Genomic DNA, 144179 nt, shown 5'->3' with positions numbered 1-144179 from the left:
CTCAGAAGATTCCAATACTGACTCAAGACCCTTTGGCGGGTGAATATGAAGAAAAAATCATATCTTCCATTAAGATGAAGTACTTATTAAATATTCCATCAAGATTGAAGACACAACAATAAGGATAACAACTTAGCATCGCCACCTCATTATGAAATCCATGACATCATTTTCCAAGTTGTGACTAGTAAAAGTGTCATAACTATATCATATGTTTCCATGTGTAGATTTCCACATCATCATGTGGAATGTAATGATGTATTTCTAAGGAAAAGGAAATAATGTAATGTGTGGAATTCCAAGAGTCATATGTGGAATATGAAAAGGAACTTAGTCATATATGGACAAAAGAGTCTTTAGGAGAAGTAAAAAGGTCATTTAGAGAATTCCAAAAGTCATTAAGAAGTTCAAGAGTTGTTTAGAATTATAAAGGACACATTAGAAGTCCAAGAGTCATGAGGGAAATTCAAGATTCAAGAGGAGATGAAAGTTCATTCCTATTGTTATAAAAGCAACATCATAACTCAAGCAAAGGGATTTTAGAGGCTTAGGATTTGGAGAGCTATTCTTTGCTTCTCTTTCTTGGCATATAAGAGAAAATATATTCTTTGGAGAAGCCAGGAGTGACTTAATGTTCCACTATTAGAACTAGTGCCTCACCACTGTAACTGTGTACTTGGATCTTTCACCTAATAATTGAAGCTTGATGAGCCAACACATTTGCATGCATGTATCATGAATATGATAAGACTATTATTTTGATGTTTTCAGTATATGTTTTGTTCATATGTACTAAGGAAATCAAACTACTTCATCGTCTTTAGTACTTATCATGTTGAATGTGTGCTTTATTTTCTTTAATGATTATTGTGTCTATGTGAACTATTTCGCTAGATAACTAATGAATATTTATTTTCTCTCATGTGTTTCTCCTAGGTTAGTACTATTACTTCCCTTTAGAGACTCACTCTTGTCTCCCTCTTATGAACAACTCCTTTTACACATTGCAATCAGTGCTACGCAAAGTCAATTTACTTTCTTGTTCAATATTTTTGTATATAATCTCTTGTGTTATTCATTGAAACCAAGGAAAACCTTTGTGTTATGGTGGTAAGGATGATACTCCAAATAGTGTGAGGTGTAGTTAGGACTTCATGTTGGGGAAACCCCTTATATATTGGTAGTATCCAACACTTTCAACATTCTGGTGCTAGAGGGAGGGCCAGATGACAAGTTTTTCCCATTGAGTTTTTTTCAATCTCTTATCTCTAATGGATTTATACCAAATCATAATCCTAGAGTGTTTTGATAACCTATCCCCTAGTAAAATTTTCATCTGCAAGGAACAAATTTATGACTTGTCTCGATTTAAGTTTGATGGTGAGGGAAGTACACTCATAGATAAACACATATACGATTTTCTTGGTTTTTGTAAATCTCATGAAATAAATGAGGAATATGGTGTATGTGTACTATTAACCCTCACCCTTGAAGGTCGTGTCAATCAATGTTTTCATAACTTACAACATGCTTCCATTCATTCATTTGATCAATTTCTTAAGGAGCTTCATCAAGCTTTTCATATGCATGACTACTGAGATGTTCTTAAAAGGATTAATCATCAAATAATGTACCCTAATGAATAAATTGATGGTTTTTATAATTGATTCATTCACTTATGTTATGATTTTCCTAGAGTGTATACCAATTGGTAATTCCTTTAGAGGAATTTTGAAATTTTGGTTCAAATATATTTACACAATGAGTTTGAACCCACTGGTGATTTTTCTCTCCTGACTTTTGTAAATCATGAGACACCTCTAATTTCAAAGGAGGAACCTATTATCCATTTTGTTCCTTTTCCTCCTCCTTTTTTGGTACCAATCAGGGTGCCTATATGTATTAATGATCGGGTAGGGAAATCTACAAATCAAATTCCTAATCCATCTTCTCAACCATCATCCACTTCCAATTATCTTCATCTAACTAAGGATAATTTGGAATGGTTCATGGAACCTAATATGAAGTCCAATCATGTGATCTTTTAAGATGATATTATCACTCATAACTCCAATCTTGAATCTGATTTGAATCCCTGTCATCTCTTTCTCATGATCTCTAGCCCCTTGATCTGCTTGATCAGCCTATTTCAAATCCAAGTAGTAATCAGATGCAAGGCAGTCACATTTCACAGGTAGAGAAGCAAAAAGGTGAATATTCTTTCAATATTTCTTCTCTTTTTTAAAGTCCTCCATGTGAAGATGATGTTTCTCCATTCTTAGCTAATATAGAATCTAGTAATCTCGATAGTCAATCAAACAAAATCAATTTTCCTAATTTATTTAAAGTCTTGGGAAACCATCATTATGTTGATGATGATTTTATTTATGTACATGGTGATGAATGCCCAAGTTAAAGAAGATGTTATTATGTAAACTTCCTCTTCATCTCACTATCTCTTTTTCCCTATTGTTTTCAATGCATTGACTTGTGAAGAACATACTCCATGCTCTTTAAGTTCATCAACTAATGAGTTGGAATTTGAATTTACACAAGGTAGTGAGGTTATCCATGATGAAGAAGAAGGTAAGGAAATCGTTGAATATCCATTCCATTCTTTATCATTTCCAATCTTATATGAAGAAAACTCTTCTATTCAAGTTACTCATGATATTTATACAATCTATCCATGCTTATATGTTCAATTAGAAGAATATTTGACTTGGCTAATCTATTTATTAAGGTTGTAAAATATGATCCAATCAGTGATGAAGATGTTTGTCATCCAAATAGTGGTCATCTTTTTCAAATTATTGATAGTAGTTGTCCACACACCATGCATGATGTTATCATTGGGCTAGAATATTTTGGTTTGTGTCAACCTTCAACCCAACATAACTATTTCAAACCACTTGGACTGGAAGTTAACCCTTCCAATCTGAGAGGGCTCTCTCAAATACTTATCAACTTCACTTGAAAAAAACTCAAACTACAGATGACTAACTATGATTCTTTTTAAGTGGTTTTATAGGTGAAGGACAATGTGATGGCTGCCACCATTGGGCATGGAGTCAATTACAAGAAACTCAATTACTTACATAACTATTTTATGAGGAAACTGAGGCATCTTTTGGCTTAGAAACGAAGTGAATAAAACCCTTTAACAACAGATAAAACATATGAAGGAAGTTGGAGCAGACCTTAATATTGAATTCCAAGTGATCATAATGCTTTAAAAACTGATATCAATGTAAAAGACAGAACAAGTAAACATATAAACCAAAATTTGTATCTCAGGTAATGAAAACAGAGTATGCCAGTAAATGTATATTAACTGAGAAAATTTACATATGGTAGCTTCTTCACATCCTCGATCAACCCCTTTTTATAAGTGAAAAGGTTCTACATATATAGAGTGAGGTTAATAATCTTCTACCTGGGCTAGAATCGATGCATAGCTAAGAGACCTAATTCTATTTGACTAACAAAACATTGAGCCTTTATAGTGATATTTCTGTTTAAAAAGAGTTTGAATACAAATAGGAGTCTCCTATCATTTATGAGTTCAACAAATTTTGTTGTTGAACCTTAGAGAATCCAATCAAATTTTGAGTGTATTGGATTGATGATGTTCCTTTGACACGTGGATGTTGACATGGTTGAATTTGCTGACCTGGACCCCACCAAGTCGAATTTCAAAATTTCTACAACAACTTTGGCTAGGAAAAATTCTGTAAAATAGGCCTCAAAGATAAGTATGTATTCTCCAAACCTTGATATTTTTGTAAAAACCCATAGAGGTTTTTGTATATGAGATCGTTTTGAACAAAAACCTCCTTCATATTTCCAAAATTCCTTACCATTTGGTCAGAAAGTGATCTTGAAGTTCACTACTAAAATAGTCATTTCAAGAAATTTCGTAGCAAAAAATTTGTAGCAAATTAAAAAAAAACCTCTCTGCGAACTCTCTGCATGTTATGAAAGTCCCGAGGTCCTCCTTGATGTTTGTAAGCTAAATACATGCCTTTAGAACCCTCTTTTCTAAGATTTAGACCAGCCTTAACCTCCATGGAAAGCAGTTTCGTAGCAAATTCTCAGCTTCATTATGGGGAGTTGCTACAAAAGTTCCAAAATTCCAAGTTTTTCTAGTTTTCATGATTCTTAATGCCTCCTTATGAATCCTAATATCATGTTGAATATATATATGACTAGGTTGATTGATTTAGGTATAGTGAAGACAAAATTGAAAACTTTACCATATCTTGGAGTAGCATCTACTTGTGATTGCAAGTCTTTGACTTGAGTTTGCAACTTCCTTCTGTCAGCTTGCAGCCACCTGTTTCTTCTATACATATGCTTTAGCATATTTTGAAGTGGTAGAATTATATTTTTCTTTTCCCAGCCTTTTCTACAATTTCCTCATTGAAATCTAGCTGCTCCAACACCTGCTTCTTCATTTCTTCAACTTCCAATTTGGCATCTACGTGCTCTTCTCATGAATTTATGTTTGTGTTATGGCTACAACACATCGGATATCCTTCTTAGTTTCTTACTCTTTACCTACAAATAAATTTGAGAACACCTATACCAAACTTAGACCATGGTTAGATTTGTTTTTGACAATGCAAAACCTTATTACAGTGATAGCACCTTTGAACTTTTGATAGCAGTAGATGGTATAAAATGGAAAAGGAGAGGTAAGGGTGAATGAAAAGAAGTGGATGGCACAAGGATAAAGGTATTTTATGACTCAGCACAACTCTAACATCATTAACACTCATTTAAAATAATATTGTTACACAAAAACCGACTTTCGTAGTGAGACAATTGTTAGGATGTACCGTTTTGCTACGGAACTATCATGGACTTTGGTAGCGAATTCTAGGTTTGCTAAACTGGAGTTGTGAAAGTTTGTAAAACTGCCAAATGACTCAATTATGAAATGATGACCTCTATACAAATGGAATTATGACCTTTACCCTTTTATGATGACCCTACCAAACACTAAATGTACCATATGACAACTTTCACATGAACCTAAACATAAAAACCCTATCTAAGATGACTAAGAAAACTAAAAGTTATTCCTAAGGGTTATCATGGATAACACATGATTTGATTCAATATTTACAATGCAATACTACAATCCTTGAATTTCTGGGACTTGTTAGGAATTCAAGGAATTTCAACTTCCGTTGATGGTTATGTTAGGTTCTCGTGACTCTGGTAAGGTCCCCAAACTAAGTCAGATCTGGATTTTTTTTCAAGATTATTTTCTTTGCATGGTGTCACTGAATGTAAATTCCTTCCTGAAAGATCTTTAGTATTTTAGATATAACTATTTTAACTTTCAATATATGGTTTATGATCGTATTTGATTCGGGTTTAGACAGGTATGCAACAAATTACAGAGATAACCATAAATACAGAGATGCATTAGAAATAATACTTCATTTCATTAATGTAAAATACTAAAATATGCTTACAAACAGAATGGAAATAAGACTAGCGCGGGCAATGGTAGCTTATCTCTGAGAAGATATGTGGTGGCTACATGCCTTTGAACTGTGTTACAATGAGGCTCAAAGGCCTATTTATTATTGAGAAACAACAAAAAACCCTAAACATCCAAAAACCTAACCATAGGAGATGAAGCATCAAACTATGGGCCCCATTTGGGTAAATTGGTACATGAACTTCCAAGGGTCGTAACTTTGGCATACGATCTTTGTTTGATGTGCACAATACCTTGTTAGAAAGGTCTATCTAAGGAATAAAACTTTTGCATGAAACCATAGGTCTACAATCCATGTTGGTCCCAATTTTCCCAAAAAAACGTCATTTAGGGCCTCAAAATGGCTCCGGAAGTTTAGGACCTGAAAAACTTCCAAAAATAGTAAATTGTGATACAAATAAGGAAACTAAAAAACTAAAAGAAACAATGGTGGGGGTCCAAGTGGAATAGGTGGGTGGCCACCAATATCCACCTGGATCATTCCTCCCCCCTTAGGAAGCAATGGTCCCCATTGTGTTGATATCCTCCATGAGATGAGGAAAGTTCTGTTGAACTTGGTCCCTAGTGAGCCACTTGCCCTAGTGAAGGATTTGGCATGCTTTGACAACTAGATATAGTTGGATCCTTTGCTTTCGGGTGTTATTGATATGCATGTCCATAATATGATTAGTTGTGGATTGCTCCATGCAATCTGGATTTAACTCTGTAGGTGTGAGATGTTCTACAATGTCTGTTGTGTCCAGCAATGGTGGGAAGTATGGTTGATGGTTGTCCACATTAAACACTAGGTGCAGGCCAAGTAAAGGGGAAATTCTGAGCTCAAATTGATTGTCTCCCATAGCCTTGGTAATGGTGTGAGGACCATATTGAAGTGGTCTGAGTTTTTGATAGGCTCCGGTAAGGCGTTCCTTCTACAAATGCAACCAAACTTTGTCTCCCACCTGAAACTTGTGTGGAACCTGATGTTGATCATGTCACTTCTTGTACTTGGCATTTGATTTATCTAAAATTTCATGGACCTACTAGCGGATGTGTTGGATGTGTTCAATGAATTTATTTTCCTTATTGGCTTTCGATTGGACATGAGTCGAATCTTCCTAAGTAGCTACAAATGGTATGGCCACATCAATGGGACATAGTGGCTAGAATCCCAAGCCCACCTGAAAAGGGTTGTGGCCAGTCGAGTTGTGGAGAGCCTGGTTATAGCTATGTTGGACATAGGGGAGGCTCTCATCCCATGTGTGTGGATGCTTTGATTTTTACATGCAAAGAATGTGTACGATCATCCTATTGACAACCTTTGTCTGGCCATCAGTTTGGGGATGGAAAGTTGTGGACTTAGTAAGCTTGGTGTCCAACATCGACCAGAGGCTAGACCAAAATGTACTGAGGAACCTGTTGTCTTAATTTGAGATGATAGATTATGGGATCCCAAAGTGTACCGACACTCATTCAAAAGCAATGTCTTCTTCTATTATATTCTTCTTGCAGGCTGCCATCATCGCCATCTTCGAGAATCTATCGACGACCACAAAAACACAGTAATTGCCATGCTTAGTAGAAGGAAGGCCCAACATGTAATCCATGGAGATGGATTCCCAAGCTCGATTAGGGGTAGGCAACGGAGTATAGAAGCCTTGCTTCTTGATGGTCGATTTGGCAATGGCGTAGGTAGTGTAGGATATGATGTACTTATGACATCATGTTCAAGATTCGGCCAATAGAAATACTTCTGCAGTACTACCACTATTTTCTTGACCCCGAAATGCCCAGCGGCCTAACTGTGGTGAGCTTCCAAAATAATCTTGGCTCGCTCACTTGAAGGAACATAAAGGTGTCCCAGGTGGCATAGCAGGGCATCCTGGAGGTGAAAATCTGGAACTTACTAACCCTCCAAGAGCGTCTAGTATGTGTGGCTAAATTCCGGGTCACTTTTGTAGAGAAGTGTCCAATCAGAAGTCTTGTTCCCACAAGAGTTGAAAATAGTAGTTAACACCATGATTGGTGGTTGGCTAATGAAGTTTGCAACATTATTGGTTCTACCCTTCTTATACTTGATATTCAAATGGAATTGTTGTAGGTATGTGGACCACTTCTGATGGCGATAATTTTGCAACTTCCCTTGCATCTTTATGAATTGCAGGGGTCAGTGGTCTGTGTGGATGACCATTTTCTTCCCCAAAATATAATGCTTCCATTTTCGGCAGGCCTCATAATGGAATACCATCTCTTTGTCATAAGTGGGATACTTATGGACTGTGTCTAAAAGTGTCTCACTGTGATATGCCACTGGATGCCCCTGTTGAGTAAGGACTGCCCCAATAGCATAGTTAGAGGCATCTGTCTCGATCTCAAATGGTTGTTGCAAGTCTGATAAAGTGAGCATTGGTGCAGAGAAGAGGTGATGTTTCAACTCTGTGAATGCCTTTTGTTGAGAGTCAGACCAAAATAATTCTTCTTTTGCTCCTCCCTTGGTGACCTAACTCAAGGGCGAAGTGATATGAGAGAATTCCAACACGAACCTGTGGTAGAAATTGGGAAGACCTAGAAAACTACGGAGATCTGTCAGAGTGGTTGGGAGTCTCCAAGTCCTATCCTTCTTCTATACCAACACGATCGGGCTCCCACAGGGTGATGAACTCGGCCCGATGTGACCTTTCTGCAATAGCTCCTGAATCTGATTCTTGATTTCATCTTTCCCCAGAATGGATCACCGATAGATTGGTCCATTGGGAAACGATGCACTTGGGGTTAGATCGATTTAGTGCTTGACCTGACAATGCAGAGGCACCCCTATGAGGGAGGTGAAGATGTCCTCGTATTCCTCCATGACCTTTTCCATATATTTTTTTCATGCGGAGGGGCCCTGTCTGGAGGTCATGGCCACTGTCTTCTTCTTTCCCTAAGGGCATATCATCAAGAAAAAAAAAATCCCGGCTTTGGAAATGAGATTACTGCATTGTTTTGTAGTAACTAAAGAGATGGCGGTAGGCGGTGCTACCTTCAGTATCCTGTATAACTTATTTCCCAAAGTAAAAATAACAGTGCGAGGCCTTGACTCATACATATCATGTCACTTCTAGAAGTATGGTTTCCCTAATAATACATCACAAACATCAAGGGGAGAAACATCACATAATACCTCATCCGTGAAGGGCTTGATGTTGTATGGAAAGAGACACTACTTGCTCACGCGAAGATCCTGTCCTTGGTGAAGCCACCCGATAGTGCACAGTTGTGGGTGCATTGTGGTCAGTAATCCCAGCCACTTCATGAACTCTGCCAAAATGAGGTTCTTTTGGCTCCCGCTATCGACAATGAACTGTAGAGGGGAACCCTTTACCCACATCTGAGAGTGGAAGATGTGCTCCTCCTCCTTTAGATTTTCAGGTTCCTCCTTTTGGATCTTTGTGGTGGCAATGGTGGTGTTCGGCTTTGCATCGATAATATGATTCCCTTTATCATTTCCCTTGTCGAGTTCTGAATCAAAGTCAAAACATGCATTTGATTCTAGAGCCTTTAGCTCGGCCACCAGTCATTACTTGGCCCGACACTCACTTGTGTTGTGAGTGGAGCTCTTATGGAACTCACACCACTTTCTCATGTCCTTCTTTAGGTTTGTGGTGTTGTTCTTTGTTTATGGCTTTGGCAGGTTGTCCTGGGCCACCCCACCTTGGCTTTTTCCTTTTTTCTGTGATTTGGGGGCACCTTTTCCTTGCTTCAGATTCGCAGATCCAAAGTGTTACACTAAAATTTGTCACCATGACTATTTGCAGTTAGTATGGCTCCATTAACTGTCATAGTATCCTCCTTGCCAAGTCTTATACCTCTGCTCCTCATGTCAAACTCCAAGAAAGAGAGAAAGTCCTTAAAAAGTCAATTAACTATGGTTACGCAATTTCTCTTAACCTTACCTGCGTGTACGCACCTCAAGTTCACAATACCTGCGTACTTGTACGCTCTGTCTGTAAAAGGGTGGGTGCGTACTCCTGTAAAGGTCAAAAGGCGCGAGTTTTACTTCAAAAAAGTTACTTGTGGTCGATTCTAGAGCATTCTAGAAGATGGTTTGATGTGTATTGAGCGCCTCCAGATGGTTCATGTATCCCTATGAAAGAGGAACTTATCCCATCAAGAGGGGAGCTATCCCATTGAAAGAGGGGCTTATCCCATTGATGGTGGACCTGATTAACTTCCTCCAAAGCATTATAAATACAGGCATTGGGCCAGAGGGAGGGGAGGTTGAAAGCTGAACATTCCTAAGGGTAGATGCTGCTGAAATTAGGAATCCCTTATAGAGCTTGAGAGGAGAGATTCCCATCCTTTCTTAGCTTCATTTGGAAGTGGGTGAACTGATCAAAGTAAAGGAGAACTCTTGCTGGACCCTGGGAGGGACCTACACAACACCAAGGCACTGTTGTAATGGTTTATTTTGTTTCCAATTAATACAATTAAGTTCATTTTTCTCAACAAGTTGTTATATATAATTTGTTTCATATACTCCTTGGTCTTTATGATGAATATGTTTTATTATATGAGTTATTCAGGTGCTATGTAATCGTTTGCTTGTTAGTGAATGCAGGTTTCAAAGAGAAGGAGGAGTTCATCTGGATCGGAGAGGCTGGACTGCTACAAACAGCGTTGGACTAAAGGTATGCTTTAAACACCTGGTTGCTTGTATTTTAAAGGCGTATTTAGGGAAAGATAGTGCTTGATTGTCTTGTTTGTCACTAGAAAGCCTTAGCTTCTAGGGAGGTCGGTTTTGTCCGCAAAATTGACTCTTTCCGCATGACAAAATGGTGACTCCACTGGGGATTCCATGGATTTGATTGATTTCTCTTTTGATTGATACTTTGATTTGAGAAAAGTCGATTTCTTTCTGATTTTTGGCTGATTGACTGTGAATTTGGGTGGAATAGCTTAGGGTTAAGTTAGATTTTATTTTTCTTGGTTTTGCTAACAGTATGCACCCTCTGCGTTAAGCAAAGTGTGTACCTGTACGCACTGCAGCTTTGTACACAGAGCGTGGCCGCACCTGTGCAAACATGCTGCCTATGTACCCTGTCAAAAGTTGAGAAAATTCCATTTTTTCCTTTTTGCCTTTTAGATTTTGTTTATAATTTTTTTTTTGCTGCCCAGATCCACTGGTTACCTATCAGAAGTCTTCATCTAAGCTTGTTTCATTAGTATCAAGGGTTTTAGTGAAATTCATAGAAGTTCTAGCCCTAGGTTTGATTTTTGTATTGGTCCTGTAGTGACTCTGGCTTTAGAAGTTGTAAAACCTTGGATATCCTTGGTCTTTTCAGTCTTCTTAGGAGTCGGACCTTTCATAAAATCCACCTTTGTGAGAAACCTACCTTTGTGTTGTCTCTTTGCGGAATTTCGAGAAAGCTTGTTGGTTAAGCTGTGAATTTTATTCTTAAGAAAAAGAACAAAAGATTTTGATTTTTGTTTTTGACTGGTTTATGATTCTGCATGAACTAGTCCTTGGTTGAATTATAACTGAGTAAAACATGCTGGAATTATACTTTGTAGGCTTTTGCCTCATTAGATTTTCTTTTAGGTGAATTTCTCTTAGATTTGCTTTTAGGTAAAATTGATTTGATTGTCATAGATTTTTTAAAATTGATTTTTGTTAAGAAGTTTTACATGCTTTGTTAATATAGGAAAAAATAAAAAAATCTCTTTTGAAGAAAATTTTGTTTTAGTAGCATTTGAAGTCTTTGAAAAGAGAAAGGAATTTTCGTGAAATAATTAGTGGTCAGTGTTGTATGCTTTGGAAAAGATAAAGAGATTGTTTCTTTGATTTTCATTGCCAAGAAAGTTGTCTTTATATCAATTTTGCATTCTCCAACTCTCTTAGCTAGGGAATTCATTGAAAAAGGAAAGATAGTATAAATCATCCTAGGTGCATATTTTTAGTGGATTTGAGTCGAGTCTACACACCATCAGTTTCATCTCCACTACCTTTTGTCCTAAAGAAAAGCCATAAAATTAACGCTTAAAGTAAAATTTACTTAGTAACTTTTTATTTACTAGGGCTCTGAAACACCAATATAGATCAGGCTAGTGTCTTGGAGTAGGAGAGTAATTAACTCTCCAAGACAACAAAACCAAACAAGTAGCTCATCTTGTGGTAGGATAAATCCAACTATTACATTTATGCTCTGGGAAAGCTCCTCTTAAAGGAGAAGCACGAGATCATGTCCAAACCAGTGAGGGGATCAATCCTCCTTCATTGGGAAGGACGCCAGATACACACGTACTACAAATGGTAAACCTCAGATTATTGTCGAGGAGCCTGGGGTCACTTGTCGGTAAACCTTGGATTATTGTCAAGGAGCCGGCAAGGGGATTGAGCTTGATACTCTGCCCTTGCGTGCTATCAGATCGTAGACTATTCCCCCAGGTATATTTGTTGCTGTTGGTGACCTTAGTGACCATTATCTTTAGGTTTCTGCCCAAGGTGACGGTGGAGGGAAGATCCCACTGTACCTGGAGCAGACGTCGGCTAGACTCACTTGGATTTTCTGGGGGCTTCACTTCACTCGAGATGGTTAAAGTGGAGGAACTTGTGCCGATCTATTCATTAAGCAGGTTGTCGGGGTAACTGTTCCACCCGCCACTTCTGTACTGAATTCAACGATGTTGGGTTTCATCACCAACTAGTGTTTTCGGTCCGAAAGGCTACTGTTTGTGTATGGTTTGACGCCCTAGATTCTTTAGGCGTGTGATTCGAATTTGTTTGGTTCTTTAGAGACTTTAGGCGGTTTTCTTTGAGATTTTACTTTGTTTGCGTGTGCAGTAGTTAAAAGTTTTTAACTGTGGCTGAATTACCGAGACAGTCCCGTAGACTTCGGGGCCAGTCTCCTGAGATTGTAACCGTGGCCGATTTGTTGAGGAAGTCCCGTAGACTTCGGGGCCAACCTCCTGAAGACGTCCCGGGTCATTACGAAGGTTTGAAAGTCCTTGTAACTCCTAGTGGCAGTAAAGTAGGTTCACCTAAAGAAGGAGAGTCTTCGTTGGTAGTCCATCCAGATTACCAAAGTCTAGAAACAGGTTATAATCCCGAAGCTATTGCAGTTTCCGAGCTTGCTGGTAGTTTTTCATCTACTAGTGATATAGGCGAAGAACCTGAGATATCTGAACCTGTTACTCCAACTTCTAGTGCTCCTGATTCACCTAGGGTAGAAAGAGTCATCACCGAAAATCTTCCTTCTGGTTTGATAGCTATTGAAGAACTTGCTCCAGAAGAAGAAATAGGCGTCCCTATCCCTGAAAATCAACCTACTATTGATCAAAGGGAGCGTGAATCCATTTTTTACAGTCCACCTAGAAGTTCTACTTGGTATCTTTCTTTAACTAATTATTTGGACAACTCAGGGTTAAGTTTTTCTCCACCTCGTGCTCCTTATCCGCCTAGAGGTATTTACACTCTTGTAAATATGTCTGGTCAGTCGTCCATGTTTACTCAATCTCCTGAATCTTTTTTGTACGGAGATCCTTCTGTTCCCTCTGGGTATCAGTCACTTTCTGGTACTTTTGCGGGAGCATCTCCTCAACCCATTGAACATGGGTTATTAACTGGAAACAATGGTAATAAACCGTTGGGCATAGGAGACATTTACATGATGTCAGGTTCAATTCCCAGTTCTCAACCTCAAGGTGGCCAGTTACCGCCTGGGGGGCAACCTCAAGGTACAAAAATTGCGTCTGGGGGGAAACCTCAAGGACAGTATGTACCCGTGGTGTAGTACATTCCTCAAGGTCAACCCCAGCCTCAATATGTACCCCAAGGTCAACCTCAGTATCAATTTATACCTCAAGGTCAACCCCAGTATCAGTACTTACCTCAAGGGTATCTACCCCAAGGTCAGTACTCGAGTCAAGGTTTCCAACCACCCCAAGGTCAATCTTATGTTCAAGGTACGGGAAATGTACCTTTCAATTATCAATCTTACCCTCAATCCGATTATGGATCTCAATATCCTCAACCTGTCATGGGTCAATACCCCGGAATGAATATAGTGTGGGATCCATCGCCAGTTCAGCAGGTATTGCAGCCAAGTGTACAGTTGTCATCTCAAACTGGACAACCTTTAGTTTCTGGTTCACCCAGCAACTAGTCCAGTCTAATGTTCAAACTTCTGTACCTTTGGTAGTTTCTCAGTCTGGGCCTATTGCACCTAGTACTCCATCTCAAACGACTGCTGCAACTACCGCAACATCTATTCAATCAACCCCACTTACTTCTGGAGTATCGACAACTCTGGTTTCTACTGTCTCTGTAACTACTCCTCAGACATCTTTACCATTGTCTGGATCCACGATTCAAACTACGGTTCAGATGCCTGTAGGACAACATGGTTTAAGTACGGTTGTCACAAGTCAACCACAATTCACTTATCAACCGTACCAGGGACAGTACCAATACGGGCCTGCTGTCCAGCATCCGGTTTACCAGTATCAACTGTATCCTGGGTACACTTATCAACAACCACAACAACCCCAGTACGGTCCGGTTAATCCTGGTTTTCCGGGAGGATACAATATCCCGAACTCGATTCCTATTCCTAGTTATCCTGGATATCCTCCTCCTAGGACTGGTCTCGTGACCCAGAGTTTTAGGGATCCTAATCGGCAATTACCATTTATCACAACTTTGGATTTACCAGACTTGTCGTGCCTAACGAACGATCCAATAAATTATCTTCCGTTTTGGCTGCCAATGCCAAATAAGTTGCCCAGTGACATACCCAAGTTCGAAGGGAAGTCTGGAGAGGACCCGTCGAATCATGTGATGACTTACCACCTCTGGTGTGCCTCTAATTCCATCTCGGATGATTCAATCCGCTTACGTCTTTTCCAGCGTACTCTCATTGGTCTTGCGGCCAAGTGGTATATTGAGTTACCACGGGCCTCTTTTTATAATTTTAGCTAGTTAGCTACCTCGTTTTTAACTCATTTTCAGTTGCCGGTCAGATATGATAATGGCACGGAGTTACTAACTTCATTAAAACAATCGACGTCCACGTATATTTCCGATCATATTCATGAATGGAGACATCGAAGGCGGTTAGTGAATTTTTTTATCCCGGACCAGATCTTAGCTGAATGGTTTGTTAAATCATTGTTACCGAAGATTACTGAAGACGTAGCTAAGGCCGGAGTAGTTACTGAGGAGCAAGTGATTGCTCAAGCGCAGTACCTTGACTTAGTTTACACTCAGTCAGGTATGTTACACGAAAAGATCCCAGATCTTCCCAAGTCAAATCAAATCGCTGCTGCTCCTTCGAGGTCTCATGCCGTTGATGGCATGATTGGTACGGTGAATACTAAAAGCAAGAAGAAATCCTCAAAGAATTCTTCTCCTATTATAACCTTACCAGACTCCCCGACAGGAGATTCTTTTGCTGAAGTTTCCGCTGATATTCACGCTGTCGAGTCATCTACGACTAAATCAAAATCCGGTGGGAAAAAGAAAGGTAAGAAGAAGAGTAAAGCAGAAAAAACTCGAAAGGAGAAAACTGAAAAGTCAGAAACCAATGACGAAAAATGCAAACCTCGATATCCTTGTCTTATTTGTGAAGAGGGTCATTTTACAAGAGATTGTCGTCATCGGGCCGAGGTTGTGAAAATCGTCAAAGGCTCTCCAACTCCTGCTGTTTTGAAAGATCCATTTCCAAAGCAGGAGAGTAAGATGATAGGTTCTTCCTCGAGTGCTAGTGAAGAACCCATATTGATGATGTCTCATGTAAGGATTGCGACTCGATCGCAAGATTATGGTAGTAAAAGTCCTGTTGATGGCAAAGAAGCAGAATCTTCTCATTCTAATCCATCAACCTCAGCTCCCGGTTCCGATCCACTACAGATCGAGAAACCTAACCCGGACTTAGTAATGAAACCGCCCGCCAAGGGTGTACTTCGAAGGTCTGCTTTCAATCCACATGCGAGAGCGGCCCAGAATTACAACATTGTTGAGGACTTAGCTATTTCACCCTCAGCAATGTCGGCTTTGGAAGTGCTGCAATCATGCCCAGCACAACGCAAATTACTTTTGTCGGCTATAGGAGCTGTTGATGTTCAGGACCCGAACCTAATAATCTTTGATCTAGAAAATAGTACACCGCGTTTACCTCATCAAATGGCTTTCTAGATCCCAATGATAGTCAAAAATAGGCCTATTCATTAGACTGTAATTGATGAGGGAGCTTCCACGTGTATTATGTCGATACGGTGCTGGAGATCGCTTGGTTCTCCTTCACTAAATCAATCCCCGACAATTCTTAAGGCCTTTGATGGCCGCGGGTTTCATCCGTTTGGCATTCTACAGGATTTGCCTATAGGAGTTGAAGGAAAAACCGTTAGTCTAGATGTGGAGGTGGTTGATGCCCCTCTAGACTACAACCTTCTCTTGGGTCGAAGTTGGTCTTACGCTATGATAGCGATCGTTTCATCGGTCTTCCGAGTAATAAAATTTCCATATAATGGCAAGATCGTAACAATAGACCAGCTGGCTTACTTTTCATCTGACCCAGCCTCTTCAGAGAGTATCCAGCATGTCGGTAAAACGACTATCCCTTATAAGGATGTTGGATTAGGATTAGTTAAAGATGTCGGTTTACTGGGAACTTTTCCTTTTCCTCCAATCAACGCCTTGTCTTCATTTGCATCCATTCATATGATTACATCAGATACCATTGTTTATGACGATCCTTGGATCGTTCCTTCTGAATTTGAGATAGACTCATTTGGTGATATTATGCCTTTGAGTCCATATGAAATTTCCTATGAAGCCGTGCAATCTTTTACCGACCCACGTTCAACCAAAATCGACCAAATGAATGTGGTCCGTGAGGAATCACTTTTCACGTCAACCTCAAAGTTAATAACGTTTCCCGAAGTTGTGTCATCTGACGAGAAACTTCGTGAAGTCCTGTGTGTAGATGATTTACCATGGGAAGATCTCCATCACAGATCTTCGTTTTTACCTGAGGATGATCGTTTTGAAAATGATTTCTCATCAATCTTTACAACTGAATATGTCAAAGAAGCTCAGAATCCAATGAAACATCCTGATTCAGAGCTGAATTTGGGAAACATTTCTCGCACTATTCCCATTGACATTTCAGTCAAGCTCGGAATTATTGAGCACATTCATATAGGTGCCTCGTGTTCAGATGACGAAATTCAGACATACAAGGCCCTATTTCAAGAATTCGGCGACGTGTTTGCCTGGTCCTATGAGGAAATGCCAGGAATTGATCCCGTGATTGTTGTCCATGAGATCAAGACTTACCCGTACGCTAAACCCGTCCGGCAACGTTTGCATCAGATTCACCCACGAAAAGTGGCTGCAATTAAAGCAGAAGCCGAGAAGCTGTTGAAAGCAGGTTTCATTTATCTGATCCCGTTAACGGATTGGGTATCGAATATTGTTCCGGTTAACAAAAAACAGGGAACAATAAGAATATGCATCGACTATAGGGACATTAATCGAGCTTGTCCAAAGGACAACTACCCAACACCCTATATCGATCAAATAATTGACGATTGTGCCGGCAGTGAAATATTTTCCTTTATGGATGGTTTTTCGGGTTACAATCAAATCAATATTCTACCTGCCGACCAACCAAAAACGGATTTCATTTGTCCATGGGGAACATTTTCTTATTGCAAATTGCCTTTTGGACTTAAGAATGCCGGAGCAACTTTTCAAAGGGCGATGTCTTATGCGTTTCATGACATCAAACACATTGTGCAACCGTATCTCGATGATTTTCCTGCTCATTCATTACATCGAGCTGATCACCTTGTCCATTTACGAGCAATCTTCATGAGGTGTAGGCATTATCGAATTCGTTTGAACCGACACAAATGTGTCTTCTGTATAGAAGTGGGTCGATTACTGGGATTTGTAGTTTCGAAAGCTGGTATTCGCGTCGATCCCTCGAAGGTAGAAGCTATCATCAAATTGCCTCCTCCTTCGAGTCTTCGCCAACTCCAAAGTTTACAGGGGAAAGCAAACTTTTTACGACGATTCATTCCTAACTACGCCAAGATTACAAAGGGTTTTACCCGGTTGTTGAAACAGAACGCTCAATTCTCTTGGGATGAGATAGCTCAAAAATCTTTTGATGCACTCAAGCACGCGTTGACCCATGCACCGTTGTTTCATCCTCCCAACTACAACCAAGATTACTTTTTGTACCTCGCCGCCGCTCATTCCACCATTGGAATGGTCTTAGTATAGGAAGATAAATTCGGAACGGAACATGTGATATATTACCTTAGTCGGACGTTAAATCCAACTGAACTCAAATATTCACATGTGGAGAAATTGGCATTGGCAGCCGTTCAAGCTGTCCAACGTTTTCGTCACTACATTTTACTCTGTAAAACTACAGTCATTTCAGATTGCAACCCTATGATCTACATTTTGACTAAACAATTGCTAGGGGGCAAGTACTACAAATGGATTGTTATCCTACAGGAGTTTGACTTGGAGTTTGAGAAATCTAAGTCTAAGAAATTTTTAGTTTTTGCAGAGTTAATGTGTGACTTCCCGCGTGCTGACACAGAAACTGTGGCAGAGGAACCCATTGCGGACGAATCTTTGTTTCTCATCGGCACTTTAGATCCGTGGAATGGGGATATCATCGTCTATCTCCAGACCCAATCCTTTCGGCCCGAAGTTTCAAAGTCGGAACGTCGGAAAATTCGATTCCAGTCCCAACAATACAAAATTATTGGAGATACTCTTTATCATCGTGGGGCGAACTTGGTTTTTTGACGTTGTTTAACTCACGAGGAAGCTGAAAGGGTTCTGAATGACTGTCACTCTGGAGCGTGTGGCGGTCATATGTCTGGGTATGCCACAGCCCAAAAGATATTACATGCTGGCTACTTCTGGCCGTCCTTGTTTAAAGATTGTATTACTACGGTCCGGAAATGCCACAACTGTCAAGTGTTTGATCGCAAGATGCGCGCTCCACCTGCTCCTCTCCACCCTATAATTTTTGTTGGTCCTTTTGCCAAATGGGGTATCGATTTTATTACATGTAACCCTCACTCGGCCAGGGGGCATGCGTATATCATCCTTGCGATAGATTATTTTACTAAGTGGGTCGAGGCGATGCCTACATTCGAGGCAGATGGCAAGACAACTGCAATTTTCGTATTCAATCGCATTATTGCTAGGTTTGGTGTCCCACAAGAGATAATCACTGACCATGGGCGCCATTTTCGAAACGTTATGATGACAGAACTTACAGGCCAGCTTGGTTTGCGTCACGATAGCTCAACTCCTTATTATCCACAAGCGAATGGTCTGGTTGAGTCCATCAACAAAGTTTTAGTTATCATGATCCGACGAATCATTGGTATTCATCGGTCGAATTGGCACAACATGTTATTTTCCGCGCTTTGGGCGTACCGAACCTCAGTGAAAACATCAACAGTGTTCACTCCTTTCCAACTAGTTTATGGTTTGGAAGCTGTGCTGCCCATTGAATGCGACATCCTGTCACTTCAAATGGCCATCGAGTTACTTCCAGCTACTTTCGAAGAGGAGAAGCGTTTATTATACTTAGCTCAATTAGATGAGACTCGACGTGATGCTGCATTGGCAATCGAGACTCACGCAAAATGTATGAAAGCTCAGTATGATCGAAATGTGACCCCTCGAAATTTTTCAGAAGGAGACCTAGTGTTGTTATATGATCAAGCTAACGATAAATTAGGTGCTGGAAAATTCGTTCCTATGTGGCATGGGCCCTATATTGTCAAGCGAAAGCTAGCAAAAGGAGCCTATGAGCTGGTAGACTTTGACGGGGACTCTTTGGGTAAACCCAGAAATGGACTTTAGCTAAAGAGGTATTATGATTAAATGATGGGTATGGAGATTTTAGTTAGGTTAGGTTTTTCTTTCTAGCTGGTGTGTTTGTTAGTTTAGACAGTGTGCTTAGCTTAGAAAGTGTGTTTTTCGTCGTTATTCTGCTTATCTTGGTTTTACCCTTGATGTTTGCAGATGTCGATGCCTCTCCAAACATACATTGGATTTGCTGATGGTGCTTATCGTAGTACACGGAATATCTCTTCCGCAGCTTGGGTTATCTATTCGCCCTCTGACGAGTTAGTTTCTATGCATGGGGTGAGCCTCGGTCAAACAACAAACAACATTGCAGAATACAGTGCAGTGATTGAGTTATTGTCTGAATCTATTTCATTTGGGATTCGGAGTTTGATAGTGAGGTTAGATTCTGAACTCGTTGTGTTATAGCTTAATAGAGTGTATGCCATTAGAAATCCAGTGTTATTAAGGTTATTTTTGAGAGTGCGTCTCTTGGAACGTGAATTTGATTACAATGAATATCAGCATATTCCAAGGTCTTTAAATACATTAGCAGATGTAATTGCTTCTCAAATGTTAAACAGACATTTGCAATAATCATACATGTAAATTTAAAAACATTTCATCACACATGTTTAACAAGATAAGCCGGTAATAATGATATATATAGATAGGAGTGTGTCAAAAAATACATCGTCTTCGATCATAGGTTGAAAAACACCTTATGATCAGCAAAAATGATAAGTACAAAAAACCAAAATGTCACATGTGTCTACAAAAACGACCATCCAATCACTGGTGATGCTCTCTATACGACACCACTGCACTAGCCACCCTACACAAGAACCTCCTAAGAGGTCCTGGGACTGCGACTACATAGCGCTGAAGCCTAATAGGAATATCATCTATAGTAGTCTCTGGTATGTCTGCTATAAGACGCTCTAGGTCTTGTTCCAACTCAGCTAGGGTCTCTGTGGCCTCGTCCCGTGGGGCCAGTGCCGCTGCAACTGGTAGTCTCCTCTCGAAAGGCCGAAGATTGGCTGGACGACGTGGGCTTACATCTGCATTTTGAAAATTATTACTGTCAGTTTTGAGACGATATAAAAAACAAAAAAAAATAGATAATTTAAAAACTTGTGAAAATGAATTACCTGTGTCATCCCATTGTTCTCCCGGTGGAAGAACCATGTCCGGATCTCCACGAAAATCAACTTCGGCATACGGAAAATCCTGTATAGAAAAGATCTGGTCCTCCAACTAGTGAAAGTACTCCGGAGTAAATCAGACAACCTCCGTGCCCTCATCAGGATGACGGGCCATAACCGCAACCCATCGCATCAATTTAGGCTCTCGGGGAGGCCCAACCTCAACAGTGAGCTGCTGTGGGATCAGCATCGGAACCCTCTCTAAGGCAAAACTCACAACTAAAGGCCCATAACCAAAAGTCTTTAGCTGTCCATTTTTGGTTCTAGTCAGTTGGCCCTTTAAATTGGCCAACACAGCATCACACCAGTTGAAAATGGTGCCTCGATAGCAATCAATCGCCATCCGCATCTGGGATCCAGTGGAAATGTGTAAAGCGGCAGCCCCGCAAAGTCTGGTAACTGTAAAAGCAATCACCATAAGTTCAGGTCGGGATATAGTTTTGATCTCTATCCCCTTCTCCTGAGACTGAGTGTTACACCACTCTTGTCGGAGACTAGCGATGGACTGGCCACCCAGCCTAGTCCCGAACAGAGTCAAGTGTTCGCCTCTCTTGGGTAAACCAGTGAGGAAATAAATATCTGAGGGCTCTATCTCGAGTTTGTGCCCTCCAATGTAAAAACACTGGTCCTGAATGTTCCATCTCTCTACCAACCACTCTAGAAAGCGCACCTGGGCCCTCATGCCAGGTATGGCCCAGTATTTGTAAAGGCCGCATGCCTTCAAAGCATCAATGGACGGTTGATGATTAATGGCGGCCAAATCAACATCTTCGTGCTCCCTCTCGCGCCAATCAAGCATGGTGGGCAATCTACACACTAGAAAACATCCATTAGAATCCATAAAATCAAAATTTATTGGTCCAATTTGGAGAATTTGGGGTTTGTAAACCCTTTGCGTGGAGTACGCACCCCGCCTTTAGGAATAGAGCGTGGGTATGCGGGTTCCTTTAAGGCAAGGTGCGTACGCCCACCATTTTCCCAACTGAGAAAATGTCGGGGTACGCGGGTCACCACTGGAGCACCTGCGTACCCCGAAAGGCGGATCTTGAAACCCCAAAGCCTCCAAAAAATGAAACTAGGGCCTAAAAACAAATTCTAAACGGATGAAAATGAAGAGGAGGATGTTGTAGAATACCTGAAAGAGACGACGTTCGATTTCGACGGTAGCATTCTCCGCAATGTCCACGGGAAGTTTCTTGCCAAAAGCCCTTTTTCTCTCCTCAACAGTAAAATGGTAAAAATGAATTGGTAAAAGCCCTTTTTATAGGTTTTTTGGGTAAATAAATGGTAAATTTGTTTATTTTTCACCATGAAAAGGTATTTTTCAAAGTATTTTTATCTATCTTTAAACAGGTATGAGTAATGTGTTGGTTTTTGTGCAGGATAAAGGATTTTCAGAGAAAATTGTCATTTTTCACAAACAAAAACATCAGAGTCATCTTTAAGCCATTTTCTGACTCCTAAAACATGAAAATATTGCCGAGCGTTTCTTTTACACTTGTTAAAACAAAATTAAAAGACGGTCCTCTTATAGCCCTTTTCTGACTGTAAAAACATGAAAAGATTGTCGGATTTTTGTCGTTTCAAATTCGATATTGGAAATAAAACGACGTGTCCTTGATCGCTTTTTACTTTTCAGGTCAAAGACACTAATTATGAAAGTACTCCTTGGTCGTAAAAGATCAAGCGGTTCTCTCAAGTATTATTTTATACTTTTTCGGGCTTGGGAGACACAAATTTACGAAAAAGGTCAACCCTGTAGTCTTCTTAAGTTTTTTCAGACTCTCTAAAATTGAAAAATTCCGAGTTTCTCCTATACAGGACTCGTTAAAATTTCACAGTAAAGGACCTGTTCGATTACAAACAGGAACGGACCACTCTTTCTTAGGGTTCGAATCTAAACTAAGTTGGACTCATCCGAAGGATGAGCTTATAATCAAGCATATGTTATCCTCCTCAAGCTTGTAAAAAATAAAGAGGTACTTGCCAGAAATGGTGGGGGAAAAGAGAGGAAAATGAGCCTATTTGTTATCGTCTCAGAAGAAACCTTATCACCACTCTTGAACATGACACTTTTCATTCACCTGGGTTGGGAAATCCTTTGCCTAACATTTGATCAAACCACATTGAAAATCTTCAGCCGGTTCCGGGTATTAACTTTGGGTCAATTGTCACCAAGCCATCTATCGTTTCGTTATGTGTTCAAGAGGTCACTGCAAATAAACCATTCATCTACAAAATACCCGTCATCCATTTTGACCATCCCTGAGTCAGTCCTTACAGCTACATTTATTCAACTTGATCTATGATTTCGTGTTGTGGGCTTGCCTGCAACGGGTTGCTTTCTATCGACATCAGCACATTATCTAGAAACATGACCTAGAAATCGTCAGTACCTTGAAATCTGCATGCATCAATGGCAGGTTTCTCGCCTTTGACGACAGTTTACATCATTGACTTTCGATCGAAGGATTCCGTGATATGTTCGACATCAACACAGTCATTCACATCTCATGGATTGTACTGGGTACTTTGAGAACCATTGACATCACTGGTGGTCTCTCTCACACTTGTTAACAGTTTACATCATCGACTGGTAGTCAAGTGGTTTCTACCATGTTCGACATCAACTCATTTATTCGCATGGATAGAATCGTACTATTTCGGGAAGTAGAAATGAAGACCCTGGATCTAGTTTCCACCATCCAGGCTGCGAGGATTTTTGTATTCATTATATAGTAGACTAATCATAAACAGATGGCTGTGTCCATACTGTGTCTACATGAGTCTATGATTATGATGTACTGCGAAATCATTCCTATATCAGAGCAGTAGTTAGTTTGTTAGTTAAAGTTTTCAATCTGAGTATGGGAATGCCTACCTCAGCGATGATATGATCTTATATATGTATTTTGTGTTGAATATTTGCAGGTTCCAACTGGGCTCTCCACAAGATAATCCTTGAAATGATAAAGTACTTCACCCTTCCTAGATGATATGAAACCCTAATCTACTACAGGCTTCGCACTTTAGGGGGCAATCTGTTACACGAAAATTTGTCACCATGACTATTTGCAGTTAGTATGGCTCCATCAACTATCATACTATCCTCCTTGGCAAGTCTTATACCTCTGCTCCTCATGTCAAACTCCAAGAAAGAGAGAAAGTCCTTAAAAAGTCAATTAACTCTAGTTACGCAGTTTCTCTTAACCTTACCTGCGTGTACGCACCTCAAGTTCACAATACCTGCGTACTTGTACGCTCTGTCTGTAAAAGGGTGGGTGCGTACTCTTGTAAAGGTCAAAAGGTGCGAGTTTTACTTCAAAAAAGTTACTTGTGGTTGATTCTAGAGCATTCTAGAAGATGGTTTGACGTGTATTGAGCGCCTCCAGATGGTTCATGTATCCCTATCAAAGAGGAACTTATCCCATCAAGAGGGGAGCTATCCCATTGAAAGAGGGGCTTATCCCATTGATGGTGGACCTGATTAACTTCCTCCAAAGCATTATAAATACAGGCATTGGGCCAGAGGGAGGGGAGGTTGAAAGCTGAACATTCCTAAGGGTAGATGCTGCTGAAATTAGGACTCCCTTATAGAGCTTGAGAGGAGAGATTCCCATCCTTTGTTAGCTTCATTTGGAAGTGGGTGAACTGATCAAAGTAAAGGAGAACTCTTGTTGGACCCTGGGAGGGACCTGCACAACACCAAGGCACTGGTTGTAACGGTTTCTTTTGTTTCCAATTAATACAATTAAGTTCATTTTTCTCAACAAGTTGTTATATATAATTTGTTTCATATACTCCTTGGTCTTTATGATGAATATGTTTTATTTATGTAATCGTTTTCTTGTTAGTGAATGCAGGTTTCAAAGAGAAGGAGGAGCTCATCTGGATCGGAGAGGCTAGACTGCTACAAACAGTGTTGGACTAAATGTATGCTTTAAACACCTGGTTGCTTGTATTTTAAAGGCGTATTTAGGGAAAGATAGTGCTTGATTGTCTTGTTTGTCACTAGAATGCCTTAGCTTCTAGGGAGGTCAGTTTTGTCCGCAAAATTGACTCTTTCCGCATGACACAAAGTCTCGCTTCTTATGTTTAAACTTCTTCACAATATTGATAGCATATCGGTACGTCGTGCTGAGAGAGGAGATATCCAGGAACTCCATCTCATCCTGGATGTATCTGTGTAGGAAACCGCATTACTTGAGTTCCAAATGCTTCTCAGAATCCTTGATACACAAATTCGTGCAAAGGGTATGAAAAACATTGGTAAACTCTGGCACATCTTGGTCCCTTCCCTGCCGCAGCGTGGTCCATTTTATGTATTTATCCTCATAGCTTCCGACAGGGTAGTACTTCTCTTTGATGGTATCCCAAAATGAATTCCAAGAGGGTGCGGCTGAAAACAGTGAGGCCATACTTTCATCCTTCCACTCACAGTAGGTTTCCCACCAGTCCTTGACGTAGAGGGTAGTTTTGAGAAGAGAAAAAGTAATCTTTTCTCGGCTGGAAAAATCATGAACAGAAAAATATCCTTCTAGCAGATTTAACCATTTATCTATGGTGTCTACATATATTTGGCCCTCAAATATGGGAATGTCAAGTTTACTTGTACCTTAAAAGGATTGGAGCCTCCAGATTGGTTGCTAGATGTGGATGCGTCGTCGGTGGGTAATCGTTGAAGGATCTAGGTGAATTTATCCATCATCACATTCCTTTGTTTCTCGAGGGCCTCCTCGAGCAGTATTTTGATAGGATCTCCTACCCCCTCATCTTTCTTTTCTTCCACCATGAGAGGCTGTCGGGATTTTCGAGGCTGATCTTGCAAAGGTTCAATCCAGATCGAGCCCTAACTCCTTGTATCCTAACCTCATTGGGGACATGCAAAGAAAAACAGAGAACGAGTAGACTGATCTGATACCACTAATTCGGATTTAGACAGGAATGCAACAAATTGCAAAGATAACCATAAATACAAAGATGAAACAAAAATAATACTTCATTTTATTAATGTAAAATACTAAAATATGCTTACAAACAGAATGGAAATAATACTAGCTCGAGCGATGGTAGGTTATCTCTGGGAAGAGATATGGCAGCTACATGCCTCTAAACTGTGTTACAATGAGGCTCAAAGGCCTATTTATTATTGAGAAACAATGGAAAGCCCTAAACATCCAAAAACCTAACCCTAGAAAATGAACAACCAAACTATGGACCCCGTTTAGGTAAATTGGTACATCAACTTCACAGGGTCGTAACTTTGGCATACGATCTTCATTTGATGCACACAATACTGCCATAGAAAGATCTATCCAAGAAATACAACTTTTGCATGACCAACATCGATCAATGACCCATGTTGGTACTAGTTTTCCCAAAAACATCATTTACGGCCTCAAAACGGCTCTGGAAGTTCAGGACCCAAAAAATTTCCAAAAATAGTAGATTGTGCTACAAATAAGGAAACTAAATAACTAAAAGAAAAAATGGTGCGGGTCCAAGTGGAATAGGTGGGTGGCCACGAATATCCACCTAGATCAGGATTGAAGATTCTATTTCAATAAGTTGATCTCCATGCTACCTCTTGTATCAAACTCAGGTTTGGAGTGTATACCTCTCATTGATGGAAAAAGCTATGAAGTTGATCATTTCAAAGATTATCATTGGTCAAAATATTAATACCTGTTAGACTCTTTTGAAAATAATAAGCTCCTAGATTTTCTTCATGAATCAGATACCCTCTTGAGTGTTAATAAATTCTTCATATATATTGATAAAAAATGTATCTAACATAGACTTCTAAGCCTATGAATTCTCCCCACAGAGGAAAAATGAAAGTCATTGGATGATTTTGAAAATAGTCTCATTTCGTAGATTGTTTCATTCTGAATCCAACGCAATTTGAATAGGCCAAAACGGACTCCGGACAAAGGAGTTATTGTAAAAAGAAGATTTGCCAAATGTCCTTAGAAAAGGAGGCATTTCTTATTAAATTTAGCGTAAGGGTTAATATTAGCCTTATGCGCTAAAAACCTTTGTTAAGCGCTAAACCTTTATAAAGCGCATTTTACATTGAAAATCACATGGGCAGTCTCAGCTAGGCAGATCTGAAGAGTTTATATAAAATGAGCTAAAAACTTTTGAGTTCCAGAAGGAAGGCGGTAATGGTATTTTGGGAAGGCTCCAGGCGGTAAATGGTATTGGAACGGTTGAACCTGACTCCATACACTAGCCAACATGTAGTAGGCCACAGGAGAGAGAAAACTGCTTTTTTGGGCGGGCAATCTCCACGCAAGCAGGGCACCAGAAAATATTGTCAACTGTTGGATTAGAGATCATGAATCAATGATGGACATTGAGTGGACTTCTTTTTATTTTGGGTTTAGTGAAAACCGTCAGATTAAATGGTAAATCCACAGACCAGATTAAGTCGCATTGAAATTAGTCAAGTTCAAAGGAATGGACCTTGGGCCATAAGTGATTGCGATGAGCACATGGAGCTGTCGGATCAGAAAAGGAATCAACGGTCAGGATCTGATCAGAGATCACTGATCAGGAAAGATTAAGGGCTATGGACCACGGAAGCATTGACCACCAATATGTTGAAACAACGATATAGCAATGGGCCGATAGCACCGATCGGAGCGATCAGAGATCGGATATCGTATCGCAATAATGCAAAGGGGAGCATTGGGTCATGCGACATGCGATTTGTGATGAAGGATCAGACCTGATAGTATTAAAGGGGCGATTGAATTCCGTTTGAAATCCAGCTTTACAGATTTCCATTGGATTTATTTGTATTTCCCGTGTATACCATTATTTGGGTTTTGTTCGGGTTTAGCCGTGGGAAATGCGAAAAGTGACTTGCAATATACGATGAAAGGATGGACCTGAGAGGATTATAGATGTGATTGAATTCTATTTGAGTTCCAGCTTAAAGGCTCATGATGTGTTTTTGTGAGTTTTTCCTATGTATTTCGTTATGTGTCTATTCCGGGATTAAGGCAGAAGGAAGGCCAAACGATCGAGTTCCCACACCTGCTGGTTCCTTTTCAATTATGAAATAGTTTCTAATTCAAACATCATTGTTCCCCACCGTAAGGAAATGATGAATAAAGCGTGTCATGAAAACACAAATTAAAATGCAGAAGGAGGCGAAGAGACAAACAGTCAGTTTCCACGCTTTAAGTGATTTTGGTAACAGAATGTGTTATAAAATGCGATGAACCCAGAGATGCTGAGGGGACAGAGGATAGCCACCAGAGCCATAAATCCAAAGTGCTTGGTAGAGGCATAGCCAGCAGAGGTTGGAGGCAGAGCCGCAGAGCCAGACAGCTCAAAGCAGACTTCTAAGAGCCATGATGCTGTAGTGAAGTTGCAAAACCAAAAAGAGATCAAATGATCAAGCTATTGCTGATGTCAAAAGTGTGTTGAACACAGAAGAAGGAGTTCTAGAGACAGTTAACAGAATTCTAAGGGAGTTGGTGCAAGCCAGAGCTCAAGATAGTTCAGAGCACTAATTGAAGGAGTCTAGTCCATAGAAGCCTAGATTTGTCAGCAGAGTAAGGACAGCCATGGGTAAGATGGTATTCTAAGCCCATAGGTACAGTTGTAAACCTATGGAGTTGAGTGTGGAACTTGTAAAAGAAGCATTACCATAATCCCAAGGAGCCTAGTTGAGTTGACTAGAGCTCACTGAGACGTAGCCCAAGAGGTTTGTGTGAACTAATTAAACTTGTTGTTTTATTGTGTTTGTTTATTGCTACATTTCATTTACTGTTATATGTTTAAATATCAATTTAAGCAAATGAACTCAAGCACTTAACAGTTAAAGGCACACACAAGCATACACCTACTTCAAGTTCTTTTAAATTCCGCAAATTATCAATCATAAGCATAAGTCTTGGAAATTGTTTAAGCTTTGGAGTGGGAGATGTTCTTGTAAGCTGACAAGAAGCCTTTAGTGCCCCATTTCAGATCAGGTGGTATCGGAGCATCAAGTTGAATAACCCCACCTTCAAAGAAGGTGGTATCACAGTTGGTTAAATTAGAGTAAGTTATACCAGATCAGGTTGTATCATGAAGCAGGTCGTATCATGATGCAAGTGGTATCAGTGTTGGCATTATGATACATATGCTGTACTTGCTAGAAACCCACTCATCTTAGATGATAAATTATAGTGCAGCAAATTTCACGCACTTTCATGAAGATAAAAGTTTCTTTCGTGTAGAGAAAAGTTCACGCACTTTCATGAAGATAAAAGGTTCTTTCATGTAAAGAAAAGTTCACGCACTTTCATGCAGAGAAAATTTTCTTTCATGTAGAGAAAAGTTCACGCACTTTCATGCAGAGAAAAGTTTCTTTCATATAGAGAAAAGTTCACACACTTTCATGCAGAGAAAAGTTCCTTTCATGAAGAGAAAAGTTCGCACACTTTCATGGTTGTCTCATGGTATTTGTATGATAGTTTTTGATCCTATGGTTTTGGTCCATGGTATTGCATCCAAAAGTGTTAACCCCAAGTATTGGGTTCATGGTATTGTGTTATTATGGTTTTGGACCGTGGTATTGTGAAAGGCCTAAGACTATAAAAGAGGAAGGAGATCATTTGGCAAGGCAATCAATCTGAATGAATTGAATATCTAATAAGTGCTAGATCTGAAATATTTGTGATTGGGGTTATGGTGCAGATCTGGATTTGAATGAAGGAGGAACCTTAGCGCATAAAGAAGGATAAGTTCTATTGATGAGTCATAATCTTTAAGCTTGAATAATAATATCTTTGTATGATTTTGATCTGTTATATGAGGCGCATGCTTGATCTATAAATCTGACAATCTGGGTTAATTAGTGTCTGAATATTTGAAAGAATGAATTATTCTTTATAGATCTGTACACAGGTTCAGTGAAGTGAAAGAGCGTATACACGTTGGTTCAGTGAATGAAAACGACGTATACATAGGTTGGTCCAAACATAGGAGCGTATGCACGCAAGTTTCAGGTTGTTGAAGTAGCGTATATATTTTAAATTATGATATATCTACCTCTGTATATTGCTGCAGTATTCTGGGTTCAGAATTTGGTGTGTGGTTACTGTTACTGTGTTCTAGGTACAACTGTCAGAGAAGTGTTTACTTGATTCAGTGCTAATTGGGGAAAAGGAGATTGTTTGATGCAGATATACTTGATGATTGATTGATGTTCATGGATCCAGTCTTAAAATTTATGAAACGTGGTCCCTGGAAGAAAGAGAAGGTTGTAGCCTTCAGTAGGCCTGCACCTACGTACTAGTATCTTGGCTAGTACAAGAGCTAAGGGGGTTGTAGCTCCCTTCCAGGAGAAGCTGGAAAACGAGAGAGGGTTGTAGCTCTCTGCAGGTTGTAGCCTGCGTACTCGTAAACAACTACACGAGTACATTGTAAAAGGAAGTTTCTAATTAAAGAAAGATAGAGACGAATTGCAGCAGGTGGTTTTCACCCACATTGGGTTTCCACCTTATATCTTGTGTCCTTGTGTGTGACTATCTTCTATTTTGTTTTACTAGTCTGGTTATTGTCTATTTCACTCAGATACACAGATTAATAATCAACATCTGAAAGATAAATTAAATCATAAGTTTTCATTGTATACACGGGTTTCCTTCTACATAGTTGCATGTATACGCGGGTTTTACTAACTGAAGTAGTGTATATCCTCTGAATTTTAAAAAGGGAATATTTGGCTTGATAATACTAATTCACCCCCCCCCTCTCAGTATTATTTCCAACAATTGGTATCAGAGCAGGTCCTTCTGAAGAAGCTTGATCGCTTGGAGGAAGATCCATCATCATGAGCAACTATGAGAGAGAAGCATCTATCAGGCCACCGATTTTTGATGGGAAAAGCTTCGTATATTGGAAGGTAAGAGTTACTGCCTATCTTCAATCTCTTGGTACAGAAGTCTGGGATATCATCGATACAGGGTACACTTTTCCATCGGCAACTCCTACAGATCCGACTGAGAAGAAGAAATATGAAACAAATGCAAAGGCAGTCAATACCCTATTAGGATGTCTATCTCAATCAGAATTCGTCAAGGTTATGCAGTATAAATCCGCAAAGGAAATATGGGACAAGATTGTTCTGAGCTATGAAGGAGATGAACAGGTAAAACGAGCAAAACTTCAAACCCTCAGAATTTAGTATGAAAATATCAAAATGCACAATGATGAAAGTGTGGCTAACTATTTCCTTCGTGTAGATGAGATTGTTAATTATATGAAAAAATTGGGTGAAGAAATAAAAGAGGTTGTTGTGGTTGAAAAAGTTCTAAGATCTTTGTCCCCTAGGTTTGAATCTAAAGTTTCTGCAATAGAAGAAAAAGAGAATCTACGAAACCTTACCATGTCACAGCTGCACGGGATTCTAACTGCTTATGAAATGAGGAAAGGAGGACCATTGGACAAGAGAGAAGCTGCTTTCAAGGCTTCAGGCAAAGGAGACTACTATGAGTTAGGACACGTGTCAGAAGAAGAAGAAGAATCAAATTTTGTCAAGAATCTTCAATGGGGTGTTGGAAGATTCCGAGGTAAGTTACCTTTCAAATGCTTTGCTTGTGGAAGAGTCGGTCATTATGTTGTCAAGTGTCCTCATAAGGATAAGATTGACAAAGGGAAGGAACCTGTTAGATGGAACAAGAAACAGAATGCAACTAAGAAAAGTTACTACACTCATGAAGATAGTGATGGCCTATCAAATAGTGACGAAGATGAACAAGGTAATGATTATAAACTTTTAGTGGCTTTTGAAGATGATGATTACATGGATGCTATAGATGTAGATGGTTTTTATGAAGAGATTTCTAGACTCAAAACATGTTTAGAAGAAAAATATATGATCATTAATACTCTGCAATTCCAACTTAATGAAAAAGAAAAATTTCTTGAGAAGTTAGAATGTGAAATTGTTGGACTTAGAAAAGAAATTGAGGAAAAAAAGGCTCTTAATCTTAAATTTGTTAAAGGATATGAAACTCTGGATGAGATTATCAATGTACAACGTTCTCCACTAATCAAGACAGGTCTGGGGTATAATGGAGAAGCATCTCAAGCATCCACCTCAAAGAGTTATCTTGATGCAGCAAGGAGGAATGAGCAAAAGCCCAATGGAGATCACCAGGTAAAATAGGGACGAATTACATCAAGAATAAACAAAGACTACTAGGTAAACCAAGGGCAATCCATCTTAAGGGTGAACAAAAGCTACAACCAGCCACAAGTAAAAACTTCTCAATTTGCTTCAAGAATGGATGACAATAGAAACTACAATCATTTGGCTGGTAGATTTGATAATCGCAGAAGTTTCTTCAATGGCCAATGTTTCTCTTGCCATAACTTTGGTCACAAAGCAGCTCAATGTGTTGCCTATAAGACAATCATGACTAGAGAAGCTCAAAAACAAAGAAGTATGACTGAGATTACAAAAAGGACCTATAACAACTTTTCGGCCCTTGAAAATGAAATTGAATGGTCTATTTGTAATAACTTCAGTCATGAAGATTCTGAATGCAGGAGCAGGTTTCGGCAGACAAAGGAACAAGCCTCAAGCACCAGAACATGGAGAATAAAGGAACCACAACCAGAAAGATGTGTGATAGCTTTTTATGCAGAAGGACAAGAAAATCTATGGTACATCGACAGTGGATGTTTGAAACATATGACAGGTGATAAAGAAAAACTTGAATCATATAGTGTTTTAGAAAAGGGAAAGAAAGTTTCTTTTGGAAATGATACCCCTGCAGTCATAAAAGGAAGAGGCATTGCTCAGTTGAAAGAAAAGGTCAAGGCTGGAAATGTTTTGTATGTTGATGGCTTGAAGCATAATCTACTGAGTGTCAGACAGATGTGCGATCAAGGAATCGAGGTAATATTTTGATCAAATGGATGTAGTGTTCGTGATCTTGATACAGGAAAAACAGTGATCAAAGGTAGAAGAACTCCAAATAATTTATACATATTTGAAGAAGGACAACAACAATACTATTTGAGAAAGGATGATGAACACTGGTTATGGCACCGGAGGTTGGGGCATCTAAGCTTTTCACAAATAAGGAAAGCATGCAAATACCAGGCAGTTCGTGGTCTTCTAGATATCAAAATTCCAGACAACACAATATGCAAATCATGTCAGTTTGGTAATAAAACTAGAACTAACTTCCCTAAGAAGGAAGGATTAGCTAGCAGGCCTCTTGAGCTAGTCCATACAGATGTATGTGGTCCATTTAGGACAAGGTCACCTCGAGGAGAAGAATAATTTATATTATTCATTGACGACTTCTCCAGGATGGTTTGGTTAGGACTTATGAAGCACAAAGACGAAGCATTCGAAAAATTCAAATCCTTCAAAGCCTTGGCTGAAAACGAATCAGATCACAAAATTAAGTGCCTTAGGTCTGACAGAGGTGGGGAGTTTACCTCAAATGAATTTTTCGATTTTTGTGAAGAACATGGAATAAGAAGGGAATTCTCTACAGCTAGGACTCCTCAGCAAAATGGAGTGGTGGAAAGGATGAACAGAACGGTCCAACAAATGGCTCGTGCTATGCTTGATGAGTTTGGAACTCCCGCAACCTTCTGGGGTGAAGCTGCATTTGCTGTGGTTGTTATTCTCAACAAAAAAAATGTCCGAGTGAATAGCACTCAAACTCCTCATGAGCTCTGGTATGGTGAGACTCCTTCAATAAAGCATTTCAAAATTTTTGGAAGCAAATGCTATATTAAGAATAATGATGAACAACTTGGCAAACTTGAACCTAGAGCAGATGAAGGCATTCTCCTTGGTTATTCTCCCCACAACAAAGCATATAAGTGTTTCAATAAAAGACTTGGAAGAATTGTTGACAGCATTGATGTAGTGGTTGATGAAAAAGGATACATTCCTAGGCAAGTAAATTATGAAAATATCAAAGAGGATGAAGACTACTCTCCAAATCAGACTGATGATGAAGAAGAACCTCAATAGGCACCAGAGGAACAGATAAGGATAGAAGAGAAGACTCCATCCAGGTACGTTCAGAAGAATCATATAGAATCTCAGATTTTGGGGTAGAAAGAGGCAGGTGTACAAACAAGAAGAACAATTGTAGAAGCCTCAAGCTATTTGGCATTGCTCTCCTCCACTAAACCTCAAAATGTAAAAGAGGCATGCGAAGATGAATGCTGGATCAAGGCAATGGATGAAGAACTTGAGTAGATCGAAAAGAATAACACTTGGGAGTTGGTTCCTAGACCAAAAGATACGAATGTCATAGGGACAAAATGGATATTTAAAAACAAGTTGAATGAAAATGGGGAAGTGATTAGAAACAAGGCCAGACTTGCTTGTAAAGGGTATGCTCAACAAGAAGGTATAGACTTTGAAGAAATTTTTTCTCCCGTTGCTAGACTTGAGGCCATCCGAATGTTCCTTGCTCTCTCAAGCTTTCAGAAGTTCAAAGTATTTCAAATGGACGTGAAATCAACCTTTTTGAATGGAGACTTAGAAGAAGAAATGTACATTGAGCAACCAGATGGCTTCATCCTTGGGAATGATCCAAATCTTGTATGCAGACTAAAAAAGGCTCTCTATGGTCTTAAACAGGCTCCAAGGGCTTGGTACTACCGTTTGGAAAAATATCTTCATCAACAGGGTTTTTCAAAAGGATCAGCAGATAGCAATCTTTATATAAAAATTGAAAATGAAAAATTACTAATACTTGTTGTGTATGTAGATGATATTATCTTTGGCAGCAACGAAGAAGCTATGAGTCAAAGCTTTCCTTGGTAATGCAGAAAGAATTCGAAATGTCTTTTCTTGGAGAACTGGCATATTTTCTTGGATTGAAAATCCAACAAAATGAAGGCAGTATCTTTTTGTCTCAAACCAAGTATCTCAAGCAGATCTTGAAGAAATATGGCATGGAAGATGCAAAACCAGTATGTACCCCATGGTTACAGGATGCAGCCTCAGTGCAAATGATGAATCTGCAGCAGTGAATCAACCAACCTATAGATCCATTATTGGAAGTCTTCTTTATTTGACAGGTACTCGACTAGACATCATGCATGCAGTGGGAATAGTTGGAAGATTTCAGGAAAATCCTAAAGAAACCCATCTTCAGGAAGTAAAGAGAATTTTCAAGTATCTTCAAGGAACTCAAAACTATGGCTTATGGTATCCTAGAGATACAAATCTCACTCTACATGCTTATACAGATGCAGATTGGGCTGGAAGCGTGGATGACAAAAAGAGCACAAGTGGTGGAGCATTCTTTATGGGTTCCAGATTAGTATCTTGGTTCAGCAAGAAACAGAGTTCGATTGCTTTATCTACAGCTGAAGCGGAATATGTGGCTGCTGCATCTTGTTGCACTCAACTTATTTGGATGATGCAAACCTTGCAGGACTTTCAAATCACTTGTACACCGCCTATCTCCATCTTATGTGATAATACAAGTGTAATCAGCATTTCTAAGAACCCAGTCATGCATTCAAAAACCAAGCACATACCAATCAAGTATCACTTTCTCCGAGAACAAGTGTTGGAAAAAAAGGTCAAGTTGGAGTATGTTCCTTCTAAGGAACAAGTTTCTAATATTCTCACCAAACCACTGCCCAGGGAGAAATTTGAATACCTCAGACAGAAGCTGGGGGTAGTTGATGCATCATCTTGTTGTTAAATCTTGTCTATTTCAGAGAAAAATGGGTGTACGCGAGTTGCCTAAGGAGGATCCGTGTACATACGTAGGTTTGTGCAGATATAGTCGCGTATATGGACGCTTGATGGATATCAGTAGGGAAAGGCTCTGGTTATGGTGGAGATAATCTGAATTGGGTTTGACAAAGACCTTTTGGCACAGGTTCAGGGGGAGCAGATAAACTTCTAATGATGCATTGTTGGCATTATCTTAGAAGCTTTTGGTTCTAGTTCACAGTTGCTGTTGGTTTCAGGTGGAAGAAATGTAGAGAAAGAACAGAAGGAAATCATGGTTGCTGATCTGAATGATGATTAACAGATGTTGCTGCTATCAGTTTTTGGTGTCTTTCATAAGTATTTCTCTAGATATTTCGTCTCTATGGTGTCAAGGTCATGTAATGGCATATCTTGGTTTCCCCACTATGCCTGGGATGAAGATGTAATGTTTTTGGTTGTCATATGTACATTTCTGATGTATCCCCACTTGGTTGGGTGATGGATGTATGTATTGATTCTTTTGGTGATAGGATGGTCTTTTATGATGTATAAGTCATCGTTCTTCTTGTAAAACATCTTTTTGCAGACCTCTCTTATAGTCAGGGGGAGCATGAACAACACACTTTAGCAGAGCAGAGACTTCAACATGTACTCAGAGGGAGCATGGACAGAGTTGTACACCTTGGCATATACAAAGGGGGAGCTCATTCAGAGATTTCAGCAAGTACTCAGGGGGAGTATGGACAACAAAGGAAGAGATTATCTTGGTCTGCCCTTTGCCCTTGATGACAAAGGGGGAGAGTGATTGGTTGTTGTTGCCATCAAGTCCAAAGGGGGAGATTTTTGGCATTATGATACATATGTTGTACTTGATGGCAACCCACTCATCTCAGATGATAAATTATAGTGCAGCAAAGTTCACGCACTTTCATGAAGATAAAAATTTCTTTCATGTAGAAAAAAGTTCACGCACTTTCATGAAGATAAAAGGTTCTTTCATGTAAAGAAAAGTTCACGCACTTTCATGCAGAGAAAAGTTTCTTTCATGTAGAGAAAAGTTTCTTTCATATAGAGAAAAGTTCACGCACTTTCATGCAGAGAAAAGTTCCTTTCATGAAGAGAAAAGTTCACGCACTTTCATGGTTGGCTCATGGTATTTGTCCGATAGTTTTTGATCCTATGGTTTTGGTCCATGGTATTGCATCCAAAAGTGTTGACCCCAAGTATTGGGTTCATGGTATTGTGTTATTATGGTTTTGGACCGTGGTATTGTGAAAGGCCTAAAACTATAAAAGAGGAAGGAGATCATTTGGCAAGGCAATCAATCTGAATGAATTGAATATCTAATAAGTGATAGATCTGAAATATTTGTGATTGGGGTTATGGTGCAAATCTGGATCTGAATGAAGGAGGAACCTTAGCGCATAAAGAAGGATAAGTTCTATTGATGGGTCATAATCTTTAAGCTTGAATAATAGTATCTTTGTATGATTTTGATCTGTTATATGAGGCGCATGCTTGATCTATAAATCTGACAATCTGGGTTAATTAATGTCTAAATATTTGAAAGAATGAATTATTCTTTATAGATCTGTATGCAGGTTCAGTGAAGTGAAAGAGCGTATACATGCTGGTCCAGTGAATGAAAATGGTGTATACGCAGGTTGGTCCAAACACAGGAGCGTATGCACACAGGTTTCAGGTTGTTGAAGTAGCGTATATCTTTTAAATTATGATCTAGCTGCCTCTGTTTATTGCTGCAGTATTCTGGGTTCAGAATTTGGTGTGTGGTTACTGTTACTGTGTTCTAAGTACAGCTGTCAGAGAAGTGTTTACTTGATTCAGTGCTAATTGGGGAAAAGGAGATTGTTTGATGCAGATATACTTGATGATTGATTGATGTTCATGGATCTAGTCTTAAAATTTATGAAACGTGGTCCCTGGAAGAAAGAGAAGGTTGTAGCCTTCAGTAGGCCTGCACCTACGTACTAGTATCTTGGCTAGTACAAGAGCTAAGGGGGTTGTAGCTCCCTTCCAGGAGAAGCTGGAAAACGAGAGAGGGTTGTAGCTCTCTGCAGGTTGTAGCCTGCGTACTCGTAAACGACTACACGAGTACATTGTAAAAGGAAGTTTCTAATTAAAGAAAGATAGAGACGAATTGCAGCAGGTGGTTTTCACCCACATTGGGTTTCCACCTTATATCTTGTGTTCTTGTGTGTGACTGTCTTCTGTTCTGTTTTACTAGTCTGTTTATTGTTCATAGCCCATCTTAGAAGTGCTAAATTGTGGAAGTGCTAAAAATAGAACTGCTAAAAATAGCACTTCTAAAAATAGCAATTTGGCCAATGAGCATTTTGGCCACCTTGGGTGAGAGGTGAAACTGCTAAAAATAACATCTTCTAAAAATAGCATTTCTGTGTCCCTTCCTATTTTTAGCAATCCCAGGTCTAACTATAGGAAGTAAAATCAAATTTGGTATTACCAGCATTTTAAAATATTAATTAATTAATCTCCATGGGTTAATTAGTTATGGAAAATTAAACTTGAAGTCTTTGTGAGAACATGCAATATTTATCCTTGATTTTCTCCACTAATTGAGGAATCAAGAATGAGTTCTATAATGGGAGGATCATTTGACTTAGTTTAACTTAGTCAAGTCCAGTTAGGTTAATTTAACAAGTTGTTAAATTAATGAGATATAATTTGTTGATGCTTGCATGCATGTGACAACTATTACTTTCAGATAACTGAGTATTCTCTCATGGATAACTGATGCATGGCAGTTTAGATAGAGACCCAGTTGAGATCAGATGAGGGACAGTGTAATATCAGATGCCAAGATATTTCTAGTAAGTACTCCTTGCATGCAGGAGGAACTAGTGTCCTCAAGGATTTCGTAGTTGGACCTGAGGTTGACAACAGGTATGATTTGGGGCCATTTCACATATGTTATGTAATTGGACCCCAATAAAAATTGTGCAAGGAAATAGGGGATTGGAGGACTTGTGGCCTATATATTGAGGCCAAGGTAGTCTATGATCTTCATCTTCTGATTGCAGAGAGTACAAGATAGCTCTTGAGCTAATTCTTTTTGTAACCTGAAGAGGATTTCCACTTGATTGATTTATGCTGGTGCTTTCCCTAGTGATATATCTTGTGTTATGTTTGATTATTTCTCTTGATCAGTTATATGTGTTTATGCTTGATGTTGCTCATTCAATCGACTATGCTTCCGCTTAATGTTTTGTAGAACTAGATCAAGTATTATGCTTTAGTACATTGCATTATCAGTTTGATCTACAGGTGAAAGTTATACATGGTATCAAAGCAAAGGTGATCAAGGAAGAAAAATATACAAGTAAGAGAAATTCGAAGTTTATTATTCATGAGATAGATCTCAAGTTATTATCACATCCATTTCACTGATGGCTTTCTATGGTTTGAGGCTTGAGTATGCCCTTGATGGCAGCTCAAACTACATAGCTTGGAAGGATTGCATGGAGGAAGTATTGGAAGATAATAGCCTTAAGGACTTCATTGATCAAGAAGTCCCTAAGCCTACTAATGCTACTCAACTGGCGGAATGGAAGAAGTGTGTGGCTAGAGCTAAAAGAATCATCCTGGAGGGAGTTCGAGATCACATAATCTCGAGCCTCCATGGGAAGGAGACTCCGCATGCAATGTGGAAAACATTGAAAGATTTATATCAAAATAGCAGTGAACAAAGGAAGCCATCACTAAAGGACAAACTTCGTAAGATCAAGTGTGAAAAGGGTGACACTATCTCTACATTCCTGAACAAGCTCACCACCTGTAGGGATGATCTTACAAGTGTAGGGGTCACTACAGCTGATGAAGATATGGTGAGTCTAGCACTCCTTGGCCTTCCTACGAGTTGGCATAGCTATGAGGACTCAGCGAATGGAAGAGACAAACTGCCAGATTGGGAATGACTATGGTCGAATTTGATGCAGGAGGAGATCAGACAGAGCACCAAGGATGGATCTTCATCAAAACATGATAATGAAGAGAACTTGGCTTTAGCAACTAAAGCTAAGAAAGGGAAAGGGAAGGCATCCCAATCCAAGTCTTCTCAAGGAGGGAAGAAGTTTGACAAGTCGAAGGTGAGATGCTTTCATTGTCATGAGTTGGGCCATTATGCTACTAATTGTCCAAAGAAGAAGTCCAAGAAAGGTTCCTCCAAGGAATATGATGGTGATGCACTAGCTTCACAGTTTGAGCTAGATTTCTCACTTATTACCTGCATGGTTTCATCTAGCATGGATGTGTTTGGAACTTAGACAGTGGAGCCTCTATCCACATGTCAGGTGACAAGAATATTTTCAGCACTTTGGAGGAGAAGGATCTCCAGATACGGATCGAGATGGGCGATGACGGAAAGTACCGTGTCTCAGGTGAAGGTACGGTTGTGTTTCAGAGGGAGCACGGTTCTCCCCTCACTCTTTCTAATGTTATGTATGTACCAAGGCTGAAAAAGAATCTTGTTTCTATTGTTATGATTGAGGATAAAGGCTATGATGTAGTCTTTAGTTTGGGAAAAGTTTTCCTAAGGCATATCGGCACTAGACAGACCAAACAGATAGGGATTCAAGTTAAGAATCTCTATAAGTTATAGGTAGAAGACTATGCATGGCCAAGATATTGGTGGGTTATGGCATAGGATACTGGGCCACTTGCATCATGAGGCCTTGAAGATCATGCAGCACATTTCTACCAGATTACCCAAGTGCAAACTGGAGCAAACAGGCACATGCAAAGGTTGCACTTTGGGTAAGTATGCAAAAGCTTCCTTTCATGATCGAGATAGTAGAGCAGGAGCAGTTCTGGAGTGAGTTCATTCAAATGTATGGAGGCCCTTCTCTATAGCCTCCATGGCAAAGCATAGGTACTATGTTATTTTTGTTGATGATTTTTCTCGTAGATGTTGGATCTACTTCATGCAAAAGAAGGATCAAACCTTCTTGAAGTTTTGTGAGTTCAAAGCTTTGGTAGAGAAAGAATCAAGGATGAAAGTAAAGGCCTTGCGGATTGATAACGATGGAGAGTATGTTTCCCAGCAGTTTAAGGACTTTTGTGCTTCAAAAGGAATTAAACGAGAACTCACAGCACCTCATAACCCACAACAGAATGGGGTGGCCGAAAGGAAGAACAGGTCTATTGTGGGAGTAGCTTGAGTGATGTTGCATGACCAAGGCCTACCACTTCATCTGTGGGATGAGGCATGCAATACAACAGTGTATCTTCAGAATAGAAGTCCTCATCGTATTTTTGGGATGAAGACACCTATGGAGGCTCTTTTGGGGAAGCGACCAGATGTGAGTTGGTTCCACATCTTTGGATCACCAGTCTTCTATCATGTGACCAAAGATGCTCGGAAGAAGCTAGACCCAAAAGTTGAGTTGCTAATTCTTGTGGGGTACACAGATACACCTCACAACTATCGTGTGTTTTTGCGTGCTAGTCAAAGGACCATAGTGTGCAGGGATCTGAATTTCGATGAGCAGCGAGCCATGGAAGTGTCACTTGAGAGGGAGCTCAAGTTGCATGGTGATGATGAGGAACTATTAGTTCCTAAGGAGGAGTAGCCTTCTAATGATGTGGATCAGCCACATGCAGAGATTCCAGTAGTGGAGATCACCACTGCTGGAGAGTCTTCCCGAGATGGGTGAAAATGCTCTCAAGAAGCTGATAGATTGATGTAGGATGCCAGAGAGAATGTGAGGCATCCATCCTCTCAGCAAAAATAGAGGAGATCTCTGAATAGATAAACCAACTATGGCCCTGGTTGGGGAGTGTGTAGTGACCGAGCCTTCTTCTTTTGAGGAGGCAGTGCAGTAGCCAGTTTGGGTGGATGCGATGGTAGAGGAGTATGATTCTATCATGAGGAACAATGTGTGGGATGTTGTCCCTAGACCAGAGGACAAGTCAGTGGTTACTTCCTGATGGCTTTACAAGGTAAAGCAGGCAGTTGATGATAGTATTGAGAAACACAAGGCAAGGTTTGTTGCTCGTGCTTTCTCACAGGTTGAGGGGATTGACTATGATGATACTTTTTCTCCTGTTGCAAGGTACTCATCTATCAGATCGATTATAGCACTATCAACTTATATGGGTTGGAAGATCCATCAGATGGATGTGAAGAAAACTTTCCTCAATGGGGAGATTGAGGAAGAGGTATACATTGAGCAGCCTAAGGGAAGTGAGACCTTCGATCGTGAGTCACATGTGTGCCGGCTCAAGCAAGCATTGTATGGGTTGAAGCAAGCACCCCATGGTTGGTATACCAGGATCCACAACTATTTCACTGGGTTGGGCTTCACCAAGAGTGAAGTAGATGCGAACCTATACCACATCATGGTAAAAGGTAAGCTATTGATTATTTTACTTTATGTCGATGATCTGATTTTGATAGGTGATGATCAGTTGATCAAGTCTTGTAAGGAGGACCTTGCAAGAGAGTTTGAGATGAAGGACATGGGCCTCATGCACTACTTTTTAGGCATGGAGGTGTGGCAGAGAGATGGGGAAGTATTTGTGTCTCAAGGCAAGTATGCCAATGAGATACTCAGGTGCTTCCACATGGAGATGTGCAAGCCCATGGAGACCCCTCTAGCAGGTAACTGGAGGAAGGAGGATGCTACTTCAGGTGAGGTAGTAGCTGCTACTATTTATCGACAGCTTGTGGGTTCACTCATGTATCTAGTGAACGCACGACTGGATTTGTGCTTTGCTATGAACTAGCTGAGTCAAGCTATGGTTCAGCCAACCAAGTTATTTTGGAAGGCGGCAAAGTATTTGCTGAGATATCTTAGAGGCACTACATAGTATGGATTATGGTACAGGCAGATAGACGGAGTGAAGCTCCAAGGCTTCATGGATGCAGATTGGGCAGGTAGCCCATCAGACAGGAAGAGCACTTCTGGAGGAATCTGCAACCTTGGGTCAGCTACGATTTCTTGGTATAGCAGGAAACAGAGATCAGTTTCACTTAGCTCAGCGAAGGCTGAATACATGGCTGCTAGTCAGGCTGCATGTGAGGCCATCTAGATGCAGAAGATTCTAGTGGGATTTTTTGGTCAGATGATGGATCCTACGGTGAGATATTGTGATAATCAGAGTTGCATTAAACTCTCTAAGAATATAGTTTTTCATGACGGGTCCAAGCATATAGATATCCGTTATCATCATCTACGAGATTGTGTGGTCAAGAGGATCATGATGTTGTTGTACATTTCAACCGAGGAACAGGATGCAGATATTTTGACAAAGGCATTGTCAAAGGGCAAGTTTGAGTTCCATAGAGATAGGATCGGTGTCACTGATAATCCCTTTCTTGTTGAGAGGAAGTGTTGAAAAGTGTGCAACAAGAAATGCTAAATTTAGGAAGTGCTAAAAATAGAACTACTAAAAATAGCACTTCTAAAAATAGCAGTTTGGCCAATGAGAATTTTGGCCACCTTGGGTGAGAGGTGAAACTGCTAAAAATAACATCTTCTAAAAATAGCATTTCTGGGTCCCTTCCTATTTTTAGTAGTCCCTGGTCTAACTATAGGAAGTAAAATTGAATTTGGTCTTACTAGCAGTTTAAAATATTAATTAATTAATCTCCATGAGTTAATTAGTTATGGAAAATTAAACTTGAAGACTTTGTGAGAACATGCAATTAGTTGCCCCACTGATTGAGGAATTTATCCTTGATTTTCTCCACTAGTTGAGGAATCAAGTATGAGTTCTATAATGGGAGGATCAATTGACTTAGTTTAACTTAGTCAAGTCCAGTTATATTAATTTAACAAGTTGTTAAATTAATGAGATATAGTTTGTTGATGCTTGCATGCATCTGACAACTATTATTTTCAAATAACTGAGTATTCTCTCATAGATATTTGATGCATGGAAATTCAGACAGAGACCTAGTTGAGATCAGATGAGGGATAGTGTACTATCAGATGCTAGGATATTTCTAGTAAGTATTCCTTGCATGCAGGAGGAACTAGTGTCCTCAAGGATTGTGTAGTTGGACCTGAGGTTGATAGCAAGTATGATTTGGGGCCAATTCACACATGTTATATAATTGGACCCCAATCAAAATTGTGCAAGGAAATAGGGGATTGGAGGACTTGTGGCCTATATATTGAGGCCTAGGCATCTTATGATCTTCATCTCCTGATTGTAGAGAGTACAAGATAGCTCTTGAGCTGATTCTTTTTGTAACCTGGAGAGCATTTCCACTTGATTGATAATATAGTGTTGGGGTTTTATGTTGGTGCTTTACCCAGTGATATATCTTGTGTTATGGTTGATTATTTCTCTTGAATAGCTATATGTGTTTATGCTTGATGTTGCTCATGAAATCGATTATGCTTCCGCTTAATGTTTTGTAGAACTAGATCAAGTATTATGCTTTAGTACATTGCATATATCAGTTTGATCTACAGGTGAAATTTCTACAAATAATAGTTGATGAAAGGCCTAAGTATTTGGGTCTTGTTCATAAGCATGCACTTGAACCAGAAAGTTGTGGAAACTCTGAAACCATTGAAGAGGTTGATGGTGTTCCAAAGGGAGCTACTTCTTCATTCAATTCACCTCCTCATGAAGGTAATAAAGGTGAAAGAGAAAGGTATAAATATGGTTCTAATCATATTCCTTTTGATTGTGTAAAGCATGATAAATTTCCATATAAGCATGGGCAAAGAATTGCATGTTCCTTTTGTGGTTTGGATAACCATAATGTTTCCATATGTTGGAAGAGAATGGCCACATATAGGAAACTTTTGAAGGAAAGGAAGCAAGAAGCCAAAGGTCCATTGGACAAGGAAAATCATGCTGTCAAGAGGATGCACATGGGTTGCACTTACTGCCATAAGCAAGTACATATTGCTACAAAATGTTGGACTCTAAATCCAACAATGCTTCCACAAAACTTGAAGAGGGTGGAAAGAGAGAATGGCATGAATGAAAGAAATATTCCATGAATGATGTGTTTCAAGATGATTCACATGTTGTTGTTGATGTGCAGACGAAGGAAGGACCTTTGAAATGGATTGGTAAGAAATGGTTAGAGTTCTTATCCAATTAAAGTTTCATATCTTTTGATGCGAACAGAAATGTATCACATCTATTTGCATTTATTTGTTAATGAGATGCAAGTTGCGGGATTTTACCAAGAAGGTGAATGGAAAAGTTGAATAGGAGACTCACTTTATTGCTGAAAATATTATGTTCATTTTAGCTTTGAAAGTATAGTGTATTTAAGCGAAAGTTGAAGGATGAAATATTAAATTTCATTTCAGCTTCGAAAGTACAGTGTTCTTAAGCGAAAATTGAAGGATGAAATGCATGCATAAGCATGATGTGCATGAACACAGGGATGTTGATGATTTCCTTGTATTTGAACATGTCTGTGTGATTAACTTGAAGGGTTGATTACTTTGTTGTAAACATGCATGTCATGCAATATTGACTTGGGAAAAGTTGATTTGATCTCCAAGATGGAGATGATGATGAAGTGTTTCATCTTTAAAAAAGAATCCTAAAGTTCTTTTTCTACATGCTTGACTTGAAGGGTCAATTGTTTTAAAGGCATGTTTTACTGGTTTGTTATCTAGTCAATCATTTCTATGCAAATGTAAAGACATGGAGGGAATTCACAAGATGTGGAAATCTGTTTCTTTTGATGAAGCAAGAGTTTAGGCCATCCAGTTTTGTCTGTAATTCTGTTGTTCTTGACAAGATGTCAATAGAACATTTTTGTAACAGGTACAAATGAGAAATTTTATGAAGCAAATGTAACTTCACATTGGTTTGAGCCACCTTGGATCAATGACCAAGGCAGAGAAGTTTAAACTACCTTATGTGACCTTCTCAACAGAAGTTTTGCAGGAAGTCAAGGAGGAAGACAGTTCTTCCCAAGAGGACAAGCACATCTAGAAAGGGAGTGTTCAAAGGCTTTGGTTCAGACGCACTATGCAAGGCAAGTGTATGGAGGCTGAAAGAAGAGGGTGAGGTACCCCCATTTACTGTTCAAATCAGTGTATCAGTCTTTTGGAGTTCAAAAGCTTTTTAGTGGGAAGGCATGATCCAAAATGGGTCTAACATAGACTTCTAAGTCTATGAATTCTCCTCACAGGGAAAAAATTAAATTCATTGGATGATTTTGAAAATAGTCTCATTTTGTAGATTGTTTCATTCTGAATCCAACGTAAATTGAATGGGACAAAATGGACTCTGGAAGAAGGAGTTATTGTAAAAAGAAGATTTGCCCAATGTCCTTAGAAAAGGAGGCATTTCTTATTAAATTTGACCTAGGAGTTAATATTAGCCTTATGCGTTAAAAACCTTTGTTAAGCAATAAACCTTTAGAAAGCACGTTTTACATTGAAAATCATGTGGGCAATCTCAGCCAGGCGGATATAAAGAATTTATATAAAACGAGCTAAAACCTTTTGAGTTCCAGAAGGAAGGCAGTAAACAGTATTTCGGGCAGGCTCCAAGCAGTAAATGGTATTGGAAGGGTTGAACCCAATTCCATACACTGGTCAACATGTAGTAGCCCACAAGAGAGAGAAAACCACTTTTTTGGGTGGGTAATCTCTGCGCAAGTAAGCCACCCAAAAAGACTGTCAACCATCGGATTAGAGATCATAGATCAATGGTGGAGATTGAGTGGATTACTTGCTGTTTTAGGTTTAGTGCGAACCGTCGGATTAAATGGTAAATCAACGAACCAGATTAAGTCGCATTGCAATGAGTCAAGTTCAAAGGAATGGACCTTGGGCTGTAAGAAATTACGATGAGCACTTAGAGCTGTCAGATCTAAAAAGGAATCAATGGTCAGGATCTAATCAGAGATCATTAATCGGGAAAGCTTAAGGGCTATGGACCATGGAAACAATGACCGTCAATATGTTGAAAAAACGATATAGCAACGGGATGATAGCACCAATTGGAGCGATCGGAGATCAGAGGTCGGATCGCAACAATGCAAAGGGGAGCATTGGGCCATGTGAAATGCGATTTGCGATGAAGGCACAAACCTAATAGGATTAAAGGGGCAATTGAATTCCATTTGAAATCTAGCTTTGCAGATTTTCATTGGATTTATTTGTATTTCTCGTGTATTCCATTATTTGGGTTTTGTTTAGGTTTAGCTATGGTCAATGCGAAAAGCAACTAACGATATGCGATGAAAGGACAGACCTGAGAGGATTATAGATGCGATTGAATTCTATTTGAGTTTTGTCTTAAAGGCTCATGATGTGTTTTTGTGTTTTTTGCCTGTGTATTATGTTATGTTTCTATTCTAGGATTAAGACAGAAGGAAGGCCAAATGATTGGGTTGCTTGTGCCCACTAGTTCCTTTTCAATTATGAAACCGTTTCTAATTCAAACTTCATTTTTCCCCGCCATAAGGAAATGATGAACATAACATGTCATGAAAACATGAATTAAAAAGCAGAATGAGGCGAAGAGACGGACAGTTTCTTTCCACGCTTTAAGCGATTGTGGTTACAGAATGTGTTATAAAATGCGATGAACCCAGAGATGCTGAGGGGACAGAGGATAGCCACCATAGCTACAAATCCAGAGTGCTTGATAGAGGCACAACCACCAGAGGTTAGAGGCAGAGCCAGAGAGCTCAAAGCAGACTTCTAAGAGCCATGATGTTGTAGTGAAGTTGTAGAACACAAAGAGATCAAATGATCATGCTATTGTTGATGTCCAAAGTGTGCTGAAGATAGAAGAAGGACTTCCAGAGATAGTTAACAGAATTCTGAGGGAGTTGGTGCAAGCTAGAGCTCAAGATAGCTCAGAGCACTAATTGAAGGAGTCTAGTCCAGAGAAGCCTAGATCTGCCTGCAAAATAAGGACAGACAGGGGTAAGATGGTATTTTAAGCCCATAGGTACAGTTGTAAACCTATGGAGTTGAGTGTGGAACTTGTAAAAGAAGAATTACCATAATCACAAGGAGCCTAGTTGAGTTGACTAGAGCTCACGGAGACGTAGCCCAAGAGGTTTGGGTGAACTCCTAATTAAACTTGTTGTCTTATGTGTTTGTTTATTGTTGCATTGCGTTTACTGTTATATGTTTAAATATCAATTTAAGCAAATGAACTCAAGCACTTAACAGTTAAAGGCAAACACAAGCATACACCTACTTCAAGTTCTTTTAAATTCCGCAAATTATCAATCGTAAGCATAAGTCTTAGAAATTGTTTAAGCTTCGGAGTGGGAGAGGTTCTTGTAAGCTGACAAGAAGCCTTTAGTGCCCCATTTCAGATCATATATGGTGAATCAAATTCCTCTCCCCCAACCATTACATCCTGAATGGTGGCATGTGTTTGTTATATTGGTATTCCTTTTCAATTCTTTCGATGATTGTGATGTTGGTTCATTTTATAACCAACCATAAGGAAATGATTTGTCATGTTCAGTATGTGAGGAAGATTATTCTAGTATTCAAAGCAATTGTAATTTTTTTCAAACTGGTCTAACTTTTTTTTCTACCAATTAGGAATCTTATGTCTTAATTGGTCCATCTGATCATAATGTTATTCCTAGTAACTGTCATTCAATTTTTCATTTTCACAACAATGTATCTCATGATAGTTGTTTTACATTGATTGATCTTTATGATTTGTCATCTCACTATTTGGGAGCTTGTCAAGCAGTTGAGGCACTTCAACCTTCGTTGCTGTTTATTCCAGGCCCTCACTATCCTGATAATTCCTCTTAATATGATCATATTCCTTTTCCCTTACAATATTCTTATCCCAATTCCATGCCATTAATTGAGAAATTATATTCTCATAGATTTTAGGATTTTCAAAATGATTATTTTGAATGTCATGACCCAATCTATGGTCAGTTAGAAGCATCTTACTTAGAAATCCCTTATGAGAATAATAGATTAATATTTTTCTTAATGTTTCCTAAGAAGAAGAACACAAATGCAGGTGCTTTCACAAGGAGTTGTAGAAGTTTGTATGAGTTTTGTTCTTATCGAAAAGGTAAGGTGGAAGGTTGGTTAAGGTTAGTTGTTATTGCACATTTTTATACACCTAGAAAATACCTTCTATCATATGTGCAAGATATTCAAATTCTTACCTTTTTATTTTTCACATTATTATATATTAGTTTTAATCACTCTTATTTTTGTGTTTGAGGTCAGGAAAAATGATGGCTGCATTGGAAATTCCATTACACTTCACCTTGACCTTCTAATGGGTTAGGTTACGAGTAGGTCTAGTTGCATTCTAGCTCCCTTTTCACTCATCCTACATTTTCTCTCCATCTAGTCTCTACATTTGTTTTTTTCTTGTTTCATGTTATGCATGTTGTGTTCAATTCAGCGTCCATTTTTTGTGTCTTTCCATCTTGTTTCATGGTTTTGTTATGTCTTTTATTTCGTGTTTTTTTTTATTAAGACCTTGCATGAAAGACACTCCTTTTGGCTCAAAATACAATGTGGCAAACTTGAAAAGGGAAATTGTGACAACAAATAATGCTTGGCTAATATGTTACCTCTTCCCCATTTGGGTTTATATATCTTTAAATTTGTGATTTTTGAATGAAAATATGATTCGTTCTAGATGGAAAACTTTTGGTCGAACTATGAATCCTATATCTTTATTATGATTTTCATTCTAATTCATCCTTGTATTGTGTAACACCCTCCTCCCACATCTACCCAAGCAACCAGCCATCTGGGGTAAACATGCGAAAATAGGCCACTATGATATGATTCGACCTCCTAAGTCACATTAAGGAAGTGGAACTGACGAAAATACACCATACAAACATTCAATATCATCTTCAGGACCCTCAAGAACCAATCTAATACTTTAGACAAATTTCCCTTGTGTCCCACTGAGATTTTGGACAACTTAAGCCTCAATCACTTTCATGCTAAAGAATGAAAATATTCAGAAACCTAGAGTCACTCTCATAGGCTTTCTTGCCAGCATCCAAAGACTCATTTAGTCAATGTTATGCCAGCATCCGCAGTACTTGAGCCACTTTTTCAGGCCCAAAGCCCAGGTCACTGCCTAGAATGTCATGATACCTTCAGAACAATAAAATAACATGGAAATGATAGTACTAAATAAAATACTTGTTTGATACCTTGACTAGACCCCTACTAGCCATGACAAGCATTTCTCCAAACATATCACGAATATGTAAACTACAGGTGTAAATAACATATCTAAGCATAGGGGTATGATACGTATCTGAGAGTCGCCATGAAGCATATATGCCTAATACATTAACTATTATACCATCCATTAGACCATAGATACATTTTTCATTCCTATACAAGGTTAAATATGATGCGAGCCATACCTAGTTGTTGTCATAAAACAAATGCATAACTAGCATAATAGGGACAAAAATACCAATTAACTCATTGCCATATAAACCTCATTTAATCTAGTATAATTCTAATATAAATACAAGGAGAAATAACCTCTTATTGATGATGTAGAATCCAACCTGGGATGGGACTTCCATGTTCCACCCTCCGTAGAATGGATGAGCCAAATATCTCTTCATCCATTCACCCCCGTGCCATACTCCAAGCATGAATGTGGGATCTCATAGAACACATCAATCAAAATTCATACAGGGCTTCCAGAGGCCATCCACCTCAACTAATCAAACAATGATTCCACCTCATGGTCAGACATCAAAAAACTATCATCAGATCAGTTTCTATCCCATCCATCCAGGGCTCCATAGTGTTTGTTCCAACCAATGCTCCAAGACTAGTAACTCAACCCACAATTGTTGTTGGGCTCCAGAGAATTTGTCCAACCAAGGCTCTAGGAATAGTAGCTCAACCCACCAAGGGCTCCAAACTATCTTTCCAACCAAAGTTATAGGACTAGTAACTCAACCCAAGCTATTACAGTGCTCCATAGCATTTGTCCAACCAAATCTCCAGAAACTAGTAACTCAACCCAAGCTAAGGAAACATGAGAACCAACAAAAAAATCAACAAGGAAATAAACCCATAAAACCCATGGCTATCCAGGAAATGGAAACGCTATGAAATCCACTGTCAATCCAGGAAATCCTCCATGCCAATGATAAATCACAACCAATAATCCACATGCATATGCCATGCATGCCAAACCTAGTGAAGAAACTATACATGCAACTCGGTACCTACAAAAAAAATCTGATGTAGTTGTTGATCATGATGCACTCTTGCGCTTTCTTATGCTTCCTTTTCCTTCTTTCTCCAAGAATCCAAGTATGCCACACCCTCCAAGAGTGCTCTAGGAAAACTTTAAGTCTCCAAGAGTATGAGAGAGAGACAGAATAGAAGAGAGCTCCACCAAAACCTGTCAAAAGCTTACCCACTGATCCTTAGAGCCTTTTTATCAATAAGGCCTTTATTTTCTTCATTTTCCATTATTTTCCTTCAATTTCCTCCTCACATGAAACCTGTGACCTTTCACCTTCCTTTTCTCCTAATTTCCATTATTTTCATAAATAAAATGTCAATTAATGCCTCATGCCTTTCCAAATCCTTATACATTTCCTTTTCTAATTTCCTTAGCCACAATAAAATGAATCAACACCTACTAGGATGTTCCCCCCACCATTCATATTGGAATATGTGTCCCATCACTGTGACATATATATATTTTTACATGGAATTTTCACCAAGGTTGTTACATATTGAATGGTGTTTCGACTTGTCGACTCAATCAAGGAGAGAAGGGAAAGGAGAAAAAATCTAAAAGAGCATATTAACTTTTGTTATCTTTCATATCCCTCAAACATGGGACTAACCTCTTATGCTCTCAATAATTCAATATTGCTCTTCCACTAGTAAAATAAATAAATGCCTTTGCACATTCTATTAGTAACTAAATAATGAGGTGAAGAAGAGAAAGGCTTCCTTCATAGAGAGGTGAAGCAAGAAACTTCATCGGGGTATTTTTCAGGCTTGTTGGAAGAAAATAAATTCTTTTGGTTCCTTGAGGTGACTTTGTCAGGGTACTTTTTAGGCTCACTGGCAATGGAGAAACACTAGGGAATGTGCTTAAAATCTTGATATACTTATTATCTATTTTCCCTATCGAAACAATCGAGGTATGACTAGTCTCTATTTATGTGTTTCACGCTGAGAAAGGAATAGAAGAGACAATATATTTAACCAGGATAAGTGGAAAAAATAACCAATTGGAAAATTAATACTTCCTAAAAGAATGAGGCCTTGCACTTAAAGGTGGAACCTAAATAGAGAAATTGGAGTTCTACCAATGTGTTGCCAAGTGTTGACACTGCGATAAACACCCTCCAAAAAAACTCCTACAATGAAATTTTGGAGCCTACTAAGGATCTGAATATTTGTCTTTCATGGTCACTTCATCATTGATTGATTTTGTATTAAGTGTCTAAGTCTTCTTCTTGGATTCTAACGGTCAAAGTCACTTGCTCATACATGCTCAGTCTTTGTTGAATCTATAAGCATGCTTCTTTTATGATAGCATGAAAATTCATAGCACGGTCCATCATGATAGTACCTATGCAATTCTCAACTTATGTTGACAGTTTATGTGCACTTTCATTAACAGAATCCCTCACTTCAGGTTGCAATTGTACTTTTATTCTAGTGAGTTTTCTCAACTGTCACTTTTGTGTGCCCTTGCTTTCAAAATTGTGTCTTTCACATTCGTGATTATCACTTTTTCTTGACTTCACTTTAGTAGTTTCATTTTCATGTTAATTCACTTTAGCATGTGTTTCTTCCAATGTCATTCTCATTTCACAAGTGTCATTTTCATGTTTTTATCTTGTCACAGATGTCGCTTTTATTGTTTTCACTCTTGCATGTGTCACACATTTGCATAACACTAGAGTAAGTTCTAGCGAACTACTCTGCATTAGATGGTATTACATATCATTAGAGTATGCACTAAACACATTCTTATATCTTACTGCACCTTTTGATCAGAGTCAGCACTTTTGTCACAACTTATGTTCTAAGTGTCATAATGTGTCGTTTCAACTGTCACACTTAGAAATAAGTGTTGCTTTGCTATCATTTCAAGGAGTGATTTCTATACATGAGTATTGTGTATCCTTTTGTCTTGTATTAATTGTTTTGATGCGTGTTATCCAAGTTTAAGTCATGTTTGGATGCATTCCCCTCTTCTACTCTTTGGTCCCACACATAGCCATTTTGGAGCTCCTCTTGGTCCTCCTTCACAGTGTAAGTTGTGAAAGTATTAATCCTCTAACCAAGTGATAGTATTACCCTATTCATGAGCCTCAATGGTGCAACCTTACTCACCAATATTGGTTCATTAAGTCCTCCTTAAGGTCACCTCAAAACTAATGTACATTAAGAACATTCTAAGGGCAGCCACCTAACCTTTTTTGTTCTTAATGACTAACTACACTAAGTTTTGATCTCCTCTTCATTGATTGAAACATATATCACTCGTAGCTAATAACATGGACTCTTTCCACCCTCTTTCATAGGTAAAATATGCATTAAAATGACCCTCATATCCTCACAGTGTAGTGAAAACCCTCATAGGAAAGGTGGCTTTCTCCCTATGCCCCCCGTCAATGAAAAGCGCATTCCAAATGGCCAAGCAACCATTTTTGAGTCAAATTTCACTAGACTAGAAGCAAAAGTGCATTCTATATCAACAGTGATGCCTTGTTCAGTCAAAATACATTGGCCCTTGAGATTCCTCTTCCTCCCAAAGCATGGAGCACAATGAAGCATCGTTGAGTCCCCTTCCCTCTTCCCAATGCACTCTACGCTCAAGCCTCATCCTTGAAAATTATCCCTTATTGCATGTTGTAGCCTAAAGAGATAGTGATCCTTTGACCAATCAACCTGCGCTTTCCTAAAGGCCTACTCCTATTAACCAGTGCATAACACATTCTTAAGCCTCAAGATTTTGTCCTTCCTTCTCCCCCTTACGCTTTGTGTTGAAGACTTTCCTAAGCCTCTCTTCTTTAGCACATGGCACAGTAAAAATTCTCAAGGATGCCATATCTCATCCTTTTACTAGTAAAACTATTCTTTCCAATTCTTCCTCTCTTTCCTTCTTAGTGCATGGCACAATCTTAGAAACAAGCTCAACATGTTGTCCCTTCAACTTGCCTGCTGAAGCTAGACCAATGAGAAATCCTCTTCATAGAGAATGGTGTAGTACTAATAATTAATAGTGGAGCCTTCCTAAGCCATTGTTGAGTTTGACAGCACCCTCCTAATCAAGCCTCCTCCTTTCAACTCTTCCACAAGCTTATCATAAGCATTTCTTTCCCCGAGCTAGGTAGTGATAGAATAGATGATTTCAAGACTAATTTTGCTCTGCCATGGTTGTTTTTCATTAGTAGGAGTACCTTACTAGAATGGAAAGATAATGTTCAAAGAATATAGCAAGGATAAAGCAAAAATTAGCACTTGCAAAGAAGAAGCACATAGGAGAACCATCATGAAAACATGAAGTAGATCATGGAACAAGACAAAAAGAAGACATTGCATGATGACTTAGAGGATTCCAATACTAACTCGAGACCCTTTAGAGGTTGAAGATGAAAAAAAAATCAAATCTTCCATGAAGATGAAATATTGATCAGATCAACCATCAAGATTAAACGAATAGTAGCAAGGAGAATAGGTTGGTATCACCACCTCATCATGAATTCCATGACATCATTTTCCAAGGTATGACTTGTACAAGTGTCATCACTACGTCATATGTTTCCATGTGTCTTTCCACATCATCATGTGGAATGTAATGATGTATTTATAAGGAAAAGGACAAAATGTAATGTGTGGAAGTCCAAGAGTCATATGTGGAATATGAAAAGTCACTTAGTCATATATGGAAAAAAGAGTCTTTAGGAGAAGTACAAAGGTAATTTATAGAAGTCCAAAATTCATTTAGAAGTTAAAGAATTGTTTATAAGTCCAAAGGACACATTATAATTCCAAGAGTCATGAGGGTAATTCAAGATTCAAGAGGAGATGAAAGGTCATTCCTCTTGTTATAAAAACAACCTCATAACTCAAGGAAAGGGATTTTGGAGGCTTAGGATTTGGAGAACTCGTATTGGCTTCTCTTACTTGGCATATGGGAGAAAAAATATTCTTTGGAGAAGCAAGAAGTGACTTAACGCTCCACTATTGGAACTAGTGTCTCGGCATTGTAACTGTGTACTTGGACCTTTAAGCTAATAATCAAATCTTGATGAGCCAACACATCTTCATGCATGTATCAGGAATATGATAAGACTATTCTTTTGATTTTTGTGGTATATTTTTTGTTCATATGTACTAAGGAAATTTAACTACTTCATTGGATTTTGTACTTATCATGTTGAATGTGCATTGTATTTTCTTTAATGATCGTTGTGTATATGTGAACTATTTCTCTATAAAACTAACAACTCTTTATTTTATCTCATGTGTTTATCTTAGGTTAGTAATATTACTTCCTTCCAAAGAATCACTCTTGTCTTTCTCATGAAGGTATCGTTTCAGACATTGCAATTGGTGCTACACATTGTCAACTTACTTTCTTGTTCAAGGGTTATGTATATAATATCTCTTGTTATTCATTGAAACCAATGAAAAAATTTGTGTTATGGTGGTTGGGCCGATACTCCAGATGGGGCTCCTACACTAAACGATGTGAGGTCTAATTGGGACTTTACATTCAGGAGAGCCCCTATATGTTTATGGTATCCAACATCGTCAATGGGTAGGTAGAAAAACTATGCATATAAGCGTAGGATAATTTAGAGTTGGTGATAATATTCCTAAAATTATAGTTTATTAAAATCAAGAAACTTATTGAAGTTGGAAGCTATATTTCATCGTCCATTTGAGATCTTTGAAGGGATTGGTATAGTTGCAAAGAAGTGAGCGCACTACCTTGGGTGGGGCAAGATGATGGGGGATAAAAGCCTATAGGTTTTAGGTTGTTAGAGTCTAGTACCCTACCTTGTGACCTTTTTTATGCTATCCGCAGACCTTAGTTTCCTTTAGGTAGCCTTTTCCCCTACTGGAGCCATAGCCCTAGCTCAGGGGTGCCCCATTACTAAGAATCGTTATGGTCTATGGCTGTGTGGAATGTGTGATTTCCACAGATAGTTGCAGTTTCATTTAAAATATGTGTTCCAATTTATGTATATTATAATTTTGTTGTGAATATTTCATATGTTTACATGTTGTTTGTAATTTATGTGTTTGTGCATGTTTCGTAATGTTGTTATGATTGAGTAAATGTTACATTGCATGTTAGTATGCACTAGACATGTATGACAAAGCATGGTTAAGGTACCAAGTAGGTTAGAATTTGATTGCATAAATAATATTGTAGAATACGATTATTTTGTATAAGGTCTCATGAAATCTATCAATTTGAAGATTGAAAAAAACCGTCTTTGGTGATTCTTAAATTATAGTAAAAGAAATTAAGAATGAAATTCTTGAATACGAAAATCTTGTCATTGATTCATTGGCTATACCTACCTCTAGGTTAACTTCTTTTGAAGATTTGGAAGCAACTAGGTTTTATATTGGATTATTGTCAAAACCATTAAATCATGATAACATTACAAATCAAATAGTATTTGAAGGGGATGAATGGATATTGGAATTTATCACCAATGATGAGAACTTTACAGATAAGGAAATGGATGATAATGAATCTCAAGCATTAAAGAAAGAAGAATTTCATATATCAGTGAAAGAATATACTAAAAACATAACTAATAAAAAATTACACAATATGATAAAAGGATTTATTAACCTCAAAATACTTTTTGATTTAAAATATATATCTAAAATGTCATTAAATGTCAAAACAAATATTTCTAGCCTAGGCTATAAAGTGATTAATTTAGCCACCATAGAAAATTTCACAAATATTAAACTAAAAAAAACATTTTCTAAATGGAATAAGGTTGATGTTAAATTATTCAAAGCATCCAAGGATGTTTTTGCTTAGTCTTACGATGATTTGAAAACCTAAGAAACTTGAATTATTTAGTAAATGTTACCAATGAAGAAGAAGAAGATGATGATAATGATGATGATGATGATTATTATTATTATTATTAAAGGATAAGTTTCTATTCCTAGAAATAAAAAATTACATCATATCATTGGGAAAATTTTCTTAGTCTACCACTGGGGAAACCATACCAGAGACAGAACTTCAATTTTAGCAATATCCAAATGAGGATTTTGTTGATGTTTATCCATAATACAAAAAAATTAGTTTGATATACTAAGCCCCTAAAGCCATTTTTAAATTTAAAACATGAAAATATAGAAAGAGGATACTGCACAGAGATAATCATTTTCACTTATTAGATTTAGAGGCCTCCAAAAGAATGGGCTCCTTACTACTGCTTAGAGAACAACTACGGTTGGGGGGTTCCTAATTGATTCTCTACTTTCCTAAGCCTATGATCCATGGATTCTATAATCAGTTGCATCTCATCCAACATTAGTAGAATTTCTTCTTTAACTTCATTTTGATAAAAAATAAATTGACCCAACAACAATTTAAAGTGCCAATATATGTTTTCGTTGTACATATATTGGTTGTCAAGGCCCCTAGTGTGACCTATGTCGAGACCCTAGTCATCCACCTTAGCTAAAATTCTAATTAGGTAAAATAATGATACTCTTTAGCCAATTCTCTCTCATGTTATCTCCTCTTCGATATGTTGAGGGGTGTGCTCCAGGTATCGCTTAGATGAGATATTTTCCTATTACTATGCTTGAGATCCATCGTGCTCATGGTCATAGGTTGTGCCTATATGGTTTCAAGCTTGTTGATGGGACATTTTATCCCCAACACATTTAAACCATGCCTAACACGAATGGATGAGTAATTTAAAACTACAATTGATTAGAACAGGTGAAATATAGGTTTAATGCCTAAGGAGAAATAGAACATGCTAAACGAAAAGGGAGGAGAAAAAATTGGTATGATAAAAAGGCCCAAGTTGTATAAAAATCCCAAGGAGATGGGAAAACCAAACCACAACCATCAGAAAAGAGGAGCAAGAAGAAGAGATTGATCCTAGTTTTTAAGGCTTGCATAGGAGAGGAAAAGTAGCAACAAAAGGCGTCAAGAAACTTGCCAAAGAATAAAATATTCCAAGGAGATAAAAAATTAGAACTAGAATATGCATAACTGAAACCTTAGTCACTGGATGAAGTCATACTATATAGATTGGGTTGAACCTTGTTGAGAAATCAAAACAAAACATTCTAGTTTAATTTGTCCTTGAATTAAACTAAGAAATAAATTGAATTCTATTCTATTCTCTAGAAACTTGTAAATAGTTAATTGAGTTTAATTAACTTAATTAGCCTAGGAATTTCAAGTTAGAAGTATTTATGTAGTCATGTGTATGTTATCCCTAAGTTTTAGGGGTACAAGATGAGTTTATTTGAGTTTTAATTAGATTAACTCAATTTACTAAGTTGTGGTCAGTTAAATTAGTTCTAACTATTTGTGGAACTAATAGAGAACTAACGGTCAATTATTGCACTGGTGCATCCACAAGTGTTACTCCAGTTAACTGAAGATTCCCTCATGAGAAACTCATGCATGTTAGTTCAGAGAAAGACCTGATTGAGACTAGAGTGCAGGGACAATGTACTATTAGTTGTATGATTTACTGAGTTGTAAATATCATGCATGGAATCAGAGAAGGACCTATGTTTGGATTGTGCAGTTTTGGAAGCATGAATTCCCTTTAAATATGGGCTATTCATCCTAGGAATTGCACAAGGAAATAGGGGCTTGGAAGGTAGTGGAAATTGGCTAAGTGTTGGCTAATAATGGGCTTGTGAGGTAGAGAGTAGAGCATACTTGTGCAGAATTGTTCTAGTGAGAAACATCTTTGTATCTTTACTCATATTTCTGATTTAATCCAATACAAATAGGTGGGGTTTTGAGCAGTGGCTTTCCCTAGGAAAACTTATTGTGTTATGTGCCATTGATTTGTCTTCTTCTTATTCATATTGTTTTCATCGATATATTGGCTTCCGCTAGTTGAACGTAGAAGTAAATTATTATCCTGTGCTTTAGTAAATTGCATGAGCTTGTGAATCTACAGGAAATTCAAGATGGTATCAGAGCTGAAGATAGTACACTAGAGGTGATTTTAAAGTTTTGATTTTTCGGTTACAGGTGAAATTCGAATTTGCATTACATACTTCAGGATCTACAGATGGTGTTCTACGGTTTGTGGCTCGAGTATTCCTTGGAAGGTAGCTCAAGTTCTATAACCTAGAGAGATAGAATGGAGGATGTACTTGAGGATAATGGCATGAAGGAACTTGTTGATCAAGGCATTCCTAAGCTAGCAGCATCAGATGCACAGAATCTGGTTGAATGGAAGAAATGTGTGGCGAAGGAGAGGTGGATAATCCTTGAGGGATTTCAAGACCACATTGTATCGAGTCTCCATGGTAAGGAAATTTTGTATGTTATGTGGAAATAATTGATGGAATTGTATCATAACATCAGTGACGAAAGGAAATTTCAATTGAAGGAAAAATTGCAAAAAAGAAAAATGGAGAAAGGCGAGACTATTCCAAAATACTTGACCAGGTTCACTCAGTGTCATGATGAACTTGTAAGTATTGGAATCACAGTTTCGGAGGATGATATTGTGAGTCTTTCTCTTCTAGGACTCCCAAAGAGTCTGCATAGTTATCAGGACTTTGTCAATGGTTGGGAGAAGTTGCCATATTGGGAACGACTATGGTTGGATTTGATGCAGGAGAAGATCAGGAGGAACACTAGGGATGGCTCTTCATCAAAGACTAATGATGAAGAGAATTGTGCCTTAGTGATTAAGACGAAGAAGGGGAAAGGGAAATATTCCCATTCCAAATCGAATTCTTGCCATGGAGGTAAGAAGAAATACATGATGAAATTTAAGTGCTTTCATTGCCATGAGGTAGGCCATTTTGCTACAATTTTTCCACTCAAGAAGTCCAAGAAGAAGTCCTCAAGAGGAGCGGTAGGTGAGGCTTTGGCCTCTCAATTTGAATTTGAATTTTCCCTCATTGCATGCATGGTGTCATCAACGATGGGAATTTTATGGTACTTAGACAATGGAGCTTAATTCCACATGACTGATGACAAGGAGTTTTTTGCTGACCTAGAGGAGAAATATCTCTAGATGCATATCGAGATGGGTGACGATAGGAGGTATAGTGCTATTGGATTGGGCACAGTTACTTTTTAGAGGGAGAATGGGGATTCCACTCACCTTGAAGAATGTTATGTATGTTCCTAGACTAAAGAAGAACTTGGTATTCATGTCCATGCTTGAGGATAGAGGCTATCATGTGATCTTCTCAAAATGAAAGGCGTTCCTTCGAAACATAGCCACGGGTCAGGTAAAGAATATAAGGTAGAGGATTGTGTTGCTTTAGCACGAAAGTAGAGATGGTGCAGAGATGAGATGTTGTAGATTTATGGCATAGGTGATTAGGCCGCATGCATCATGGGGCTCTGAAGCTCATGCAGTAGATCTCCACTGTTTTGCCCAAATCTACACAGGATAAAGTTGATACATGCAAGGGGTGTACTTTGGGTAAATACAATAATTATTCCTTTCACGACAGGGACAATCGAGCAAAGGATATTCTAAACTGAGTCCATTCAAATGTGTATGGACCATTCTTGACAACATCCATGGCCAAACACAGGTATTATGTTATATTTGTTGATGACTTTTCTCAAAAATTTTGGATATTTTTCATGCTGAAAAAGGATCAAACCTTCACAAAGTTTTGTGAGTTTAAAGAATTGGTGGAGAAAGAGTTAGGAAAGAAGGTTAAATCTCTATGGATTGATAATAGTGATGAGTATGTCTCAAATAGGTTTAAGAACTTTTATGCAACGAAAGGGACTAAATGGGAGTTGACGACACCCCATAACCCTCAACAGAATGGGGTGGACGAGAGGAAGAACAAAAGCGTAGTAGGGGAAACGAGGGAAATGTTTCATGATCAACATCTCCCACTACACTTGTGGGTTGAGGCATGCAACACAGTGGTTTATGTTCAAAACCGTAGCCCACATTGGATACTTTGGATGAAGACACTGGAGGAGGTTTATTCTAGTAAGAGGCTAGATGTTGGTCACTTCAAGATTTTTGGGTCATTAGTATATTTCCATGTGACCAAAGATGCATGGAAGAAGCTTGAGCTGACATTAGAGTTGGGGATATTTGTGGGGTACACTGATACAGCTCACAACTATCGGGTGTACATGTCAACTAGCAGGATGACAATGGTTCGCAATGATGTCAGATTGGATGAGGAAAAGGCCATGTGAGTTTCCCTTGATAGGGAGCTTCAGCTACATGGAATTGAGGAGATTTTAGCTCCTAAGGTTGAGGAGCCTCAGATTGATGTGGAGCAGCCACATGTAGATGATCAAAGAGTGGAGACACCCACTCAGGAAGAGTCTTCCAGAGATGGGAGAAAGTGCACTAGAGAGGTGGATAGATTGTTGTCAGATGCTAGAGAGAATGTGGGAGCACCAAAATCATAGTGTAGACAAAGGAGGTCACCTGACACATACACTAGATATATGGCTCTTATGAGCGGATGTGTTGTGACAGAACTATCTCCTTTTGAGGAACCAATGCATAAGCCGATTTGGGTTGATGCCATGGTGTAGGAGTATGACTTCATATTTTGTATGAGTGTTTGGGATGTGGTCCCGAGACCAGAGGATAAGTCCATGGTGAGATCTCGTTGGATTTACAAGGTAAAGCAAGCTGTAGATGGTAGTGTGGAGAAGCATAAGGCTAGATTTGTGGCTCATGGATTTTTACAGGTAGAGGGGATTGACTATTATGAGACCTTTTCTCCTATTGCAAGGTACTCATTGACCAGATCTATATTGGTGCTATCAGTGTAGATGGTCTGAAAGATACATCAGATGGATGTGAAGATAACCTTCCTTAATGGCACAATTGAGGAAGAGGTGTACATAGAGCAATCTGAAGGTTTTGAAACCTTCAACCGTGAGTTGCATGTGTGTCATCTCAAGAGAGAGTTGTATGTGCTGAAGCAAGCACCTCGTGCTTGGTACACCAGGATAGACAACTACTTCACCGGGTTGGGCTTCACGAAGAGTGAAGCGAATGTGAACCTATACCACATAGTTGTGGAAGGTAAATTTTTTACCATTGCACTTTATTTTAATGTCTCATACTGTCAGGTGATGATCAACTGATCAAATCTTGCAAGGAGGACCTTGCAAGAGAGTTTGAGATGGAGGAATTGGGGCTCATGCATTAATTTCTAGGCATGGAAGTATGGCAGGGCAATGGGGAGGTGTTTTTTCTCAAGGCAAGTATTCCAGTGAGATACTCATGAGGTTCCACATGGAGAGCTGCAAGCCTATGGAGACTCCTCTAGTTGGTAACTGGAGGAAGGAGGATGATACTTCAGGAGTAGTGGAAGTTATTATTTACAGGTAGCTTGTGGGTTCACTCATGTACTTGGTGAACACATGATTGGATATGTGTTATGTAGTAAACCAACTTAGTCAAGTGATGGTTAGGCCTAACAAGTTGCATTGGAAGGCGGAAAAGCATGTATTGAGGTACCTCAGGGGCACTACTCAATACAGATTATGGTACAAATGGACAGAGGGAGTGAAGCTTCAAGGCTTCACTGATGTAGATTGGGTATGAAGTCCATCTAATAGGAAGAGAACATCAAGAGGGATCTTCACTATTGTATCAACGATAATTTCTTGGTACAACAGGAAACAGAGATCAGTCGCACTCAGTTCGCCAGAGGCAGAGTACATGGCTATAACTCAGGCAACATGTGAGGCCATATGGATGAGGAAGATTATGGTTGGTTTGTTTTGTCAATAAATGGATCTGATAGTGATTTACTGAGATAATTATAGTTGTATCAAACTCTCTAAAAATCCATTTTTTCATGATAGGTCCAAGCACATCGATATCTGATATCATCATCTCAGAGATTGTGTATTGAGGTGGGTCATGTTGTTAGATTCCATTCCCACAGAGGAGCAAGATGTTGACATTTTGACAAAGGCATTGCCAAGATGTAAATTTGAGTTTCACAGAGACGGGATTGGGGTAACTGATAATCCCTTTCTTGTTGAGAGGCAGTGTTGAGAAATGGCAACAAGAAATTCTAGTTTAATTTGTCCTTGAATTAAACTAAGAATTAAAATAGAATTATATTCTCTAGAAAGTTGTAAATAGTTAATGAAGTTTAATTAACTTAATTAGCTTTGGAATTTTGAGTTGAATCTTTTTGTAGTCATGTATATGTTCTCCCTATGTTTTAGGGGTCCAAGATGAGTTTATTTGAGTTTTAATTAGATTAACTCAATTTACTGAGTTGTGGTTAGTTAAATTAGTTCTAACTATTTGTGGAACTAATAGAGAACTAACGGTCAGTTGTTGCACTGGTGCATCCACAAGTGTTACTCCAGTTAACTTAAGATTCCCTCATGAGAAAATCATGCATGTCAGTTCAGAGAAAGACCTGATTGAGACTAGAGTGCAGGGACAATGTACTATTAGTTGTATGATTTACTGAGTTGTAAATATCATGCATGAAATCAGAGAAGGACCTATGTTTGGATTGCATAATTTTGGAAGCATGAATTCCCTTTAAATATGGGCTATTCATCCTAGGAATTGCACAAGGAAATAGGGGCTTGGAAGGTAGTGGAAATTGGCTAAGTGTTGGCTAATAGCGGGCTTGTGAGGTAGAGAGTTGAGCATACTTGTGCGAAATTGTTCTAGTGAGAACAAGCTTTGTATCTTCACTCATATTTCTGATTTAATGCAATATAGATAGGTGAGGTTTTGAGCAATGGCTTTCCCTAGGAAAACTTATTGTTTTATGTGCCATTGATTTGTCTTCTTCTTGTTCATATTGTTTTCATCGATCTATTAGCTTCCACTGGTTGAAAGTAGAAGTAGATTCTTTTCCTATGCTTTAGTAAATTCATGAGCTTGTGAATATGCAGGAAATTCTACAAACCTTTCCATGTCTAACCATAAATCACATTGTAATTCTGCTTGCAGTGGCAAATATATTATCCTCTTGTCTAAGGTGATAACATTATGTGGGATGAGTGCATTAAACCTTTTGAAATGACTAATACACATGGAGATATCTAACCAAAATGGAGCATCCAATAGTCGAGGATGATTTAACAATTGTAACCAATTTCTAATAAATCTCCACAACATATTGTGCATTAAACCAACATTGGACTAGAGATACGTGACATTAAAAGAGTAGTTACGAGCTTTCTTGCATCATGCAAATGTAAAATTCTTGCATTATTGTATTGGGAGGAAGATTTGCCACATCTACCATCCTAAGTGCTTGATAGGATGCACCTGAGTCAACCAACCATGCCTCATGATCTACATGTGTGTTTGAAGAAGCCAAATACATATCCCCTCCTTCATCTAAGGTGGTTTTTTCTTCAATAGAAGGAGCATCATCATATCCCTTCCCCTTCTCAAAATTTTTGGATATACAATATTTCTTGTAATGCCCTTTTGTTTGCATCTCCAACCCACCTTTACAAATTTTCCTGGAGATTTGGATTTTCCTCTAGATTTAGGTATCCCACTTGAGGAATTATTTTCATTTCTATTCTAGAAGTTTCTTCTTACATATAATACATATGTATTTAGACCTTCCATATTTTTCCATATCATCTCCTCTAATAACATCGATGAGACTATATCGCAAAAACATAAAGTAGTTGCATAACTACCTATGGCAACAACCAAATTATCCCATATCCCATGATTCTCGTAAAGAACACAAAAAAATGATACAGTTATCTTCATATTAAATCTTAATATTAATAGATAAAAACTTACTTACCATGGTATTGAAGGAATTTAGATTCTTTGTCACCAAGTCTCCATGCCTCATCCCCAAGTTATAAACTTTTTTCCACAGGAACAATTTTTTCACGAGAGATTTAGATTGATGCAAATTCTCTAACTTGTTCCCCATTCGATTTAGATTCTCCTAAAACGTTTATTGAAACTGAATATGAGATCCACAATCATATTTTTCCCTTTTCCTTTCGATCCAACTTGGTCCATTCTTCTATCAACATCCATATTGGTGCAGTAGCAGTACCTAGATCTACAATAATCCATTGATATTTGTCCAATAACAAGTCTTACATTTTGAGATTCCAGAGCTCAAAAAATTTTCCATTTAATTTATTGGTCTCCATATTTGAACTAATTTCCATTTCCTTTCACCACAACAATCAATTCCACATATTTCCCACTGTAACAAGGTCTACCATAAGCTCGACTAAAATCTCTTAGCCACAAAAGAGTCCCCCTGAATCCCAAATTTCTATGGTACCAAATGTAGGTTTTAACCTTGTACATTGAGGCAAATATATTCATAATAAAAAAGGAAATATGTAATGGAAAACACACATATTAACACAAAGATTTTAACTTGGAAACCCAAAACAAATAAAACTAAGTTGAATTTTTAATATGTTATTTTGTATAGTATTACAATATTATATATATATATATATTACCAATTCATTTACCATGGATTATAATATAACCATAGTTCCTTAACTAAAAATAAAAAATCAAGGGCAAAACTAACATGCATGACAAAATTTCTAAAGGTGAAAACAACCAAAAACAAATGAAAAATAACTACCCCTTTTTTTAGGGGCACTACCCCCCGCCCCCATTACCACCCCACAGTGCCCAACACAATGTAAAACTTGTGAGGGTAGTCATGCCAAGAATATAACACATATACAATAGTAGATGGCTTAGTAGAATCAGCCTTACCAAAATTTGACCAGCCTTTTGCCTTGATTACTACTACTCTTATTAGTCCTATTGTAACCCCACTAGAAAGTGTACATTCCAATAACAAGGGAAACTTAGATTCCAAATTAGAAGGATAATATTTAGATTATAATGACATGCCACACAATAATAATGTGAATCAACCTTAATTTGTTGGAGTTACTTTGGCAATACCTGGAACACTTCATAATTTACCTGAACATCCAGAAAGATTGTTGGCTAAGTATGAGATTAAGACGTTAAGTCTTCTTGAAGATCATATTAAGAAATTCATCCTTGCTATTATATTAATGAATTTACAACATGAAGATGTATTTTTTCACCTATTTCCATATACCTTTGAAAATATAACTTCCACTTGAATTTTAATTTACCTGTGGGATCTATGACAAATTAGATTGATTTTCAAAAGGCCCTTTTAGGAGATTTTGAGGATGAAACTACTACTGGGGAATTAATGGAAAAACATTTTAGTTTGAGTATGTGACGTAAATAAAAAGTTAAGGATTTTAACGAATGATTCATGATGGCATTCAACAAATTTCAAAAGGAATTTCTCCCACACAAGAACTACAAATGAAAGCCTATGTGAATGGCCTACCAGATACAATTTCTATGGTTCTCAAACGGGTTGGTAAAAACACTTTTGCCTTGAACTTTGAAGAAGCCAAGAAAATAGAATTTGAGATGAAGGTTTTTAATAAATACCAAATATCTTAGGTAAAAAATATCTGGTGCCACCAAGGAAAGGTCTTATTCTAGAGACACTTCAAACAAAACAACATATTGAAGCTAACAAAAAGGATTCCATTGACATAGAGATTCTACAATATATGATTAGAAAATCCTCTAGTTAAATAGTTGATATGAAGATAAATGTAGGAGATGGAACCTCAAATAAAAAAATATATACACCATTTTTTAAAACACCCTCTGCTTCTAAATCCAATTAACCCCCTCCCACAAACATAAGCATCAATTCAGAAGACATAACCATGGCTAATTACTATAATTATCATCATGTTAATCATTTTGAGAAGACATGCCCACATTAATGCCATGAAATTGGTAGCAAATAAATATCTAGATCGTTGCACTCATTTTGACTAATCAAATGATCAAGTGCAAGAGATTGTAGAAGAGGAATCATATGAGCAATCAGGAGAGATATCTATGGTTTTGTGGGATGATGTTTAGTCTGAATGTGATGAAAGAGGACAATAACATAAAAGAAACATTGGTAGACCAAACTATAAGTAGGGGCCATGACCCCATCACAACCTCCTATGCCTTAATCCTCTATTTACGGGAAACCATGTGTATCAACTCCTATTGCTAGATCTACTTCTTCATTCACTAGTTTGGCCAAGTCTATAATTCTTGAAGTTAGGCTTCTATAGTATCATGTCATGGAATATCTTTAAAATAACTATTTTTTTATGCAATATTTCTCAATAATGAGATTTTATTAAGTTATTTAAAGGATGATAAATTGGAATCTATAACCCTTTACAAATTTGCAAGTAAAAATAATAGAAGTGATCTACAAACGTCACCCCTAGCTCCATCTAAATTGAGCCAAAATTTCTCTTTATTTCATGGAAATGGAATTTCTTGATTACTAAAAAGACCCACTAAAGGGGTTCCATATATAGGGCCTTCCAACACATCATTCGGATCTAACACCCTCTTAAAATCATTCGGATATAACACCCTCAGATCTTTTACAGTTTTGTCGATAGAGGTATCAATTGGAAAAGATGGGGATAATATATGCAAGGTGTTGGTAGAAGGGACCCCTACAAATTTCCCTCAATTTGAGGATGGACCCTCTTTTCATCACCCACATTCCTTTACTCTACCATGTTATGACATGGTTGTTACATTTTCTATTCTTCCCCTTTCTCCGGAGTCTCCTCTGGAGGTGATGGCTCCTAGTGATGACTCAATGCTTTATTATAGGTTTTTTCCAAATTACTGTCCAACTGTTGACTATATTTTCTTTTTATGGTTTCTTTAGTGATATTTTAACTATCGACATGCTTACTCGATGTGGGATTTTTTCTCATCAACCGTCTCCCACCCATCACTAGCAAAGAATCCTTGTTAATTCAGCAACAAAAAATGCATCAAATGGAAGATTGAAAAACCCATCTTAATGATGAGCCTCAACATTGGGTGATTATATGGGCCTTAATTCACCTCCTAGCTTAGCCAAACCAACTATTCTCATAACTTATTGCATACTTTTGATTATATTTTGTTTATGAGATGAGTTAGAGTTGGATATTTTTCTTTGTGGTCTAATGTGCATTTAATGCAGGATTAAAGGATAAAAGCAAGAAATTTTGGCAAAGACCTTGGTCAAAACTTGAATGGAACAAGGGAGAAGAATTAGAGGAGGTAAATCCTCCTCATTTACTACCCCTCCATTCGAATATTCCTCCATCAGCTCAAAGTTCAAATAGCCAAATCATGAGGACTAGAAGGCAACTGAGCAAGTGAAATACAAAGCACTAGTTTATCTCAAGTTTGGGAGCCGAGCCTCCCTAATTTTAAGGGAGTCGTTGGAGACTTCAAATGTATAAGTAGAGAGGCCTAGGACCTCAATAGGATTCATATTTTGGATTGTAAAACTCTACTCTATTTTCGAGCTAAAAGACTTGTGATAGTTTTTGGATATAATCCATTGTTTTGATAATAAGAATGAGTTTTGTTTTGAGCCAGCACTGAGTTAACTTAGAGGGCTGAAGCTCTTGGGTTAGGGCCCAACCCTAGCAGCCAAGGCTACTCTTTCTTGTACATGTATGCCAGCATAGATTCACGGTTAAATTGTTCATTTGCTTAAGTAGTTGCATTTCCATTACATCAGTGTAGAGTAGATTGGTTGTATTTTAGTTTGCTTCCATTTGTGCATTCTTTCAATTAGCAAGTTAGCAAGGAGAAAAATATCACCATAAGTTTTTCAGCAGGTGTCTCAACCTCACCTCCTCCCTCTAGGACCATGACTTGAGGAAGAGACCCTTCAACAACGCCAAAAACACAGATTTCTAGTTCTTGCATGAGCTTTGGAGTTTGTTATCTTAATTCAGTACTTGGTTCATTTCATTGTCATCTCTTTTACATTACTCTATTTTTGCAATAAGATCTCACTTATGTTCTCATTTCCTTTAGCACTTTCTTCATGCATAATGTGGGCAATTGATTCATGCTTTTCTAAGTTTATGAAAATTTATCTTGATGCATAGTTCATGGAAGACACACATGTTTTAAGAACTGCAGTACTTCAGGAGGAGGTCTAGATTTCATCACCATCATCCATCGTCCATGTCATCCACCTCAACCATCTCTTATTCCACCATCAATCTCACTAGTTTTTTTGTCCTTTTTCATTGAAATTCCCCTAGACACATTGAGCAAATCTAGCCATCTATCCTCTTGGATATTAACTCCCGAGTGTTCCTAGACCTTCTAACACCCTATCACACTCATCACACACCTTTTCCAAGATTTGTAACACCTCACAATTAGCTCTAGGCTGCATCCTATAGGTTTCCTATAATTCCTACAAGATCATCCTGTAGGTTTCTAGTACATCCTGTAGGTTTTCCTGAAACGACTTGTCATGTCTTGCCTTGTACTTGGCTTGACTTCTTTCCATCTATTGTTGTACTGCGTGGTGAATTTCTTGGATTTGTTCAATGAACTTGGTTGCTTTGTCCACAACATTATGTCCATCAACTACTATGTCTTTACCAAAGACAAAATCCAAGGGAGACTTTGGTATAAAACCAAAACAAGTCTCAAAAGGAGATCTCTGAGTAGAAGAGTGCTTGGCACAGTTGTAAGCATGATTCACATAACACAAATGCTCATCCCAAAGCTTGGGATGCTTGCTGCAATAGCCTCTAAGCAACTAGATCACTGTCCTATTGACCACTTCTGTATTACCATCTGTTTGTGTATGAAATGACGTGATCTTCTTCAGCTTAGTGTCCATCAACTCCCATAGATTTGACCAAAACTTCCCAAAAAATCGAGAATCTCGATTAGATACAATAGAAGTGGGTAACCTAAAATGAACCCATACATTCTGAAAGAACAACTTGGCTATTTATTCAGCTGTAACTTACTTGTTACATGGTATCAGATACACATTTTACTGAACCTATCCACAAGAACATACAAATAATCATGACCCTTCCTAGACCTTGGCAATCCCCCAACAAAATCCAAGGAAACACTTTCCCAAGGACGAGAAGGAATTGGAAGTGGAGTGTACAAGCCTAATTTCCGATTACTGGGCTTTCTTGTAGCACACATAGTACACCCTTTGATATATCTAGAAACTGTCTCATGCATTCTTGGCCAATAACAAAACCTTTGCAATTTTGCAACTTTTTTACTTACACCAAAATGACCTGATATGAGAGAAGTATGTGCTTCTCGGATTATGTTAACTCTTTTAGTTTGTGGAATGCATAACTTTCCCAAATGATATAAGAGTTGGTCCTTTATATAATAATCCAATTTTTCTACTTGCTTGCCATGACTTAAAGTTGCATATACATCTTTAAAATCTACATCTTGAGCATATTGTTCAATGTAAATTCCATGCATTACTGAGTTATGCTTAAGTATAGTAGATGCATTTATGACTAGCCTTGATAACATGTATACAACCTTATTGTGTATGCCCTTCTTATATTTAATGACAAGATGAAATTGTTGTAGAAACCCCATCCACCTATAATGTCTTGATTGCTGCAATTTAGTTTGTGATTGCAAATATTGAAGTGGTTGATGATCTATATGTATGATTGTTTCTTTACCCATTAGGTAATGTTTCCACTTTTTCACACTTTGTACTAATGCATACAATTCTTTATCATATGTGGAATAATTAACTACCACATAAGTAAATGTCTCAGAATGATAGCATATGGGTTTTCCATGTTACATCAACACTACTCCCATGGCATAGTCATTAACATATGTCTCAATCTCAAATGGATGTTGAAGCTTTGGTAGTGCTAGTACTGGTGTTGTACTGAGTTTCTCTTTTAAGGTGTCAAAGGCTTTCTGTTGTTTGCCTCCCCACTTAAACACCCGTTTCAATCTTGTTAAAGCATGTAATGGAGCTGCAATCAAAGAAAAGTTAGCAGTAAACTTTCTCCAGTATTGTGTTGCCCCTAGGAAACTCCTAACCTCTGTAGCAGATTTGGGTTTAGGCCAATTCACAATGACTTCAACCTTAGAGGGATCTATCTTCAATTCACTACCCCCCGACAATATAACCCAAATAATTTAAATATGTTCTGCCAAATTCACATTGTGACAGTTTTACATAGATATTTTCTCTTTTTAAAACATCTAAAGTATGCTTTACATGCTTTACATGGTCTTCCCATGTCTTACTAAAAACAAGAATGTTATCTAAATAAACAATTACAAAATCATCAATAAATGGTCTGAGTACATCATTCATAACTCTCATAAATGTAGAAAGAGCATTAGTTAAGCCAAAAGGCATAACCAACCATTCATACAGTCCTTGCTTTGTCTTGAAAGCAGTCTTCCATGCATCCTGTTCTGCAACTCTGACCTGATGATAGCCACTTCACAAGTCTAACTTAGAAAAGTAAACTGCTTCTTTCAATTGATCTAATAAATCATCAATACGAGGAAGAGGATAAAAATTCTTGATAACTATTTTATTTAGTGCTCTATAATCAATTCACATTCTCCACAAACCATCTTTGTTTCTCACCAACGTGATTGGAGATCCACATGGTGATGTGCTTGGTCGTATAAACCCTTTATTGAGCAACTCTTGTACCTTCTTCTTTATCTCTGCATTCACTAAAACTGAAAACCTGTACATTCCAATGTTAGGTAATGGAGAATCTTGGTGAAAATGAATATCATGTACTATTTCTCGCTTGGGTGGCAGACCTTTTGGTTCTTGAAATAGAACATCATACTCTGAAACAACTTTAACTAAATCATATTATTGTTTTGAAGCTTCTACAATTAGTGTTTTGTGTGTAGTTTTCTTCCAGAGTTCTTGCATCCATAATTGTTTGAATTGACGTTTCGAGCCATCAAATTTCTATTTAGAATCACAACCTTAAAATTCATTGGATTTTTCAGGATCCTTTGCCTTTACAACCGTTATTAAAAATTGCTTACTTGAATTCACAATTATTTTCATCTATCCTGAGTTTATGAGAGAATAGTTACCTTTGAGTTTATGAGCTCTTACAATGTATTCTATTCCATTTTTAGTGATTTGTCTTATCTCAACTCTATAGAAAATAGATTTCCTATCATACATGTATTGAATTCCCAAAACAATACCTCATATATCCAATGGAACTATATCTAATTCAACCTCATCTACAAATGTTGATCCTATAGCAAACCTAAGTTTACATTGTCTCGTTACTTGTAGCTTTGTTTTATCACACACCCAACCTAATGGATATGGCTTCTCATGAGGTTTTGTTTGTAATCCCAACTTCTTTACAATTGTTTTAGAAATCAAATTTACTTGTTATCCACTATCAAATAAAGTATCAACCTTATTGTGCGTGGAAATTACTCTAATACGAAAAAGCTCATTTCTTTCCCTTTCATTACTTTCATTATCAACAGATTGTGCAAAATTACTTGTGGATGCTTTAAAATCTTTTCCTTTAATACCTGTGGCTATAATTGTTGTTTCGTCACCTGAATCTGATCCCAATTCCTGCTGAATAGCATCATCATTCTTTCTCTCCTTTCTACCGAACTTCTTAGGTTTCGGTTCTAGATGCAAAGACCAACAGTGTGCCTCATCATGTCCTTCTTTCTTGCAATGAGTATATGAAGGTTTATCCTTCTTTACAGTGTTTTATTTCCTCTCCTTCCATTTCATTTTCCTCTTTTTCCTTGCTCTTTCTTACAGAATATTTAGATGATCCCCCAACCTCTGGGTTTACATTCTTACCTCTAGCTTCTAGATGTGTGGCTTGAACTGATACATCATCTAAGCTAGTGGGATCAAATATGAGAATAGTATGCTTTAAATAGCTATGAAGACCACCTATATACTTCAATAAAATCTCAGGTGAGTCTAATGATATACCTAGAGTTAAAGCTCTCTTTCTAAATTCCTGAGTATAACTATGTACACTTTGACCCTTCAATTGATGAAGAGTTTGCCAACTCATCATTGCCTACTGCATGTAAGATAAAGGACAGAATTTCTTTGTGATAGCAGAAACAAATTCATTCTAGGTAGAAATAATTTTACCATGTTTTTGCAGATTAGCTTGTGTCTTGCCTTCCCACCATACTGGTGCAGTTCCTCCAAGTCAAAGGCTAGCCAGTTGAATCTTCTTCCTTTCTAAATCAATGTTTTGTACCTTGCAATATACATCAATTTGTCTTATCCAATTATCTAGCTTTTCTGCATTGAGTTCTCTATCATAAATTAGCAAATCAAACTTCACATCTAATTTGATTAAGGAAGTTTTCTTCTTCTTCTTAGAATAGCTAGTGATATGCGAAGAAGATGATGAGGATGATGAAGGTGATGATGGAGGAGATGGTAGAGGAGGCATTTCCCATTTCCATTTGCCTTCTGGAGGGGAAACTAGAAAGGTTTCCTCTGCTCCTTTGTCTGGTTTAGGTGTTGAATTGCTTTCACCTCAACACTTCTTAAGTTCCAGATACATCTCTTCCACCCTGGGTCGGAGTGTCTTAAAACTTTCTATAAATTGAGATTTGGATCCCAATGGAGCTTCTTCTGCCATTCTCCTCTGAGAATGGACTCTTCCAATCTCTGTATTAGCCTTAACAAGTTCTCCTTCTCCTAGTCTGAGCCTTAATCTAGTTAGCATTCAAAATCCAACACAAGCTTGTCTAACCTTAATAAAACCAAATGCTCTGATACCACTTGATCTGAAATGGATACTAAATCAAGAAGAAAAGGTATCACAGACTCATGTGCAGGAAAATGCCTATATTACTTAATGCAACAGATTGAAAAGATTGCAAATAATATAGACAATTAATAGTCAGAAAACATAACAGACACACACATCAACACAACAAATAATCAAGGAGTTCACCAAACCTCCTGGCTACGTCTCTTGGTCCAGCTTTCAGTGTCGACCTCTATACTAAGCCTTCAAGAAAAAATTATTACAAGAGTGAGATCAAAAACAAAGTCTCAACCAACAGTGACATCAAAGAACGATTTGCTCGAAAACCTCGAGTCTAAAAGAGTGCATAGACTCTCCCTCTATCCTATTCCTCTATTCAATCTGCCTCAATCTGACTAACTGACTATCTTTCTGTGACTGTCTTCAACTGACTTCCCTTTTCTCTATTCTTCCATTGGATGTCTTTTAAGCCTTTCGGTGTTGTCTGTTCAAAACCATTTTGGGCTCTCTGGCTCCTGGCCACTGTCCCTTGATCTCCCTGTTAAGCGTTAAACAATCATAATAATAATGCTCAAGGCATTGAGGCCGCCTATTTACAAATGGAAAGGATCTTTGGGTGTAGGTGAAAATCCCTGAAAATACAATTTTCGTTTACACAGGGAATGCATGGAAATACACTAAGATAGTGGAAAAGTTGACCGAAACACTAGAGCTGGAATTCAAACGATATAAATTCCACCCTATAATCATCTTGGGTTCGCCTTGATTGCAATCAAAAGTCGCATTGGCTATGGGTCATCATCCATTTGTATTCCACACCTTTGATCTACCTTCGATCCAACAGTTCGCATCCAACCCGAAACATCTCCATCATTGATCCACGATCTCCAATCCAATCGCTGACAGCCATTTCAGGTGGCCCACTTGCATGGAGATTACCCGCTTGAAAAAGTGGTTCTCTCTCCTGCGGCATGCTACGTGCCAGCCAGTGTATGGAATTGGGTGAAGCCCTTCCAATACCAGTTACCACCTGTAGCCTACCCAAATTACCATTTACCACGGAACTCAAATCCTTCGCTATTTAATTCATAACTCCTTTGGGTCCGCTAAAAGCCTTCCACCTTTGTTAAGTCCTCCCATTAGGAATTTGTGATGCGATATCTATAATCTCCGCCGTTGATCTGTGCACCCGATCAATGGTACACATTAAGTCACCGATCGCAGTCACATTTCCCTTAGGGCCATCTCCGATATACTCCACTTACCTCTCCCAATGCAATATCCCAATTAAATCTGGGATGTTGATCTGTCTAATCCGACAGCTCCTATGCAACGAGACTTTATTCTCTTCTTCACTCTATTTTCCACTATTCCTTAGTGTTTTCCTCTGTGATCTCTGTTTTCCGATAGTTTAATATATATGAAGACTTACATTTTTAGAGGGTTTAAGATCCATTTTGGATCAATAGACCTTATATCCATCCTCAACCACCTTCCATCCACCTGTCACATGCACAAGAACAATTGAATTGCATACTTGATTTTACCAAAGAAAACCAAAAAATTGAAAATAGATTTAGTTTAGTCTTCTTGCTTACACATTAGGATGGTTTGATGCTCTTTACTTCTATAACTTAGATATCAACATTAGGTTAGTGTTGATTCAACAATTTTTCTTAGCATATTTGTTTAAATGGTTAATTAGGATATGGTGTGATTTAGCATTACATGTTGCTTTCCTCATTACTACATTAGAGTAGCTCTCTTAGAATAAATTTTCTCTTCTTCTGTCAAAGAATCAAGCTTCTTCTAACTCTATAGAAGTCTGGCTTGGAACCCCTGGGGTCTCTCGTCGGATGAATAGTAAAAACAGGCAGGACCTTCACTTTTACTTGTGCATATAGCACTATCACCTCCATGTTTGTATGAACCCCAGGTTGTTAAGTAAAGCGGTAGCCTAGGATTTGTATTACCCTTGATGCAATACTGGCGCTCATCACTTTTTGGCATCGTTGCCGGGGAGGTGTCTGAGTAGAATGTGATTACTTCTTTCTTTTCTTCTATTTCTAGTCTCCAACTTTCTACCATTAGTTTATTTTTGCAAAAGTAATCTAGTAGCTTCCTTTCTTTCATTTGTCATTATCACTTTCCTTTCCATTCTGCAAGTAGAATTTCAATTCAGCAAGTAGTTTTCATTCAATCAGCAATTTCGTTTCTGAAAAGTACTTTCCAAATTTAAAAAATTATTACAAAATACAACCCAAAAACATTTCCTTTCATGCCTTGTAGGAATAGGGACAATTTAGGAAAATTCTTGCCAAATACCCCCATTGCATCCAACACCCGACCCTCTCTTCTTGGATGGTTGTGAACTAGAGGAACCTTCAGGTGACCAACCTGACATATTTGAAGAACCTACAGGGGAAGAAAAAGAAGAGGAACACATTACTACTGAACCAATGGCTGAAAACCAAAATGACAGAGGGAATAGAGAGAGAGTTGATGGTGCCTTCTCCATCAGGGAAACCAATGGGGACACCAAGATGAAGAATATAAGCCCCTCTGCCCTACCTCATTTCCATGGCCTGACCAGAGAGGACCCTGACACTTTCTTTTTTGATTTTGTTGTTATATGCCAAACCTATGACTATATAGATGATGAGAAAAAGTTAAAATTGTTTCCATCTACCCTCAAGGATGTAACATTGCGTTGGTTCATGGGTTTACTTGGAGATAGCATCACAACTTGGGCTCAGGTGCAGCAGGATTTTAACAAAAAATACCAGGATTAATGTAGGTCAAATGATACTAAAGAAGAAATTTTCAGGATTACCATGGGCCAGGATGAATCCTTAGAAGACTATGAAGAAAGATTCTAGCTCAGTTACAAAAGGCCTAGGTGCACACTTGACCCCAAGTCATTAAAGCTAGTCCTGCTTAGAGGAGTAAGGGAAGATCTTATGGATACCTTACATTTTTTAGCAGGAAGAGATATCTACCAATTACCCTATGAGGATATCAAGATTGTCTTTAGAAACCATTCTAGGGCAGCCATGAAAAAGGGTAGGAGTAGTCAACCTATGGCTAGTACATCATCTTCCAACTTTACCATCAAGGGTGAAATTGGAAATATGCTGGAAGATTTCAAAAGTTAGATGCTTCAAACCCTTGCCTTGCAATTGGACACCATGAATATCAAAAAGAATTAAGAGGAAGCAGAGAGATCCTTGGCCATCTTTTGTCCTAGATGCACCAGGAGGCCTCCTAGGAACGAATTTCCATTTAACTATATTGAAATTTGCTCGGTCTGTGAAGAAAACCACTCCACAGGCAAGTCCCCTTCCTTACCTGAACTCAAAGCTGCATATCAAGGAGCTGAAGGGGTCACTAAGTAGCTTTACTACATCAACCAAACGAGACCTCCTAGGTTTAGACCATACTAGCAAGGTATGCAAGGGTCATCCCATAACCAAACCACAACTATACCTTCTTGGGGACCCCCTGCTCATCCTTCCCACTCTACACCCCCTCCTTGGTCCTATGCATGTCAGTATCATTCTCAGCTAGCGAGTCAGTCATTTCAACCTTACACTCTGCTAGAACCTCAGTGGAATACACCACTCTAGGGGTTGAGGCCCCAATACAACAATGCTCCAGCGTTATTGCCTCCACCACTTACCCAACCACAACTCCTCCACTATGCTCCACCTAAGCCACCCCATGTGCCTACCCAGCCAAATCCAAACCTAAACAATAGGCAAGCTCAACCAGTATACATTGGAGAGACATCATACCCAACTTATGTTGTAGAAATCTAGGAGATCAACCTAACATCTAGGAGAATTCTCCCAGATAACCAACCTCCCCCTCCACATAGGGAGGTTGAGGAAGAAAGAGAGGAAAGCAACCTTAAAATAAATCCACTCTTTCCCAAGAGATTAGCCCAACCACTCCAGCCTACCCCAAAAGAAACTAAACTTCTCGGAGAATTGAAAAATCTATGTGTAAATATCCCCCTTCTCCAGGAAATAAAAGATGTTCCCATTTACAATAAGTTGATTAAGGAGAAATGCTTCTAGCATCTAGGAAGAAGAAAAAGGGATGCCCCTACCATTAATGTCAATGGGAAGTTGTCCAGCTTAATGTTGGGGCAGGTTATATGTCTGAAATATTTGGACCCTCGAAGCCCTGTATTAGATGTGCACATCAATGGCACCAATGTCCCACACACTTTGACCGATATTGGGGCTACTATTAATGTGATGACCAAGGAAACCATGCTCAAGCTCAACCTCCAAGGGTCATTGAGGAAGACCACAATAGTTTTGCAACTTACAGACTGTTCCACAGTCACCCCTGAGGGAATTGTGGAGGATGTGATGGTCTCCACTGACTCCTGGGAGTACCCTGTAGATTTTCTAGTTCTCCAGCCTAAGGCTAAGCTTATTGGTTACCCTCTCATCCTTGGGAGGCCATGGTTGGCCAGAGCCGATGCTTACATTAGCTGCAGAGCTAGGAATATGACCATCAAGAATAGGCATATGTCCAAACAGTTAGTCTTATACCCTCCTGCTAAACCTTCTCTAAAGCATGATTTACCTTTATGGTTGGAGGAGGTGGAAGAAGATGAGGTTTATTCCACCCAAATTTATGCTTTGGAAGCAACCATAGGAGGAGGACAGGAAGATGAGGATGACTTAATTGAACACCTACTCCAAAGTCAAACTCCTGGTTCATTACCATTAGAAGAAGAAGCAAGGGAAACCCAGAATTTGGCCCAGAGAAAACCTTGAAAATTAACCCATCTCTTTTTGGTCTTGAAGAGGAAAAGCTATGCAACATGTTGAGAGAAAACCTAGAAGCCTTCGCTTGGAGTTACAAGGAAATTAAGGGAGTACACCCCTCAGTGTGTACTCACCACATATACATCAAAGAAGGTGCAAGCCGGTCTGGAAACCACAAAGGAGGATGAATACATAGCTTAAAGATATAGTCAAAGAAGAACTGCAAAAACTGCTAGATGCGAGATTCATTTACCCTATCTTCGACAGTGAGTGGATTCCCAAGAAAAATGGTAAGTGGAGGATTTGTGTCAATTACAAGGAGTTGAACAAAGCCACAAAGAAGGATCATTTTCCCCTACCCTTCATTGACCAAGTGCTAGATGGCCTGGTATGGAAGAAGTTTTTTTCTTTCCTAGATGGATTCAATGGGTGCAACCAAATCCAAATCTGCCTAGAAGACCAGGATAAGACCACATTCACTTGTCCTTAGGGTACTTTTTCCTATAGGGTCCTTCCTTTTGGCTTGTACAATGCTCCTGCCACTTTCCAGAGAGTAGTCTTTAGTATTTTCGCCATCTTACTACATGATGTAGTGGAAATTTATATGGATGATTTTACACCTTATGGCTATGATTTTCAAGAAGCCCTAACTAACCTAGGAAAAGTATCGCACAAATTCATTGAAATGAACCTGTCTCTCAGTCTGGAAAAATGTGAATTCTTAATCACTGAAGGGACTTTGTTAGGTCATTCGATATATCAACAAGGACTGTAGGTGGACCCAAACAAAATAGAAATCATCCAAAGGGTCCCACCTCCACAAAAGCAGAGAGATGTTAGGAGTTTCTTGGGGTTGTCTGGATACTACCGAAGGTTCATAAAATACTTGAGCAAGTTGGCCTCTCCTTTATTTGGGTTGTTGGCCAAAGATTCTGAGTTTATATGGTCAAAAAGTTATCAAGAGGCCTTAGACATTTTAAAAGGTAAGTTAACCACTGCATCAATTCTCTGAGGCCCAAACTGAGCCCTCCCTTTTCATATTCATGCGTATGCCTCACACAAAGCCGTAGGAGCAGCCTTAGGTTAGGTAGAGGAGAAACTGCCCTATGCCATTTATTTTATCAGTAAGAACTTATCAAAGGATGAGCTAAATTATAGAGTGACCGAAAAGGAACCCTTGCTGTTGTGCATTCATTAAATAAATTTAGGCATTACATTACAGACTATCAAACATTTGTGCATACTAACCATGCTACAATAAAATATTTAATGAACAAACAAATGTGAATGCTCGAATTATAAGATGGTTGCTTTTATTACAACACTTTGATCTAACCATTGTTGATAAGCCTAGTAAGGAAAATGTTGTTGCAGACCTTCTATCTAGGATGAATCTATCTGCAGGTGAAGAAGGAATGGTGGATGACCAATTACCAGACGAATACTTGTTTGCTATTTCAGTTCTCTCTCCATGGTTTGCTAATATAGAAAACTATTTGGTATCAACAAAGTTCCCGCCAAACTTTCCCTCCAAAGAAAAGAGCAAGAGAGTCACAAAAAGTGCCCCCTTCACCTGGATTGGGAGCAATCTTTCCAAACTGGCCTAGATAAAATATTGAGAAGGTGTGTAAGGGAAGAGGAATTTTTTGACATCCTTTTGACCTGTCATGATGGGCCTTGTGGAGGTCACTTTGCAGCAAAGAGGAAAAAATTCAAAGTGTTACAAGTGGGCTATTATTGGCCTACTCTTCATTGGGATGTGAAAAAGTAAATTAGTCAGTGTGATCGGTGCCAGAGGATGGGAAAGCCTACTCCAAGAGATGAAATACCCCTACAACCTCAAGTGACTTTCGAGCCATTTGAAAAGTGGGGAATGGAATTCATTGGGCCTATCAACCCTCCTTCAAAGAAAAAACAATACATTATTGTGTGCATTGATTATTTGACTAAGTGGGCTAAAACCAAGGAAATTACGGCAGAAATAGAAGAGAATGTGGTTGAGTTCCTAAGGGAGAATGTATTCTACAAATTTGGGTACCCTAAAGAGCTAGTCACAGACCAAGGTAGCCAATTTGCCTCCCACATGATTGAAGAACTGCTTAGCCATCACAAAATCAAGCATAGGACCTCCACTCCCTATCATTCACAAGCTAATGGGCAAGTAGATGTGACCAACAGGGCAATGGAGAGCATCTTAACCAAGGTAGTGAGTAGCAGCAGGAAGGCTTGGGTAGAGAGACTAGTTGAGGCCACGTGGGCCTATAATACAACATGGAAAACCACCACTGGATTTACACCCTATGAACTAGTCTATGGAAAAAAGGCTTTGTTGTCCATTCAGCTTGAATATAACACATTGAGGATGGTAGCCCAACTAGATTTGGATCTCAGTCATGCACAGAAAGAAAGATTGTTCCAATTGAATGGGTTGGATGAATTCAGAATGCAAACCCTCATACATACAGAGATAGTTCAGCTTCAAAGGAATATCTTGCATGATAAACATATTATGGAGAAGCGATTTCAAGAGGGCGATTAGGCATTGTTATATGATTCTAGGTATAAAGACTTCAAGGGCAAGCTAAGGACAAGATGGCTTGGACCTTATGTGATGGAGAGATGCCATGATAATGGTTCAATGAAAATTAGAACTATAGATGAAGAAGCCATTCCATTGCTTGCTAATAAAGGCCGATTGAAAATGTACAAGAGGCCTTTATCAAAGCAAGAGTTTATTGACAATATAAATAAAATAGTGATTATGGTGGAGTAAGATCTAGCTCCTCCCTCATCAGGTCCCTAAAAAAAAAGAGAGAAAAAAATAAGGACTCAGGTGAAAACCTCCATGTGGTACCTGAGTCCCATCTTTGGGTGGAAAACCTCGTGAGGCAGTCCAATGATGAAAAAAAAAGTAGAAAGAAGAATAAGAAGATCCGTGGGTGAAAAAATTCCTTGAGGCATCCAGGGCAAACATCTAGGGTGAAAACCTCTCTTAGGCAGCCTAGGTGGTTTTCAAAAAAAAATAGAGAGAGAGAAAAATATATAATTGTTATTTGCAGGTAGGCGAGAAAGACAGTCAAGGAGAAAAAATAGGATCCAAAGGGAACCCTGCCTCACACCAAACCATCTCCTCTACTCCTTACCATGCATCCCTCCATCATTTCTATCATTTTTTCACTCCACTGTTTCAATTTATGCGAAGACTGTGTTTTCTACAGGATCCCCTGAAAACCTACAAGATGATCCTGTAGGAATTACAGTGGCCCAGAGAGCCTACAGGAAGCAATCCGAGGGCACATGGTAGGTTTTTAGGTCCCAAAAATTCATCCTAGACACGATCTAACCCCTCATCTCATCCATTATCATCATCACTGCACTCACCATTCAAAACAAAAAAGATCAGTTTCTTCCAGTTATGAAAAAAGAAAGAAAAAGGAAAAATAGAGGAGAGGAAGAGCATTACCTAAATGTCCCTTGCTCCCCACACACTCCTACTCCCTATGTCCATTCATTTCACCATCCTCACAGCCCGAACCAACAACATGATTAAGAAACTCTAAGGGAGAAGCAGCTACAGGACATCCTATAGGAAATATTGTAGCAGCCTATCCCACATAATGTTAATCATCATCTACAGGTCTTCACTAGGATGATCTAGGAGCTCTACAAGAGTAGCAACATCAGATCTTCAGTAGCAGACACCTGCAAAAGCCAAGAAACCATTAGCAGACAACAAGAGGAGGGAGAAGAATGACCATGCAGCGAATAAAAAATGCAGCACCTCTGATCTTCGACAACTGCAACATGGAATTGAGACCACAGGTAAGTATCCCGCTCACTCACTCATATGCATCATTTGATCAAAAGTTGTAAGGGTTATGAGATAGTTGGTTTATAAGTGAAAATGTGGCCAGTTAACTTGGCCACCTTCGTTCAATCATCACATGAAAAACTGGGTGTCCTCTCACACGTGGCTGCAGTCAACTAAAAGATATAGGAGGGATAGGACAAGAGGTTTTTAACTACATATATACGAGGTGGGAGTTGATTACAAGGAAAGGAAATGATGAGGTGGTAGTGGGGACAAACGGTCCAAAAATGGCAATGCACCTCTGCTACCAGCACACCACCTCACCTCGAAACACCATAAAGGGAAATAAAACATCATTTGCATGCATTCATGCATTCCACCTCCTCGAAACTCCCTCATTCAAGTCGCTATCATAACTCTGGCCACCCACCAAAAGCAAGGATCCATCGTTCTACAAGATAATTTCTATAGGAGCATGCACAGGAAATTCTACAGGAATAGTCTACAGGAGCAGTCTACAAGATACACAGAGGTAGTCCATAGGAAAGGCAGAGAAGAGTTCAAGAGGGGATATCATGGGAATTGTCCATTGCCACTATTCTAAGGAGGTAGGATCTAAAAATCCATCCCCATTTACAAGAAAATGAACTAGAAATGCTCTAGGATCTAGTGAATTTAGCAATTGTGGAAGGTGAATTACATACACAGTAAACTTTGTTTTCCTCCTGAATTTAAAAATTTTGTGTCAACCCTCTCATTTTCTCCTCAAGCCTCACAAGAAATATGACGAGAGGTTTTAATAGGAGAGAACCCACAAACACTGTGAGGATACCAAAACACCCCCAAGTGCTTGAAATATTCACAATACACCACTGGATGGGGTTTTTTGAAAAATTCACAGGGTATGATGATGAGGTGGCTCAAGAATTTGCTCATTCCCTCACTCCACACAACATAATCCATGCCACTGTTATAGTTAGAGGGCTCACTATCAATCTCACCCCAGAGCTAATCAGTAGGGTCACAACACTTCCCCTAAGAATTCTATGGAGAAAAGAAGACAAAGCATACAATCAAGTGGCAAAAAGGAAATTATTTTTAGAAGGTGAAGAACCCACAAAGGATAAAAATGAAGGAGGGATAGGCTACCATACCCATGGAGTGAGGTAGGCTACCAACTCATCAAATATATCTCATGTGAGCATAAATACAATTTTGTTTATGGATACCATTTTAGGATCCTTGCAGAATTAAGATTTGGGGTAGAAACACCATTTCACCAAAGACTTAGCATACCCTATTTCTTGATGCAATCACTCATATACTCCAACAACAAATTAAAGGAAGGGAATTCCCAAAAATTGGCTCATCATGGGTTTATCAGGATCCTCATTGAGGATGCCCTCCAAAACCTTAGAATCCCTATAACATGGTCAATCTTCAGAGACTTTCCAGCAGAGGATGACATAAAAATCCTCACTTATGATGTTAGTCCTTCTATCAGTGAGGAGGAGGTAAAACAGGAAGAAGAAGATACAGAACTATATGGGGATGAGATGGATGAAGAAGAAACTAATACAAAGGAACATGATGAAGTAGAAGAAGAAGAGGGAGAAGAGAAGGAGGATGATGCTGAAACAGAGGAGGAAACTAAGGAAGAAATTGATGGAGATGAGGAAGAATAGCAAGAGGAAGAAGATAATAAAAACAAAGAGGAAGAAGGCATTGAAACAGAAGGGGAATAACACAAGGAGGAGTCACATAGGGTGTCTCCAAAGGCCCCTAAGAGGGAAGCAACAACTGCCCTCACTGCTCTCAGCACCCCAGTCAAGAAAAAAGGGAAAAGAAGGAGGCAAGCCCCACTATATTTCAGAACAAGAAAGAGCACAAGAATCAAACAAAGGAAGCCACAAATATCATCAAAAATCCCTATTGAGATCGCAGATTCCCTTACACCAAGAGACAAAATCCCTTCCCCTAAGTCACCAATCACCTATGTAAGGAGGCCTAGTGCCAAATAAACTTCCTTAAAGGCTAAGTCCATCGTAGAGGATCCACAACAAAATCTATAGGAAGCAAAAACAGTCCAACAAGATACTCTGCAAAAACTATAGGAAGCACAAAAATTGGAAAGAAAGGTAGAGCAGTAAGAAACAAAAGAGGAAGACCTTGAAACAAAGGAACCAAGTCCCCAACCTAACCTAGACACCTACTACCATTTTATTGAAGGAGGTAGGGTGATACCTCAAAAATTTGCCATCCCATTGTTTTTCGAACTTAAGAAGGAGAGGGCTAGAAACCACCAATGGATGCAAATCGCCAAGTCAAAAGGGGTGGAAGACATTGGGCACATGGAAGAGAAGCTCAAAGAAATGGTCAAAGAGCTAAGTGGCTTAAGGGATAGAGAAGCAATAATGAGAGATCAACTTGAGAGGGAAAATGCATGGTTGAGGGGACAGCTGCAGGACAGGGTGAACCAACTAGCATGTATGGCCAACCTCTCCTTAGAGTCCATCCAGTGTAGGTTTCTAGCTAAATCCTATTCTTTTTACCTCAAAGAACAATGGCTGCAGTTTTAGATTAAAACACTAGCGCGAAGGGGCACAATGCCATTTCAAGATTACAAGTAGTTAATTGATCTTTATCATCAAAGTACACTAGAGGATAGGGCCAAAAATGGCTAAGTTTTATTTGCACAATATGGCCCTCATGGACATGAATGTTTTGGATCCTAATGCGAAGCTAAGAGATCTACAATTAATGGCTTTGACATCATGGATGAACTATGAGGAGTCAAGAGTTGCAGAGATGAAAATAACATTGGCTAGAGAGAAAAATGAACATCTTTTCATCAGAGTTGAAAAATAAAATCCCATGGCCCTAATTAGCACCCATAATCTGATTGCAAATGATCCTCAGCTAACACTTAGATATCTTGCTACCCAAGAGCAAGCAATTTCACATTTTGAGGATATGTTTAGGCTGCTAGGAGATGATAGTATACATGCCTGCCTAAGGAGATGGAACACACTACCACAAAACTTGAAGATCAAAGAATACCACTCCCCTCAAAGGTTGAGAGAGGCACTCAACAGGACACCTATGTATAAGCAATCAATGCAAAGGTTGAAGGTCAATTGGACAGGCCTAAAACTCATTCCACCACTACTCCTAGGGATGCTAGAAGGGAGAAAAGAAGAAGAGGAAAAGAGGTAGTGGGAAGAAGTAGAAAATAAAGTAGGCTTCTATGAACAAGAAGAAGAGACCACAGCAGAGGAATGGGATGACAGAGAGGCTACTAGGGCCATGAAGGACATGGGCATTGACTAAGTTGCTCAGAGGATGAGCAACAATTTCAGTAGGGGGTGATGATGAGCCTCATCATTGGGTAATTATATGGGCCTTAATTCACCTCCTAGCTTAGTCAAACCAACTAGTCTCACAACTTATTGCATACTTTTGATTATATTTTGTTTATGATATGACTTAGAGTTGGATATTTTGCTTTGTGGTCTAATGTGCATTTAATGCAAGATTAAAGGATAAAATGAAGGAATTTTGGCAAAGACCTTGGTCAAAAATCGAACGGGACAAGGGAGAGGAATTATAGGAGGTAAATCCTCCTCATTTACTACCCCTCCATTCGAATATCCCTCCGTCAGCTCGGAGTGCAAACAGCCAAATCATGAGGACTAGAAGGAAGCCCAGCAAGTGAAATACAAAGCACTAGTTTATCTCGAGCTTAGGAGCCGAGACTCTCTAATTTTAAGGGAGTCATTGGAGACTTCAGATGTATAAGTAGAGAGGCCTAAGACCTCAGTAGGATTTGGATTTTGGATTGTAAAACTCTACTCTATTTTTGAGTTGCAAGACTTGTGACAGTTTTTGGATGTAATCCATTGTTTCAATAATAAGAATGAGTTTTGTTTTGAGCCAGCACTGAGTTAACTCATAGGGCTAAAGCTCTTGGGTTAAGGCCCAACCCTAGCAGCCAAGGCTCCTCTTTATTGTACATGTATGCTATCATACATCCATGGTTTAATTGTTCATTTGCTTAAGTATTTGCATTTCCATTACAACAATGTAGAGTAGATTGCTTGTATTTTAGTTTTCTTCCATTTGTGCCTTCTTTCAATTAGCAGGTTAGCAAGGAGAAAAATATCACCATAAACTTTTCAGCAAGTGTCTCGGCCTCACCTCCTCCCTCTGGGACCATGACTTGAGGAAGAGACACTTCAGCAACCCCAAAAACATAGATTTCTAGTTCTTGCATGAGCTTTGGAGTTTCTTATGTTGATTAAGTAGTTGGTTCATTTCATTGTCATCTTTTTCCATTACTCTATTTTTGCAATAATATCTCACTCATGTTCTGATTTCCTTCAACACTTTCTTCATGCATAATGTGGGAAATTGATTCATGCTTTTCTAAGTTTATGAAAATGTATCTTGTTGCATAATTCGTGGAAGACACACATGTTTTAAGCACTACAGGTACTTCAGGAGGAGGTCTAGACTTCATCACTAGCATCCATCTTCCACCTCATCCATGTCAACCATCTCTTATTCCACCATCACCCTCACTAGTTTTTTTGTCCTTTTTCATTGAAATTCCCCTAGACACATTGAGCGAATCTAACCATCTCTCCTCTTGGATATTGACTCATGAGTATGCCTAGACCTTCTAAAACCCTATCCCACTCATCACACACCTTTTCCAAGCTTCCAAACACCTAAAAATTAGCTCTCAGTTGCATCCTGTAGGTTTCCTGTAATTCCTATAGGATCATCCTGTAGGTTACTAGTACATCCTGTAGGTTTTCCTAAAACAACCTATTTCGAGGTTGAATTGATGGGGAACCTCTAGGAAGTCACAAAAAGCCTCCTATGACCCTTCCACACCATCCAAACACTCCATAGACCTTCTAGCCATCCTCAACCACCTTCCATCCACCTGTCACATCCACAAGAATAATTAAATTGCATGCTTGATTTGACCAAAGAAAACCAAAAAAGTGAAAATAGATTTAGTTTAGTTTTCTTGCTTACACATTAGGATGGTTTGATGCTCTTTACTTATGTAACTTAGATAGCAGCATTAGGTTAGTGTTGATTCAGAAATTTTTCTTAGCATAGCTATTTAAATGGTTAATTAGGATATGGTGTGATTTAGCATTACATGTTGTTTTCCTCATTACTGTAGTAGAGTAGCTCTCTTAGAATAAATTTTCTCTTCTTCCATCAAAGGATCAAGCTTCTTCTGACTCTACAGAATTCTGGCTTGGAACCACTAGGGTCTCTCGCCGGATGAATAGTGACAACAAGTAGGACCTTCACCTTTACTTGTGGATATAGCACTATCAACTCCAAGTTTGTACGAACTGAGGTTCGATAAGTAAAGCTGGTAACCTAGGAGTTGCAGAATCCTTGCTGCAAAACTGGCGCTCATCACTTAACTCTATGAAAATACCTGCAACTTAATGCTATGTCAAAAATGGAGGACTTAGTGGAGGTGGGAAAGTTTGCAATCTAAAGATTTGTGATGGAAACTATGAGATCATGGATGGACACACTATTTTGACTTCTAATAGGGTATTTGCCTCATTTCTTGACATTAACAAAAGGCTAGATGGGGTTGGTTATGGAATCTAAGGATGATGTTGAAAAAATTCTTATTCAAAGGTGGAAGTGGAGCTCTCAAGTAGATAAAAGGACAAAAATTTTGATGGAAGAATTGAAAAACTATGTTTCCAGTTTGGGTTCATCTTCCAAGACTTCCCCTTATTTTCTGGTCATAAGTAGTGTTTTAGGAAATCCTGGGTTTTTTTACAAAATTGACATGTCTTTTATTCAATTTGGTTACATGGGTATGGCCCGTATTCTTATTGGACTTAACTTGGATTTTGGCATTTTGGATACCTTTCCATCCATGCATACAACATTTCTCAAAGGAAAACTTTAGATTATGAATGGATTCCATCCAAATGTGGACGCTGCAAGAAATATGGACATCTTAGGAGTGATTTCTCCATGGGGTAAAGGTTTAAGGCATGGGATAAATATCTCTTTACCTTCCTCTCTTCAATAAATATTCCCTCTAGAACATATAACGGACACACTCCTAATCCTTAAGAACTAGTCAAGCCTTAAATTGTGTTTGCACCAAATCCTGATTTCAATATTCCCACTCTCTATAAGCCATACTCTAAAAGGAAGGTATATTCACAGTGTCTTTTTGACCTTCATGTTTTATCTATTGAATCCATTATCATAGGTGTTGACTTGAATTTTACCATTGGAATGTATGAAATTTGGGGCTCTACTACACATCCCGACTCAATATTTGATTTCCTCCTTAACAAACTAGACTCTACAGGACTTGTAGATGTATTTCTTCCCAAGCCGATTCTGACCTAGTTAAAATATTGAGTAATGGATGAGGGCATTGTGAAAATGTTAGCACATCTTTTACTCATTGAGAATATGTGTAATTTAATTGGTCAAATAAAGAAATTGGTGGTGATTGGAGGTGACTCAAATCATTGCTTGATCCTTCTTGATATGGATATTTCCCCCAAAGTCCCATGGTCCCTTGAAATTAAACCCCCACTGGTTTGAAGATCAATTTTAGATAAGCTTAAATCAACTTGTTGATCCTTTGGCCTTGATTCAAGGGAATCCACACCAATCGAGTTTCAAAAGAACATCAAGAATGCCAAAGAAGTTATATTAAAATGGGAGAAAAGAAAAGTAATAAGATAATCAAGCCTCGTTTAATATTGAACAAAAATTACATGATTTGTTGGAAAATGTAAATCGTACCTCTCTTTATCCCTCCATCATTGATACTATATGTTCATTATAAAAATAAATGGAATTCCCTTCTCTTGGATGAATAAAAGGAGTAGAGGCTGAAAATTTAGACACTTTGAATTTAAGATAGGGATGAAAACACTGGGCATTTTCACTAGATCATAAATGTTGAGAAAGCCATGAACTCAATTTGGGAGAGATCAAAACTGGATGGTCAAAAAGTTAACATATTCTCTGAAATCATAGAGGAAGGGTGTAATTATTTAAAAAACCTTTTTGGGAAAGATTGGGGTCATGCAACTATTGAAAAAATTCTACAAATTTCCAGAATTTTTCCTACATTTGGAGATGGTGAAGGGAATCAATATCTTTTGGAGAGTCACTAGCAAGGAATTAGAAACGGTTCTACATAGTTTCTAGAAGGACAAGAACCCTCGCTTGATGTCCTATCTATTGAATTTATACTCAATATCATGATTTCATTGGAAAAGGCCTACTTGGTGTTGTATAATTCTCAAGGATCCATGGGAAAATTATTTTCCCTTTCAATACCGCTTTCATTGCTCTCATCCAAAAATCCAATAATATTTCCTCCTTTGAGAATTTCAGCCTTATTCCTCTCTATAATACATTCTACAAAACCATCTCTTAAATTACTACAGGTTGACCAAGGCAATTCCTACTTGATCATATTTCTTTGGAGTAATTTTGTTTTGTAGAAGAAAGATAGATCCATGAAGCCATTGGATTGGCCCAAGAAAATTTGTATACCAAAAAGTTAAAAGGCCTCATCTATTAGGTTGATCTCTCAAAATATTTTGACAAAGTTTGTTGCCTAGGAATCAAGCTTATCCTACTTCCCCTAGGATTCCACTACAAGTTTGTTTATTGGATTTATAGATACATTAACACAACCTCTTTTTTAATCCTCGTTAATGGATCCGCTTCAGCATTTTCTCTTCAAAAAAAGGTCTAAAGCATGGTTTTCCCCTCTCTCTCCTCCTTTTTCTTTTCGTAGTAGAGGGTTTAAGAAAATATATTCTAAATTAAAGTAAGCATCATCTCATCTCCATTATTAATATCTACCACTCATGCTTGATATCACATTTGTTGTTCATGGATGATATTATAATTTTATTGAACAATGACCTAAGAATTGTAAGGCTATCAAAGAAATTTTGGTCCTTTTCTCTACTGCTTCATGAATGAAAATATATAAAGGAAAATCTAAATTGTTAGGAAATAAATTTGATGATGAAAATAAGGATTGACTTAGAAGGAATCTTGGAAAATATCCTGAAAATCTAGGACCCCCTTCAAATATTTTGGTTTCATCTATCCCAATAACTACAAAAAGTAAGACGAGTCTTGGCTTTCGATGAAAATTGTGCTTTACATTTGCGTTTGGTGCAATAAGTGGCATTTTTGATAGGGAAGATTAGTTTTGTGCAAACAAAAATTGGACGCTATTCCAATTTATTGCCCTTATCTTACTTGGATCCCTTTAGGGATCCTCCATTGAATTAAACAACTTAGATTTTTTTGGGAAAGAAAGATGGAAAAAAGGCCTTTTTCCCTAACTAGAAAACATGGATGGTTTTCTCAAAAAATGTTTAGAATATTATTCAAGGAAATGGTTGTTGGGGTAAAGTTATGTTTCATAAGTATATCTCTCCTACTCCCATTTTAGATTGGATTAGAGAATTGATCAAAAAGTATCTTTCGGGCTCAATTATTCAGAAAGCATTGACTATAATTTCCACTATCATTACTTCTACTCTAAGATGGAGAATTGGAAGAAAACCAAGCATCCTTATTGGAAAAGACCCCTAGATAGGGTGTTGAAGGAACCACCTCCTCCTTGCACCTATGATATAATTGTTTATCAATGGTTGTCATTGATGTCAACACAAGAAACACCAGGGGCTACCTCGATCTTACATGGGAATTTTAACTTGACAAATTACTCTATTCTCAATCAAGGATCTTCTAGATGGATTCTACTCATCGATATGTTTCCGGTTATATATGGCATGCCATGTAATTCTTCACGGTTTGAGAGATATTCGTGTTTGAAGTTATTAACCCCATTAGTGGGATAAAACCCTATGGGGTTGTGGCATGGAACTCATAATTGGTTGTGGTCATAGAATAGAAAATAATTAATAATATTGTTTTTGCTCCTAAAATCCCTCCAACATTCACTTGTTGAGGACCCTCTCAACGCAAGACATTCATATAAATAGTGACCCTCATATCCTCCTCTAGTAGGGTTTTTGTGGCTTCAAACAAGTCATCATGGAATTTTCACTATAAATTGTTTTTTGTGAAGCTTCAGAAGCTAAAATAAAAAAAAAAAATTGAGATGCAATATTTATGAACGTTGTGACCGAATTTCAAGTCTTGGGTTTCTATATTTTCAGAGATATGATTTGAGGAAGTTAGGGTTTTTGCAGGCTCCCAAATTCCATGTCAAATAGGTGACGTTGGGAAAATTGCCATAACTTTCTCTCTGAGAATTGGATTCAAATTTCGTAAATAGTGAAAGAAATAGGATGGACTGTAGTTTGTTGCGTATCATTTTCAGGGTTGAAGGTCGCAATAGTGACACGTGGAACTTTGTACAAGTTCTCTCTACTGAACGACTCTATAATCAAGTCATCGTGGGAGAATGAGCATAACTCTTTCTTGAAGAATCCAATCTTGATCAGACCTATGGGGTCAGAAAGTAAACTTAGAGGGAAACCACAGGACGAAATTTTAGACCCTAGAGATCTAAAATTAGATAGATACAACAGATTCAATATTGAGCTCCTGGAAGGCAAGAAAAATCATGCATTCAAGGATCACTGCAGTAAGGACTACACATCAATAGTCAAGGGTAAGTCTCCTACAACAAGGTATGTATGATTAGTGTTTACATTTGAATTTTGAGTATCATATCTGACATATATTTTTGTAGGACAACGTAAGTATATACAGGGTCTCGGTTATATCTCTATGTATCTATATGTCACAATTAGTTTTGATACCACATTTCAGATGTCCTATTCTTGATACTACACATTTGATGCTACATATTCTTGATGCTACACCAAGTCACTAAATCTATATGATGTTGTAAGTTCATGTTACTTGTCTTGTCATAGTTGATAGAATGGTCTATGTCGTTGTACTTAGATCTTGGTCCATCACAAGTCTAGGGTTTGTCATCATTTTTTATTATATATATCTTTAGGTCAATTTTGGATTTAGACTTGCATAGAGTCCAGGCCTATATCAAGAGTGGGAGTCTTTGTCTATTGCTACAACAAGTCAATAAAAAAAGTGACAAGCACACTTCAAGTATGCATTGTAATTTTATTTTTATTTATTCATTATTATGCACTTACCTTTGTTTTGCAGGCAGAGGTAAGTTGAAGGGTATTTTGTTTTGTTTTGGGATTGGTTTCGCTGGAAAATTTTTAATGTAGGTAGAAGAAGATTCAAGTACAACATCAAGCAAGAATTCAAGAGTAGACGTATCAAATCAAAGGAAGCAATGCAGCGGGACATCCTTGAAGACATGGCAGTCATCCAGATATCGTGAAGTATTGTTAAGGCCAAGACTCATCATTGTAAAGTTTTAAAACTGTTATCATTTAAAAGAGTCATTTGTAAAAGATTCATCATTGTAAATTTATAAAAGACTCATCATTGTAAATATTGTAAAAGAGTCATTGTTGGCTTAGTAGGTTTAGATTTAGTTGCGCTAAACAAAACCCTACACTACTGTCCCTTTTGGCATCAACCCGCATAGCTCAGACTGAAGTCTCACCCAAAGCAGTATGGGGGGGATGTTGGAACCAAATTTCCACATCCAGAGATCAATGTGATGTCTTCGCACAAATCTACAAGCCCTTAGGGCTTGGTTCTGAAACTTCCTTCAAATGGTTTTTAGACCTCCGTGAAGGTCTGCAATTGGCTTTTGTGGACACTTAACGGAGGAATCAACTACTTATGTGCACCACACATTAGACTTAGATCAGAATTTTCGTAGATGCTCATAAGTGTTCAATAAACATAACAGAATATATTATAATCTTTGTGTAAATACTTAACATGTATTTCGTTCAGTTAAGGATATTTATCCAATAGATTCATGCATCAATACATTGTTAATTCATAGAGACATTATTTTAGTCACAACATATAGCGCAACACAAGTAACAAAAGTAAACAGATAAACACATGAATTTTTCCAATTGTCTTCTTTATTGATCTTCAGTATAAGGTTATAGACTGAAAACGTCCCTACACACTCAGTTGCGGCGATCCACGCAGTCAGCTACAGACACTACTCTAGGCCTCTCCACACTCAGTTGCAGAGCCTTTTCCTCCTCTAAGACTCACTTCTTTGTGCTATCTCTCTAAGACTCCATCCATTCATACCCATAGACATACCTTAGACTCCCTAAGTCACAACTATTTATAGCCTTTTACATGAAATTCTCAAAACCAACTCAACTTTACATAAATGAGGGTAAATACTAAAAACCCTTTTTGACTCCTAACTACCTATGCACTGTGCATCCACAATTCATGGAGACTTTAGATATTTTCATCAAAATTTACATCAAAGCTTAGGTTTTTAACCCAAAACTGACCCAAGGGACCCCATCCCAATAGGCCCCCAACACGAAGGTCGTGACTCGCCCTCAAGTCACTCAAATTCTACAGTGATCTTACTGCAAATATCCCCTAGCTCCACCTACACAACTGCTACCTCAGAATCGCTACGTAGTTGCCTGCGTTACTTCTTCGATAAGCTACTCTATATCTAGACCTTCCACGGCCAGCTTGATCTTTTGTTGTGTTTATTGCAATCCCGTCAGCTTTTCTTGAATTTTGGTTCTTACTTGGTGGGATTCATCTAACCAAGTTCCCAACCTAGCCTTAAGTACTGCCCCCTTCTTCTGATTTTCTTCCACCTTTGTGAGGATTTCCTTCCCCTCTTGCAACTCCATGAGGCGTTGCACTAGAGCAATTGAGCGCGTTGTCACCCTAACCTCATCATACTGATTTTGCAGCTCGCAAACCTCTGTGTTCAAGATCTGCAGGGTTGGATTTTCCTACAGAGTTGTTACTAATTCCATGGTCTATTCAAATAAGGCTAAGCAGTTAGTGACTGCGTATCCAATGTGGTCATTCCTTATTTTATAGTGCCTTCACGTTGCTCCCTGACCTCGGGTAGAGTTGAAGGCTATGACTTGAGTTGTAGCTCTGTGATTTTCATGTTGAGTTCAAATTGAACTCTCACAACCTCTGCCTTTGCTTCGCGGACGCCTGCAGCTAATTTGTGGATATTGGCCTCTGGATGTGCATCCTCAAGTATGTACAACTCTATCATTGTTCTGCACACCTCTACTACCACGGCTGCCAACTTGGAGCTCCGTGCCTTGATAGTATCCCTTTCTTTCAGGACCTGTGTCTTCTCAGTGAACACTTTCTCATTTTTCACCTAATAGTCACTGATTGAACTGAGAGAGCATTGCTACCAATCTCTCAATTCCTCTATGACTCCTGCTTGCAGCACATAAAGAAATTCATTGGGAAGCAGTGCAATGTTCAGTGCGACATCGTTAAGGGTGCTCAGAATAACTCGGTCATCGGCTAATTCCATGCATGGGGCCCCCTCCAATAGTGAAACTGATCTAATTTCTGCTATCTATACTAGTTCTGCAACCTGACTTGTCCTCGGTGCCACGTTTGTTTGTGTTGCACTCACTTGACCTATGCCCACCTGTATTTTTCTAGTTTTGATATATAGTTTGTGTGGATCCTTTTGGACGCTTCCAAGCGGCTGCATGTATTGTTGCTCAAATTGCTACAATAGTGCGGTTGTAGTATCACGCACTTTGTTAAGTATCTCATTGAGATCGCCCTCTGTCAAGGTTAAGGGATCCACCTACGTTTGTCTGATTTTTGCTTTTTGCTGGAACCCCCCTGCTACTTCTCTCTACGCTTCCTTAGCCGAAATGGGGTGCTCTGCCCCTCATATCCTCCACCGCCCTACTCAGACTGCTCTTCCTCCTCGATTTCAAGAGAAGGATATTTTCCAATTTTATTGGAGTCATGATGTTCTTGCTCCACATGCTCCTTTGCACCACGCTCCTTTTCCATTCAAGCCTTCTCTCTAGCTTCCTTCTTCCTCTATGTGGCCAAATTTTTCTCCACCTGATTCATTGCACCCTTCCTTTTCCTTTCAGCTGAGCTCCCCACACCCTTGCTGGTATCTGCATCCAAGTCTGATGGGGCATGCCATTTTGCTGGTTAGCACCTGATAACCTCCTAGATGGCATCCTCGGTGACCAAATATGGTAAATTGAACCACTTCTATTGTGGGTCCTTCTGTGCCTGAATGTAGACGCAGTGGAAATCTGCCTTGAATGTGATATATGCAAAAAATTGTTCATAAAGGGTCAGGGACAACCTTGGGTGTTAGTTGATGGCCATGCGGAAGCTCGCTTCCATTAGCACCCAAAAGATCTTAGTTTCTATGACCTGTGCAGGGTCCTTCGTGGCTTAAAGGGAGGTGAACTATGTGGCCTACGACAATCCTTCCTTCAATGGACAAAACTGGTTGTCTTCCGGTAGATCCCATGCGACCAACATGATGGAGAGTAGAAGCCACGCATAGTGGAAGGGATTGCTCTCATCTTGGACCTCACAAAAATTTGCGAGGAATTCACTGCATAAGTATCGTGACCAGTTGAACTACACGCCCTTCGTGCATTGTGAAACTAACGATAACATAGGCACCGGAACCTCATCCACGTGACACTTCCTCGTAACCATTCCAGCTGATATTTTGGTGGCAATACTCACTGCGGTATGTTTGATGGATGTGATGGAATGGTCACGCAGCTTCTTCACAAGTTCAAACTCCTTTTTCATTTTCTCTCCCAAGTCTCTTTCTCCTACCTTTCCGCCAACTCCTTGGCCAGATTAAAACCCTCATGCAGTAGGTGCGTGATCTTGTGGATGAGCATGTTCATGATGGGTATAGGTGCACCAAGCCATAAGCACCCATTGTGCACCAGAGTAAGTAATTTCCCCACACAAGTGGTGTTAATATTAGTACGATGATAGTGGGGCACCCGCAACATGTTCAACTATTAAAATTGGAAATTAGGGCCAAAATCCATGTGGGACATCTTATTCATGGCTGATAATATTTTTATTAGATTCCTCTCATCGAGAGGTGTAGGATTGATCTAAATATCATCTGATTCCGATAAGTATTTATGGAGATATGAATTTATTTTGATTATGGAATAATTATCAAGCCGACCTACAACTCATGTAGGCTCAGAAGCCCAACAGTCGCATCTATTCAAACATCAACAGTTGTGTATAAATATAGGAGGTATTTTCCTCATTTGGACTCACTCATCTCATCACGTCTCTCTCTCTCTCCTGCAGAGAAAAGAGGCTCTTCTCTACTACGCAGAAAAGAGAATCTCTCTCACACATGTGGAAGGAATGATGCATTTTTAGGGTTGCAACTACAGAACCAAATTTTGACCAGCATTGACCATCAATCTACCTCTCTCAACTGCATTGTAGGTGAATTTGGATCTCCTCTGAAGGCCACATTTTTTGGTGAAGGAATCAATCCGATCCAACGGTTGGTTTGCAAGATATGTTTGCCCTAGTTTTGGATTGATCTAGGGTTTGTTGTTGCTGATGTAAATCAAATTTATGTATTATTTCTCTCTGTTGTATTATTGAAGCTAAAGGAACATTTGAACAAAGGGTTTCCCCACATTGGGGTTTGTCCTTGGCTAGCCACCACACCTTGTGTCTCTTGTCTTGGCTTGTTTTCTGTCGATTGGTTAATGTTCTATCTACACTTTACTTTATGTACATGTGATTGCTAATTTGTGGATAATAATAAGAAAGATAAGTAAATTGTTATAAGCATAGAACATACCATAACTTAACATGGTATCAAAGCAGAGGTGAAGACAAAGCCCGAGCAAGAGCAAGAGAAATCACTGAAGAGAAGATTGGCAAGGCTATCCTAAAAGAACTAAGGGATCCTCATCACTCTTTCCTGCTGAGGACAAGCTTCATGAGAAAGCTTACTATCACGGATGGAAGATATCTATCAATCTAACCTTAGAAGATCAAGGAGTGTTGGACCATTTGAGAGGCAATATTGTTGAGCCTCCATCAAATGCATCTATTGTTGCCAGGAACAAATGGAAAACCGGAGAAGTCAAAACAAAGAAGATCATCCGAGACTCTGTCAACAAGTGCTTGGTGGCCTACATCTCCGACCTAAACACCTCCAAGGAAATGTACAATACATTGGTGAGTTTATTTAAAGTTAATGATGCAAACCAAGTTTTGTTTCTTAGAAATAAACTGAAGGAAATTAATAAGGGTAAAGATGAGAGTATGCAAGCATAATTCTTAAGGATCATGGAAATCAGGAATGGTCTCTTATCTATTGGGGAGACTATTACTGATAGGGAAATGGAACTCATGACTCTTGGAGGATTACCATCCGAATGGTACGTGTTCAGGACTACTCTTCTAAACAATAATGTAATTCCTGTTTTCGAGGAATTAATGGCTAGATACATTCAAGAATAAACAAGGGTAGAAGAGTAAGAAATGCCCATGCCTAAAGGTCCTCCTGCTGCCTTTTCTTCTCATCCTAAGAAAAGAAATAATTAAGGGACTAAATCAAAAAGAAAGGCTGGACCTAAAGGTGGAAGAAAAGGATGATGTTACATTTGCAATAAAGCAAGTCACTATGCAAGGGAGTGACCTGATAGAAAGGACTCACACCAGGATGATGATCAAAATCCCTCTCATGGCAATAAAAGGAATGGAAAATTCAATAGCAAAGGTAAAAGGAGTGCTGGAAATAAAGGAAGAGGACAACCATTCAAGAAAACCAGAAATTCCAGGTATGAATCCAACATTGTTGAAAATAAGCAGGATGAATATATCTACCAGCTGCTCTATCTACCTCTACTCCTTCAGACTCAATGTGAATTTGGCTCATTGATATTGGTGCCTTAAGGCACTTCACTGGTTACAAAGAAGTTCTCCATAATCTAATAGAGAAAGAAGCTAACCTGGAAATTGTCTTTGGAGATAATATGAAATATCTCATTAAAGGTGTAGGCAATGTCTCTCTCAAATTGAATCAAGGTAATACGATCCACTTACAGGATGTATTATATGTACCTGACCTCAAAAAAACCTAGTGTCCATCTTGGCAATGGAAGACAAAGGCTACAAGGTAACCTTCAGCAATGGCAAGGTACGTATATGGAAAAATAATGTTAAACATGCCTTCACTCTTGGGTTTCGAGTTGATTCATTATATTAGGTCAATGGAAGTCCACTAGGTGTCATGTCTTGTGGCACATCTCTTTAGTTCGAACTTTGGCATTGGAGGTTTGCCCACCTTCATTACAAAGCTCTACCCGATGTAAGGCAAATGGTAACAGGGATGCCCGAATTCCGAGTAGAGAAAGAAGGTGTATGTTTGGGATGTGCCAAAGGAAATCTCAAAAGGGTACCATTCGCCTCAAGCCAAAGAAATACCTCTGATATATTACAACTAATTCACTCAAACATATCTAGTATGATGCCTATGAACTCCTTGGGAGGATATTCATATTACCTTAATTTTACCGATGAATATTCTCGAAAGACGTGGATATACTTCTTGAAAAAGAAGGATGAAGTGGTCTCTTGGTTTCGACACTTCAAAGCCTTGATTGAGAATCAAACCGAAAAGAAGATCAAAATCTTAAGGACTAATAATGGGACTGAATATGAATCTAACGAGTTCCATGATTTTTGTAAAGAGGTTTGCATCAAGAGGGAGACTACTACACCATATACTCTTGAACAGAATGGTGTGGCGGAAAGGAAGAACCATACGATTTTGGAAGCTGTCTATGCCATGCTCCATGATCAAAGACTTCTGAAGTTTCTATGGGCCGAAGCTGAAAACACTGTCGTATATGTACAAACCCAATGCCCTCATCAAGCATTGGGTTCCAAGACTCTTGAAGAAATGTTCACCGGTAAGAAACTTGATGTATCTCATTTTAGAATTTTTGGAAGCCTTGTATATTTTCATGTGCCAAAAAGGAATAAATTGGGTGCATTTGGAAAGAAAGGTACCTTCGTGGGCTATGGAGAAAATAATAAGGGCTATAGAATCTATGTAGCTGGTCAAAGGGAAGTTGTGATTAGTCATGATGTCACCTTTGAACAAGATATGGCTCTCAGCAAGGTGGACAATCTTCCGACTTTGAGGAGCTCTCAAGAAGTCGACACCAGGGAACCGAAAGAGAAGTAAGGTATAGAATATGATGAGATATTTTCACCTGTTGCCAGATATACGACCATTCGCTCGATCATAGCCCTTGCGGCTTCACAAGGATGGTGTTATCTAAAAATCAAGCCCTGGAAGGCTATAGACCAGGAAGACTTCAAGTAGCTATTTCAAACCAATATTTTAGCTAAGGCTTAGCCTCCTTAGCCTGAGAGGGCTCTCTCAAAGGATTAAAGGTTTTTTGATTATGATCAAGATGGCTAACTCTTTGTTAAACAAATAGGAATGAAGATGGTGGAAACAAAATTAACAAGTATCCATTGGGCTTATGGAGTCATATGTGATTTAGTATTAACAGTAGGATTGGCTTTGCATGAAAGTCAAGGCATTCAGATTTCAATATAGGTAGAGCACACCAAACCCAAAAATGACAGTCTACGAGTATATGGAGGAAATTGGAACACTGCAAGTGATTTCCAAGTAATCAAATACTCATAACACTGTAGGTAAAATGAAAATACAACAAAAGAAACCCATACATTGAACTCTCTATGATTCTTGAGAAGCATAAGCCAGGACTGTATTACCCAAAAAAAACAGAGTCTTTACATAAGCCAAATATCAGAGCTTTTTTACATAAATTTCCAACCCTTATTACATTTCTCTTTCTCCTATATATAGAGCTCTTCTACCTGACTGAGATTCCTCCTCAAGCATGAGGGGAACTCGAAATCTACTTCTAATGACACCTATTCAACTTTTAACTGCCTATTAAATATAACAAACTGCTACTAGACTTTCTAGAGATCTAAATCAAATAGGAGTCTAACTCCATATTATGCTAATAATAGCCTTAATTACAATCATTCTCGTTCTTTGACATGTGGTCCTTTTTTAGTTTGGCTGTGGTGGGTGTTCAAAGCTCCATACTGGTCTTCAATGTCACATCTTCTCCATTGCCCCTGAAAAATAGAAAACTGCCCCTGTTTATCGGCCTTTGGTTTTCCTCAAAGATGTTCGAATCCAATGAACTATGCCCTTCATCTTTGATTATACAAAACATATCAGAATGCCACGTCCTTGATGTGCTGTCAACCTTTTCCTTGTGTGAAGACAAAAGCTCCTCCAAGCTGTCTGACATATCTTGGACTGTAGTAAATGAGATCACTTTATAACAAAAAAGTTTAGAGTTGGATTCGAATATATGTTTCTTCCACCTGTCTTGACCTTGTTGAAAGTTGATAGCTTTAGATGATCCCTTGAAGATATTCCTTTTTCAAAAAATTTCCCTTTGTATTTCAAAATTGGTTGACTGAGTTTAGATTATGTAGCTTCAGCAGTTTCGTAGCGCGCTACGAAACTGCTGTGCATTAGTCATCTTCTTCAGTAGTTTCGTAGCGTGCTACGAAACTGCTGTGCATTAGTCATCTTCTTCAGCAGTTTCGTAGCGTGCTACGAAACTGCTGTGTAATTCCAAAAACACAGTTTCAACCCAAAATTTTGCTATTCTGGGCTTCTTGCTATTTAAACATTCTTCAACTGCTCCAAGGCCTTTCAAAATTGAATGGAAATGTATGATTCTTCAAGAAAGATTATACCAAGCAAAACCATCAAAATTTGAAACATAGCCTTACTTGAAATGGGATTTCTTTAAGGAGATTCTTTCTGCTGGCCTAACTGTATCTTTAAGTCTTCAATTTGTTTCTTCATGCCTCTAATCCTAGCTCTCAAGTTTGAATTAACCTTTCTGATGAATTGTGCTTCCTTTATGGCAGGGACAGTCCAGCTACGGAATTGAACATTAAAATCAACCACCTCAGGTATTTGAAATGTTTTGTCCTCCCACCGAGCTTGCATTTGGTTGAAATAAGCCTCCTTGATTGCAAATTTCCTGGCAGCTTTCTTCAGTCTAGCAATTTCAAAGTTTGCCAATTCCAACCTCCTTTTCAACTCTTCCACACTATCTTCTTCTTGAATGGTAACTGCTTTGCCTTTATCCTTTCTTTCATGAAGCTGTGTTACCTCCCCTGTTTCATCTGCTCTTGGAAGTACCTCCTGTACTTGTTTAAAATTCCTTGTTATGGGTCTCCTTGGTTTAAATACAAATTGATCAACCTGATCATCAAACTTGAGTTTCTTCGAGGCTTTGACTCTCTTAGCCTTGTCTTTTCCTGACTCTATCAAATCTGCTTGAACTAGGGGAGATTCTTCAATATCAATGGCTTGCAGTAAGTCATTATCCCTTTGAAACAGGGCTTTCTTCAATAATCACTGACTTACCCTTTTCTTTAGCTAATTGGCTCCTTGTCCTTCTTCTTTGAACTCTTTCACCTATGCTTGATTCATGTGCACTTTCTTTGACCTGAGTTTTCTCTTTAAGGGACTACTGGGGTATATCCTGGATAGTCAGTGGCTTGGTGGATTCTCTTACTTGCTTCCTTGCCTTTAACTTTGAAAACCTCCCGGATCTTGTTTCTGCCTGATGACCAGTTGTTGTTGGAAGATCTTTTGTAGCTTGAGGACTGAGACCGGTCTCATTTTTGAAACCAGACATGAATATGAATGTGGGCCAGTCTCTACCTACTCTCTGGAGTTCATGCAGAACAATCAACTTAATCAAACCGTGGTGAAACAATGAGGTCTCACAGGCTTCTTTCCTTAGCTGCACCTTATCACACATTTTACTTAAGCTACGGAATAAGTAAAAAGGTAGATCAATGGATATATTTCCTGTGAAATGTAGCAAAAGCTTGAAATGATATGAATACACCTTCTTATATCTGCCTTCACAAGTAAGGTACCTCTGTATACAGGTAAGCAGATTGGCATATGAGTCTTTGACATAATTTCTAGGCACAAACTTGTTTAAATCTGAGTCAATGTGTTTTGGCTTCAAAAACCCTTTGCAGGAAGTCATATCATATTTGAAATTATTAAACCAAGTTTCTTGTCCCCTTGGAATCTCAGTAACTGTGGATATTACCTCTGGTGAGACTTGCAATTCGAGCATCCCAACCTTTGAATTCAGCCCTGTGAAATTCAAAGCAAATCCCTTGGTGGTTTGTGCATGACCTCCCTGTAGTTTCTCACAAAAATTCCAACATCCAACATGCTTGAATGCTTGCTCAACTTCTTTGTGTTTCAAGAGAATGTCTACACCTTCAGGTTCGTTTCTCAAACATCTGCCTGATCTATGGTCTTTTCTTTCTGTCGATCCCTCCATGAAGATTCAATGTAATGGAGGTTGGAAATGCTAGCGCTGCTCAAACTCCAATCTCTGCCTCGCTTGAATGGCTACCTTGCTTGATAACTATGCTTTCAAATTGAAATATTGCAGACTTGTTCCTCATGCAACAAATACAATCATCATTAAGACTGTGAATACCTGGCTTTTCTTGGAACTTGCAATCCATGTGTACCAATGTACCTAGTGGCTGTAATAATGGAGATAAGTGGTTGGACATGATATGTGGAGTGCATAAGCTGAAAATGAATGATGCAACCATAACTGAACTTGAAAGATTTGATAGTTAGGAAATATTCGCTGTGGATTTCACGAATCTCCGATTTCGTAGTGCAGTCAGTGTAAATTTTGAATTATGCGCTACGAAATCACCTAAAACATGTCGTGCTACGAAATCACCTAAAACATGTTGCGCTGCGAAACTGCTAAAAAGAATTTATGCGCTGCGAAAACACTTCAAAATGATTACATGCGCTACGAAATCACCTAAAGGGCTTTGTGGCATATAGTAACTTTTGAGCAAAACTGACACATGGCTATGAGACCGGTGATGAATGAGAATGACCAGTGATGAATGAGAATGCATAGTTGACTCAAGACTCCTAAAACTTAGACTCTAAGGGAAACAAAAATCAAACTTAGACTAGCACCGACCTTTACCATCAAACTAATGTGAGAAATTTTGGCATTAGAATTCTTAAGTGATAACAGATGGAACCTACATCAGATGGATGTCAAGACCACATTCTTGCATGGTTCGATCAAAGAAGAGGTCTGCGTGGAGAAACCCAAAGGCTTTGAGATTTATGATTAAAAATCTCATGTATGCAGGTTGAAGAAAGCTCGTTATGGGCTGAAGCAAGCACCTCGAGCATGGTATGAGAGGATCGATAGCTACTTGATTAAGTTGGGATTCACTAGGAGTGAAGCTGATCCTAACCTTTACTTTAAAATTGAAGATGACAAACCTCTCATACTAGTGTTGTATGTGGATGACCTCTTCCTAACAAGCGCAGACCCTCTTATTCACAAATGCAAGAGGGAGTTGGCTTTTGAATTTGAAATGAAGGATCTAGGACTAATGCACTATTTCCTTGCACTTGAAGTCTGCCAGAAGCCAAGGGAAGCTTTCCTATCTCAAGGAAAATATGTGGTGAAGATATTGGAAAGATTTGGTATGGTAGACTACAAGCCTATAACTACCCTGATGGAGCTTGACTTCAAGAAGTTAAGCGGTAGTGCTGCTAGACTTGTTTTATGAAATGCTATCAAGTATTGGAAACTCATCAGAGCATTAATGTTCTTAGTGAACTCCCATCCAGATATATGCTTCGCAGTCAACACGTTGAGTCAAAATATGGTTGAACCTCACCACATACATTGGATTGGTGCCAATAATCTTTTAAGATATCTTTGTGGCACAATTACATACGGGTTAAGATACACTGCCAGAGATGTGAGACTACTTGGATACACTGATGCTGATTAGGCAGGCAATGTGGAGGACCGTAAGAGCACTTCCGAGTGATGTTTCTCCTTGGGATCTACTTCGATATCCTAGATGAGAGGGAAGTAGAAGTTGGTGTCTTTGAGCATCACCGAAGCAAAGTATATTGTTGCTAGCATGGCTTCCTATGAGGTAGTCTTGTTGTGAAAGCTTTTCAGTGAGCTGTTTCGATTTACGTTGGATACCACCGTGATCCTATGTGACAACCAGAGTGGGATTCTTTTGTTAATGAATCCCGTATTTCATTATCACTCCAAGAATATCGATATTAGGTATCACTATATTCGAGATATGGTGCAGCGGGGAGCTATAAGTCTCCAACATATCGATACGGATGAACAGGTCGCCAACATTATGACAAAACCCCTAGGAAAGGTAAAATTGCTGACTTTCCGAGAACGACTTGGTGTTGTTCAAAGACCCTCTGATGAGGGTCCTGTATGATGTATTGAGCTCTAGGAGCTCTGGGGGGGTGCGGAGTACTTCTTGGAGTGACATATGATCACAGGGTGATTCACCATCCCCTGGTGGTATACGTTTACTCCCCGTGGCGACTATGTAGCAGGATGATTGGTTCTCCTATGAGGTCTAGATGATGTGTTCTCCATGATAACTATGTAACAGGATGATTAATTCTCCTGTGAGGCCTGGATGATGTGTTCTCCAAGGCGACTATGTAGTAGGATGATTAGTTCTCTTGTGAGGACAGGATTGATTAAGTTCTCCTATCAAGGCATCCTACCCATGTAGTCTGGGACTCATGGGAAGTACCTCTCATTTGATCAATTAGAGGGGAAATGACGATAGGGACCATAGTAGTACCGATGGACGCATCGTTGTATCTACGGTACTCCCTATGCTAGGATCACCTTCATTGATCTGGGATCAATGATACTGGTCTGAGACCAGTGGTAGGAGTTGTACCCACTATGACGTTGACTTCGGGTCAGTTGAGACTGGTTTGGGACCAGTGGTACACACTCTTAGACTGAATTTGAGTCAGTGGAGGATGACACTACTCTGGGACCAGTGGTAGGAGTTATACCCATTATGACGCTGACTTCGAGTCGGTTGAGACTGGTCTAGGACCAGTGGTACACACTGTGAGACTGACTTTCAGTCAGTGGAGGATGATACTAGTCTAGGACGAGTGATAAGAGTTGTACCCACTATGACGCTGACTTTGGTTCGGTTGAGACTGGTCTGGGACTAGTGGTACACACTCTGATACTGACTTTGGGTCGGTTGAGACTGGTCTGGGACTAGTGGTACACACTCTGAGACTGACTTTGAGTCAGTATGATACATCCTTGATCATTTCTTCCTCTTCATAATTTGGACAAAGTAGAGCAGAGCAGAGCAGATCAGAATAGGGAAGAACAAAACAAGAGTAGAGTAGGCAAAACAGAGTAGAACAGGGAAAGCAGAGCAGGGGTCAAGCTGTATAGGGCAATGCATTTGATGGATGAATAGTAGTGACTGACAGACAGATTGTAGATGGAGTTCTCCCTAGTTGAGAGGGAGTGTTAAAATTGGAAACTAGGGCAAAACTCCATGTGGAACATCTTATTCATGGCTGATAATATTTTTATTAGATTCCTCTCGTCGAGAGGTGTAGGATTAATCTAAATATCATCTGATCCCAATAAGTATTTATGGAGATATGAATTTATTTTGATTATGGAATAATTATCAAGATGACCTACAACTCATGTAGGCTCAGAAGCCCAATAGTCGCATCTATTCAAACATCAAAATTTGTGTATAAATGCAGGAGGTCTTTTCCTCATTTGGATTCACTGATCTCATCACATCCCTCTCTCTCTCCTGTGCAGAAAAGAGGCTCTTCTCTACTGCGCAAAAAAGAGACTCTCTCTCACACATGTGGAGGGAAGGACGTAGTTTTAGGGCTACAGCTGTAGAACCAAAGTTTGACTAGCATTGACCATCAGTCTGCCTCTCTCAACTGTGCTATAGGTGAATCTAGATCTCCTCTGAAGGCCACATTTTTTGGTGAAGGAATCAATCCGGTCTAATGATCAATTTGCAAGATATTGTCTGCCCTAGTTTGGGACTGAACTAGGGTTTGCTGCTACTGATGTAAATCAGATTTATTTACTGTTTCTCTCTGGTGGATTATTGAAGATAAAGGAAGATTTGATCAAAGGGTTTCCCCACATTGGGGTTTGTCCCTAGCTAGCCACCACATCTTGTGTCTCTTGTCTTGGATTGTTTTCTGTCGATCGGTTAATGTTCTATCTGCACTTTACTTTATGTACATGTGATTGCTAATCTATGGATAATAATAAGAAAGATAATTAAACTGTTATAATCATATAACATACCGTAACTTAACATCAACAACCCAAAGTTCTCAACTCCATGGATTCAATCAACTGTCTCCAACTCAGTGACACTTGAGTCTGGGTAATAAACGCACCTCACATAAGGTTTTGTTGTGAGGTGACGGAACGGCTCATGGTCGGCCAGGTCCCAATCATCCATTTTTAACAGGGGGACCCACGCAAGGCACTGACCTTCGAAGGTCATCTGCTCCAGCAATAGGGGCATATGAATGAGGAACTTGTCCAAGTTTGGGTCCTTCGGGACCTTCGCCTTCCCCTTATGTGGAGGGATATATTCAAGAAACTTGGTGAAGGGCTCCACTCCCTCAGCGTCTATCCTCGGTGCCCTATTCAACTTCCAAATCCATAACCTTATAAGGATGCTTGTCCTTCTTCTCCTTTTGAGCTGTAGTATGTTTCCTGGGAGACTCACGCACTGGTACCAAACTCTGGTTTTTTGTCTTTCTTTGGTTTCTGGGTCTCTTTAATAGGGGTGGGCTTCGACCTAGGTGACCTCGGCACCGTAGGCATAGGAGTTGGAGCTTCCATGCTCACAACCACTGGAGCAGCTCCTTCAATTGCCATAATTCACCTAGTGCTTGCAGTCTCAGAAGTGTTTGGTCCTAACATGGTATCATAGATGAATCGTCAGGTTAACTCTGGTAAATGATCAAATGCAGGGCTCACAACCAAATCCTTGAAGAACGCGTGATTCATAAGTAAGAAACACAGCTCAAAAACTCTAAGGGTGCAAATTGTTCTCTGCTGGACCAGCACACATCATTTATAGGGGATTTTGAATTCAAATCTGACCATTCCTCCCAAAATTTGTCCATTAATGTTGTTTTGGCAGCAGATATTCAAATATTTTGGCCTTAAATGCCACCAGCCTACTCCTCTTAACTGTCTTCTAGTTGTCAAATCATGAACAATGACTCCAATGGTCACTTTCTAGCTATGTTGTGTGGTACCTCTCTTCATAGTGCAGCCCCCTTAACACAACTTTTGATGCCGTAGCTTCACCATTCTGTGTGTAGCCCTCCTGCTGCATAATCCTCTAATCCTGGCAATGTAGTTTATAGTCCCGTTCTCCCTTGCAGTTGCCTAGAGCATTAAGACTATCCTGCCATCATGTAGTCATTGAGCTAGATCTCTTGTATATGGCTTCAATCAACTTCCATTCACCCTTCCCAGAAAAGGTTCTCCATTCATCTTCGCAAGCTAAACTGCGCCTCCATCTGTAATTTATTTGATGACATATGGCCTAATTCAATGCATCTAAAACTTCCCCAAAAACTTAGCAAACTTACTATCATATAATAAAACCAAATAATTTACCTTGAACATGACAACTTGATGTGTCGATTGTGCCATGCCTTTTCATGTTCCTTCTATACTTGCTGATGGAATCTAGACAAGAATATGTCTTCTTCAAGATCCATCAATTTCATGAGCCACTCTTCCAAGGCTCCGCGATCTGCGATCCCTGTGAAAGTTGTTATGCATAGACTAGGCACGATATATTCCATAGGCATTACAGCTTCCACGCCATAGACCAATTGAAAAGGTGTTTGCCTTATCATCTTCTTACAAGTATTCTTGTATGCCCATAGCGCTAGAGGTACGCGCACATCCCAATCATTTCATTGTGAATTGCAAATATTTCTCAGTGAGTTCTCCAATATTTTATTGAATGCCTCAACTGTTCCATTATCCTAAGGATGATATGGAGTACTCTTTTAATGATAAACCTGGAACTCCTTAGTTAGCACGTTGATCGTTTCATTTAGGAAGTGTGTACCCAGATCACTCATCAATATTTTTGGGCAGCCAAATCTGGTTAACACATACTCAAACAAGAACTTCGTTGCCATAGCCCCTGTACAATCCTTCATCGGCTATGCCTCCACCCATCTAGTTAGGTACTCTATCATGGTGATGATGTAGCACGCACCTGTCTTCTTGCCTAGGGGCTAAATGGGCCCCTTGAAGTCAATTACCCATTTTTCAAATGGCTTCAAAGATACCTGAGGGTTCAGTGGTAGTTCATCCCTCCGCGAGGGTAGACCCATTCTCTGACATGCATCACATGCCCTACAATAAACTTTGGAATCTTTATGCAACGTAGGCCACCACAAAACCACACGCAAAATCTTCTACGTCATAGCCTTTCCTGCATAATGTCCTCCCGTAGCCCCTCCATGAGCTTCCATGAGGATGTTGTTCCACTCAAAACCAGGCACATACCTTCACAAGATCTTGTCAACGCCCATCTTATACAAATGTCCAGCGATCACCCAAACAAATTTCACACACGCCACTAGTTCCTTCTTTTGCTAACTGGCATATTCTTCTGGAGCCGTTCTGGTAGTCAAAAAGTGGATAATATCTACAAAATAATTATCTCCTACGCGCACCGCAAAGAGCCGAGTGTCGAGCAACCCTTCCTCCAAATTAGTGGGCTCTTCCCCTGTTTCGATCTATGATAGATGGTCAAGTTCTGCATTCAACCTACCTAGATTCACAATGACCCCAAAGTCATATTCTTAAAATAGCAACAACCATCAACAAATCTTTCTCCCCAATAGAGGCCTATTGACTAGGTATTTTAAGGCGGAATGGTCTATGTACATTTTGAAATGTTCGCCCAACAAATAATTCCTGAAATTTTAATGTGCGTACACCATAGCCAATCCTTCACATTTTGTCGTTGAGTAATTTTTCTTAGCTTTTGATAATTTCCTACTCACGAATGTTATAGGGTGGTCCATCTCTCCTTCACTGGAATGTGTGAGCACTACTCCCAACGCAATACACGAGCCATCAACGTGCACATGGAATTCCTTCTTCCAATCCAGGAAGACCAAAATTGGCGCAGTGACCATTTTTTCATTTAAGACATCCAAAATACATTAACATTCTTCATCCCAACAGAACAAAACATCCTTCTTCAGCAGTTTCTCCATGGGCATGGTAATCTGGGCATAAGCCTTGATGAATTTTCTATAATACCCGATATGTCCAAGCGTTGCACATAGCTACTTAACACTTCTTGGAGCCTCCAAATTTACTATCACCGCAATCTTGGCAGGGTCCACCATCAACCATTTCTTGCACACCACATGACCTAGCAAGATCCCAAAGGGGACATAAAACAGACACTTCTTTAGGTTCAGCGTGATCTGGTATCTGCGGCACATATCCAGCATCAGGCACAGACTTGCTACATGGCACTTCACTAAGCTGAACATCATCCAATCATCAAAATATACTTCCAAGAACTTATGGATGAACTCTTTAAACACTGCTATAACTACACGAGAGAATATCACAGACGTATTCTTAAGTCCAAACGGCATGACAGTATATTGAAAACAACCCCATTCAATCACAAAGGTTGCTTTTCTTCTATCCTCTGGTGCAATCTTGATCTGATGGTACCCTGAAAATCCATCAGTGAATGAGTAGGCCTCCTTCCCTCCAACATTATCCAATACCTCACCAATAAACAGTGTCGAAAAAGGATCATGAACGCAGTCATCATTAAGTTTCCTGAGATCTACGCAAAACCTTATTTCTCCCTTCTGTTTCTTTTCTTGAACCACCATCAGGCTCACCTAGCCAGATTCCTTGATAGGTTAGATAATGCTTGCCTCAAGCATCTTATCCAACCCCAAATGGACCTTTTCCTTGTACTTGGGATTAAAGCGATACGGCCTCTTCTTAATAGGCTCCACGTCCGATTTTAAAGTAATTTTGATCACACCCAAGTCACCTATGATGCCTTTCAGGTTTGAGAACTTTGTAGGAAAAATATCCTAGTACTCACAGAGTAACTCAGCAACTTTATCCACTATGGCATCATCCCAATAGTCCCCGATCTTCACAAATTTCGGCTCTACTTTAGTACCAATGTTTACCTGTTTGACTTTTAATGGCGCAGTGATATACATGTTCTCTATTTGCGAACCTGCAACTTCCTGATGGCCTTCTACCTTTGGAATATTGATATTCCTTGGATCTTCATCCTCCCCCTCAGCGCTCACATTATAGCATTCCAGGGCATGGCATAGCTGGGTGCTCCAATTGGCCTGTACCAACTCCAAAGGATCCTACAGTATTCAGAAGATCACTGCCCTTACCTCTTGTAAAGCTTCATCAATGCCTTCGAACCCATCTTCAAAACTGAAGGTCATTAAGAATCCTTCCCTTAATATATCCCACTTTGCGGTGCCATGGTGGAGCTTCATTTCTAAGTACCAATTCATAGTGATTATATCCAAAGTATGACAAAATAAGTGCATCCACTCTGGCTGTAGTCTCGTTCCATAAAATTTAGTCCACTTTGATAAGTGACCATGCAAATCATTTCTCCCATTGTATTTTTCAGCTAGTCTAACTTTAATATGACCAAATCACAACCTCATCATCCTCCTAGAATCTTGTCATTCATCAAAGCTTTCCTCATGTGTACCCCACCATCATGCGGGCGTAGCGCGCAGTGAAAAATCAAATGCTTGGAAGCAATGATCCTCGGGGACTTCCCATTCAAATGCATCCAAAAACTTATCTGCGTTAGTTAAACCATCATAATAGGGTAAATTTCTTACCTCCGATGACACACAGCGCAGCAATTTAGTCGTCATGTTGCAGCGCAACGTAGATACTTCATGCATCCTATTTTGTCAATGCTCCAGTTCTTCATCTGAATTCGAGGTACAAGAACTTTCCCAGTCCCATGTAATCCTTCCATCAGCTGTTGGATTAATCCAGTCTTGATCTCACACGGTTATTTTATAAATCTGATAAAAGTCATCGTCACTTTCTTCATAGTCACGGACTGGCTCTGTATACCATGGTCCCTCCAAAGGGTCCAATGGTACTACAATGCGAAGTGATTTTCTTTCAAATGACATTGTCCTTTTCTTTAAGTTGATGACTCCATTCATATCGATGGCCCAGTAAATTACAACGAGTGCGGGGTATGGAGTATTGTCATCAACAATCTCTATTACTTCAAAATCATCCAACATGCTTGCACCTTCAATATCTATTGTTACTCCATGTAACCATCCCATGGGGATGACCTTTTGTTGGTTTTCCATTCTGAGCTGGATCGGAGACCACTGTAGCACAAGTCTCCCCATCCTTTCCCATGTTTGTTTAGGAAACATGTTCATGTCAGACCCAAGATCCAGAATAACTTGGTCCATCTCATAATCTCTTATTTGTGCAGTAAGCCTCATCTCATGCCCTGTAACTACCTTATGTTTGCCGATTTTTTGTACTACGCGGTGTCCATCAGGAGTGCCTTCTTTACCAACACACTTGTTTATCAACTCCTGCAGACCCTTCACAGGCTTTCTATCGCATAGAAGTTTCATGCAAGTTTCCAGGAATTTGTTAAGTACAAAGGGATCAACCTTTGTAGGCATACTATTCTCTGCTACTTTGTTCTAACTTCCTAAAGTAGATTCCTCAGCAAATATTTTCTTAACTTCCATAAATGTTTGCTTCACGCATGCCAAATCAAAACCTTCTTCCGCGAACCCATTTGTCTTCTTCAAGTTGTTTCCCTTATCATCCCCTATTGTTACATCGCTTCTTAGCACTATATTTACATTCAAATATTCCTCGCGGGGCTCAGCTCTCATCATTTGTAAGTTTTGCATAGGGTGTTGAGGCAGTACCTTATTCTCCTACATCTTAGATATCAGCATAGGGCATTCTTTTATAGTGTGATCAAACTGAGTACAATATTGACATGATGGGCATGTCTAATTCTGACACTCCCACGCGGATGCCTGTTATCACCCCAAGAAACTCACCTAAGTTGTATATCAGTGATGCTCGGGAACATTACAAACTCAACAAAAGTTGGATAAATTGGTGGATGAGTGAAACAAATGCTGCATATTCAAGCCAAATAACCACTCCTACTATGCTTAAACCCAGACGTGGGTGAACACCCCCAGACTACAAGGCTTTTAACCACAAATTACTCATAATTTCAGAGACAATGTGATGATGGAGAATCACTGATCACACTAGCAGATGCACAGGACCCTGTGATGGCCAGCTGCAACCAGTTGAGAGGTCTGTAAATCTGTTTCCTAATGCTCAGACAGGATGACAGCTCTCTGGCATTAAAACAACAAAAACCTGCAAACAAATTTAATAATACATGCTAAATCCTAACACAAAGGTGGGATGACAGCCCTTTTGATGCTAAACATTAACAACACATGAATAAATGCAAACAGGCACAGCCCGGGACAAGGAAAAGAATTCGGAAGTGAGAAATCAATAGCAAAAGAAGCTTGTATTAGCTGGAAATGCAGACCAGAAGTTGCAGGTTACACAGTAGTTACAGTCTCCAGAATTTAAAGCTTACAACATAATAACACTCATCAATCTCATTACATCTTGTTTTCCAGTATATATGGAGTTTCTCGCAAAATTGCTCTGCTAGGCTAAGTGTGGAGGTGTCTTGATTGATCATCAACCACATTTACAAACTATTATGGGCCTCTGATACATTCTGACTATTTTAAGTAACAAATTTGACATTCTCTAGTACTTTGGTGTACTCCTTAAACAGGTGAATGAATTCCACTGCTCGAGGCAGTACTTTCTCATCATTGACCATGCTATTCTTGAATGCAGGTAGCATAGAGTTAAATGCACTGAAAGCTGTATCATCTCTTGCTTCTTTGCGCGCCCAGAATTGGCCAAAAAAACACAGCAAAATACATCAAAAATAAATGGAGAGTCGCAGAAGAACATTGGCCGTTGGATGGATCAGATGGACAGTCTAGATCAGTTGGCCGGAGGCGACGAAAAACACAGAGGAAAATATGGATTTATGGCAACTGTCGGATCGTAAAAATGGATGGTGGATATTAGATTATGGATGCCATCGGAGAGAAATGAAAATGGATGAACGATGGTTGTCGGATAGCTATCGGGCAGATCCGACGGTTGCCGGGTGATGGAGATGCAAGAGAGTTAGCGGGTGGGGACCGTATTGGATGGTGGTAAATGGTTTCCCCGCACTGCTCTTCGGTAAAAGGAGGTTTACGTACGAGGCAGCGCGATGCAATAAGATTAAGGCATGTGGCAGATGCGATGGTGGGAAACCACTTTCCCTAGGAACTAACGGGTGTGCAGGTCTGCGAAGCGGGGAAAGCGACTATCGTCAGATGATAAGGTGGGTGTGATCGGACGGTCGAGGCAATACATGCGCTCCGGGGTTGATGTGATAGGTACGGTCTCAGCGGGTAACAATTTTATTATGTGCGCGGTTATAAGTTAAAACTTTAGCACCAGGGTAAAACAAAAACATAGGTTAATATGGTTTATGGAGGGTTATCGGGCTTAATAACGTTAAACAAAAAAATGCCCGAGGACTAAAGGGAATAGGGGGTAAACAGGGATTTAAAATGTTAAGACTTTAAGCACCCAGGGATAAACAAATAATGGGTTTATAAAAGCAAACAAAAATAATAATGATAGGGAGAGTAAAGAGAAAGGAAGGGAAGGAGGAAATGAAGGTGGCGGGAGTTATAAGGGTAAAGCAAATGGAAGGGGAAAGATTGAATGAACTGCTGCTAGCCCCTCCTTTTCAGAAAACACCACAGCCAAGCTGTCCCTGGCCCTAAAAAATGCTCAAACATGTAGCAGAGCCAACAGTTCCCTGGTGTCCAACTATTATAGAAATTAACCTAACCATGACCTCTACCAGGTCCTCCTCCTCCTCAGCCTCGTCCTTGCCCCTGATATCCTCTGTGCACTCCCCCAACACCTTGATCCGTAGGCCTAGTTTCTACTTGCATTTGATAGGCATCCATTCTTTCCATCATCAATTCATAGCTATGACAGTGGCGTTCATCATGGCCCACCGATTTGTAGAAATTGTCGAACAATTGTTGTGGTATTTGAATGAACTTTTGCAGAAAATTATATTTATTCGTTACATGTTTTCCAACCACCTGACAAATAACACACCATAACTCAGGCCCCACACTCAGTCCTGCGGAGGCTTCCTTCCTCAGGGGAATTGGTCCCCCTCTAGTAATATAATTTGCAAAGACAGGAAAATGGTCTTTATCATGCCCCTGGCTCTTACAATTGAGGCACCAGACTTCCTCGTGCACCTCTAGCCTAGCCTCCTTCTCTTTTTTCAAGCTCTGTAATTCCAAGAAAATGTTCTACAGCTACAAGTGAAACTATTGGAAATGCAAAGTCGCATCCTGAATAGGTGTCTCATGCAATATCATCGCAATTTCCAAGGCTTTTGCCTGAGTTCCTATCTTTTGTTGTGAAAAAACAATCCTTAGGTGGGGTAGAAGTGAGGCTATAAACCACTCACGGTGTTGGCCATCTATAAGATGCATATTAGCTTCGCAAATCACACATTTCAGCCTTTGATCTAACTTCGAGTGTGTCTCACCCGCCCTCATCATGATTTCCTTAAATCCAATGACAGTCTGCGAGTTAGACTTAGGGTTACTAAACTCCTTGTTTAAAGCATCCTTAGTATCTACTAGCATTGCTAAAGAATGATCAGTACAATACTTAATATACCATGTCAGCGTGCAATCCTGTAGAGCAGTAGCTAAGTGCGCCTTCTTTATGTTTTCATCACTGATCTGCTATGTAGTCCATACAAACTCGCAATGAACCAAAAATGATTTGTATCTTCACTTCCTATACCCTTGAAAATTGGTAGCTTTACTAATTTCAACATGTTGAATGGCATTGGTAGAGACGGTGGTGTGGGCGAAGGTGTATGTTGTGGAGGTGAAGGTGGAGGTGGGGTGGATGGATGATGTATCCATAGAAAACCATGTCTTATCAGCTGAAGTGCACTCTGCGGTGAGGCTTGTGTCATTCCCTCATCGTCACTCGAGGAAGGTGTTGTAGGGAAAAGTATCCGACTCGGATGACCCTATCCCACTCTAAGGGTGATAGTACCTTAGCAACAACTGTAAAACAAACTACTTAAGGTTTACTTCTTTATGAAAGCAAAAGAGAATGGAGAAATGCACTAACCGTTGCCTTGCGCTTAATGTCGAATCCAAACTCTTCTCTTTGGCTGCTTGCTCCCAGCTCCTTGCTCTTTTGCTGGCCCAGCTACAATGAGATCCTGCAAAATAACAAAGAAGGAAACTACAAGAAGCATGCAATCATAACTGGTTCAAGGATTAGTGTAAACCAAACATGCAATTATCACAATATATTATTGAAACAAGAGCACATAGAAGAACCTCAATAGCTTTTATTAATGAAGAAGTAAAGGTTTTGAGAGTATTACAACCATTGAAGGCTCCAATCCAGCAACACCTCCCAGCAGAAAGAATTTCTCCTCTTCACCTCTCTCAAACAATCACCCAATAGCTCTATATGAAACCAACAACATATCATTACTTTGCACCAAATTCCAGCCTCCTGAGCTCATAGGAGAGAGCTCAATATATAGATGAATTGAGAAAGGATGAGTCAGCTTGCAACTGATGTGTAGCTGCCTTGTGTCCTCTCTCTCTTCAGTTAATCTTTAGTTGATCTTCAGTTCTTGAGTCCACTTGGTGAACCTTGCTTCCACTTGGAGAAACAAAGCCTCTGACTCATCACAAGGCGAAATACCTGATCCAAGTGTCATTTTTGGAAGATTCCAAAGCAATGACTCACTGTGCCACATGTCCAAACTCGCCCAACGCAGGTGGGCTTTGTTCTGCCTGCTTTGCAACGCAGGTACACCATGGAGCAGTTGTGTTTCAGCGCAGAAGCCTAGTGGAGCACCTACTTTGATTTCAGGATTGCTTGTTTTTGAGTGTTTTCAGGTGGAGAACTGATCTGAGAGCTGTTGGTTTGCTGACCTTGTTCCTCTAGGGATAGGAACATCATGTTTAGGGAACTTTGGATCCCTTGGATTATTGACAATTCATGCTTGTTGCTGTAAGGCACAAAATTGTCTATAACAGATGCCCCCTAAAGTATGAGGTCGTTTATCGGGTGAAATGCTTTATTGAGAGGATCCGAAGTTCATTCAATCTGCTGAGAAGTGTCCTGTAATAAGATACAATATAATACATTATTTTTCATACATTTTTCATGATCTAGCTGAGGCGGGCATTCCCATGCTCAGCTTTATAAATACATTTTGGTACATAGAACAGACGATCGTCTGATGCTAGACTGATAATTCTCTGCCGAATTTATCATCCTTTTAAAAGGATGATCATCTGTTGCAATGATGTACATATCAAATGTCTTTATGTCCTGAATATATATCGCAGCCCGGATGGATGAAACTAGATCCGGGGTCTTCAAACTCTTCCGATCTTCACTCGATGTACAAGTCGATCCATGTGAGAATTTCTTGAAGTCGAACATGGAAAGACATCGCTTGATTACCGGTCAATGATGTAAACCGTTAACAAGCGCGAGAGGAATCACCGATAAGGATGATGACCCTCAAGGTACGGCAGTACAATCTACATGGTGGGAATAAAGGACTTGGCGTCGACCACCATGCAAAATCTTCTGGTCGAAGGTCATTGATGTATACCTATCGCCGGAAGTGAGAAACTTGCCATTGAGGCATGCAAGCTTCAAAGTACTGAGGGGGGTGTTCCTAGATCAACTCCTTGGATAATGAGTTGATGTCGACAAGGAGCGATCCGTCAAAGGAGGGCCTTAATGAATCCCACATCAATGACACGGAACGGAGCTAGTGATTATGATGAGGTGAAAACAAACTGTGATGTATGATTCAGGGTGGCGGTCATGAAGTGGATGAAGGATAATGTATGGCAGTGGGTGGAACACGGTTGACTCTTTACAGAACCACATCTCTTGAACATATAACGACACTGATGTGATGGATTGGTAGCATTACCCCAATGGTGGATGGTGTGGCGAGGACCATGATTCTGCGACCGGTGAATGAAACAACCCAACCCGATGTGCTACGAAGGACAAAGTGTCATGTTCAAGAGCGACTTGCTACCATTAATACTGTGAGGTTCTCCCAATTTTTCCCCAGTCATTGCTGACCAGTACCTCTTTATTTTTGTCAAGCTTGAGGAGGATGACATATGCTTGTTCTATAACCTGCCCTTCGGGCAAGCCCATCGCTATGTTTTAACGAGCCTAGCGATAGGGAAACTCGTTCTCGTCTAAAGACAAGTTTGTCGCTATTTAATCATTTTAACGAGTCTAACGACAAAGAAAACTCGGTCCTTTTCATTTTTAGAGAGTCTGAAAAGGTACGAAAAGTTAACTCCAAAATTCCTTTTTCGTCATCTAATCCCTTAAGTCCGAAAAAGTTTAAAACAATACAGAAGGGATGAATTTTCGGTTGCTTTAACGAGCCGAACAAACAAGCGCTCGATCTTTTTGTGCAATAATCCGTCAGGTCCAAAAAGATTAAAATCTAGAGGAGGGATAGCTTTCCGGTCGCTTTAACGAGCTGGAAGGCCAAAACTCGGCAAACTTTTCATATTTTACGAGTCAGTGAAAAGAGCTCAAAGAAGACTCGTCTTTTGAGGAACGAGTGATGAACAGGGATAGCAGCAGATTCCAGGTACAGGTTGGAATTCTCCAATCACGGCAGTGTCACAAGGATGGCTAAGTGAAATCACTCTTCGCAGCTGTTCCTCAAAATGGGTAAACAAACATATGGAGGTGAACGATTGGCCAAATGAACAGATGGAGGTGATGGCATATAAACACGACCAAGGACTTTTAATATGGCTTTCAAAGGTTACATTTCTCTAAATGGTTATTTACCGGGCAGTTCATTTTTTAAGGAGCTTAAACTTGCTCAAAAGCTTATGTTTATTTTTTAACGAGCATGAACTATGACGCTAAAACTGCTCGGTTCTTGCGTTTTATTTTTTAACGAGCATGAACTGTGTGCTAAAACTGCTCGAATCTTGCATTTATTTTTTAACGAGCATGAACTTTATGCTAAAACTGCTCGTTCTTTTGCATGCCCCCAGCATCATAATAACGCATGTCAAAGGAGGGTGCCCCCCAAGCTTCATTGCATTCAACTTGGTGGTTGGAATGAAGGTTTACCTTTGAATTTTGAAAAGGGGATTTGTTTCATTTTTTAATGAGGTTGACATAGTAAAAGAACTGTCCTCGTGACTCCTTGTTTCATTTTTTAACGAGGTTGACATGAGATAAGAACCATCCTCGGAGCCCACTGTATTTACAGTATTTCCATTAAGGCGATGATCCATGCTGACAAAATATTTAGGAATCTTCTGAATCCGTTAGATATAGAAGATTTCATGTTGTAGGTTTCCACTGTGGCTACTTCCGCCAGATTACCTACCGGCGGTAGGGAAAAAGTACCCATTAAGGCAGGGTCTTTTAGGAGACCTACTCCAATATTTTGGAACGATTGATTATTTTCATGGATCATTGTGCTGCTTCCCGTAACTTGAGAACTGTTGGGGAGAAATGTTTGTTGGTCGACGATTGTAATTTTCCTTGAAAAGGAAATACAATCCTTCTGAAGTAGGTCGACACAACTGCAGCCATGGCATATATCCAAGGCCTTCCCAGTAGGATGTTGTAATCGAGGTTTCCGTCGATTACTTCAACATCAACTTCTACTGTTTTGCCCCCCAGTTCAACTTGCAAGTTACTTAAAATCCCGTATGGAGTGTATGATCGTCCATCAAATGCTTTTAATGTCGTTGACGATTTCGACAAGGGTGGTGAGCCTAAATTTTTCCAGCAACTCATCGACATAAGACATGTAGATGCCCCCTCATCAATAATTGTTCGATGAACAGTTTTGTTGAGGGCTTTCACTTTAATAAGGAAAGCTTGTTGAGCTGGTAACTTAGGGTCATATCCTTTATGATCAAAGGCCACAAGATTGGAATCCATTGGGCCAATCCCACCTATAGCTGATAATAAAGCTTGCTCTTGGGAGGTGCAATTTTGTGCTACCTCAAGTGTCGACATAGCGAACGACGATTGGGTCAGGTCCTCTATTATATTATAATCCTGTGTTATTTTTTCACGAGGATTAAATGTAGACTTGTGTACTACTCCCTTTGGCGACTTTATCATTGGTTTAGAAACGATGGGTGGCACAACTTCGTTCAAAGTTGTTGTCGAACTGCTAGGTTGTTTATCAGCCTTGTTATTCGACCGCTGTGGATTCCGGTAACCTTTATTCCTTGTCAAAGCATTATTCTGCTGCTTTGAGGTGGACAACATAAGCACTTGGGATCGGGAAGCATTTTGATTGGCAACCAGATTTTGGCTTGGATTAGGGAACGGATCAGTCAATACTGCTGGGGTTTTTGAACTCTTGAAGAGTTTCTTAACTTCAGGTATATGTGGACAATCTTTCGTCCAATGATCCTCATTGCATATATGACACCCTGTCGGGGGTCTCCCTTTCCTTTTCTTTATCTTCTTGCCCCCTGGTTGCTTCAGTTGTTTGCCCTTGTCGGTCGACATGGCATGTACTTCTGAGGCAAGAAGTTCCTCATTTGCATTTTGACTAGAAATTTTGCGTTTGCCAGTCACGCCATTATTGGCGTGAGAGTTAGTATTCGATTCAGGAGGGGGAGGAATTGAAAATTCAGGTCTAGGGGCGTCAGGTATTTTGTCGTAGAGCGTGTCAGACTGAGTATATACTAAGTCTAAGTATTGAGCACGAGCAATGACTTGCTCCTCTGTTACGACTCCTCCCTTGGCCACATCTTCCGTTATAGCCGGAAGTAACGACTTTATAAACCATTCAGCTAACAGCTGATCGGGAACGTAAGTTTTCACCATCCTACGACGACGTCGCCACTCATGTATATGATCAGATATGTGAGTGGCCGTTGTCTGTTTGAAGTTGGTAAGGAGTTCTGTTCCCGTTTCATACCTTATCGGTAATTGAAAATGGGTTAAGAAAGTCGTGGCTAAGGAGCTGAAATTGTCGAAAGAGGCTCTTGGCAATTCAATGTACCATTTAGCCACTGGACCTATCATTGTCCTCTGGAAGAGGCGGAGTCTTATCGAATCATCGTTTAGAGTGTTCGATGAACACCACAAATGAAAAGTCATGACGTGATTCGACGGGTCTTCACCTGGATTTCCATTGAATTTAGGAATGTCTGATGGAAGTTTATGCGGAATCGCTGGCCACCAAGGGGCATAAGCAATTGGATCATTCGTCAGCCGGTTTAGATCTGGCAATTCTAGAGTTGCTACAAAGGGCAACTGTTGGTTCAGGTTAGGCGAAGCATATCCAGGATAAGATGGTATCGCCTGAGCAATGGGTCTTTGCAGACCAGCATAGTGCTGACAACTTTGACAAAGTTGATGGGCATAACCATTATAGCATGGTTGCCCATTACTTACAAAGACTTGTTGCTCAGGTCCTTGATATGATTGCTGGAATGGCGGTTGTTCAGACATTTTGAGTCTATCCAAAAGATTTTAGTGATTCTACAAGAACTTACGATGCCAAAAGACTATCTTCGAAGATCAACGCAGGAATAGGAGGTGATTATGTTCCGTTTAAAATAAATTTTATTAACGATGCTTTAGACACAACTTTGCTTTTTCATGTTTTAAGAGTCGAGAAAAAGCAAAAGATGACTCTAGTCTCCTTCGATGTTTTAACGAGCCCGAAGTGACAAATGCTCGGATGGAATTTTTCAGTTATAGAGTTTGAAAAAGGCCAAAAGAAACTACTCTGGAGTTCTAGGCAGAGGGTGTGCCAAACTTTTCGCGAAACCACAGAATACGTTTTACGGTACAGGTGGTCGATCTTCGTGAATGCTATGTTCACTGCATCGCGATCAGTAGGGCGGCCGACACAGCTTCCTATGGATAAAGGCTTTGTTCCTATAGGGGTCTCCCAATATATACGTGACGGTACGTGGGAGCACAAGTCCGTATTAGTGCCACCGACTCTCAGGAGGAATCACCCACCTTCGTAGAGATCGACAGTCACTACGTTTAACGACGCCGGAACACGTCTCTACCTAGACCTCTATGTGTTTGCATTATGTTACAAAGCGTTGTTATGTAAATTGAATTTATTTTAATGTTGATCTTGTTTAGCAGTTTGCCTTTAAGGATCACCACGAGATGTATATGACAAATTCCTAAATGCAGCCTAAGATGAGAAGCAAGCTTTTTCAAATCTTTTTGACTGATGAAAATCTTAACTACTGAGGGAGAAGAAAGGCATATCTTTTCACACAGTTCATACAGCACAAACTAATGCACTTTCTCCTAAATCATCATGCAAACTTTTTCAAATGCAAAATGCACAATGCATGTATTTTCTTTTCCCTTTCTTAATGTTGATGTATTACAAAAAGAAAGTTGTTATTTAACTTTGATTTCGATTTAAAGTGAAAACAAACAAGGTTGTCCAAAATCAAAAGACACCTTAAGATTTACTTGTTCAATCACTGGAAATGCATGAAATCAAACCATAATGACGAAAGTAAATGACTAATCAGCTATGGACAGCAAACAAGCTAACTCTTTAGACCAGCAAAATGCCTAACACAGGTTCAGATCTAAGAGGCCAAAAGCAAGATTAGTTTACTCTTCGTTATGGGAAATTGTAAATGAGTAAGAAATACAAAGAACAAGTACAATTTCGTTATATAACAGAGGCAGAATGATGGCAAGAAATGTTGGTTTCAGAACGGGTGCAAGACTGGTAACTGGCAGCCAAATCAATAGTGAAAACAGGCAAGAGAAAGGGAGGAAACCCCAACTGCACTAGGCAAAATTGGGCCAACGCAGGTGCTGCTCAACCAGTCTGGCTCTCAGCGCAGGTAGCCCCTTCGGGACCTGCGTTGCAAAGCAGGTAGCCTGTGTACTACCTGCTTTGGAAAACGAGAATTGCGTTTTCACAGTTTCCGGGTCATAATTTTCTAAAAAATGCACAGTTTTTGCTCAAATCAGAAACAATCAGTCAAGCACACTCAAAGGGATGATTAGGAGGGTGAAAAGCTATCACTAAGAGCTTACAAGGATCCTTGTAGATCAGCTCTTCAAATCATGAACATGCTCAGAAATGAGCTAGAGTAGCTGCCCTCTACTTCGCTTTTGATATAGTCAAAAGCTTTTCGATTTGGTACTCTTTCGTTCAGGAAATGAATAGAAAAATACTACAAACAATCAAACAGATACGATCCCCAGTGGAGTCGCCAGTTTGTTGTAGGGAAAAGTATCCGACTCGGATGACCCTATCCCACTCTAAGGGTGATAGTACCTTAGCAACAACTGTAAAACAAACTACTTAAGGTTTACTTCTTTATGAAAGCAAAAGAGAATGGAGAAATGCACTAACCGTTGCCTTGCGCTTAATGTCGAATCCAAACTCTTCTCTTTGGCTGCTTGCTCCCAGCTCCTTTCTCTTTTGCTGGCCCAGCTACAATGAGATCCTGCAAAATAACAAAGAAGGAAACTACAAGAAGCATGCAATCATAACTGGTTCAAGGATTAGTGTAAACCAAACATGCAATTATCACAATATATTATTGAAACAAGAGCACATAGAAGAACCTCAATAGCTTTTATTAATGAAGAAGTAAAGGTTCTGAGAGTATTACAACCATTGAAGGCTCCAATCCAGCAACACCTCCCAGCAGAAAGAATTTCTCCTCTTCACCTCTCTCAAACAATCACCCAATAGCTCTATAGTGAAACCAACAGCATATCATTACTTTGCACCAAATTCCAGCCTCCTGAGCTCATAGGAGAGAGCTCAATATATAGATGAATTGAGAAAGGATGAGTCAGCTTGCAACTGATGTGTAGCTGCCTTGTGTCCTCTCTCTCTTCAGTTAATCTTTAGTTGATCTTCAGTTCTTGAGTCCACTTGGTGAACCTTGCTTCCACTTGGAGAAACAAAGCCTCTGACTCATCACAAGGCGAAATACCTGATCCAAGTGTCATTTTTGGAAGATTCCAAAGCAATGACTAACTGTGCCACATGTCCAAACTCGCCCAACGCAGGTGGGCTTTGTTCTGCCTGCTTTGCAACGCAGGTACACCATGGAGAAGTTGTGTTTCAGTGCAGAAGCCTAGTGGAGCACCTGCTTTGATTTCAGGATTGCTTGTTTTTGAGTGTTTTCAGGTGGAGAACTGATCTGAGAGCTGTTGGTTTGCTGACCTTGTTCCTCTAGGGGTAGGAACATCATGTTTAGGGAACTTTGGATCCCTTGGATTATTGACAATTCATGCTTGTTGCTGTAAGGCACAAAATTGTCTATAACAGAAGGTCCAATCAACAGGCTATATTCAGGGCTCACTTTCTCTTGATTTCTGAAGATCCATTCACTTTGCATAGATCTGAACATCGAGGCAACGACATCGCGTTTTTCACACAAGAGCATCTTAATCCAAGTAGTCAAAGATCTCAGATGCTTACCTCACGGTCCTTTGAAGAAGCATCGCTCAGCTTCACTGTAGCTGACTAAGGTATCAACCGTGGACTCTGTAACAAATCCTCCTATAATTTGATTGAGCTAGTGGTCAACAACACTGTTATGAAACCAGCTCAAGAAAAGATAGAAAAGATAGATCAACGCCTTAGAATTCAGCCTCTTCGAGGGGGCAACCTCCTTTACATTACATAAATGAACAATTCTTGGATGATACAAATGACAAAACCTCCTTTCTATATATAGGAGTCTAAGGAGTCACAATATAATCCAGCTGACCTAACAATAATAATATAAAGCCACAAAAATAACAATAGAGGGATTCTATGGGGCACAAAAATAACAATATGGGGGTAATAGGGGCACAACAATATAAATAAGGGATATAACTACAATAGTAATGGGGTAATCACTAGTATTATAGGGACCCAACATTCCCCTTTCCTTCAAAAAAGTGTTTTCCTCAATGCTTGAGTAGTTCTGGATACTTCTGCATAAAATTCTCATCCTCCCATGTGGAATCTTCAGCAGATAAGTTCTTCCACTTGATAAGATACTCTGAAATTGATCGATTTCGTAGCTGTCGAGTTCTTGTTTCTGTGACTGCTTCCGGTTCCAAATAATTTTTCCTTCCTCATCAAGTTCTGGCAATATTGTTTGAATTGGGAGCTTGTCACCTATAACCTTCTTTAAACATGAAACATGGAAGACTGGGTGCAATCGAGAAGCTGCAGGAAGCTCCAAATATACAGTTGCCATACGTACCTTTTGTGCGTTTTGCACATTATTGAGATCGAAGAATTGCTCCATCTGTAATATCCATGTAGCGGGATCCTTGCCATCAAACTTCCTCATATCGATTTTTGGAATATGGTGATTCTTCGATCCAACATTAGCGTCTATAGTATCATGATTAACATTTCTTTTGTTCTCATCATGAGTTTCCTTTACTACCTTTTCACCATTAGTGACCCTTTCTTGTAGCAACTTCTTCAATTCTTCCATATCTGTCTTCAAATCTATCTCCAAATTTTCCATGTCTCTCTTCAAATCTGTCTTCGAATCATCCATCTTAGCTTCCATGCCCTTTATCTTAGATTCCACACCACTTATCTTAGCTTCTGTTAGCTTTTGTGAGCGTGACATTTGTTGCACTTGTTCTTGTAATTTTGATATATCATGTAGCATTTCTTCTTCTTCTTCATGAGTCATGCTAGAGCTTTCAGGTTCCTTACTAGGTGTTTGCATTTTCTTTCCTCGGGGCATCAGTTACCGATAATAATGCTTTACTATGCCCTTTGAATTCCGTTAAACCAAGCTTACACAAAAATTTAAAAAAAAACTACACACCTTTTTTCACTTTATAGAAGCCTGATATTGAATCTGATGTATCTCTGTAATTTCAAATCATCCAGTTCTGAAATTGCTACCTGTAGTAGCCTTCTGCGTCCTATTTCCAATGCCACAAGTCTGAGCCAAATTGGATTCTCCAAGGAAGAGTTATGTTAAATCTCCCACAGTGACTTGCTTTTAGACTGGTTCAGTAGAGCGAACTTGTACGACATGCCACGAGTCACTGTTTCAACCTTTGAATCTGAAACACACACACAAGAAACTACAGTCCGTCCTATTTTTTTACCTTTTTACAAAATTTCAATCCGATCCTCAGAGAGAGAGTTATGATGATTTTCCCCAGGTCACCTGTTTTGAATGTAATTCAGGAGTCTGCAAAAAGGCCAACTTCCTCAGATCATATCTCCGAAAATATCGGGCGAAAAGCTTTGAAATTCGGACCCAAGATTCAGCACCAATTCTTCTCAAATGGTTTTTTTTTCTACTTCTGAAACATCACAAAAAAAATTTATAGAGAAAATTCCACGATGACCTGTTTGGAGCAGCGAAACCCTAGAATCCAAAGCTCTAATACCAAATGTTATGAAACCAGCTCAAGAAAAGATAGAAAAGATAGATCAACGCCTTAGAATTCAGCCTCTTCGAGGGGCCAACCTCCTTTATATTACATAAATGAACAATTCTTGGATGATACAAATGAAAAAACCTCCTTTCTATATATAGGAGACTAAGGAGTCACAATATAATCTAGCCGACCTAACAATAATAATATAAAGCCACAAAAATAACAATAGAGGGATTCTATGGGGCACAGAAATAAAAATATGGGGGTAATAGGGGCACAACAATATAAATAAGGGTTATAACTACAATAGTAATGGGGTAATCACTAGTATTATAGGGACCCAACAAACACGCACGATCTTGTCATCAGAAGCTTCCAACCTTTGCACTAGCTTTGGAGTCCACACTATTGGACCATCAAGCCTCCACCTTCCTTGGTCATCTGCCAACTTAGCTATCCACTCGAATAGTTTGATTGGGAAGGTGCAGAAGAAAATTTTGTGTATTTATGTATACTAATATTTGTCCAACCACTGCTCCTTTGATAGGCATGGATTCTTGTTCTCTTGCACCACGAATTCGTGAATCTTCCTATCCAACCAATTCTCAATTTCCTTCTTGGTCGGATTCCAGTAATGCGACATCACACATCTCTTTATGTAAATCCTAATCTTGGCAACAGAACCATTTTTTGTCTTAGTGGGTCCTGACCCAGGTTCAAAGTTCGTTGCACCAAACAAAACCCTACACTACTGCTTCTTTTGGCATCAACCCGCATAGCGCAGACTGAAGTCTCACCTGAAGCAATCTAGGGGGATTTTGGAACCAAGTTTCTGCATCCAAAGATCAATGTGATGTCCTTGTATGGCCTAGATCTATCTTCGCGTAGATCTACAAGCAATTAGGGCTTGGTTCTATAATGTCCTTCAAATGGTTTCTAGACCTCCGGAAAGGTCTACGATTGGCTTTTATGGACCCTTAATGAAGGAATCAACTACTTATGCGCACCACACATTAGCCTTAGATCATAATTTTCCCAGATACTCTTAAGTATTCAATAAAAATAACAAAATATATTATAATCTTTGCATAAATACTTAACATGTATTGTGTTCAGTTAAGGAGTTTTATCCAATAGAGTCACGCATCAATGCACTATTAATTCATAAAGACATTATTTCAATCACAACATATAGCGCAACATAATTAACAACATCAAATATATAAACACATGAATTTTTCCAACTGTCTTCTTTATTGATCTTCAGTGTAAGGTTACATACTCAAAACTTCCTTGTGCACTCAGCTACAGGGGTCCACGCAATTAGCTGTGGACACTACTCTAGGCCTCTACGCACTCAGTTGTAGAGCCTTTTCCTCCTCTAAGACTCACTTCTCTATACTATCTCTCTAAGAATCCATGTGTTCATACCCATAGACATGCCTTAGACTCCCTAAGACATGCCTATTTATAGCCTTTCACATGAAATCCCATGGTCTGTGACCATGGGTGGATCTCAAAATTGACCCAACTTTACATAAATGAGAGTAAAAAACATGTTTGACTCCTAACTACCTACATGCTCCGCATCCACAATTCACAAAGACTTTACATATTTTCATCAAAACTTGAGCTTTTAACCCAAAATTAACCCAGGGGACCCCAACCCAATAGTCATTTGTAAAAGATTTACTCTGCCTAGAGTTGAAGAGGCAGTGTTGGGAGGTATAGGAGTCATTGTTGGGATGATGTCATGGTTGGGTTGCAAGTCATAGAGTGATTGGTTATTTGGTCAAGTACACAAAAATAATTGTACATCTTATTGTATCGTGGATTATTGTCCCTAGTTTGGGAATCCACAGTCTTGTCTTATTTCAGTCATTATAGGGTGGCAGGGAGGTGCTAGGTAGGTGTATGAATTCACCTACAGGTTGGGGCCTATGAACACTTCAGGGTGATAAGGTGGTGTTAGGGCAAGTTGTGTCTTCGTAGTGTGTTAGGGCATCCATTCAATTGATTACTGAAGAAACCAAGGCATTGCGGCGTCCTTCCAGTGGGAGCTGGAGAAGAATACTTTTTCTAGAATTCTAGGAAGTTGTTTCTTTCAGTTCAGTTGGGGCTGAAGATTAAAGAATTTACTAGAAAAGAATTAGGTGGTTTTTGACCTGGAGAGGATTTTCCACCTAAAATTCTTGTGCCTACTGTGTTCTTTTATTTACTTTTATTACTGCATAAACATTAATAATAATTGAATATTAACTAATGCTCTGAAAAAATTTAAAGGCACTAATTGCTAAGGAATATTGATTCACCCCCCCCACCCCCACCTTAGTATTTCCAACAATAATACCTAAATGAAAGGGGATTCTTTACCCTAAATTAAATATATGTTATGAACATTCAATTAGACTTTCAAGGATCGTGAATCATCGACGAGTTGAAATTGAAGAAAGTTGGGGAAATGAATGGAGGAATTATACAAACGGGTTGGTTTAGTCCTTGGTAAAAAATATCCATTTTAAAGATCTTTTAATCAAGTCCTTAAATCCTGTAGGGGATTATTCTCCTAATGTACGATACATTTTATAAACTTAACTCTCCAAACCTCAAGAAGCTCCCTAGTGGGGGGTAGAACTTTAGAAATTCAAATTCCCTCCAAAATCTAAGATGTTCATATGGCATATTCTAAAAAACAAAGTTCCTACTTGAGATATCATAAAAAAAAAATATTTCATCGGTCCTAGTTGATGTCCTCCTTCTCTTCAAAATTAGGAAATACTAAGCATCTCTTTATTGATTATCCTTTTTCCCAAGTAGTTTGGAAAGAAATTCAAGGCCGAAAATGACAATCTTGTATCTTGTAAGGTGATATAGTGGAATATTTCTTAAAAGCATGGATCTAGGCTAAGCACCCCAAAAAATTTAAAGCCCTCCATTTGATTATAGCATGGGGTATTTTGTTGGAATGTAACCAAGCCACCTTTGACAAACAAGGCCACTCCTATATCTGCGTTGTTCTTCAAGTTTTATATTTGCAAAATTGCCTCTCTATTCACTCTCTTTTGAGGACCTTTTCTATCCCTATAGAGGCATAAATCAAGAGTGACTTGCCATGGGGATTTTTTAACAAAGTCTCACAATCATTTTCCTCCTATTAGTGGAGTATGAAGTCTACTTTTCATTTCATATCCTCGTTACTTCATATTTTCCTACAATTTTGGTAGAGCCACAAATAACGATGCTAATATTTTTTCTCTAAGGCTCTTGATGCAACTTGCTCTCTCAAAAAACATCCCTTATTTACACATTTATGGAGAGTCCAATATTGCTATTGACTAGATGAAAGGGACTACTAAACATCCAAACTATACTTTGCTTCTTATACACCAAATAATTATTTCAATAGTCGTTTATTTTAATGGTATCTCATTTGATTATATCTACATATGTAGGAACAACCAAACAAATGAACAATCCAAGCATGGATTTAAAATGGACCAAAGTACTTGGAAGATTATAGAAGTTAAAGAATATGGCAGCAAATAATCTTCTCTCAACCCTTGGGACTGATTTCAAATTCACTATTGTTTTTATGTACCTTTCATACACTCTATGATATTAGATCCTTATTATGATCCTCACTCTGAGGTTTTTCGACACACTTTATATGATATTTGATCAAATTGTCTATTTGTATCTTAATGTAAATTGTTTATAATTTAGATAGGTAGAAGATAAATAGTTTACATTTATAAATCAATAAGATTATTGGGATAGTGTCATGGGAATGTGACTTTATGCACACCAAGTTTCAGAACAAAAACCTTCAAGGCAAGTATTGTAAAGTGTTTTAGCTTGTTTATCCTCCTTGATTCTAAAGGAAACATTGTTTGGGCTATGGAAATTGGAATGCCTCGGTATGTACAAATGTAATATTATTTTATGCAAATTATATTGCAATCATTTTCCTTGGAAAAAAAGGGAAGTGATCTACACACATTAACAATAAATATTACTTTAATTGGTAAAAATATAAATCCTTAACACCTCCTTTTTTGTTGACTTTTGAGATATTCAATTAGAAATTTCATATTTGCTTTGTTGAATTTTAAGAATCATCAAATGTTATTCCCTACACTCTATGTAAGAAGTTTAATGCAACACTGAATAAATGTTCAATGCACATCATTCAATTATATATATCATAAGTGAAAGTAATTAGCAAGTTAAAAGATGTTCTAATTAGGGTAGTGTCAAATTTCAAACTTCACAAGGTCATTGAAATAGTTGTGGTTGGCATTCCATAAGCTTATGGTCTTTGGCTTAGTAGAGATGGGTCATATAAATTAGAAGGTTAATTTGCATCATATATCCCTAGTTATGGTAACCATGGAATAGAAAGCTAACAAAGAAACAATTCATAGGAAGAATATGTGAAGCATACCTTCCCTAACTTAGCAGTGGTCAATGAACCTTCATAATATCTAATTATAGGAAATTATGCATTGGATTCTAATTTTGGAAGTTTAATTATTTTGGAATTTGGAGACTAGTAACATAGAGGTTAGACTAGGTTTTACGAGAATAGATTTGAAACACCCCAAGGATAACCCCTATGTAAATTGTACATATTTAATTAGGATAGTGAGCCAATATGTGTTGGGCTTGCATGCATATGTGTATATAAGTATTTTGGGGTTTGTGTGCCTATGTCTATACATTTTAAGGTCAAAGCATGTATGTGATTTTAAGCTAGTGGTCCTATATATTGAAAGGCCAATGAGCCTAACTATTTAAATATGTAACCACATTGATATTAAATACATCACCAATATAGAAAAAGTCAAACAAGAGAGATGGGGGGCTATGACTCTGCGAGTGGGAAAGGGGACTAAGGGCTAAGTGGATATGGGTTTAAGCCTAAGGGGTTAATCCATTATTAGATGAGCCTTAAGTAAAAAACACACATGTTTTTATCTAAAACTGGGAAAAGGGGCTTCTTGAGGTTCCATTTGCAAAAAATGGCACATGAATATAAAAAATAGGGATTTTAGTGTAATTCCCACCATTCCTTCCATTATTCTCATTCATTGTGACTACTAGATTTTTTTTAGGGTAGTGTGATCGATGAGCTCTAGTATTTCAGCAAGGATGTTGCAAATCCTAGGGATACCAACTTTACTTCATCAACCTGAGGTTCGTACAAACTTGGAGGTGACAGTGTTGCACAGTAGATGAAATGGTCTACTCTTGTCACTTTTCAACTGGGGCAACAGACCACTATGATTTTTCAAACCAGTCTTCTATTGACTTGAAGGAGTCTGAATACCAAAAAGCAAAGGGAAATCCATTCTTAATGCAGAAAGGAAATGTTGCCTACTCTATGAAATGAAAGTGTTGAATTGGAAAAAGCTAGAAAGTGACATGAAATCATCTAGCTAAGTATCTACACATATTTCTTATGAAGGAGACCTAAATTAACCTTGCATCTAACATTTAGTTATCTAGACTAAATAAGCATGGCAATTATGCTAAAACTATTGTGGCCGTTGCATGCATGTACTAACTATAAATTGCAGAAAATCCTTTTTGATTTTTAATTTTATGAATGTAAATGTTAATTTAGCCAATTTGATCCTTGGAAGGGGAGACAAGTATGGGGAAACAAACTTAGAATGGTGTTGAGGGTATGGAAGCCAAGTGGAGGCCTAATGTAAGCACATATGACCAATTATTCTCAATTTGGGATTAAAACAACTTGTTACAAGATTTCCAATAATACTACAAGATGTCCTGGTTCTACTATAGGATGCCTTGTTTTACTACAGGAAACAATCTGAAAGCTTATAGGGAGGTAGGAAATGTAAAATGAAGTGTGGGAAAGGTTTCTGATGGGGAAATAAGGCATAAAGGAGGTGCACACTACCCAAGGCTCAACCCAAGTCTTCAAGATGGTTGGACTTGCTCATGGAAAATATTCACTTTGCCATAAAACAAAAATTTGGTTTAGGGTTTGGTGGACTTTGCAACATAGGTGGAGAAGACTTTGATGAGGCTGGTGAGATGAGGTCCTGTTGAAGCCTCAAAAATCACTACAACAACATGGGGCATGACCACCCGGTCCAGACCTTAAAGCAGCTCCTTTTCCATTTGGAGTAGTGGCTCTGATTGGTTTAACTAGGTCCAGTTACCTTTTCTCATTCTCCAATGGCTTTAAAATATGACTTTCATTCACCAATGGAGAAGAGACATCAGATCAACCCTCTTGCTGATCAGTGAAGAAAGTGATCTTTAAGCTGATTTAGGGCTCAGCCAATCCACTACTAGAGTTTGCCTCTTCGGGAAGAGGACTTAAAAGAATGTAGAAATTAATATAAATACAAACTTATTCTAAGATGCAAGCAAAAGAAACTATCTTAATCCTATCTCAATTAAGCAGATATAGATCTAACCCAACCAAGATCAAGATATTTAAAGTATTGGGATTTAAATATGTCTGGCTTATAATGAATATCAAGCTAATGAAGTAATTCAATTAACTGACATTATGAATACCGCACACATTCTATTGAGACCTCTTAACTGAAATAATCAATCAACAACACTCAGGAAGAAGTCCACAAAATGATATTGATCATTTAATCAGTAACTTGAATAATTAAATAATAATATGCGGAAAAGGTTCGCAACATATCACTATTCAATAAATCAGTATTAAAGGACAGATTTATGAGTAAATAATTACTCAGAAATCAGAATTCAGCCCATAAGATCAGAGATAAATAATAACATAAAATAGAGACAAATTACCCATACCGAAAAAAGTGCACAAATATGTAAGTAAATTGGCACAATTCTGTCATCATAAAATGAAACCAGCATTTAAAACAATAGTATCGAAATATCAATTTATTGAATCCATTTCTCCAACTCCAGTCTCTAATAGTCCTTTACAATGCTTGAGCTTCTGCTTTAAGAAGAAGAGCTACAATAGTGCAAACTCTGTTCATTAAACGTAACTTGGAATGTAAAAGAAAAACCTCAATAATCCTCAGATCTGAGATTTCTACTCCTCCCACCTACAACTCTAAATCCTTATTACAGAAGTGCTTTTAGAATTCTATAATTTCATAGGAGAGTAGCCTCTATTACATTCTGCAATATGCTATTTACAATATTTGCAAAGGAATTATTTGAGAGGAAATTTTGTTGAAGAAAAATCTGCCTAATCCAATTTTATTTGCTCGAAATTATAATCTTTAATTGTTGGAGCATTCTCATTGATTGAGATCCTTTTCTCCATATCTCTTCTATTGTTTTCCTACAAAAAGAAATCAAAATAAATTAAGATGCAACAATAAAATCAAAATGTCATTTCTGGCATTAAAACAAATCCAATCAAATGGAATTAATTTTATAATTGAAAATAAAATGTAAGCTTTCTATTGATACCTGGGATGGTTTAATTGGCCAAGTATAGCATTGACGAATGGATCTGCATTTAGAAGAGGCTTGAACAAATGAAAATTCAAAAAATAAAACTCAGAAAATCGATTTTGTTTTAAAAATTTGGAGCTTGATCTTCTCCCTAATTTTCGACCTAATAAATGACGAAATCTGTTAGTGAAACCTCTTTAGAAATGTTCTCCTTGATTTTATCTTTCCAATAAGCTGTCCTGGGCCTCATTTGGCCAAGTATAACTCAATCTATGAGCTTCCAAAGTTCATGGGTCAAATCTAGTATAATTCTGGAAATTTTGTTGCTAGGTTAAAAAAAAAAAAATTAGAATTTTAATTAAATTCTAATTCTAAATTAGATTTTGATTTTTTTAATAATTAATTCTAAATTAATTATTAACTAACTAATAATAATTTTAATTAATGCTCATTTAATTAGAAATTAGTTAAGTTACAATTAAGTTTAATTAATGCTAATCTGATATTAATCTAAATTATTTACAGATTAATTTTTAACAAAATTCGAATAAAATTTTAAAAAAACTAATTAAAATATTCTCATATTATATTTATATTATATTTTAAATTATATCATAATTATAATATAAATTATGATTATGATATAATAATATTATAATGTAAATATAATTTTTTAAACAGACCATTAGAATCAATCCAAAGTACATGCCATACAAACCATTAGAATCAATCCTTCCTCATTATTCATCCACGTGAGTTTATGGAGGGATATGGTGAGTGTTATGTAAGAGTGAGTGAAATGGAGGTACGGGAGTCATAAGGGGTGAAACAAAAACTTTATACTAACTTTTTTGTACCCATCGCATTTGGCCTCATCACGTATCGCATTTTGAGTTGTAAATGTTAAGGCTTTTAAAAAATTGTGATAAGACTTTGCGAGAAGAAAATTGCGAGAAATGTTTTTTTAATATGTTTTTTGTGGTCTCAGTCTCGGGGGCTATTAAATTAATGAAAACGAGTGGGGTCCACGTGAATTATTATTCTCACAAATTGAACTATAACTATTTTTCATTTTTTAGAACCCGGTCTTAGCAATTTGTCGTAAAATAATAAATTGGAATAAATTACGAAGATCCCTAAACATGATTTCATCCGTTGTATGATTTAGCTAGGTCATTTTGTAAGACTGTTAGTGAAAAATGAAAAATTAATAGAAGTTAACTAAAAGTCAATATTTACAATAAATGACTATTTAGCTATGAAAATTGAAATTTTATACGGTTATTTACATTTTTAGTCCAAGCAAGAAAACGGTCAAACTTCAAAGGAGTGTCATTTATAACTCGGTTGACCAAGTGAGGCGAAACAAGTATCGTTGGAAAGCTTGTGAAAAATCGGATTTATTGAAACAATCAAAACGGAAATCTGACAAAATTGAAAAAATAACAAAATTGCAAGATAATTAACTTAATAGAAATCGTAGAAGGTGTTTTAGCCAAAAATTAATACAAAGGGTCCCCATTATTGAGATGAACAAGTAAAAAATGGGGGGGTTGTGTTTTACCACAACAATGACGACACACGAGAGAAAAACCAGTTATCTCTATTTAATATGAATGAGATTTTCCTAAAATCAAAGTAAAAATAATTAAAGAAGAGAAAATTATTTTTTGGAATGCTTGACTAGGTTCATTAATCTAAATAAAAGCAAGAATCATCTTATTGTAATTTTTCTTAAAATTCTGCATAAATTAAAATATTTCAAAACCCTATATCAGTGCTTAATTAGTTGTAGAGACAAAGCAGGGGTCACTTTACAACTTAGCTTTTAAAATATACTCATTTGTCATAGGTAGAGCCACTGCTGTCAGTAAATATCTATAGTCTCGATAGGGTTATCTTTTAATCATCAATGATTCAGAATCCCATCTATTTAAAAATTATTGACCTAGAGATAAATCCATTTATATATGTTTATTTTCTTTGTATTTGTTTTTTTCTTTTAGTTCTTAAAAGCCATTGTCCTAGTTTGGCAGCCAGATAATTGACAATGCCTTTCACTGGTTATAATTGGACTGAACAAGATGGCTCATGATGAGACCCCTTGTCTTATAATTATTTGCAACCATAAGCCATCACCCTGATTTTTTTAGCAGTTTTGGTAATGTTAACCTATTTTTCCCCTATGATCATGGTAAGCAGACTCATGATGAGACCTCTTATCTTTTAAGTTTAAATTATTTCTAGATTACACTCTAGAAAAAAGGACTCTTTGGGACAGGGAGAATCATTGACTTCTTAAGTGTTAAGAATGACAGTTTCAGAGTTAAAAGTGCTTTGCTGTAAAGTGTATTTACTTGGTTAAAAATAACTTTTCTTAACTGATAGTAGAACTTTGAAAGATCTTAATAAAATATTTAAATCTCAAAATAATTACAATTTTGATGAAAAAGAAATTTCTCAGATTCTATTATACTTTGTCAACTTCTCTTGGTTTGTAATTCTCTTCCTTCAGTATGTCTACCTTTATAATAAGAAAAACACAATTTATTAAGAAATTTTAATAAAAAGCTAATAGTAAACTGTTAACAATTTTTCCCTATGTATGCCGACCATTGTTAGATAACAAGAAGGCCTTCCATATAAATCATGACAGAGTCACCAAAATTAAAACTAAAAACCACAGGAAAAGAATTCTTAAGCTAAGGTGAGAAAGGAAATCAGCCAACAAAATAAAAATGAAAAAATTTAAAAGTGGAAAGGAAAATCCAAGTTTTGAAAGATAAACTCTAACAAGAATGTTTATATCAATGTCTCAACAAAATTCCTAAAAATTATACCTTACAGGGTTGTAAATGTTTTAGGCTTTAGATAGCAGTGATGATAAAATTCAACCACAATGAAAACTTTCTATCTGATGTCGATCTTCTTGTTTCAAAGCATCATCTTAATCATTTTCTAAAAAATGAATGCTTAAAGAAACAGATTAAAGGTTCAGAAACTTCCTAGTGTATTTGTTTCAATGAAGATTATTACTGCTTGTTTGAAATAAAACTAAGAGAAGATTATAGGACTTCAAAATATAATCTGGCGGAGGATTGAAAGCTATTATGAAGAGCTGCAAAAGATAATTATATATCAATAGAATTTAAAAACAAAAATGAAACTAAAGTAATGAAATTGAAATTAATGAAATTGAGTACATGAATCTTACATTGGATAATTGCATTTGATCTTCCCTGAGAGGTATCAGTTTCTCCAATACTAGCTAACTTCTTATTTTAGTTAACATTAAAACATGAACTCAAACTAACCAAAATCTTATAACCCAAAAACATTATTTATTTTATTTAAACTAAAAAAAGCAATGAAATGTAAAAATGGAATGCTTTGTGTTCAAGGGAATTGAAATTAAAATAAATGCATCAGAAATGAGAATGAGAATTTGCAGTAATGAATGTTCTCAAAATATTATAAATTTCGTATAAAATCCATGATTTTTATAAATTGTCTAGAATTAAGACCAAATCCAAATTTAAATGTGAAGATAGAGGTCTTGAATTTCATATTTAATTATGGAATTATATATTTAAAACTGAAATATATGAGAAATCGAAATGATTTAAATATGCTGCAAATTTATCATCAATTGCTTTAGTACCATAGTGGTTACCCAAGATTTCTTTAAAATATTCCATACAATGCAATGCCTTATCGGATGATTCGCATTGCATGTTTCTTAACCATGCTTAAAGTTCAATCTGCAAAAAATTCACCTTTGTTGATATGCCATATATCGATTAAATGTTAACGACATAGAGACATGTGTTGGAGTCTATCGCATCGGAAGTTGCAATGGAAAAATGGCGATATGAGAACATGCGATAAGAATATATGCGATGAGATGGAGTGATCACAATGTCATATCGAAGTTCGGGGAATAGTCATGTCGCAAATTGCACATTGCACATCGCACATCGTGATTTGTACTTCACACATCGCACATCGCAAATTCGAAATTGTGATATGAGCATATATAATAATAATAAAAATGCGATGAAGCGATTGTGATATCGGCATATTTGAATATTGGAAAATAGTCATGTTGGAAATGCTAATATGATTATTACGATAGCGAGAATGTGATGGATGATGTGCCTCTTAGGTGGCACTGGCTTTGGACCTAAAAAAAAATCGACGATCGGCAAACTTAAGTATGCAATGTAATAATTTTGATATGCAGACATGCGATGAAGAATGGACTTGATAGATTTATTATGAGAATTTTAATATCATATCGGATCTGAGATATTGATACTTTTAAAATTATGCCCTTACCATTATTTTGATTGAACAGACGTGATATTTCTTATGAACTCGATTTAAATTTGATATTGGATCCCGAATTATGTGGACATATCAATATTGGTAAAGTCATTTTATCAGAGATCAGTGATTCAAGATAATGGAAATATATTCAACTGAAAACCTTTGATATGTGAAATGCGATATGGCATTTTATGAGAGAATGAGTGAGGTAACACATCGGAGGTTTTGCATCAACAATTTGTTATCAGAAAATGCTAAGAGCCACTTCTAATGGAATATTACGATACAAATGGTTGTGATATGGATGATGTGATATCGGAATGAAATAATTGATGAAGATGAGCGAGATGGGAATATTACGCATATATATTCACCGTAGTATCAGAAATATGAAAATCAAGTTGAAATGTTTCTGATATGAATCCTATGATACTATTTTAAATGTTTATTGGGTTTTCTAATGAATGAAAGCAAAGTTGAAGAATGCCCAAATTTTAATGAATCACAAATAAAATTTCCCTGAACCTGCTGCAAACTTGAAATGGGCTTGCTGCTTAGTTCAAGTTTTGAAAACAAATGAAACCTGCAGATAAAACAAAACAAGAATAAAAAATAAACTAAGGAAAAGAGAAACTAATAATAGATGAAAATGAACTTGTAAATGTGTACCTGAAAGGAAATTGTCTATAGATTTTACCTCATGAATTTTCCAGTTCTTCCTTTGATTTATCAAAATTCTGACTTTATTCAAAACCATCTCATTATTTATTTTAAATTAGAGTGGGCAATCAAGCTAAAGAAAATCAATTATTCATGTTCAAGAAATCTGAAATTCATAAAATTCACCAGAAACAAAAATAATAATATGCTCCCTTTTGAATTGCAACAGCAATTTATTACCTCTGCTCATTTCGAATTAACTTGAGAAAAAATTGTATTGTTATAGTGATTGTTCAATAATTCCTTTAGTAAATAAATATGATGCATATTGCAGCATTAGATAATAAACAAAAGATCAGAATGGGATAAAACCACTAATTATGAAATAATATAACTACAGATTCAAATGTGTGCACACAACAAAATGGACACCCTTAAGGTCATTTTAACCAATTTCGAGGAAAATAACATAAACTTTATGTGCTTAATGAAATCATGAAGTTTTGTATCCTCAAAACCTTTAACAAATAAATTTCAGAAGAAAATATTATAAGGACATCTCGAAATGGAGAAAATTGGCTTTGAGGTGATTGGTGCCAAGTGCAACCTCAATTGAATTTAGTCAAGACATTATTCAAAATAGGCAGAGTAGAGGTATTGCTGCAAGAATTATTTTGATTCAAAAATGGGAAGCAAGAATCAAAAAGTTTCCGATGAGAAGAAAATGTTTCACTGAACATGTATGAGAAGAGTTGATTGCTCGCTTTATTTTTTTATCTGCAGAACTATTAAGAATAAATTAACTACATAAAACAAACTAACTAAAATAATTCTACTGCTATTCTAACCATACACATAAAAATGACTAGGTATAGTCATATTTCCAGTGTAACCATTCTCTCATTTTAATTTTTGCATATAAGTACAGTTCAAACATTAGTAGTAGAAATACAAATCTAATTAAACTAAGAAAATTAAATCTGTAATCAGAATATACAATTATTGTTAGTAGATTATTTACAATCACCTTCTTTTGAAATGTATTTTCCAACTGAATTCCAATTAGATCATAAAAATCTAGATGGGTTTCCATTAAGAATTGGAAAATGTTTAAAATAGGAGATGACAGGTCAAATTGTGGAGGTGAGTTTTTAAATTCAAAGGCCTGGAAAAATTTTATAGCGTTATGTACAAATGTTAAGCTATTAACAATCTTCCTTGAAGGAAAAATTTCCAAATAGTTTTCAAATATGCTAATGAAATATGAGCTCTTAAAAAGTATTCGATTCCATCTTTAACAAGTAGATACTTGTTCTCAGCTCTATAGAAAATAGCCTTTCTATCATATAAGTAAGGACTTCCTAAAAAAATTCCACATATATCCAAAGGAATTACATCTAGCTCAACCTCATCTACAAATGCTGACCCAAACGAAAACTTGATCTTGCACTGTCTAGTCACTTGTAGTTGTGCTTTATCATTCAACCATCCTAATGGGTATGGCTTCTTATGAGGTGTAGTTGCTAGTCCCAATTTCTTTACAATTGCTTCAGAAATCAGATTTACTTGTGAGCCACTATCAAACAAAGTATCAATCTTTTGATTTTTGGAAACAACTTGAATATGGAAAAGCTCATGTCTTTTTCTCTCATGTTCTTCATCAATAATAGATTGAACAGAATTACTAGTAGATGCTTTAGAATTCTTACCTTTTATACCTGTGGTTGCAATGATTGTTTCATCTCCTGAATCTGACCCCAAATCTTTCTGAATAGCTGCAGAAAATGTTTAAAAGAGGAGATGACAGGCCAAATTGTGGATGTGAGTTTTTAAATTCAAAGGCCTGGAAAAATTTGATAGCGTTATGTACAAATGTTAAGCTATTAACAATCTTCCTTGAAGGAAAAATTTCCAAATAGTTTTCAAATATGCTAATGAAAAATGGATGAAAATCTGTCAAATAAAATGGGAAATTATTAATTAGATTAGATTGCTTGCCATATTGTAAAAATACAATCTCTTGTTGACACTGCCTTTGAAAAGATAGAAACTTTTGATAAAACATTAGCATTGATTGAAATTCAAATATTAATAGCTTTTGATATTCATGATTATAATATAAAACTTCAATTTCCCAATAGGAAAATGCATCAATTGAGTGTTTGATAGTAAGGTGCTCAATATGGAAGCGTAAAGTTTCAAAAATTTGAACAATAAAATCAGAAAATAAATCTAAATTTAAACAAAATAAGTGTAAAAGAAAAAATAAAATGAAATCACTGTTGGTACAACTAATGTCACAACACAACTGGAATTGTTTTGAAATAATTTATTTTTCACAAGGATTGCCCAGAATAATGGAATTTGAATAATTGTCAATTCCAACTTGTGAATTAGAAAGAGAATTATGATTATGAGTAGGAATGAGAGCTTGATCATGATATGAATCATAAATTGGAATGTTTTCTCGAATAGTGAAATCATGAAGATAATTTGCTACTCTAAAATGAGGATTGGTTGGAAAAATTTCTAATTTGAAACGTTCTTCATTTTCAGATGTTATTTGAATTTTCTCATGAAGATTCTCTTGAGAATAATAAAAATCAACATCCTCAATGTCAGAGTAATTATCATAAATGACTTCACAATATTCTCTAGAATTCTCTTCGATCTTGTCCAATATATCAAAACAAGGAGGAATAAAAATTTCATGTTCATTAATGGAAAAAGAATGATCAATAATTGTTTCTCTATCTTGATAAAAAATTATTGGTAATTCATTTAGATCATCCTCTTTATTTTCTGAAATATCATTAATACCAAGAGGGGAAAAATTACCATCATTAAAAATATCAGGATAAGGAAAAAATGTTAATATGAAGTAATGCAATTAAAATGTCTCTATTTGAGACCTCTTGTACATTATGCTCATTGTAAATTTTAGATTCTAGATCATTCCTTTGTGTACTCATGTTTTTTTTAAGAAGGCTGCTTTGCTGCTCTGATTTCGGCATTTGATCATCGTGGAAAAATTCAGAAATTTGTAAAGTGGTTTGCAAGTTATTATTTACTTTGATTGTTGCTTGCACTTGTTGATTTTCGATCTAATTTTTTTAATTCACCACAGAGTAGCTTTCAGTTTTCAAGGCAACTCTTTCTACAAAATTGTTTCTATTGTCTTCTTACATTTGATTAAAATATATTTCTAAACTTTGTAAAAACACTTCATCATAATTTATTTTCACATCCATATTGGAATTCTCATTTATGTTGGAAGGGGATGGAACAAAACTTGAACTAATTTCATATGGATTGAGAATGGGAGAAAGAGAACAAATATATTTAAACCAATCAAATGATTCTTCTTCCATAGGTTTATCTTCAACTTTAAATTTTAAACAATTCAAATGAAATTGAATATTAAAATCAATAACAGACTCATTTTCAAACCTTCGTAGATATTCAATTTCATTACATACTTGTTCATAATCATAGCCGTCAAATTTACAAATGAAAATTGTAACAAATTGATCCCGGCTATGGATTGAGGCAACTAGAAGAGTTCTACACCAGTTTCTGACTTTTGCCGCAAATATGAGAGTAAAAATTCTGCATAAAATGCCTTCATCAATTCTTTGAAATTCATAATTTGAAACATTTTGAATAAATTGAAAGACATGATTAAAAGCAGAAGAATTTCTCTTTCCATTAAACTTTACCTAAGACAAGAGTCTTACCACTTCGGGTGGAGTATTGGAAGATGCACGTCCATAGATACAACTTCAAATTGGAAGTTTAAGAGGAGTCATCATGATTTAAATCAATTGTTAAAATTGAAAAGACTCCAACAGAAAACAATTTTCAAGCCCTCCTTCTAGCGCCATTATGTTGAAGCCTCGAAAATCGCTGCAACAACATGGGGGACGATCACCTGGTCCAGACCTTAAAGCAGCTCTTTTTTCGTTTGGAGTAGTGGCTCCGACTAGTTTAACTAGGTCCAATTACCTTTTCTCATTCTCTAATGGCTTTAAAATATGACTTTCATTCACCAATAGAAAAGACACATTAGATCAACCCTCTTGATGATCAAAGAAGAAAGTGATCCTTAAGCTGATTTAGGGCTCAGCCAATCCACTACTAGATTTTGCCTCTTTGGGAAGAGGACTTAAAATAATATAGAAATTAATGTAAATGAAAACTTATTCTAAGATGAAAGCAAAAGAAACTATCTTAATCCTATCTCAATTACACAGATATAGATCTAACCCAACCAAGAGCATGATATTTAAAGTATTGGGATTCAAATATGTCTGGCTTATAATGAATATCAAGCTAATGAAGTAGTTCAATTAACTGACATTATGAATACCGCACACATCCTATTGATACCTCTTAACTGAAATAATCAATCAACAACACTCAGGAAGAAGTTCACAAAATGATATTGATCATTTAATTAGTAACTTGAATAATTAAATAATAATATGTAGAAGAAGTACGCAACATATCACTATTCAATAAATCAATATTAAAAGATAGATTTATGAGTAAATAGTTACTCAAAAATTAGAATTCAGTCCATAAGAGCAGAGATAAATAATAACATAAAATAGAGACAAATTATCCATACCGACAAAAGTACACAAATATGTAAGTAAATTGGCACAATTTTGTCATCATAAAATGAAACCAACATTTAAAACAATAGTATTCGAAATACCAATTTATTGAATCCATTTCTCTAGCTCTGGTGTCTAATAGTCTTATAATGCCTGAGCTTCTACTTTTAGAAGCAGAACTACAATAGTGCAAACTCTGTTCATTAAACATAACTTGGAATGTAAGGAAAACCTCAATAATCCCCAGATCTGAGATTTCCACTCCTCTCACCTACAACTCTAAATCCCTACTACATAAGTGCTTTTAGAATTCTAGAATTGCAGAGAAGAGCAACCTTTATTACATTTTGCAATCTGTTATTTATAATATTTGCAAATGAATTCTTTGAGAGGAAAGTTTGTTGAAGAAAAATCTGTCCAATCCAATTTTATTTGCTCAAAATTCCAATCTTTAATTTTTGGAGCATTCTTATTGATTGAGATCTTTTTCTCCATATCTCTTCTATTGTTTTCTTGCAAAAAGAAATCAAAATAAATTAAGATGTAGCAATAAAATCAAAATATCATTTCTGGCATTAAAACAAATCCAATCAAATGCAATTAATTAAATAATTGAAAATAAAATATAAACTTCTATTGATACTTGGGATGGTTTAATTGACCAAGGATATCATTGACGAATGGATCTGCATTCAGAAGAGTTTTGGACAAATGAAAATGCAGAAAATAAAACTCAGAAAATTGATTTTGTTTTAAAAATTCAGAGCTTTATCTTCTGTCTGATTTTCGATCCAGTAAATGACTAAATCTATTAGTGAAACCTCTTCAGAAATGTTCTCCTTGATTTTATCTTTCCAATGAGCCGTCCTGGGCCTCATTTGGCCAAATATAACTCAATCTATGAGCTTCCAAAGTTGATGAGTCAAATCTGGCATAATTATGGAAATTTTGTTGTTGGGCTAAAAAAATCAGAATTTTAATCAAATTCTAATTTTAAATTAGATTTTGATTTTTTTTAATAATTATTTTTAAATTAATTATTAACTAACTAATAATTAAGTTTAATTAATGCTCATTTAATTAAAAATTAATTAAGTTACAATTAAGTTTAATTAATGTTAATCTGATATTAATCTAAATTATTTACAAATTAATTATTAACAGAATTCAAATAAAATTTAAAAAATAACTAATTAGAATATTCTTATATTATATTTATATTATAATTTAAATTATACCAGAATTATAATGTAAATTATAATTATGATATAATAATATTATAATGTAAATGTAGTTTTTTAAACAAACCATTAGAATCAATCCAAAGTACATGCCATACAAACCATTAGAGTCAATCCTTCATTTATTCATCCATGTGAGTTTATGGAGATATATGGTGAATGGAGTATGAGGTGAGTGTGACGTGAGGGTGAGTGAGGTGGTCGTACGGGAGTCATAAGGGGTGAAACAAAAACTTTATACTAAATTTTTTGTACCCATCGCATTTGGCCTTATCGCGTATCACATTTTGAGTTGTAAAATGTTAAGGATTTTAAAAAATTGCAATAAGACTTTGCAAGAAGCCTTTTGCGAGAAGAAAATTTGCGAGAAATTTATTTTCTGCGAGAAATGTTTTTTTATATGTTTTTTGTGGTCTGGGTCTCGGGAGGTATTAAATTAATGAAGATGAGTGGGGTCCATGTGAATTATTATTCTGACAAATTGAACTATAGCTATTTTTCATTTTTGAGAACCCGGTCTTAGGAATTTGT

Source organism: Pinus tabuliformis, chromosome 4_2, assembly GCF_031772625.1.
Source record: "Pinus tabuliformis cultivar Carrire ecotype Pingquan chromosome 4_2, CPIR1, whole genome shotgun sequence".
Classification (NCBI taxonomy): Eukaryota; Viridiplantae; Streptophyta; class Pinopsida; order Pinales; family Pinaceae; genus Pinus; species Pinus tabuliformis.
The sequence above is the reverse complement of the archived record's forward strand: the minus strand, read 5'-3'. Positions refer to the sequence as shown.